Source organism: Pleurodeles waltl, chromosome 8 (genome assembly GCF_031143425.1).
Source record: "Pleurodeles waltl isolate 20211129_DDA chromosome 8, aPleWal1.hap1.20221129, whole genome shotgun sequence".
Taxonomy (NCBI): Eukaryota; Metazoa; Chordata; class Amphibia; order Caudata; family Salamandridae; genus Pleurodeles; species Pleurodeles waltl.
In genome coordinates, this window is record NC_090447.1 from 176,563,820 (window position 1) to 176,707,998 (window position 144,179).

Here is a 144,179-nt window from a genome sequence, read left to right on the forward strand (position 1 = left end):
GCACCTCAGCCACTTGAGTACACGACGCCAGATCCACGAGGGGACTCCATGACCACTGGCCCATCCTGGGGAGAGCAAAGCCACAGTCCAAACAGTCCATACAGTGGGTGGCCTGCCCACTGGGCCATCCTGGGGAGAGCAAAGCCACAGTCCAAACAGTCCATACAGTGGGTGGCCTGCCCACTGGGCCATCCTGGGGGAGAGCAAAGCCACAGTCCAAACAGTCCATACAGTGGGTGGCCTGCCCACTGGGCCATCCTGGGGAGAGCAAAGCCACAGTCCAAACAGTCCATAACAGACTCCACTGCCACTGGAGGAGGCATGTTGGCCAGAGGACATCCTGCAGCCCTGCCCGAGACAGATCCTGCCCTGCCACGTCTGCCAAAGGGCCAGCGGTTCCTGCCTGGAAGGGCCCAGTTCAGCGGTTCTTGCCTTGAAGAGCCCAGTTCAGCGGTTCTTGAGACGGCGGTCCCCAGCGGAGCGGTGCTGGAGACGGCGGGCCCAGTTCAGCGGTTCTTGCCTTGAAGGGCCCAGTTCAGCGGTTCTTGCCTTGAAGGGCCCAGTTCAGCGGTTCTTGAGACGGCGGTCCCCAGCGGAGCGGTGCTGGAGACAGCGGGGCCCAGTTCAGCGGTTCTTGCCTTGAAGGGCCCAGTTCAGCGGTTCTTGAGACGGCGGTCCCCAGCGGAGCGGTGCTGGAGACGGCGGGGCCCAGTTCAGCGGTTCTTGAGACGGCGGTCCCCAGCGGAGCGGTGCTGGAGACGGCGGGGCCCAGTTCAGAGGTTCTTGCCTTGAAGGGCCCAGTTCAGCGGTTCTTGAGACGGCGGTCCCCAGCGGAGCGGTGCTGGAGACGGCGGGGCCCAGTTCAGCGGTTCTTGCCTTGAAGGGCCCAGTTCAGCGGTTCTTGCCTTGAAGGGCCCAGTTCAGCGGTTCTTGAGACGGCGGTCCCCAGCGGAGCGGTGCTGGAGACGGCGGGGCCCAGTTCAGCGGTTCTTGCCTTGAAGGGCCCAGTTCAGCGGTTCTTGCCTTGAAGGGCCCAGTTCAGCGGTTCTTGAGACAGCGGTCCCCAGCGGAGCGGTGCTGGAGACGGCGGGGCCCAGTTCAGCGGTTCTTGCCTTGAAGGGCCCAGTTCAGTGGTTCTTGAGACGGCGGTCCCCAGCGGAGCGGTGCTGGAGACGGCGGGGCCCAGTTCAGCGGTTCTTGCCTTGAAGGGCCCAGTTCAGCGGTTCTTGAGACGGCGGTCCCCAGCGGAGCGGTGCTGGAGACGGCGGGGCCCAGTTCAGCGGTTCTTGCCTTGAAGGGCCCAGTTCAGCGGTTCTTGAGACGGCAGTCCCCAGCGGAGCGGTGCTGGAGACGGCGGGGCCCAGTTCAGCGGTTCTTGCCTTGAAGGGCCCAGTTCAGCGGTTCTTGCCTTGAAGGGCCCAGTTCAGCGGTTCTTGAGACGGCGGTCCCCAGCGGAGCGGTGCTGGAGACGGCGGGGCCCAGTTCAGCGGTTCTTGCCTTGAAGGGCCCAGTTCAGCGGTTCTTGCCTTGAAGGGCCCAGTTCAGCGGTTCTTGAGACGGCGGTCCCCAGCGGAGCGGTGCTGGAGACGGCGGGGCCCAGTTCAGCGTTTCTTGCCTTGAAGGGCCCAGTTCAGCGGTTCTTGAGACGGCGGTCCCCAGCGGAGCGGTGCTGGAGACGGCGGGGCCCAGTTCAGCAGTTCTTGCCTTGAAGGGCCCAGTTCAGCGGTTCTTGCCATGAAGGGCCCAGTTCAGCGGTTCTTGCCTTGAAGGGCCCAGTTCAGTGGTTCTTGCCTGGAAGGGCCCAGTTCAGCGGTTCTTGCCTTGAAGGGCCCAGTTCAGCGGTTCTTGCCTTGAAGGGCCCAGTTCAGCGGTTCTTGAGACGGCGGTCCCCAGCGGAGCGGTGCTGGAGACGGCGGCCATTCTATGGCCAACTGCTCATTGCCTGATGGTGCCCTCCTGGGCAGCGGGGATGGTGCTCCTTCAATGCCCACCTGGGCTGTGGGTGGTGGGGCCCTCCTGGCCAGCTGGGCTGGGTCCTCCCTGGGCAGCGGCTATGGGGGTGGTGGGCTCTCCCGGGGCAGCTGTGCCGGTTCCTCCCGGGGCAGCGGCTATGGGGGTTGCGGGCTCCTCCTGGGCAGCTGTGACGGGTCCTCCATGGGCAGCAGGCCTGCTGCCTGACTTCTCCGCCTTGCTGCCCTTGCCCTCCTTAGTCGGGAGTCTGTGGCCCTTTCCTCCCTTTGGAGCTGTGGCTGTTGAGGGTGGCTGGCTAGTGTCCTGGGGGGATATCGAATCCGGGCTCCGGCGGCGGCCCTTCCGCCTTCTGCTCCTCTTCCCAGGGGGTGGGCTGGCTGTCCCCTTGCTGCTGGGCGAAGATCCAGACCTGCGGGCTGGTGGGCTCCAATACCCCTGCACCCTTGTCAAGGGGGCTGCAGGGCTGGTGGTGGCTGAGGTGCTCTTTTTACCCCGACGAGAAGGAGGGGGGGGCTCAGGGTCAGGAAAGAAGGTAGCAGTAGAGAGATAGATTTTCTTGGGACAATGGAGAGTGGTAGGTACAGTGGGTATGGGAGTGGAAAGAGAGGATGTGGTTGTAGGCGAGACAAGTTTGCTGTCTTTGGGTGCAGGTGCAGGAGCGGGAGGCTGTCGTGAGGTGGATGGCTGTTGGGTGGGTGGGTGGGTGCGTTTGTGTGGTGTGGAAGAGGGGGTGAGAGACACAGTGGGAGAGGACACAGGGGACGTGTAAATGGCAGTGGTGGTGGTGACTGCACGTGTGCGGACTGTAGTGGAGGGTATGCTGGTGATGGAAACACTGGCTGATGGTGAGGTGAATGAAGGTGTGAGTGTAGACGTCACAGGGAGGGAGGAGGGAGACGAGGAGGTGGGGGTCACAGAGGTGGTAGTGACTGTTGGCATGTCTGCATCGGAATGTTGCTTGTGTGAATGTCTGCGTGATCTGTGGTGCTTATGTTTGGATGAGCTGCTCTTGGGTGTTGAGGTGTGTGCAGGCTGGTCTGATGGTGTGGGTGGGACAGGCAGAGGAACAGGAGACTGGGAGGAGGGAGTTAGTAGAGGGAGGCAGGAGACAGGGACAATGGCTGCCGTCAGTGCTGAGGCTAGAGCCTGGAACGATCGCTGATGGGCAGCCTGACCCGAATGAATGCCCTCCAGGTACGTATTGCTGCGATGAACCTCCCTCTCCACCCCCTGGATGGCATTCAAAAGGGTAGTCTGCCCAACAATGAGCGTTCGGAGGAGGTCAATGACCTCCTCACTGAGGGCAGCGGGGGTAACAGGGGCAGGGCCTGAGGTGCCTGGGGCGAAGGAGATGCCCAGCTTCCTGGCAGAGCGGGCACGGGGCAAATGCTGAGGGGCTGCTGGGAGGGCGGAGATGGTGCGCTGGGTGGCGGCTGTACCTGTAATGGCGGGGGGCACGGATGGTGCCACCCCCGCAAGGGAGCTCCCTTCCGAGGACGTGTCCGTGTCGCTGCAGGGTCCAGTCGTCCCCGTTGTGGAGCTCCCCTCGCCCTCCGTCTCACTGGTCCAGTCAGACTCTGTGGCATGGCCCTCCTGGGCCATGTGAGATGCAGCTCCCTCCTGCCCCGATGCCACTTCTCCTCCGCCTGATGATGCTGATGCACACAAGCACAGAAAGACAAACAAAAAGGGGGGGAGAGAGAAATAAAGAGATTTTGAGTACATGGATCACCGGTACAGTTAGCGGACATGACAGACACAGATGCCCCCTGCACTAAGTTGCGCACTTGGGGTCCGCTACGCATTCGTTGGAACATGCCCTACACGCCTAGAGTTGACAACTGCACCCATGGATGACACGGCCCAGGGATGGCTGTACTGACACACTACTGAGGGTGGTGGCTGGGGACACAGGGGCTTACGGGGGTGCCCAGCCTACAGATATCGCCCTGGCCTAGGGGGACCCACAGCCCTCCTCCCCCACCCAGACACCTCCTCTGCGCGACAACAGAGTAGATAATGCTTGTACTCACCCCCTTGTGTCTGCTGTGCTGCCCTCACGCGCCCATCCAAATCAGGGTAGGCCACCGCCAGGATCCGGAACATCAGGGGGGTCAGTTGACGGCAGGCACCCCGCCTACGTTGGGAGGCCATCCCCAGCAGAGACTCGGCGGTCTTCTTGGTCCCGCGGCGGATGTCCTCCCACCTCTTGCGGCAGTGGGTGCCCCGTCGATGGTGGACCCCCAGGGTCCGGACTTCCTTGGCGATGGCACGCCAAATCCTGATCTTCTCATGGGCGCGGACCTATGTGACACGTACAGGGACGGAGAAATACCACGTTCAAGTTTGTCTGCATTTTCGTTGCCAGTGGCCCAACGCCCCCCATCCCCACCAGGCCCCCCGCCAGGCCCCCCGCCAGGCCCAACATGCCCCCCATCCCCGCCAGGCCCCCCGCCAGGCCCCCGGCCAGGCCCAACATGCCCCCCATCCCCGCCAGGTCCCCCGCCAGGCCCAACATGCCCCCCATCCCCGCCAGGCCCCCCGCCAGGCCCCCCGCCAGGCCCAACATGCCCCCCATCCCCGCCAGGCCCCCTGCCAGGCCCAACATGCCCCCCATCCCCGCCAGGCCCCCCGCCAGGCCCCCCGCCAGGCCCAACATGCCCCCCATCCCCGCCAGGCCCCCCGCCAGGCCCAACATGCCCCCCATCCCCGCCAGGCCCCCCGCCAGGCCCAACATGCCCCCCATCCCCGCCAGGCCCCCCGCCAGACCCCCGCCAGCCCCAACATGCCCCCCATCCCCGCCAGGCCCCCCGCCAGGCCCAACATGCCCCCCATCCCCGCCAGGCCCCCAGCCAGGCCCCCCGCCAGGCCCAACATGCCCCCCATCCCCGCCAGGCCCCCGCCAGGCCCAACATGCCCCCCATCCCCGCCAGGCCCCCCGCCAGGCCCCCCGCCAGGCCCAACATGCCCCCCATCCCCGCCAGGCCCCCCGCCAGGCCCCCCGCCAGCCCCGACATGCCCCCCATCCCCGCCAGGCCCCCAAGCCAGCCAGTGGCCCCAAATCCATATTGAATTAAACTCACTTGTTGGTCTGGAGGACCGTAGAGTAGCGCATACTGGGGGAGGACCCCATCCACAAGTTTCTCCAACTCCTCTCCAGTGAAGGCAGGGGCCCTTTCCCCAGTCGCAGCAGCCATTGTCCCTTCCAGACCGAGGTCACAGCAACACTTGCAGTATAGGTCCTCTCCTGTGAAAGTTCAAGTCGCAAGTGGATAAGTAGATAGAAAATGGCGGTGAGTACCGCGGCGGTGCGTACCGCCACCGCCGGCGCCCTTCGCCATTGGCTCCTGAAACCCATAGGCTTCAATGTTAACCAATGCGGCTTCGCGCCGCGGTCTTCGACCGCCGACCGCCGCGGTGTGCCACGCCAGCGCATTGACCTCACATCCCATTGTCACACTTCACAGGTCAGGCAGGCGCCATTTCGAGGGTCCACATGGCTCAATTTCAACTGCGTCACACAGGCCTAGGCCTTGCATAGCCACTCAGACACGCCATTCACTGCATAGAGAATCGTTTACTGTGCAAGCTGTGAGTACGTACCTGTGGGTTGCTTGACTCTGTGCTCCATGTTGTCCTTCCTAGGCACCGTCCGCTGGGTTTGGCGAGGAGACGGATGAATCCTCGCGTGTACCGACCGCTGGTGGACCTGTCGACAATGGAAGAACGCCACATTATCCTGACCTACCGGCTTGACCGTGCCACTATACATGAACTGTGTGCCCAGCTGGAGCCCGACCTGATGTCCCCCATCCGCCAACCCACAGGGATTCCCCCTCTGGTGCAGGTCCTGTCAGTACTCCATTTCTTGGCAAGTGGGTCATTTCAGACAACAGTGGGAATTGCTTCTGGGATGTCTCAGCCCATGTTTTCGAAGGTGTTATCCAGAGTGTTGTCTGCCCTGATGAAATACGTGAGGAGCTACATCATTTTCCGTGAGGTGGGCGAATTGGCTACAGTGAAGGGTGATTTCTACGCCCTTGGACATGTTCCCAATGTCATTGGTGCCATTGATGGGACCCATGTGGCTTTGGTTCCCCCAAGAGACAGGGAGCAGGTGTACAGGAACAGAAAAAGTTACCATTCCATGAACATCCAGGTGGTGTGTTTGGCTGACCAGTACATCTCGCATGTAAATGCCAAATTCCCAGGGTCAGTGCATGACGCCTACATCCTGAGGAATAGCAGCATCCCTTACGTGATGGAACAGCTAGAGAGACACCGTGTATGGCTATTGGGGGACTCTGGGTACCCCAACCTGTCGTGGCTACTGACCCCAGTAAGGAATCCCCGGACCAGGGCAGAGGAACGGTACAATGAGGCCCATGGGCGTACTAGGAGGGTGATCGAACGCACCTTTGGCCTCCTAAAGGCCAGGTTTAGGTGCCTGCATATGACAGGTGGATCCCTAATGTACTCACCTAAGAAGGTGTGTCACATCATCGTGGCCTGCTGCATGCTTCACAACCTGGCTTTGCGCCGCCAGGTGCCTTTCCTGCAGGAGGATGGTCGAGACGGTGGTGTTGTGGCAGCTGTGGAACCTGTGGAGAGTGACGAGGAGGAAGACGACGGGGCTGAAACAGACAACAGGGACAGAATCATTGAACAGTACTTCCAATAGGACACAGGTAACAATTCAAACATAATTTAGTAAATGTGAACTACTCTCCTGCATCTCTGCTGCCTGTCTATTTGCCCCAGTGTATGATGACTGAGTTGTGGCTTTTCCCTCCCTATTTCAGATCTGGGGTCCCCACTACGAGTCCTGTGCTTCGTTTCCCCATGGACTACAGCTTTCTGGCAGCTGTTTGTTGACTTCACTATGTACAAGGACATATTTGCACTGTCATGTCAATTACAATATTTTGAAATCACAGCCAGACTCCAGATAGTTTTGTGCAAAATAGGTGTTTATTTCAGTGCTCAAAATGGGATGGGTGGTTTCAAGTGGGTGGGGGCTATGGTGAAGGAATGTCCATGGCAGAGTCCAGAGTAACAGTCACACAGGTGCATTGTCCAGAGGCCTGTGGAGAGATGGAGCATGGGCAGTTCAAGGATGGACAGGGTGACAATGTGGGACAGTGGGATGACATCAGGTGTTATCCTTTGCTGGCGGGGGTCTTGACATCCTACTCTGTCTTCTTGCGAGATCTCAGGGCCCTCTTGCGGGGTGGTTCTTCTCCTGCAGGAGGTGGGGGTCTGGTGGGCTGCTGTTGTGCGGGGGCCTCCTGTTCACTAGCGCCGGCGGAGGTGGTTGGCTGTTCTTGGTCCAGGCTAGTGGCAGGGGCCCTTTGTTGTTGTTGAGTGTCCGTCCTGGTGTTGATGAGGTCCTGCAGCAGCCCTACCATGGTAACCAGGGTGGAGGTGAGGGCTCTGATGTCCTCCCTGTACCCCCGATAGTGTTCCTCCTGCAGTACCTGGATCTCCTGGAACCGGGCCAGTACCGTCGCCATCGTCTCCTGGGAGCGGTTGTATGCTCCCATGATGGTGGTGAGGGCCTCGTGGAGAGTGGGTTCCCTGGGCCCGTCCCCCCCCTGTCGCACAGCTGCCCTCCGAGTTGCCCTGTTTCCCTGGGCCTCTGCCCCCTGGCCGGTGTGCCCACTACCACTGCCCCCAGGTCCCTGTTGTTGTTGGGGTGGTGGGTTATCCTGGGTGCCCTGTAGTGGTAGACACACCGCAGATTGACGCGCCCTGGAGACAGAGGCATGGGCCCGCTGGGTGGGAGCTGTGCTGGTGTTCCCAGAGGGGTTTGGGTCTGTAGTGGCCTGTGCCTGTGTGAGGGGAACCGACTGTCCAGAGGTCCCCGATGGTCCGGGCTGGTCATCAGTGTCCAGGTCGACAGAGCTGCTGTCATCGCTGACGGCCTCTTGGGTGGGGCGTGTGGAGAATTCTGGGCCCTCCGTGGCGGTGTGTTGACGGTCGGGTCCTGCAGGGGTATAGAGGTATGGTTATAGTTTCAATGTGTGGCATATGGGTGTATCTGTGGGTTCCCGTGTCCCCAAGTGCTGGCATTCGTGTGTGGGGGCTTTGGTGAGGGTGGCTTGTGGGGGGGATGTGTATATGCATTGGGCATGCTTTGGTGATGGGTGTCCATGCTTAGTGGACGCATGCAGGCCTAGGTTTTGGGATGTGTGGGTTGTGATGGTGAGACATTGGCAGGGAATAGGTGTGCTGGGGGTGGGGGTGAGGATGGTGGGGGTGAGGATGGTGGTGGGGGTGAGGATGGTGGTGGGGGTGAGGGTGGGGGTGAGGATGGGGGTGAGGGTGGGGTTCGAGGATGGGGGTGAGGGTTGGGGTATGATTTGGCATGCAGGTGGGGGGGAAGCAGTAGTGAAGCTTCAACTTACCAGTATCCATTCCTCCGCCGACTCCTGCGAGGCCGTCAGGATGCAGGATGTTCAAGACTTCCTCCTCCCATGTTGTAAATTGTGGGGGTTGAGGTGGGGGTCCTCCGCCAGTCTTCTGCACGGCGATGTTGTGCCTGGATACCATGGAACGCACCTTCCCCCGTAGGTCGTTCCATCGCTTCCTGATGTCTTCCCGATTTCTGGGGTGCTGTCCCACAGCGTTGACCCTGTCGACAATCCTCTGCCATAGCTCCGTCCTCCGGGCAATGCTGGTGTATTGGACCTGTGTGCCGAAGAGCTGGGGCTCTACCCGAACGATTTCCTCCACCATGACCCTGAGTTCTTCGTCTGAGAAGCGGGGGTGTCTTTGGGGTGCCATGGAGTGGTGTGTATGATGTGTGGGGTGGAGTATGTGTAGTTAAGTGTGTTGAGTGTGGTGGTGGGTGTTGTTTTGTGTGTGGATATTGTGTGGGTGATGGTGTAGTGTGCCTCTGTGTGATGGTATTCTGTGATCGCTGATGTGTCTCTCAGTGCTTCTTTCTGAATTTTTGGTCGTAGGGGTTTGTGGGTGATGTGGGTGTGTGTTTTATATTGTATTGTGTGTGTGGGAGTGGTGTGTGTATGTGTATCAGGTGTGTGGAATTCAAATCGGCCAATGTGGCTGAGTTTTGTTCGTTTGTGTGTATTCTGACCGCGGCGGTGTGTACCGCCAATGGAAAACCGCGTTTGAAAGACCGCCGCGTGGATTCGTGGGTCGTAATGGCATGGGCGTATTTCTGTTGGCGTGACGGTGGAGGTTTGGTCACCTCCACTTTTCCGCCGACCGCTGGTCTGGCGGTCTGTTGTGGCTGTCGGATTTTCGGAGGTTTGGCTGCTGCGGGTCAGAATGACCGTGGCGTGTTACCGCGACCGCGGCGGAATTATGGAGGATTTCTGACCGGCGGTAGGCGCCTTTTACCGCCGAGGTCAGAATGACCACCTATATGTGGAATTATGTAAGAAGCAATCACAAATATGAAAATATTCGAAATAAGGACTGTTGCAAAAGATCATATAGTGTTTGCAATACGGAAAAAGAGTATAGTCCATAGTTATAATTGATCTGCCCAAAGTTTTTCAAAACATATTCATACCATGATTTGGCCACCAAGTCATAGAAAACAGAGTAAACATTAGGATTGTCCCCTAATGGTGTAAACAAATGAGTTATAGGAAGAAAGTGCTTAAAGCATATTTTACTCCATACTCTAAACATATCCTTGATGATCTTAAAACATACCCATTTAAAATATTCTGGGCCTGAAAGCCTAGCTAGAAGCCTCATGTCGGCCTCCATAGCCATTTTATATCCCACGGTGTATGAATCCAGCTTGTGGTCTTTTAGCAAGGTCCTGATATGGATGCAAAATGCTGCCCAGAATTAATCTTAAAATCTTGAAGTAGGAGTCTGCCCCAATTGAAGGGAAGTTTAATGAATCATATAGCTTGTCTAGCTCTCATATATCCCCAGATAAAGCTATCTATAGCCACCTCCAATCTCTTAAAAAATGAGTCAGAAACCTCACTCATGGGATTGCATGGAAAAGATAAAGAAATTTGGGAAGAATATTCATTTTAACAATATAGCATTGTCCAACAATGCTTATTGGGAGATGATTCCAAGACAACATCTTGACTATAGATGACTGTAAGAGCAGCTCATAGTTCAATTGCGAAATGTGCTCCACCTTGGCACAGATCCTGACCCCTAGATAAGTAGCAGCTATGACTAGCTTAGAAATTCCAATATTTGTTTGAAAATAAAGTATGATATGTGTTTTAGATTGGTTCAATTTATATCCAGAGACAGTCCCGACCCACATGGCCTCCATTGATACTTGGCCAATAGCATGAATAGGATCCGATGCATATATTGCTACGTCATCAGCACAGGCACTAATTTTCATTTCCACTCTGTTTAATACAGCCAGTCAAATCCGATGGTTTTTGATAAGTAACCTTAAATAGGGTTCTACATGAAGAGCAAATAACGGGGGAATAGTGGACATCCCTGCTGGGTACCACTGCATATAATAAAGAGAAACTGTGCCGATCCAGAACCAACCTAGCCATTGGGTTTCAATAGAGGTTCATATCTCTATGTAAAAATCTATCATCATAACCCAAGGCATGTACGGTCTAGCAGAGAAAGGTTAATGACACCTGATCAAAGGCCTCACGTAAAATCATTCCAACCTTGCTGCCAATTACTTAGGCCACATCAAAAAACACTGTTGCCTCATTGGTGTGACTGGTGGTGTATCTGCCTGGATAAATTTGTGTTCTGCCATGAAACTAAATGCTGCACCTCCTGAGCAACTGAGTGGCTAATAGTTTAGCAAACAAAATTAACATCAGATTTAATCAGATAAATAGGCTGCTAAGACCCTTTCTCCTCTGGTAGTTTTTCTGTCTTAAGAAAACAATAATATTTATGGAATTCCACAAAGCAGGAATTTCTCCTTCATCATCAATGCCAGTCATCAGAGCCATGAATGTGGGGAGAAGTACCTTTATAAAGGTATTACAGAATTCCAATGGAATAGCATTCTCCCCATCTACGTTCCCCAACCGGAAGAGATCTGATTGCTGCCTCAACATCCCATATAGTCATATCACTCTCTAAGGCTTGGACCTAAGTCAGGCCCCGATAAGATAGGCTCACCCTCTGAAAGTAAACGTTTCAGACTGCCTAAATGGTAAAGTATGGCCGTAAATACCTTTATAGAAATCACCAATTTGTTTCAGTATAGCTTGTGTACTGTAGTGATAGGTGACACCCTGATAGATTTAATTGAATTTCTGTATATCTTATCTGCTATCTGATGTGCTAATACTCTCCCAATACTCTCCCCATATTCATATTGAAGATCTCTGTTAATCTTATGTTTAGCTGCAACCTTTTACCTATACATCCGATCCACTATGCAGCAATGCTTCAAAAGCTTCAAATAAATCAATTGCTCATCTGTCCTTTTTATCTAGAACTGCTTGGGTGTGTTGTTGCTCCAGCTCCTGCACTTCTGAATTCAGATTAAGCATCCCATCTTTCTCAGGTTTGTTCACTTACAGCATAAACTTCATGGTGATCCCCCCATACATAGGCTTTTAACATATTCCAGACAACATGAGGTGGTGCTGAACCAGAACTCACCGTTATAAATTCTCTCAATAAACTGGTCATTTCGGCTTTGTAGGAGGAATTTGATAGAATTGATCTTGAAAAGGTAAAACGGTGCTCTTTCCTACTAATATTTGGTAACTGACATAATACCAGTGTGGGGTTATGCTATGATGTGATCTTAGGACATACCACCATATTTGCATGTTGAATCAACCCCTGTGCAATGAAATCATTATCAATTTGTCAATAATGTCTATGTGGTGATGAAAATAAGTTATAGCTTGGTCTCTTTAGGTTGAAAGTCCTCCAAATGTCGACTAGAGCATACACTTGTGCTAGTTCAAAAAAGGATGCCCTGCTTCTTACCAAATGAGGAACAATGGCTTGGTTTGCCATATACATTTTGTAAATCATAATACAATTAAACTCACCCGTGATTATTAAGTCTCCAGACCAATCCAAAAGCTCTCAGTTCAACCAAAGAGGCCTGGCCATCGGTATTTGGGCCATACACTGTGCAGATGGCATACTTCTTGCACATAACCATAATCTGAACATTCACCCACCTACCCCTAGAGTCGGAAGCAGTTTTAAGAATTTTATATTCAAACTGTCGAAAGCCAAGTATTTCAACTCCTTGTATAGAAATTGATTGACTGATGCAAACAACAATATCATACTGAGTTGTTTTGATAATGCCCCATCTTTATATGCAAAATGACTGTCTGTAAACAGAGAATTTGTAGTTCAGAAACAGATATTTCCTTTTTAGCCAAGCGATGTTTAAAGGGGCGATTCAGGCCAGGCGCATTTCAACACATTAACTTACGCTGAGACAGAGTGTGTATTTTCAAATCAAATCAAATCAAATCAAATCATTAACATTTATAAAGCGCGCTACTTACCCGTGCGGGTCTCAAGGCGCTAGGGGAAAGAGGGGGTTACTGCTGCTCGAAAAGCCAGGTTTTTAGGAGTCTCCGGAAAGCAGAGTGGTCCTGGGTGGTCCTGAGGCTGGTGGGGAGGGAGCTCCAGGTCTTGGCCGCCAGGAAGGAGAAAGATCTCCCACCCGCCGTGGAGCGGCGGATGCGAGGGACGGCAGCGAGAGCGAGGCCAGAGGAACGGAGGAGGCGGGTGGGGACGTAGAAGCTTGTTGTGGAGGGCTTTGCGTGCGTGGGTGAGAAGTCGAAAGGTGATCCTTTTGCTGACTGGGAGCCAATGCAGGTGTCTCAGGTGTGCGGAGATGTGGCTGTTGCGGGGTACGTCGAGGATGAGGCGGGCCGAGGCGTTTTGAATGCGTTGCAGGCGATTTTGGAGTTTGGCTGTGGTCCCAGCGTAGAGGGTGTTGCCGTAGTCCAGGCAGCTCGTGACGAGGGCGTGGGTCACGGTTTTTCTAGTGTCGGCGGGGATCCAGCGGAAGATCTTGCGGAGCATGCGGAGGGTGAGGAAGCAGGCGGAGGACACGGCGTTGACTTGCTTGGTCATGGTGAGAAGAGGGTCCAAGATGAAGCCGAGGTTGCGGGAGTGGTCTGTGGGGGTCGGTGCGGTGCCGAGGGCCGTGGGCCACCAGGAGTCGTCCCAGGCGGACGGGGTGTTGCCGAGGATGAGGACTTCCGTTTTTTCAGAGTTCAGCTTTAGGCGGCTGAGCCTCATCCAATCTGCGACGTCCTTCATACCCTCTTGTAGGTTGGTCTTGGTGCTGGAGGGGTCCTTGGTGAGGGAGAGTATAAGTTGGGTGTCGTCGGCGTAGGAGGTGATGATGATGTTGTGCTTGCGTACGATGTTGGCGAGGGGGCTCATGTAGACATTGAAGAGTGTCGGGCTGAGTGATGAGCCTTGAGGTACGCCGCGGATGATCTTGGTAGGTTCTGAGCGAAACGGAGGGAGGTAAACTCTTTGGGAACGGTTTGAGAGGAAGGAGGCGATCCAGTCCAGGGCCTGGCCTTGGATCCCGATGGAGCGGAGGCGGGTGATTAGGGTGCGGTGACAGACGGTGTCGAAGGCAGCCGAGAGGTCGAGGAGAATGAGGGCGACTGTTTCACCGTTGTCCATCAGGGATCTGATGTCGTCTGTGACTGAGATGAGGGCGGTTTCCGTGCTGTGGTTGGTTCGGAATCCGGTTTGTGAAGGGTCGAGCAGGTTGTTGTTTTCCAGGAAGGTGGTCAGCTGTTTGTTGACGGTCTTCTCTATTACCTTGGCTGGGAAAGGCAGGAGAGAGATGGGGCGGAAGTTTTTCAGGTCGCTCGGGTCAGCCGTAGGTTTCTTTAGTAGGGCGTTGACTTCGGCGTGTTTCCAGCGTTCGGGGAAGGTAGCAGAAGAAAAAGAAGAGTTGATGTCCGAAGGGGCGCCGGAGTGGATAGAGTTCATGGTGGATTTGGTTTCTTCAGTGTTGATGTGGGTCCAGTTGTTGAGGGTGATGGCCGGGGGTGCGGGTTCGGTGGTGTTAGGTTGGGTCTGGTGTCCGAAGCTGTCGTGGAGGTCGCTGATCTTGCGATGGAAGAAGGTGGCAAGGGATTCGCACAAATCCTGTGAGGGCGTGACGGCTTTGGCGTTGGGGTTGGAGAACTCCTTGACGATGCTGAAGAGTTCTCTGCTGTTGTGGCTGTTTTTGTCCAGTCTGTCGGTGAAAAAGTTCCTTTTAGCTGCTCGGATCAGGTGGTGGTGTTCACGGGTAGCGTTCTTGAGGGCGGTCATGTTGTCAGCTGTGTGGTCTTTGCGCCAGGCCTTCTCGAGGGCGCGACAGGTTTTCTTTGATTCTTTGAGGGTGTCAGAGAACCAGAGAGGTTTTTTGGTGATGGTCTGTCGATGCGTGCGTTTGAGGGGAGCAAGGTTGTCTGCGCAGTTGGAGATCCAGTTTGTGAGGCTGAGGGCTGCGTCGTTGGGGTCGGTGGTGAGGGTGGGTTGGTTGGCGGCGAGTGCGGAGAAGAGTTGCTCTTCGGGGATCTTGTTCCACTGTCGACGAGGGATGGGTTGAGTGCGGAGGTGGCGGGTCTCGCTCGGAATGTGAAGTGGACACAGCTGTGGTTGGTCCAGTGTAGAGCGGAGGTGTGGCTGAAGAAGATGTGTTTGCTGGCGGAGAAGATAGGGTCGAGCGTGTGTCCGGCTATGTGTGTGGCGGTGTTCACCAGTTGTTTGAGGCCGAGGTTGGCGAGGTTATCGAGCAGGGTGGTGGTGTTGGGGTCGTTGTTTTGTTCCAGATGAAAGTTGAGGTTGCCTAGGAGGATGTAGTCCGGTGAGGCGAGGGCGTGCGGGGAGATGAAGTCGGCTATGGCGTCGCTGAAAGGGGCGCGCGGTCCGGGAGGACAGTAGACGAGGGATCCTCTGAGGGTGGTCCTCGGGTCGGTGCGAATCTGAAAATGCAGGTGTTCAGCGGCGAGAGGGGTGTCTTCGATGGAGGTGGTGACGCTGATGGAGTCTTTGAAGACGATGGCGATACCTCCTCCAACTTGGTTGGTGCTGTCTTTTCTGGAGATCTTGTAGCCTTCGGGGATGGCGGTGGCGATGTCTGGAGCAGAGGAGGCGTTCATCCAGGTCTCCGTGATGAAGGCGACGTCCGGTGCTGTGGAGTCCAGGAGGTCCCAGAGTTCAACGGCGTGCTTGTGGACGGAACGAGCGTTGACCAGGATGCACTTGAGGTGGTTGATGGCGCGTGGGCTTGTGGTTGTGGTAGTTGCGTGGTGGAAGATACGTTTGCAGGAGTTGCAGGCGAAGGGTCCATGGGTGCGTTTGGGGTGGGCTTGGAAGCAGGTGTTGGAGCGCCCTGGGTTGAGGGCGTGGAGGGTGGTGGGGTCGTAGCGGATCAGCGGGGCTTGGGAGAGCTGGGGACCAGTGGTCGTGGCGCTGGGCGCGGGCCAGGCACGGACGGGCGCAGACGGTCTTGCCTCTGGAGCGCCTCCTGCGCGCCAGCGGCGCGGTCGCGCAGCGGCCGCCATATGAGGTAGGAGGGGGGGAGGGGTCAGCTGGGGGCGAATGGGAGCTGGGGGGCGGGGGCGTGCAGGAGGTCGCGGTGGGAAAGCGCGAGGGAGGGGGGACAGGTAGAGTGAGAAGAGCTGGGGGAGGGGGGTTTAAGGGTGGAGGGGGGTGAGTGTTAGGAGGTTTAGGAGATTAGGGAGAGAGATAGGAGTAGGGTTGTGAAGATAGGGGAGGGGGGGTTGTAGAGGTTGGTGAGGGTGAGAGGTAGAGTGAGAAGATAGGAAGATAGGTAATAGAGGGGGTGGCGGGAAGGGGGGAGAGATAGAGAAATAGATAGAGAAAAATAGATAGATAGAGAAAACGATAGATAGAGAAATAGATAGATAGAGAGATAGGTAGATAGGAGGAGGTGGAGAGTGAGGGAGTTAGATAGTGGGATAGAGAGACAGAGAGATAGGTAGATAGGAGGAGTGAGGGAGGTAGATAGCGAACGGGTTAGATAGGGGTGATAGAGAGGGGGAGGCGAGTGAGGGAGGGTGGTGAGGCAGGAGCAGGAGGGCAGGCGCGGGGAGAAGAAGACAGAGGAGGCAGAAGAGCCAAAGGCAGAAGATAGAAGAAAGAAGACAGAAGAGCAGAAGACCGGAAGAACAGAAGAACCGAAGACCGGAAGAACAGAAGAACAGAAGAACAGAAGAACAGAGGACTGGAAGAACAGAAGAGCAGGAGACCAGAAGGTCACAGAAGAGCAGAAGATCACAGAAGAGCAGAAGATCACAGATGAAGATACGGAAGACGAGGAACAGAAGGCAGAAGACAGGCAGAAGACCTCAGAAGAAGATGAAGAAGAAGAGAGGCGACAGGAGAGGCAGAGAAGCACACAGAAGAAGAGAGAAGACGGGGAGAAGAAGAGTACAGAAGAAGATTACAAACGAGGAGTGAGGAGGAAGAACAGAGAAGAGGAAAAGAAGAAAAGAAGCAGGAGAGAGGGTGAGTAGCGCGGGGCAAGGCGAGGGGCTGGGAGGTGGGGGGTACTTACTGTGAGGTGGGTCTCAGGAACTCATGATGGCTATTTTCCATCATTAATGTTGCTCTCCACCACATTCTAACAAATTTAAATCACAAAGCTGATCCCTCCATAAAGTGTAAACATGTGATCATACCTGTTCATTTTATCCGTCTCCCCTGCCTTGCCCCCAAATACCACCTGCGAGTGAAATCAAAATTAAGTACCCTCATTATGTCACAGAAAGCCCCCCCCCCAACAGAAAAATCCAGCCCTGGCCAAAAGGGAAAAAATCATCCCATCCCTTCAGCTGTCAGACTTCAGAGAGAGCCCTTAGTGGGACTTAACCCCCCTCACCCTGCTCTTGTTTCCCAAAAAAGAGAGGCATCAAAGACACTGAGCAGATGATGACAAAGGCTGGCTACTGCTTAAGGATCCTGGCTGTGTCAGCTTCTGTGAAACAAATCTGTATTTAGTTGTCCCGTATAATTTTCAGTCAATCAGGCTTTTTTAATGAAGACTTGAGCCCCAACTGCTTTCAGCAGGTCAATCATTTGTCGCAGCTTCCATCGCTGATCCATCATTAGCTTACAAAAGTCTGACCACACATAGAAATAAATTGAGTCAACTTTAATTGATGTTGATGGATGTGCCTTCAGGTATATAGCCTGTCTCAATAGAAAATTCCCTACATGTATCAAAATTGCTTGAGGATCATCTCTGTTAATTTTAGAGGTGTCAAAACAAAGCAGGAGCTAATGTACATTGAATCTGACAGTCCAGGTCCCAGTCCGATAGATCAGGGAAAGCTCACTGAAACAGTTGTATAATGAACTGTCAAGGATTGTCCCCTTCTTTTCCCTCAGGGACCCCAGGGACCCTAAAGTTGTTACGACGTCAGCGATTATCAATCTTGGATTGTACATATGAAAGCCTACCTTCATCCCCTTTGGCTGCCTTTGATGTAGCCATTCCAACTTCTTAAGTATCAGCCACCGTCTTATGAAGCTCAATCAACTGAGAAGTCCATGTAGGCACCTTCATTGATCTCGCTGACAATGTCTGCATATTATCCAACTTAGCCTGGGTATAGTGTTGGAATACGTCAGATCAATGTACCTGTATAAGTTGAACGATAGCAAGGGCTCAAGAGTAACAGTGATCAGTTTGGAAGCTGTAGATCCTCCCTATACATTGGTGTTAGGTTGTAAAGGTTCCACCATTTCTTTTAAATCATTGACTACATTGAGCATCAGAACTATTAACTTGAAGACCATGAACCTAGTGCAGTTAAGGGTGGCTGTACTGTTGCTGAGCAAGATATGATCCCTTTTAGTATTGCCACGTGTGGCTGCCTGCTGAGCATGCTGGCTGACATCCCCCACAGCAGATTTCTTCTTTTTTGAGGTGATCTAACATCTAGAGGCAGGGACGGTTCTGATAGATTGGTGTTTAATTATAACTCCTACCTGACAAGTCTGAAAAGCTCATTAAGCCCAAGATAAATAGGCTTCAGCATTGCAACACCCTTGAGCCCATGCCTGGTCATCTCTTTAGACACATTGTTTATATTGCTTATTCCATTCCCTAGTAGGGTGTGTTGTTTAACACTTGAATTTAAGTTAACCTTATCTAATTTATCCAACTCTGAAGAGAGCAGAGAAGTTTCATGAAATTGGATCATTATTCATATACTAACTATTGTGATTGCATATCTCAGTTCTTCTTACCAGGTCCTTGGACCCCACAGCCTTCCAAAATATTGGCAACATTTCAAATCTTTTAGAGGGAAATGACTCAGCATTATGTGATAAAGAATTGCTGAAAATGGATTTTGCTTCCTTAGCGAGAGCAACAGAAGGACAATCTGCAAAAGAAACAATGTTACCTTACAGAGCACTAGCCATTGAATCACACCCATGAGCCAATACAATTTACCCATTTACACTGCTAGAGCAGTGGGCGACGGGGAACCAAGTAGTCCAGATGATCCTGCCTCGCTGCCTCTGACACCATCCAGCAGTACCTCTCTGATTGACGACACTGTCCTGGGAGAAGAGACGGGTCCCAATAATACTTGCAACAGTAGCCTGACTCTTATGTCAGTGGAAAGTAACTTTATGATTGGACACCCAGTGTGAGAATCAGGACATCATTCTGCATCCTTCTGAGAGCCAGCACTGGCAGCTCAGCCCACCAGAGCTGGAAGCTGACATCTGCCTCAGCCTTCACGGGACACGCTGGGTTTGGTCAGCACCATGTGGCAGGGTGATTCAGCTAAAGCAAGCAAACTCTAAAGGGACTCATAAAACCTCTAAGAGAGGCCTGGAAGCAAAACAACCTCAGCAGCCTTTTTCTCTAGTCTGACTACTAATTGAGAAGAGTGTTCAGGAAAAGCATTATGAGCCGTCACCAGCAACAGCAGGGAGGGGGCATGTATGAGCTCACGGTAGGCTCAGCCTGTCCCATCTTTTTTTTTCCATCCCCCACCTATATGTAAATATTATGATTTTAGTTAATAACAACATCAAAATATTCAGTCATTCATTTAAATGGATTGAAAGATGATGCGTCTTTATACTAATACTCTTAAAATATCTTAATTGAGAGTGATAGTAAGGTACTCCACGACCACTGAACTTGAAATTACAAAGTTGGGATGCGCTTAGTTTCTGTATTGTGATGCTTCGTGAAAGGAATGTTAATTATAAGTGCAGACCTGTCTACAATACAAGTCTTCCTGTCTTGTGAATTGATTTGTAACCTTAAATGTCTAATGATAGGTAAGAGTGGTGATTTTTGATGATTCTGCTTTGTGCTCAAGATATAGTCCATGTTAAATTATTTAACCAGAAAAAATCATACCCTAGGGAGTTCTTCTTGTGCAGTGCCATTAAAATACCACAGTCTTGAGCTGAAGTACTGAAGTGGTCCTTTAAAAATGCATAATAGACCTGATAACCAGTGCCTATACAATTACTATTGCGTTAAAGTAACCATGCTAAGAAGGCACAGCTGACCAGCTGAGAAGTGCCTTCTGAGTGCATTAATAGTATTGCAGAACTTCTTATCATAGGCTGTACTGACATATTAAACCAATTAAAAGCTCCATCAGGGAGTGGCATAATAATACGCAGATCCATTAGCAGTAGAGTACCCCCTGCTTAGAAGTGCTGTTACGGTCCCACTGAAAGTAAGAGTCTTCTGTTCTAGCAATGTAGCTCTGATACTGTAGGTTCCTCAAATACTTTACCTAAGCATCATTTAGGTCCCTGTGCCTTTGACCCTGAATTCCCACATCTAGACTGGCTCCTAGAAACCCCACATCTTTGATGATGGCGCCTGAAGTGCATTTGAACTAGGCAGCCATGCCCTGGCCCTACTAGCCTTATCTACAACCCCCATTGTTTCTTTGATCACCTATTATATTTAGCTTATCTGCTAATCCCCTTTTTGGAGGACAACTTCACTATGCACTTTCAGGTAGGCAACACCTGCAAAGGAGTGTTCTTAAGATTATGACACACTATTTCATTATGACAGAAACATCCCATATATTCAAGCCATACATCCACGTTCAATGATCAGCATAGTGATCAACACCAAGCTTGACTCTGCTAAATCCACATAAAAAGATGGTCTAGTGCCGGCAGCCTTGCATGAAAAATACAGACTTGCCTGGCTCCCCCGCAGTTTTGTTAGAGAGCAAACATTATTAATAAAAATTGAGTAACTAAAATGAAATGATTAACGTGTACTAAAAGGCCTAATTAGAGAAACTTGTACCATAAATGTAAAACGTACATGTTTAAAATGTGACTGACATGGTGTCCACCACATTGATTTCTATGTGAGATAATAAATGATTGTGAAATGTATTTTGATGGATCATAACCACACGTACTACAAAATTAATGATTTGCAATTATTATTAACTAATCAATATTATATTAATTTGGTTTGAATACTAGAATTGTTTTATTCTTCATATATTAGCAATAGTAAAAAAAAAGACCTGTGTTTTAGTGTTTTTCCTCACGGACAGTGCTGAAATGTTATGCTGACTTGACTGAAATGCTTTTACAAACATAGTTTATTAGACATCCTATTGAAAGCATACAGTGGAAATCTACTGCTTTCTCTGTTCTGTACTTCCTTGTGATAACTGTTGCAAGTTTTAACAATGGGCTTTAGTTTCTGGTAGGAAGTAATGTTAGTTAAATGTCATGATCTCTGCTGTGTTTTCTATAATGTTATTATTCTGTGGAAACTGTCGACAAATTCAATTGGTTGCTCACTATCACACCTCATAGTCTTGTCCAATAGAAGCCTAGCTAGTGATTTGTGGGACTTTAATTTAGCAAAGTTTTAGGTGATGTAAGTCAGATTCTGTGTAGTTTCTTTCCAGTTCAAGTCTGTTCTGCTGAGTTTTTTGCCTTTTTCAATTCTGTGCAGCTCCTGTGTCCAATTACCTATGATTTTAACAGTTCAGAGACATTATGCCCAACATTACTGAACTGTTACCCTTTCCATGTTCCTGGTGCTGATTGCTGAAGACCTGTTGTCCCTGTGCTCTGCTGGTGAAGCCTCTGCTGGCTGCTGTTTCATTTAGGAGGAGTATAACCAATGTGCACTTGTTTTTCTTTTGCAGGTTGTTTTCTGTTTAGAAATCCAACCACATATTTTTGTTAGCGCCATAGTTAGATATGTTCCAAATTAAATTTTGTCTTATTTTTCATTTTTGCATATGGCAAAGCCCAACCACCACACATGCTTTTAAATTGGAATTTGCTAGCTAGGATGTCTGACCCAACAATTGATTTAAATGTATATTAATTGATTATGATTGATTCAACTGCACAATTAATGCAATCTGTTTCTATTTTTCAAATAATACTGTTGTTATTCTGTATAATTCGTTTGGAGTGTTTAATAAGATTGAGATTCTTCAGACGATTTGGACTGCCTGTGTTGTTTCTGTATTGCTCTCATTTGGTTGTGCGCATCATTTACGTGACCTTAGCATTGTTAATATAAGGGCAATAAATGTTTCAATTTTATTAAATTGGTGTGGTGATTCATGACCACATAGTTCATGGTGTGCATAAATTACTGACTCCTTATTGAATATTGTTGTTGTTTATGGCTATTGATTCTTATTGGTTGATTTGATGATCTTATTACTCCTGTCTGAGTCAAAAGATTTGTGTTGACCTCTGAGGGTACTAGATGTCACTGCCCTACTACATGTCACCTTGGCATAATATTAGGAGGTCACACGCCCATAGAATTTGGTAGCAGAGGAGAAAGATCATCCTGTTTTTGTTTTTGTTTTAGATTTGGTTTTGCCAATGCTTGTTTAGATGTGGTTTCATATCAATAGGAGAGAGATCATCTATAGTTTTTGGTTATTTGGTTTTGGCAATGCTTGTTTTAATGAGATTTGCATACTCCAACGTAGGTTAGTAGGGAGTTTGCGTACTCCAAAGGGTGACAGTAGGGACGTCATCATACTTCAAGTGAATGTGGCACTTTGTGCTCAAATATTGCCCACATGGTTGTTGTTGTAACGGACCCTGCTAGGTCGAAGAATCCATAGTACTGTTTAAGTGTATAAGCTGCTTGGCTATTGTTGTTTACTTGTCTGCAGTGGTGTAGTTGCATTCCCAGTGTGCATGTTAAGTGAGTGGCAGTTTGACAGATACTTAGTGATTCCAGAGTACATAAGGAGGATCTGTGATTAGTCAAGAGTGAAATTTGCAGGTCGAATTTTACATGCGCGTGAGAAAAACCACAGCCGGATAAGTAACTGTTTGATCATAAGGCCGCAGTCGAAACTTCTGTACAGCTTCCGAAGTGATTGAGCCCTACTTGTAGTAAGAAGACAAGTTGGTTCTTGTTGATTTATTTTAGTGCTCGCAATATTTTGCACTCAGTTTCTGTGTGAATTTAGTTTGAAAGACGAACTGCAAGGCTTTCTCAGCCACTATGTGAGCGAGTATGACGTCACTGGGTCAGTGCTGGAATTGATCGGTTGGTGAAAGGAGAGCCATGCACAGATTAGTGGACAACCGTGAACAGCAATTGGTTGAGAGTAGCAAGCAAAAAGGATTTTGGGATTCAAATACTTCCTGTTTTGGATTTAACTTGTAGTTTAAGCCCTATTAAAGGTGAAAATGAACATTTTCAAAGCATTAAAGAGTGCGATAAGAGGAGATGCTTTCATTCCAGTTAGATTAGTAGCAATTGTAATGTAAATTTAAGAGAAAGGCCCATCAGTATGTATTTGTTAAAACAGTGGTGCAAAATAACAGAGAATGGAGGGTCTTTAGCTTTTCCTACTCATGGAAGTTTTAATATGAGAATTTTAGAGAATTTGAGAGTAGTACTTTTGGAATTGAAGCCCCCTCTAAGAACAGCACATTTCAAAGCTTTAGCTATTTGGGAATTAGTAGCCAGACAAAATGAGAAATTGAAATTTGAGAGATGAATGTAAAAAGCTGCAAAAGCATTGTTAGAAGCCAAATGGGACAATGAGCAGAAATTGTGGAGAGCAGAAACCTTGCAAGGTATTGGAATGTTTTCTGCAATTTCACAAGAAAAAGGGGACAATATCAGACCAAAGACAAAGGCCCTCATTACAACCCTGATGGTCGGTGTTGAAGCGGCGGTAATACCGCCAACGCGCCGGCGGTAAAAAAAATTGAATCAAGACCATGGCGGAAACTGTCAACATAGACAGCCATTTTAACACTCTGACCACCACGGCGATAGAAACAAACACCGCGGTGGTAACCGCCAACAGACAGGCAAAAGACAAGGTTCCACCCACTGTATTACAAGAGGCCTATCCACAACCTTTTCCGGGGCGGTACCAACGCCACCAAAAGCACGGCGGAAACAGTGTTCTAAAGGGAAAGCACTCACCTCTCAACACTCAAGGAAGAAGCAGAACACCACGGAGCCCGAGTTACAGGTCCTGTCCATGTTGCTTTACCTCCTCTTGAATCAGGAGCAGCAAAGTCACCGGCGACGACCACGGTGAGTACTGCACCTAGCACACAGGGGAGGGGGGAGGGAAAAGAAAGTGACACACATACGCAACACACAACACTCCCACCCCCACCCTCACCCACAACACCATATTTTCAAATACATGCAGCAAAATTACATATACACCCCGTCACCCCCTGGAAGTACTCAAGGACAAAATGAAATGATTGTAACAAGTGTAATCATTGAAAAATCAGATAGGCCAAATTAAAATATCAGTATATACAAATATGTACATCAACTACACAAGTCCGGATATGAATGAAATCATTATCCGTGGATCAATGTCCCAAAATGCATGGGCGAAGCCCACACAAGATACTTGACTCGAAATGGAGAGAACACTGCAGGGGCATCAGATGGAAAATAAACAGGCACCTTAGGGGGAGGGGGGCACCTCAGCCGGATGAACGGACGACGTCACAGCTCCACAAGGGGGCTCCATGCCCACTGATTGGTCCTGGGGAGTGCAAAGCCACAGTCTCTCAAGTATCTCCAGTGGGTGGTTTGCCCACTGCTGTATCCTGGGGAGTGCAAAGCCACAGTCTCTCAAGTCTCTCCAGTGGGTGGTTTGCCCACTGCTTGATCCTGGGGAGTGCAAAGCCACAGTCTCTCAAGTGGATGTGATGTTCTGGAGGGTGCATTGTGCCCAGAGTGCTTCATCCTGCCAAGGACTGGGGTATTGGATGTGATTCTCCACTGGTTCTGGAGGGGGCATTGTTCCCAGAGTGTCTCACCTGGGTGTGTGTGCCACAAGATTGCCTGGGAACAGGTAGCATGATACTCCATGGAGGCAGAGACACACTCCACCCTGCCCTGCTGTGACTTCGCCTGCCACATGCAGGTACAAACAGTGCTGGGTGTCGTGCCTCATGTACGCTGTGCAGGGTCCAGGACATCTCCTGCAGCCTCGGACAGCTGGAGACTGGGGATGATAGCCATGTCAGCTGTGGTGGCACTGTCTGAGCATTTCGCGGGGCTGGTGGCGGTGGTTGCAGCGGTATCTGTGGCGGAGGTGTTGGCGGTGGTGCATGTGTCTGCACCTGTGGAGAGACACAGCAGGACGTCTCCTGCAGCCTCGGATGGCTGTCCCCTGGGGATGATGCTGGCGACTGTTGCTGAGGCAGCAGACATGCAGGTGGCGGTGCAGGTGGAGGTGCAGGTGGCGGTGCAGATGGCGGTGTCCACCGCCATACAGGTTGATGTTCTGGTCGACAGGAGGGGTGACTCTGGTCCCTCAGCCGGAGCCTCCGTGCCCTGTCCTGACCTGCTCTTCGCCTTGTGTCCCTTTCCCACCATTGATGTCGCTGCTGGTCCCTTGGCACTGTCCCCTTTTGGCTAGGAGGAGCCCTTGCTTGGTGGTTGGTGCGGCTTCTCCCTCCGGCATGTGGGCACCTTCTTCACCTTGGCAGGTGGCGGAATGGCCTGCTCCTTGGCCTCGCTAGGTGGCACACTGGCAGCCCTGGTGGGTGCCGCCCGCGATGTGACCAGACTTGCTGAGACCCCTGTGCTGGATGAATTGGTGGCTGAGGTGCTGGGCTGGGACCTGGACAGCCTGCCCCTAGGGGAAGGCCGGGGGGGGGAGGTGTAGGGAAGAGGTCAATGTTAGCCAGGAAGAGTTTCTTAGACACACTGGGACGGGAAGATGGAGGGGGTTTAGGAGTGGCGGAAGAGGTAGAGGTTGTAGGAGATGTACGTCTGCTGAATTTGGGTCAAGGTGCATGGGCCAAAGGCTGTTGTGAGGTGGATGGCTGTTGGGTGTGTGTGCGCCTGTGTTTGTGTACTTTGGGAGGAGGGCTCACAGACACACTGGGAGAGAACACAGGTGATGTGTGCATGGTAGTGGGGGTGGCGATTGTACATGAGTGGTGTGTGGTGATGGGCGTGGTGGTGATGGAGGTAGTGGATGAAGATGTAGTGCATGCAGGTGTGAGTGGAGATGAGACAGGGAGGGAGGATGAGGACGTGGAGGAGTGGGACACAGTGGAGGCAGTGGATGTTGGTGTATCTGCATGGGGATGGTGCTTGTGTGAGTGCCTGTGGGATGTGTGGTGCTTATGTTTGCCATGTCCACTCTTGTGTGTTGATGAGTGTGCATGCTGGTCTGATGGTGTGCTTGGGATAGGCTGAGGTACTGGGGATTGGATCTGGGTAGAGGAAGTTGGAGGGAGGAGGCTGGACACAGAGACAATGACTGCCATCAGTGCTGAGGCCAGAGCCTGAAATTCTCTCTGTTGGGCCGCCACGCCAGAATGAATGCCCTCCAGGTATGCATTTGTTTGCTGCAAATGCCTCTCAACACCCTGGATGACGTTCAAAATGGTTGATTGGCCAACAGTGAGGGATCTCAGGAGGTCACTAGCCTCCTCAGTGAGGGCAGCAGGGCTGACTGGGGCAGGGCCTGAGGTGCCTGGGGCGAAGAAGATGCCCACCATCCTGGGTGAGCGGGCACGGGAAACTCGATGAGGGCTGCTGGGAGGGCGGTGCTGGGAGTGGGGGTGGCAGCTGTACCTGTTGATGCGGTGGGCACAGACGTACCCGCCACCGCAAGGGAGCTCCCATCAGAGGAGGAGTCGCTGTCGCTTGTGTCTCCTCCTGTCCCCGTCATGGAGCTCCCCTCGCCCTCCGTCCCACTGGTACCTTCGGACTCCGTTACTTCACCCTCCAGGACCATGTGGGATGCAACTCCCTCCTGCTCTGGTGCCACTGCTCCTCTGTGACAAAACAAAAAGGGGGGGAAGACAAAGGAGACACATGGTCAATGCCTGCAACACCACTACCATTGGCGGACACAACACACAGGGAGCAACACTATGCACTAAGCCATGCACTAACAGGGCAGGGGAAAAGCACATGCCCATGGGAGACTCTGTCTAGACCCATTTCATGCACAGCTGGAACCCATAGGAGCCTGACTAGGTGTAGAGGGCAAATACCACCTGTGGGGTTGGACTGGGAATGAGGCTGCAAATCAATGGATCTACCTTTGCACGTCTGCCCTGGCCTAGGGGAACCCACAGGCCACCTCCCCCACCCAGACACCTCGTCAAGCGCGCAGAGTCAGCTGAATGAGAGTGTACTCACCCCCTTCTGGCTGCTGTGATGCCCTCAAGCGCCCATCCAGCTCAGGATATGCCACCCCCAGGATCTGGTACATCAGGGGGGTCATGGTGCGACGGGCACCCCTTCCACGTTGGGAGGCCATCCCCAGCTGGGCCTCCGCTGTCTTCTTGCTCCAGCGGCGCAGGTCCTCCCATCTCCGTCTATGGTAGACCCCCAGGGTCCGCACTCCCATGGCAATGGCATGCCAAATACCCTTCTTCTGGTGGGCGCTGATCTAGATGAATAGTGAAGTAAAAATGGATGTTACTCCCCGTATATTTCTTCTCACACATTGGCCACAAACCTCCCACCCTGGCCCAGAAAAACATACACACACCATCCTCACATGCTGGCCTGTCCCCCCCGTCTCTTCCATCCACGACACTCCATACAATCATGTGCCATCCACCATGCACACAGTTTACTCACCTGTTTGTCTGGAGGCCCGTAGAGTTGCGTGTACTGGGGACCCCATCCACCAGTTTCTCCAACTCCTCCGCAGTGAAGGCAGGGGCCCTTTCCCCAGACACTGTAGCCATTGTCGATTCCAGACGCAGGTCACAGAAGCACTTGCAGTGTAGGTCCTCTCCTGTTGAAGGTCAGGTATCAAGTGAGGGAACAGATAGAAAATGGCTGTCACGTCCGTGGCGGTGCGTACCGTCTCCACCGGTGTACATCGTCATTGGCTCTTGGGACTCATAGGGCCCAATGATAACCAATGCTGAATTGCGCAGCGGTCTTCGACCGCCTACCGCGACGCTGCACAACGCCAGCGCAGTTACCTCATTTCCCTATGTCCCACCTTACAGGTCAGGCAGCCACCATTTCAGGGGGCCACATGGCAGGCCAACTAACTGCGTCACACCTATTTAGGCCAGGAATACGAACAGACAAAGGCACATCGAGAAAATGTAACGATTGTACTAAACAGCCTTGTGAAACCTATGTGGTGTATGACCCTCTGCTCACCCTTCTCCTCCATAGGGTACGTCCGCTGGGGCAGGTGATAAGATGGCGACATCCTCCGGTGTACAGACCCCTGGTGGACCTGTCGACAATGGAAGACAGACACATCATTATCACTTACAGACTTGATCGTGCAACAATCCAGGAACTGTGTGCCCAGTTGGAGCCAGACCTGATGTCAGCTATCCGCCATCCCACAGGAATCCCCCCTCTAGTTCAGGTCCTGTCAGTGCTCCATTTCCTGGCAAGTGGGTCTTTTCAAACAACAGTAGCCATGGCATCAGAGTGTTATCTGCCCTGCTGAAACACATGCGCAGCTACATCGTTTTCCCTCAGGTGGAGGATCTGCCCACAGTGAAAGGTGACTTTTATGCCCTGGGACATATCCCCAACATAATTGGTGCCATTGATGGTACACATGTGGCATTTGCCCCCCCCGCAGGAATGAACAGATGTACAGAAACCGGAAAAGCTACCATTCAATGAATGTGCAGATGGTGTGTTTGGCAGACCAGTACATCTCCCATGTGAATGCCAAGTATCCAGGCTCTGTGCATGACGCTTACATTTTGAGGAATAGCAGCATTCCTTATGTGATGGGGTAACTCCAGAGGCACTGTGTGTGTCTGATAGGTGAGCCCAAGATCCCCACACAGTTTAATTTGCTGTCTGGGTATGGGAGATTCCCTAATGCTTGTTGAATGTCTAACAGTTGTCCCTCGATATTTGCAGGTGACTCTGGTTACCCCAACCTGTCATGGCTACTGACCCCAGTGAGGAATCCCAGCACAAGGGCAGAAGAACGCTACAATGAGGCACATGGGTGAACTAGGAGGATAATAGAGCGCACCTTCGGCCTCCTGAAGGCCAGATTCCTGTGCATCCATCTGACAGGTGGATCCCTATGCTACTAAGAAGGTGTGCCAGATCATCGTGGCATGCTGTATGTTGCACAACCTGGCTTTGCGACGCCAGGTGCCTTTTCTGCAGGAGGTTGGGCCTGATGCTGGTCTTGTGGCAGCTCTGGAGCCTGTTGACAGTGAAGACGAGGAGGCAGAAGAAGAAGATGTAGACAACCCAAACAACATCATCATGCAATACTTCCAGTGAGACACAGGTAAGAGGATGGCACTGCTTCCCACATCTCATACTATTTTAGGACCTAGCATAAATCTGCCTTTTTACCTCTGTGTATGGACCCTGACTTGTCACTTTGGCTTTCCATTTCACTGATCTGGGTCCCACTTTGTGCCCTCTGCTATGTTTACTGCTGGCCAACAACTGTGCAACATTGGTATGTGAACAAGTACATTGACATTGCTATATTTTAGAGAGTTTGCAATTACACATTTGTGAAAGCACAGACTTGCTCTAGATTGATTTGTGATTCAAGGGTGTTTATTTCTGTGCTAATAATTGGAGGTGGGTGTGCAATTGGCTGGGGTGATGTGGAGGAATGTCCATGGTAGAGTCCAGTATCTTGGTCTCACAGGTGCATTGTCCCATGGGGCATAGGAAGGGGAGCGATGGCAGTTTAAGGTGGACATTGTGACAAAACAGGACAGAAGGGTGACATTCAAGAGGGTCTTATTTCCTGGCGGGGGTCTTGGCAATGTTGTCTGTCTTGTTCCTGGATCTCAGGGACCGTTTGCGGGTGGTTCTCCTTCTTCAGGGGGTGGAGTGCTGGTGGCCTGTTGTTCCTGTGGCTGTGCCTCCTGTCCACTAGCGCCAGCAGAGGTGGAGGGCTGTTCATCGTCCAGGCTAGTGTCAGGGGCCCGTTTGTGTGCCACTGTGTCCCTCATGGTGTTGACAAGGTCTGCCTGCACCCCTGCAATGGTGACCAGGGTGGTGTTAATGGACTTCAAGTCCTCCCTGATCCCAAGGAAGTGTTCCTCCTGCAGCTGCTGAGTCTCCTGAAACGTGGCCAGTACCGTGCCCATGGTCTCTTGGGAATGGTGGTATGCTCCCATGATGTTGGAGAGTGCCTTGTGGAGTGTCGGTTCCCTGGGCCTGTCCTCCCCTGTCGCACAGCAGTCCTCCCAGCTTCCCCGGTATCCTGTGCTTCTGTCCCCTGAACCGTGTGCCCACTGCCACTGACCTCAGGTCCCTGATTGTCTTGGGTCGGTGGGTTTGCCTGGGTTCCTTGTAGTGGTGGACACACTGCTGATTGACATGTCCTGGGGACAGTGGCATGGGCCTGCTGGGTGGGTGCTGTGGTGGTGTTTCCTGAGGGAGGAGGGTCTGTTGTGGCTTTTGACAGTGGCAGGGGAACCAACTGTCCAGAGGTCCCCGATGGGCCGGGCTGGTCATCTTGATCCAGGCGTGCAGAACTGCTGTCATCACTGTGGGCCTCTTCTGTGGGGGGACTGGATATGTCTGGCACCGCCTGTCCGGTGACGTTGGGGATGGGTCCTGTTGGGGTGTAAATGCATAGTTTTAGTATCTGTGTGTGCCATCTTGTGCATTGGGTGAGGTACCCTCTACTCATGTGCTTGCATTTTTATGTTTGCCCTTTGTGATAGGTTTGGGGTCTGTGTGGGTATCTGTACTGGATATGCTTTGGTGATGGGGGTCCATACATAGGTGTCGCATGCATGGCCTTGGTATTGGGATGTGTGGGTTGTGATAGTGGGGCATATGTGAGGTGTTGGATTGATGGGGGTGAGGGTGAGGGTTGGGGTATGTGATGGCATGCAGGTGGGGTGGGGGAATTTGGTAAATAAGATATGACTGACCAGAGTCCAGTCCTCCTGCTACTCCTGCGAGGCCCTCAGGATGCAGTATTGCCAAGACTTACTCCTCCCATGTTGTTAGTTGTGGGGGAGGATGTGGGGGTCCACCGCCAGTCCTTTGTACAGCAATCTGGTGTCTGGATAACGCTGAACGCACCTTCCCCCGTAGGTCGTTCCACCTCTTCCTGATGTCATCCCGTGTTCTTGGATGCTGTCCCACTGCGTTGACCCTGTCGACGATTCTCCACCATAGCTCCATCTTCCTAGCAATGGATGTCTGCTGCACCTGTGATCCGAAAAGCTGTGGCTCTACCCGGATGATTTCCTCCACCATGACCCAGAGCTCCTCCTCCTAAAACCTGGGGTGTCTTTGAGGTGCCATGATGTTCTGTGGGTGATGTGTGAGGTGCTGTTTATTGTGCTGTGTGATGTGTTGTGTTGGTGTGTTTTGTTTGAGGTGCGTGGATGTTGTATGAGTGATGGTGTTGTGTGCCTGTGGAGGCTGGTGTTGTGTTTGCTACTCTCTCTCTCAGCTTTTTCAAACAAATTTCGTTGTAAGGGTTTGTGGGTGATGTGGGTGCGTGTTTTATAGTGGTGTGAGTGTGTGGATGTGGGTGTGGTGTGGTGTGTGTATGTGTATCAGGTGTGTGTATTTCGATTTGTCCAATGTGGTTGTGTTTTGTAAATGTGTGTGTATTTTGAGTGCGACGGTGTGTACCGTCAATGGATTACCGTGGTTGTAAGACCGCCGCGTTGATTTGTGGGTCGTGATAGTGTGGGCATATTGTTGTTGGCGTGACGGTGTAGGTTTTGGTATTGCCAGTTTATCACTGACCTTTGGTGTGGCGGACTTGTGTGGGTGTCTGTATTGTGGCGGATTACGAGATGTGGGTTGTAATACCTGTAGCGGAATTCCACCGCCGCAACGGTATGTTGGCGGCCTTCAGCATGGCAGAAAGCAGGATTTACCGCCAGGGTTGTAATGAGGGCCAAAGTGTTGGACCTGGCCCTTTTTGCAGGGTCATCCTCAAACTTTTTACCTCCTTCCTCCTAATTTTTCTAACCAGTTTTGGTGCTTTAGGACCCTGGGACTTTTCTACTGCTAACCATTGCCTAGGTGCATATGCTGTCTGTGTAAATTGTATTGTTGATTGGTTTATCCATGATTGGCATATTTGATTTACTAGTGAGTCCCTCGTAAAGTGCACTGAAGAAGACCAGGGCCTGTAAATCAAATGCTACTAGTGGGTCTGCAGCACTGAGTATGTCACCCACATGAGTAGCCCTGTAAACATGTCTCAGACCTGCCACTGTAGTGTCTGTGTGTGCAGTCTTGCACTGCCAATTCGACCTGGCAAGTGTACCCACTTGCCAGGCCCACACCTTCCCTTTTTAAACATGTAAGGCACCCCTAAGCTTGGCCCTACGTAGCCCCCTGGAAAGGGTGCAGTGTATGTGAAAGGTGAGACATGTACCGGTGAGTTTTACATGTCCTAACAATTAAATGCTACCAAATTTACTTTTCAATGTTTCAAGGCCTATATCTCTCACAGGTTAACATGGGGCTGCCTTTAAATAACTTTTAAGTATAGGTTCCCTTTGAGAGCAGATAGCGAAAGGAGTTTGGGGTCCCTGAACTCACAATTTAAAAATGCATCTGTTGGTAAAGTTGATTTTTAAATTGTCTGTTCGAAAATGTCACTTTTAGAAAGTGGGCATTTTCTTGCTTAAACCATTCTTTGACTCTGCCTGCTTGTGTATTCCCTGTCTGGGTCAGACTGACAGTTGGGCTGTTTGTGAATCTCTACTAGACAATGACACAAAGGGATCTGGGGTGTAGCCTGCATATCATCATGAGCCATCTGGGCTACAGTGAAGGGAGGAGTGGTAACTTACACCTGGAAGGGCTTTGCCTGCCTTCATACAATGCAGTCTCTAACCCCCTGGTATGTGTCTGGGGCCAGGCCTGATCTAGGTTGGATCAGAGACTTTCCTTTGAAGTTTGCCTATTTCTAAGGCAGAAAGGGATATAAGTAGTGGATCCACAACCCCAGACTTTAGATCACTTCTTGAACCAAGAGGAACCTCTGCTAATGAGAAAAGTTGAAGAGCTGGAAGAGGAGTACTGCCCCTTTGCCTGTGACTTGCTTTGCTGGGTTGGCCTGCAGTTGCTGCTTCTGCCTGAAAGAGGACAAAGAATGGACTTTGTGGTATATTCCTTCTTGTGAAAAATCTCCAGCGGCTTGAACTGAGCTTGCCTCCTGTTTTGAAGTTTCAGGCCATCATGACTTCCTCTGCCAGCACCTGGACTCCTGCCCTGCCAAGTGGTGCCCTATCCAGTCACTGGATCCTTGAAAGGTGAAGCTAATAGAAAAAGGACAGAAATCCATGCACAAAATTTCGACACACCACCTGCAACGTGGCGGAAAAATTATGCGCCACCTTCTTCGCGGCTGAAGTCGTCGCCCCACCTGCATCATGGCTAGGAGATCGCGGCTGGAGAAACGACGCAACACCCGCTTGCGGCTGCTGATAATGATACAAACCCGAAGCAGCACGGTTTTCCAACTCAGTGCGACTGGATTTCCATGCATGGTCGCTGGGCGTCAAAGTCATTGTGAAACTGCGCGGATCCGAGGTTCCCTGCCCGGAAAACGACACATCACTCTCTTGCGGTGGAGAAAAATGACACATCGCCTACCCGAGCGGAGAAGAAATGACGCACAGCCTCACTTGTGAGTAAGGAATCGATGCATCTGGTGTGGTGTCCGTTTTGTAGTGTTTTCACTGTATTACTGTGTGTGTTGGTCCAAATACTTTACACATTGCCTTTGTGATAGGCCTGACTGCTTGTGCCAAGCTACAAAGGGGGTAAGCAGGGGTTGTCTTAGGAGTATAACTCTCTTACCCTGACTAGAGTGAGGGTCCCTGTTTGGACAGAGCACAAACTGACTGCCAACCAGAGTCCCATTTCTAACACAAAGAAACATAATTCTGAAATAGCTTAGATGAGGTCAGATGAATCTAAAAGATCACTGACTTTTTATAGTGATTCGAATGATGATGAATTTATAACACAATTATTGAGAAATCGTCCTTCTCCATATGCAGCAGAAAAGGCAAATCTAGGTGATAGTGTTAGTCCAGTGCACCTCAGTTGTGGTAACACAGAGTCAAGTCCAGGTTGCAACTAATGTTTCTACTATTACAGTAACTCAGACTCCTGTAATTCAAACTGTAGCTCAGCCTGTAATATATTCTACAGTTCCTGTTGTTAGTTCTGCACTGAGAATTACAGCCCCGCTGGCACCACAGATATTTCAGAAACAAGTAATGCTCCAGTTGGGTTCTACACCTAATTCAGTAACTCCTGTGAAAGTTGTTAGTCAAGCTCAGACAATGCCAATGTATACTCCAGTAACAATATCGCAATCGAGTTCTTCAGTATTTACATACCAGAGCTCTGGAATAATTTACTCGAGTAATCAGAATACTTCATCAAGTCCAGAAGCATTAACAGTTCCTGTCACAATTGGTCCAGTTGTTCCATTGCATGCTCATTGAAATAATGAGGGTAATATGCAGATTTCTAATTTAGTAAATGCGGCAATGTTTTCCCCTTTTAACCCAAATGCAGAAATGGAGAAACTCAATGCTACTGCGAGAGTTATATCTCCAATAAGTCAGACTTTTGACAAAACAGGTCCACTTATAGACTACGTATCCTAGGATTTAACAAAATGTGGAAATTCCAAATTCAATTTTAGTGTCACCTGAAAGAGTGATAGGTCTGCCATGTAATACTCTACAATGAGTGCCTAATGGGAATAATAATGTTTCTTTGCAAGTCTTGACACCTCAGCAGTTAACAGAATGGTTGGAGAAAGTGAGTAGAGCATCAGCAATGAAAACAGTTGCTAAAAATGAAAGAACACTGAATCCAGTGAGATTCAATTTAGAATTAAATGAAATGATTGAGGGAACACTTGAATTAAATAGAATTGACTCATACAATGAAAATGAGTTACCTTTCATGTGTATAGATGTCACAAACAGAGCAGGATTAGCACATCTGAAATTATCACAATTTGCAGATAAATATGAAGTGGATATTGAGAAATCGAAACCAATAAAGAGGAGTTACAGATTAGAATTCTATTCAAAAGACATTGTGAACATGAGATCACCTGGAATGAAAATTTATTTTATAGAATTAATCCAAAGTATACATCGGGAGCATTAGATAAATGGGAAGGTAGATGGGTGAAGGAAAGAGAACAGAAGAAAAGAGAGCTTGCAAATTCAATCTCTACTGACACAGAGCAGACTGACAGTCCATTAAAAATATCACCAAAGAGAGAAATTACTGGAGGGAATTATATTCATGTCCCTTGGATTAAAAGTGATATCTTGTCATTTACAAATGATTACCCGAGACTGAGAGAGAAACGAGGATGGTGGAAATCCGGCTGGTGCCATGTCAGCGGATGGTGGTAAGGTGGTGCTGCTGCCAGCAGCAGCGCCATGCCAGTAGACCGCCGCCAGCCGTACTATGAGAAATAATACAGCCTGCTGGTGTTCTGCTGGCGGACGCTGCTGCTGACAGTAGCGCCCCGTCTTCTGCCGGAGGACCCCCTGCACACAGGTAAGTGGGTGCTCTGACAGGGGAGAGGGGTGGGGGGTGCTGTGGGTGTGTGGGGGGCATGTGTGTATGTTTGTATGTGCGTTTATGCGGGTGTGTGTTGCGTGTTGGATGCGAGTGTGCATGTATGAAGGTGTGAGTGCATGTATGTTTTGTGAATGCGTGTGTGCGTGCATGTTTGAAATTTGTGCGGGTGTGTGAGAGTGTAAGTATGCATGCGTGGATGTTTGTGGGAATGTGTGTGTGTATGTGTGTGTGTGTGTGAAGGGGGCGTGAATGTAGGCGGTGGGGGGCAATGGAGAGGCAGGGGGAGTGGGGCAGTTACTGGAGAGGGAAGGGAAGGTGGGAGAGACCCCTATCAGTGACAGGTAAGGAATTCCCTGTCACTGATAGTACCTACCGCATGGTTTTCGTGGCGGTAAAGAAGCCACGCAAAACATGGCGGTAGGTGGGGTCATAATCCCGCGGGTGGAACAGTGATGGCCACCGGGCTGGAGATAGATATCTCCAGCTCGGCGGCTGTCACTGCCATGGCAGTCGGAGTGGTAGCCAATGTCATAATATGTGAGTACCTACCACCAGCCTGTTGGCGGTACTTACTGCCATATTTCCACCTACCGCCTGGGTCATAATGACCCCCATAATCTTTTTCGAAATTTGAGAGGGCAGAGAAATCTAAATCCTAATATAAATGTTCAGAATATGAATAAGGAAATGCAGATTCCACAAATGTAAATTCCCCAATAGCAAATGCCACATTTTCAGGTACCACAACAGCAAGAGCAACAGCAGATGCAAATGATTCTACAACAGCAGCGAATGCAAATACCTCAGGCTCCAATGGCACAGCAGCAGGTAGCAGTTCAACAAAAGAACATGGGTCAAAGGTTAAATCAAATTAGTCAATTGATCATGCCGTACCCGTTACACAGTGAGGATGAATTCAGTGATGAACTTGTGAGATTTTGGATGAAGAAGAATGTTTGCTAGCAGCTTCATTAGAGGTGGATCAGAGTGGTCCCTATGTAATTGGAATAGTTATGAGTCATGCAGTTTCATTCCTGGTTGACACAAGAGCTACACACTCTACTGTTAGAACTGCAGAAGTGCCTAACGTGCCACTTTCTGGGAGAACAGTACAGGTTGTAAGAGTAATGAATCAACACCTGACAAATACTATTAAGGAATCGATTCTTGTTAAAATTGGTACTTTTGAAGGCATGAACACATTTGTAGTCTGTGACTCAAGTCCAGTATGTCTATTGGTTCAATTACTTGCCGGTTTTCCCCTAGCCCAGGGAATCCTCCATGGCGGCGCTGCTTGCAGCGCCGCCATGGGGATTCCGACCCCCTTCCTCCCACCCTGTTCCTGGCGGTTTTTACCGCCAGGAACAGGATAGCGGGAACGGGTGTCGTGGGGCCCCCTGGGGGCATGGGCAGTGCAGGGGCCCCCTAACAGGGCCCCATAATGATTTTCAGTGTCTGCTTTGCAGACACTGAAAATTGTGACGGGTGCCACTGCACCCGTCGCACCCCAGCAACTCCGCCGGCTCCATTCGGAGCCGGCTTCATCGTTGCTGGGTCTTTCCCGCTGGTCCGGCGGGCGGCCTTTTGGCGGTCGCCCGCCGGCCCAGCGGGAAAGCCAGAATGGCCGCTGCGGTCTTTTGACAGCGGTGCGGTCATTCGGCGGTTCCCGCCGCGGTTGGAATGACCGCCATAGTAGTTAAATGTTGTCCAGTGGTACCTAATCCAGCAGTGATTTTGTTCCAAATTCCATATGATGCAGAATGGTTTACAGTAGTGAACTTATCACAAGCATTTATCTCAGTGCCTCTCTTTACATGAGGATAGCCAGTTTCTCTTTTGTTTCAAATTCTGCAGTTATGTGCATTCCTAGTGTAGAATTCCACAAGGATTTTCAGAATCTCCATCAATAGTTCATCAAGTGTTCAAAAATAATTTAGAATCATTGGAAATGCCTTTCCAATCTACATTGGTTTAGTACATTGATGACTTAATGGTTGCTTCAAAGACACGAGAAACATGCAGGCAAGATAATATTGTCTTATTGAATCATTTGGGTGAAATGGACATATAGGCCCTCATTATGACCCTGGCGGTAAATCCCACTTACCGCCATGCTGACGTCTGCCAATATACCGCTGCAGTGGCTGATATCCGTTATCCATATTATGACACACACACCAATCTGACAGAATACTGCCACACACACAAATCCACCAGCCCAAAGGTCATTGCTAAAGTTGCGGTACAAACACCCATACCATTACGCCAACAAAACAATGGCCACCACATTATAACACATGAATAACTATGGCGGACATTTAACGGCGCTAAACCATTGGCGGTACATAAAGCCACACTCAGAATGGACACCCACATACAAAACAACACCACATACTAAAGACACACACCTGACATCCATACACACACCATACCCACACACCCTCAGCACTGTAAAACACACAGTAACAGTACCTACAACCCTTTGCCAACACCAAAAGACTGCAAGAGTTAGCCACCGACATCACAGAGACAACTACAAACACAACACTGACACCCATACATCCCTCACGCAACCCACATCACATACCTCACCACATCACCCAACACACTCTCACCAACACACAACATACAACACCCATGGTACCACAAAGGCACCCCCAATTCACTGAGGAGGAGTTAAGGGTCACAGTGGAGGAAATTGTCAGGGTAGAGCCACAGCTCTTTGCAGCACAGGTACAGCAGATTTCTATTGCCTGGAAGATGGAGCTATGGCGGAGAATCGTGGACAGGGTGAACGCCGTGGGACAGCACCCAAGAAAAAGGGACAATATCAGGAAAAGGTGGAATGACCTATGGGGGAAGGTACGTTCCATAGCAGCAAGGTACCAGCTCGCCATACAGAGGACTGGCAGTGGACCTCCACCTCCTCCCCCACAGCTCACAGCATGGGAGGAGCAAGTACTGGCATTACTGCATCCTGATAGACTCGCTGGAGTAGCCGGAGGACTGGACACTAGTAAGTCAACATTTACCACTTATCACCCCCCATACCTGCATGCCATCTCACACCCTCACCATCAGCATCACTCCCATCACTCCACTCCATCCCACGCACTGCACCTACACATATGACTAACCTCAATGCCAACCCCTACATGCTGTACCAATGCATGGACACCCCTTCCAGCCCTGCATGGACACCCATCACTAAAGCATGCACAGCATAGGGAAACTAACAATCCTACAATACACAAACAAAAGGTGGCAGGGCAACAGCAACCATAGAGGGGAAGCCAGGGATATACAATATGTCAGACACATGAAGCAAAACACATCACTTACTCCCCACAGGTACCCCAGCCAATGTCAGTGGAGAGGAAGTGACACGACTATCCAGTCCCCCAACAGAAGATACCCCCAGCGATGACAGTAACTCTGGACTTCTGGATCTGGATGACCTACCTGGCCCATCAGGGACCACTGGACAGCCGGTCACCCAAGCCCACTCACAGACCACCACAGAGCCTCTCCCATCAACATTCAACACCATAGCACCCACCTAGCGTACCCACACCTCTGTCCCCAGGACACGTCAATCAGCAGTTTGCCCACCTGTACAGTGACCCCAGGCCACACCTCACCCCCAAGACAATCAGGGACCTGGGGTCAGTGGCAGTGGGCACACCGTTCAGGGGACAGAGGCACAGGCCAACAGGGACACTGGGAGGACTGCTGTGCGCCAGGGGGAGGACAGGAGCAGGTAACTGACTCTCCAGGAGGCACTCTCTGAGATCCTGGGAGCCTACCAACATTCCCAGGACACGATGGGCCAGATCCTAGCCAACGTGAAGGAGAACAGGCGGCTGCAGGAGGGACAGAATCAGGGGATCAGAAAGGACTTGCAGGCCATCAACACCACTCTGATCTCCATAGCAGGGAAGCTGGCAGACATGGCCAACATCATGAGGGAGGCAACAGCACACCAGCGAGCCCCTAACACTAGCCAGTCCACCGACCAGCCATCCACATCCACTGCTGCTAGTGGGAAGAAGTCCCCGCCACAGGACCCACAGGACCCGCAGGCCACCAGCATTTCTCCCCCTGCAGAAGGTGAACCACCCCACAATATTGTTCCCTGTGTCCCAGACAGAAGCCAGAGACACTTGCCAAGACCACCGCCAGGAAATGAGACTCTCCTGATTGCCCCCCTTGTGTTCCACACTGTCACCTTGTCCACTTTGAACTTCCTTTGCTCCCCTTCCTATGGCCCCTTGGACACTGCACCTGTGCTACAAACAGACTGGAACAATACCCTGGACATTCCTCCATCATCACCTCATTCCATTGCACTTTCCCCTCAATTTTTTAGCACTACAATAAACACCCTTGGACACAACTCGACTACTTGTATGTCATGTGTTGAAAATGTGTATTCCTGGAAACAGTTACATCCATTTCAAATGTACTGTACATTGTGCGAGCACAGACATAATGACCTGTAGCTGGCACTGTCCTCAGGGTCCACTGCTGCCACAGGAGCATCTCCAGTCTCCTCCTCCTGCAGAAAAGGTACATGGGGTCTGAGGCCCAGGTTGTGCAACATGCAGCATGCTACTACAATCTGGAAAACCTTCTGGGGTGAGTAGCACAGGGATCCACCTCTCAGATGGAGGCACCTGAACCTTGCCTTCAGGAGGCCGAAGGTTCTCTCGATGATCCGTCTGGTTCGCCCATGTGCCTCATTATAACGTTCTCCAGCCCTTGTCCTGGCATTCCTCACAGGGGTCAGCAGCCACAATAGGTTTGGGTAGCCAAGGTCACCTGCAAGTATTGAGGTACAACATTTAGCAACACACAATCCTATGGGGTTGACACCAGAGGCATATTCTAACATACAGTGGGTGGGGACCAAGGCTCACCTATTAGCCACACCCTGTGCCTCTGTAGTTGGGCCATCACATTTGGGATGCTGCTATTCCTCAGAACAAAGGCATTGTGCACCGACCCAGGATACTTAGCATTGACGTGAGAGATGTACTGGTCCACTGGGCACACCATTTGCACATTCATTGAGTGGAAACTCTTATGATTCCTGAACACCTGTTCATTCTGGCGGGGGGAACAAACGCAATATGTGTCCCATCAATCGCACCAATATTATTGGGGATATGTCCCATTGCATAGAATCCGGCCTTCACTGTGCCCAAATCTTCCACCTGGGGAAATAAATGTAGTTGCACACGTGTTTCACCAGGGCAGATGAAACTCTTGCCAGCACGATTGAAAACATTGGCTGTGACATGCCTGCTGCCAAGCCCACTGTCACCTGGAAAGACCCAGTTGCCAGGAAATGGAGCACTGATAGAACTTGCATAAGAGTTGGGATCTCAGTGGGATGACGGATAGCTGATATCAGGTCAGGCTCCAACTGGGCACACAGCTCTGTGATTGTGGCCCTGTCCAGTCTATAGGTCAGTATTATGTGCCTGTCCTCCAGTGTGGTCAAGTTCACCAGTCTGTACACAGGGTTATGTCTCCACCTCCTATTCATCTGCAGCCGTAGGTATCTAAGGGACACAAGAGTGAGTAGGCTGTCACAATTGGAACAATAAAACCACAACTGCAGTCCACATGGTGCACTTCTGTATTGGGACACTGTAAATGGCGAAGTATGTGGCAATCTAAACTGTGACGGAGTAATTGTCGATAGGCCCCCCCAGAAATGGTGACCGCCTGTCCTGTAATGAGGGACAGGTGAAAGTGAGGTAATTCCGCCGACATTGGCCATCGTGGTGGAAGGCTGTCTTGCACCGCTGTACAATTCCTCATTGGATAATATGGGGCTCTATGGAGTACAGTGGCCAATGGGGGTCTACGCCAGCGGTGACGGTGTACACCGTCGCGGACGTGACCGCCATTTTCTATCTGATTCCTCACTTGTTTCCTGACCTTCAACAGGAGAACACCTACACTGCGTGTGCTGCTATGACCTGTGTCTGGAACCTACCATGGCCCGTGTGACCGGGGTAAGGGCCCCAGCCTTCACTTCGGAGTAGTTGAAGTGACTGGTGGATGGGGTCCTACCCCAGTACGGACAGCTGTATGGGCCTACAGATGAGTACACTTTGGCAAGGATGCATGGAGATGCATGTGAAAACATTGTGTAAGGGTGGGTGGGGAGTGGGGTGATTGTCTGTTGGTGGTGTACATGTTGTGCGCTCGCCTATGTCTGTGCCAGTGGTGATGGAAACGGGTATGGTGGGCCATTTGTGTGACAAGCTGGACTGTTTGTTTCATGGTGTTCTCCTGTCTGTAGTGCCTCTGCAGGTCAGCGCCCATCAAAAGAAGGAATTATGGCGTGCCATCGCCAATGATGTGCGGACCCTGGGGGTCTATGGCAGGCGGAGCACCCACTGTCATAAACGGTGGGAAGACCTGAGTCGCTGGGCACGGAAGACCGCGAAGGCCCAGCTGGGGATGGCCGCCCAACTAGGAAGGGGTGCCCGTCGGACCCTGACCCCCCTGATGACTGCATACTGGCGGTGGCCTACCCTGAGCTGGATGGGCGCTTGAGCAGCCACAAGGAGGTGAGTACAGTGGGTATCACTACATATTTTGGCTGGTGGGGTGGTATCCGGGTGGTGGATGTGTGTTAGTGGGTACCCCTAAGGCCGGGCCAGACATTGCAGTGTGGGTCAACTGAAGGGTAATGGGTGCATGGCAAATACAGGTAACCTAGCTTGTTAGAAATCCATTTCAGGAAGGGCATTGTGGGTCCCAGGTGTGCTGCAGTTGGCAATGTGTGGTCCTCATCTTGCCTTAGTAACTAGCCATATCACTGGTAGTGCAATGCATAGTGCTTAAGCCTGTTCCCTGTGTGTGACAGTGATGTGCATGCCAATAGTGGTGTTGGTGCAGTCATTGACCAAGTGTATCCTTTGTCTCCCTCCTTTCTTGTTTTGTCATCCTGTCCTTGTGTGCATTAGCATCATCTGGCGGAGGAGCAGGGCCACTGGTGACAGAGGGAGCTGCGTCCCACAGGACCCTGGAGGCAGAGTCCACCGACGCCGAGGGAACCAGTGGGATGGAAGGCGAGGGGAGCACCAAGGCAGAGACTGGAGGAGACAACACAGACTCAGATACCTCCTCAGATGGGAGCTCCCTGGTGGTGGCGGACACCTCTGTGACCACCCCAGCTGCAGGTACAGCCGCCACCCCTGTACCAGCACCGCCCTCCCAGTAGCCCCTCCGCGAGTTGCCTGTGCCCGTTCACCCAGGAGGGTGGGCATCTCCTTCGCCCCATGCACCTCAGGCCCTGCCCCAGTGAGCCCTGCTGCCCTGAGTGAGGAGGCTATTGACCTCCTGAGATCCATATCTGTAGGGCAATCAACCATTGTGAATGCCATCCAGGGGCTGGCATCTCAGATGGAGGGCATTCACAGTGGATTGGTGGCCCAACAGAGATCGATTCAGGCTCTGGCCTCCTCACTGATTGCAGCCATTGTCCCTGTTTCTACTGTCCCCCCTCCAACTTCCATTTCCCAGTCCCCTTCTCCTCAACCCCAACCCATACCAGGCACACATACAGACTAGCATGCACACAAGACAACACCCAAGAGTGGCACAGGCAGACACATGCACCACACTTCATCCCAAAAGCACTTACGCAAACACCATACAGTTGCAGACACAACCACATCCACTACCTCCACTGTCTGCCCCTACCCCTCCTCCTCCACCTCCTTCCCAGTCACGTCCACACTCACACCTCAATGCACTGCCTCAACATCCACCACCACACACCAAGCAGCACACACACCTCACTAGCAGACATCTCCACAACATCCATCCACTTGTCCCCTGTGTCCTCTCCCACTGTGTCTGTCCCACTCCTAAAGGACAAAAAAGCAAGCATTCAGAAAGGTGCAAGGAAAGTGTCCAGAGAAAGGGTTACAGCTATATTGCAAATGAACCCTCCTGTTGCTCAAAGAGATATCAGGACATTTTTGGGCATGGTGAGTTACTGTCGCCAATGGATTCCTATTTTTTCAGTAGTTTCCAAGGCTTTGCAAAGATTGACCCACAAATACATTACTGATCCTGCCCTTTTGATGAAGCTTTTATGAAAGCTTTTACTGAGTTGAGAGAGAGTCTGGGCAGGGTACCAGCTCTGGGAATGCCTGACTACACTAAACCATTTTCACTGTTTTGTCATGAATGTGATTGTTGTGCTCTTTCTGTCCTGACACAGGTACATGGTGGCGTAAATCATCCTGTAGCATATTTTTCAGCTACATTGCATCTGGTTGCCGCCCCTTTACGAGGCTGCCTGAAACAGGTGGCTGCAGTTGGTACTAGTCTTGCCCAGAGTGAGAGCAGTTTGATGGGACATCCTTTAACTGTTCTTGTCCCTCACTCAATTGAGGTCTTGCTTACCAAGACTCAATATTTGACAAATGGTCGGTTGACCTGCTATGAGTTACTGATTTTGGGATCACCGAATGTCACCCTCAAAAGATGCAGAGTACTAAATCCAGCTACCTTGTTACCTATTGACACTACTGATTCTGAAAATGTAAATGAAGTGAAACATGACTGCCTGGATGCTACTGAACTGTGCACCAAACTCAGACCTGATATTCAGAATACTTCATTAAATACTTTTTGTTGATGTTTCCTGTTTAAAAGACAATGTGGGGACATTGAGATCTTGTTATGCTGTGTGCACCATTTCTGGTGTACTCAAAGCTTCATGGCTTCAAGGAGTATTTTCTACACAAGTGGCTGAATTCCTTTCTCTCACTAGAGTATGTTGTATTTCAACACAGCTTAAAATTATGATTTTTACAGACAGCCAATATGGATTTGGTGTGGTACAATGCATTGGGCATTTGTGGTCCCAGAGAGGTTTTATGACCTCTTCTGGCTCCCCCATAAGAAAATGAGACAGGATTTGTGAATTGCTAGAAGCTTTATAATTACCTGAGAAAGTCGTAGTTGTGAAGTGTTCTGAGCATCGCAAAGCGAATGATTTTATCACCATCTGTAATGCATATGGTGATCATGTTGCTAGATATTCTGCACTTAATTGTGCCACTTTTAATGAACAATGGAAAAGTGTAACAGATATTGATGAGACCATTCAAAGTTTTTTGTTGACAGTGGTTGACTCTTGGGAAGAAATTAAAAGACTGCAAGATGAGGTTCCAGAAGATGAAAAAGAAGCTGGATAAAATTGTGTTGTAATCAAAGAGAAATTTATGAAATTTGGGTTTCAAATGAATGCCAAACTGTCTACTGATGCAAATGGCTAGGTCATGGACAAACTCTCATTGGCAGAGATACAATGATTCGAACATTTAAGCAATCCTGGTTCAGTCCGCAATTTAGACAGGTTGCTGAAGCCATTTGTCACAGATGTATTACATGCCAGCAAATGAATGTGGGAAAAAGAACTGTTGTCAATTTGAGACACATTGGAAGATCAGGTGATCCATTTAACAGAATGCAGATGGAATTCATTGAGATGCCTGTGAGTGGTGGTTTGAGGTGCGTGTTGGTGATTGTCTGTATATTTAGTCATTGGATTGAAGCCTATCCGACATGTAGAAATGATAGCCTTCCGGTAGCAACGCTGTTACTTAGGAAGCTAATACCAAGATTTGTTTTTCAGTCCTCTTTAGAATAAGATAGAGGAAGTCACTTCAATAACGAGGTGATAAAAATGCTATGTCCAGCCTTAAATATTGAGCAGAGGCTGCACTGTAGCTACTGTCCTAAAGCTTCTGGATTAGTGGAACAAATAAATGGGACTGTGGAAGCTAGACTGGCATACATGTGTGCATCTACTTCTTTGAAATGGCTTGATGCTTTACCTTTGGTTCTGATGAGCATGCAAAGTACACCTGACAGAAAGACTGGTCTCTTGCCCCGTGAAATATGAATGAGCAGAGCCACGAGGTTGCCAGCTGTTCCTGCAAATGCACTTGTAATCATAACTGATGACTTGGTACTGGATTACTACAAAGGTCTAGGTGAAGTGGTTCACTCTCTGTCTCACCAGGTGGAAGCTACAACCGTGTCACCATCCCAAGAACAGTGTCACAGTCTTTGGCCTGGTGATTGGGTGGTGATCAAGTGGCACATGCCCAAGACTTGCTTGGATCCTAGGTAGAAAGGACCATATCAGGTTATATTAGTGACGACTGCTGTAAAGTGTGCTAGAGTTCCAAAGTGGATTCATGCAAGTCACACTCGTAAAGTGCCATATCCTTTGGATGATGAAGATCCAGTGTTCCTGAGAGCACCAGCAGAAACTGTACAGTCTCAAGAGGAGCACGTGACAGAAACAGAGCAAGAGACTACAAGAGCAAAGACAGTGCAAACTGGTGAAGATCCAGATTCAAGTATTTCTCTAACAGCTGAACTTGAGGAGAAGCCTGATACTCCTCTATCAGCAGAAACTGAAGTGGATGAAGCAGGATAGCCGAATCTGAGCTTCAGGACTCTCCCAGAACCAGATGATTGGAAAAGGAAATAAAACAAATATCGTTTTCTTAAATACCAGAAAGTGGAGTTGACTTGAATCAAAGTCACACAGATTTGACTCCTCCTGAAGTGGCTAATGGTGCAAGGGAAACAAGTCAGAGTCAAAAAAGAATTTGCCAAATTCCTGCAAAACCAAGAAGAAATGTAATGTCAGGTGTGCTAGCACTGTCTAAAAAAACTGTGAAAGGAGATGAATGGCCTTCTTTGCATCCAACTGAAAAGGTTTCTGATATGTTGTCAAGCATAAATTAAGAAGCAGAAACAGCAAATGAAACAGGTCTGAGTGAAGAAGAAGCAAGTACAAGTGGAAAATCAAAAAGAAAGAAAGAAAGTTGCAAGCCGAAGTTACCTGGGCCCTAAATGGGCTTACTTTGCAGCTGATGAGTGGGAACAAAAGTTTATGTCATTTTGTTTTGATCGTGAGAATCCAGTTCAGCATATTAGAACTTGAAATCACACTTGAACTGAGTTTTGAAATCACATTGCCAAATGACCAAGAAAGACAATATAAGTGGAAGTAATAGTTAGTTGTCAGCAGATTGTGATCTACTAAAAGAGACATTCAAAACTGATTTTGACAAAGCTGCTAAACAGATTTTTGACAAATTCTGTGGAGCCTGAAAGCTGCTGTAAATAATTTCAAATAAAACTGAAGATTATTTTTGATTGTGGCTGCATAGTTAAGTTTATATTTTTCTTTTCTTCCACTTTTTGATTCTTTACAGGTTATGAATACCAACTGCAATAGAAACTATGGGTGTAAGTGTTTGTGTGTGTGTGTGTTGGATTGGCAGTTGTACATGTGTTGATAAGTTTGTCATTAGTCATAAGAATGAGTGTTTTTGATAAAGTTGAAACTACATATACATCTTCTCCAATACAAGACACTGCTACACTTTCTGAGTTAGACAGGTTTTATTAAGATGAGAGTTACTTACACTTTGATAGTTCACAAGGACATCTTTCTTCTAATGTTTATTATCATTTTGTCCTAGTTTGACTCTAGGCAAGACTGCTGGTTTAACGGATGACAGTACTTATGTTTGTAGGTGACTATGCCTGTCCTGCAACAAGTCGCAACTGTCGCCCCAACCCTTCCTGCTCACAAGCAAGACCTCACCAAAAACCCAAACAGTAAAAGTTGATTTGTGGCAGCCTTTACGCATGGACTCAAGGGTATGATATCTCAGGGAGTGTCGTGGTTAAACGGAGATTACCTGTTTCTCACATTAACAACATGTCTCAAACATAGGCAATGAAGGAGATGCAGTGAAGTTTTCAGTAGGTTTTATTGACAAAACTGCAGTCTACGATACGTTGCATGGGCTGCAATGATAAGGATAATAAACAATGCAAGAAACAGAATTGTGAAGCGGAGAGTCGTTAGTACAAAGACCCCCACCATCTCGCAATAGCATAAAATGACATGAGATGTGAAATATGTCCTATTATCCTAATAAGATGAACCTAACCCCTAACCTAAAAGAGAGGTAGGTGTGATAAACCTAATCTGCCATTGCCATGTCCATGAGAAGAGCTCCCCAACCCTTGTTATCTTGGAATGAGGTCTCTAGCTCAGACTCCGTAGGGACACGAAGACTGGGTCAGTGTCAAGGCGACATGCGGCATCGATAGCAGCGATGGCATCTGATTGGAATCCCTCTGACTATCTGTCTCTGAGAGGTGCATTTATACAGATTTGCTCAGACCCCAGACATAGGTCTGTTCCCAAACAATAGATAACAAGACATGCTTGGGACGGCAAATTATGTAAACAACTCCCTCAAAGGCGTGAAGAAGGAAAGTACCTAATGTGAATACCTACAGTTTGTTTACCTTTGTCGCTTGATATTGACAACTTAGCGCGGCGGCACTGATAACGTGAAACTAAAACATTGGCCTAACTAGAAACAATGCAGCCATCTTGGAAAGATAAAATTAAATAATTGTCCTAAAACAGAGCAAGCTATGTAGGGTAAAAGTCACTAGGTGATGGGGGCACAGGTCCGCAAGCCAGAAGGCTAAGCTAACTCCCATGTCCCATTAAAACAAGATAGGATTCACTATACCCTCCCCATTGTTGTAACAAATATGACACCATAAGATGATGCCATTGAAGGCGAATGAATCCAAGCTAAAATGCTCTTGACTAAAAAGCTAAAATCATAAAAACTAGCTAAAGCCGTACCCTAAAAACATGTTAAAAACAACATACAAAGAGATACTGGCCCTCATTATGACCCTGGCGGTCGGCGGTAACATGGTGGAAAGTACTGCCAACATGCTGGCGGTACTTTCCACCATATTCTGACATTGGCGGTTTGGCTGAAGTCAAACCGGCTATGTATCACACCGACCGCCACGGCGGTAACAGCCCCTGAGCTGGAGATATCAATCTCCAGCCGGGCGGCCATCACTGTCCCACCTGTGGGATAAGGACCCTGCCTTCCGCCATGGTTTCCGTAGCTTCCTTACCGCCACGAAAACCAAGGGGGTAGGCACTATCAGTGACAGGGAATCCCTTCCCTGTCACTGATAGAGGTCCCACTCACCCCCATGCCCCTCTCCAGATACCCCACCACCCCCCTTCCTCTCCAAACCCCCCTACATTCACACCCCCTTCACACACACATACGCGCATAAACACATCCATTCCCACATGCATCCACGCATGCATACATCCATTCACACACACATCCGCACACACTTTCATACATACACGTAGACACGCATTCACAGAACACAACATACATGCACTCACACCAACATACATGCACACACATTCAACATGAAACACACACCTGCATGCACGCACGCACAAACATTCACACCCCCCACACCCACACATAACACCCCTCTCCCCTGTTGGAGCACCCACTTACCTGTATCCAGGGGGTCCTCTGGCAGGAGACAGGACGGGGCGCTGCTGTCACCAGCAGCGTCCACCAGCAGAACACTACCAGGCCGTATTATGGGTCATAATACGTCTGGCGGCGGTCTACTGGCATGGTGCTGCTGGTGGCAGCAGCGCCACCTAACCGCCATCCACCGGCATGGCAACAGCCAGATTTCCGCCATTCTTGTGGCGGAAATCCGGCTGTGGTCATAATACAGCGGACAGCTGGTAGCCACAGCGACGGTCTTTTAACGGCTGTCGCTGCGGCAGTAGGCGGTTTTTACCATCTATATTATAATGAGGGCCATAATGTTGAACAAGCACAGCAGGCCAAAGTAAGGGCAATAAATGCAAACTTTGAATTTGGTAAGATAAGCCAGTCATCAAATCCATTTAACAGTAGTCATGGTCTTGAAGAGCAACTTCGAACTCATTGAATGGAAAGGACCTCAGGAAAGAGGCCACATCGTCAGCTGTGAGATCGATGACAGGATAGGCAGATGGATACACGGAGCAGTAGTGTGTAGCACTCTCTTGTGCAGGTCCACCTGCAGGAGTGGCACTCTCCACAGTGCCAAAAAGAGCCAGATCATTCACCAAGCGCGGCTCATTGGTGGCCTCGTGAATCAGCCTTAGTCTCAAGGGGCATGACCATGAATGAACCCTCATCGGGGACATCAATCAATCAATCAATCAATCAATTTGTAGAGCGCGCTACTCACTCGTGAGGGTCTTAAGGTGCTTGGGGTGGGCTGCTACTGCTCGGCCAGCCAGGTCTTGAGGAGTCTCCTGAAGGTCAGGAGGTCCTTGGTCTGACGTAGGTGAATGGGGAGGGTGTTCCAGGTCTTGGCAGCGAGGTAGGAGAATGATCTGCCACAGGTTTTTGTCCTGTGGATGCGTGGAACGGTGGTGAGTGCGAGGTCGGCAGAATGGAGCTGATGGTTTGGAGTGTAGAAGGTGAGTCGATCATTGAGGTATGCTGGTCCGGCGCTGTGGAGTGCTTTGGGGGCGTGGGTGAGGAGTTTGAATGTGATCCTTTTGTTGATGGGGAGCCAGTGTAGGTCTCTCAGGTGGGCTGTGATGTGGCTGTGGCGGGGGATGTTGAGGATGAGGCCTGCGGAGGAGTTCTGTATTCGTTGCAGTCTTTTCTGGAGAACGGCCGTGGTTCCCACGTAGAGAGTGTTACCGTAGTCTAGTCTGCTGCTGACGAGGCCTGGGTGACCATCCTTCTGGTTTCGGTAGGGATCCACCTGTAGATTTTGCGGAGCATGCGGAGGGTGTTGAAGCAGGAGGATGAGACGGCGTTGACTTGTTGGGTCATGGTGAGCGATGAGTCAAGGATGAAACCCAGGTTGCGTGCGTGGTTGGTGGGCATTGGTGCAGCTCCCTGCATGGATGGCCACCAGGAGACGTCCCAGGAGGAGGGGGTGGGGCCAAGGATGAGGACCTCTGTCTTATCTGAGTTCAGCTTTAGGCGACTGTTCTTCATCCAGTTGGCGACGGCCTTCATACCTTTGTGGAGGTTGGTTTTGGCTGTGGTGTGGTCGTTGGTGAGGGAGAGGATCAGCTGGGTGTCGTTGGCGTATGAGACAATGTTGAGGTTGTGAGATCGGACGATGTTGGCGAGCGGTGCCATGTAGACGTTGAATAGTGTCGGGCTGAGGAAGGAGCCCTGTGGTACGCTGCAGATGGTCTTGGTGGCTTCAGATCAGAATGGAGGGAGGCGGACTCTCTGGATTCTGTCGGAGAGGAAGGAGGTGATCCAGTCCAGGGCTTTGTTGCGGATCCCTGCGTCGTGGAGCCATGTGCGCAGGGTGTGGTGGCAGACGGTGTCAAAGGCAGCCGAGAGGTCAAGAAGGATGAGGGCTGCGGTTTTGCCTTTGTCCAGGAAGGTCCTGATGTCGTTAGTGGCAGCGATGAGGGCAGTCTCGCTGCTGTGGTTGCTGCGAAAACCGGATTGGGACGGGTCCAAAGTGTTGTTTTCCTCAAGGTGGTGGGTCAGTTGCCTGTTGACGTTCTTCTCTATAACCTTCGCCAGGAATGGAAGCAGGGAGATGGGCCAGTAGTTTTTGAGGTCCTTAGGGTCTGCCTTGGGTTTTTTGAGTAAGGAGTTGATCTCGGCGTGCTTCCAGCTTTCTGGGAAGGTGGCGGTCTCGAAGGAGCTGTTGATGATCATACGGAGTTGGGGGGCGTTGATGGAGCTCGGTTTGTTGTAGATGTAGTGTGGGCAGGGTTCAGATGGGAAGCCGGAATGAATGGTCTTTATCACTTTGGTGGTGTCAGCGTTGTTGAAGTGTGTCCAGGAGAGTAGGAGGTTGGTGTGGTTGGGGGACGGTGAGTCGGAGGTATTGGCAACTGCCGGTGGGGTTCGGTGTTGAAGCTGTCGTGGATGTCTGCGATCTTGCGGTGAAAGAAGGTAGCGAGGGAATCGCAGGGGTCTTGTGAAGGTGGGATGTCTTTAGTGCTGGGGTTGGAGAGTTCCTTCATAATGTTGAAGAGCTGTTTGCTATTGTGCGCGTGTTGTCGATACGGTCTCTGCAGGTGATCTTGCAACCGCCGGGGATGGCTATGGCGATGTCGGGTGCTGAGGATGGGTTCATCCAGGTCTCCATCAGAAATGCGATGTCAGGTGGGGAGGAGTTGAGAAGGTCCCAGAGTTCGATGGTGTGCTTGTGGACTGAGCGGGTGTTGAGAAGGATGCATCTGAGGTGGTTGCATCCGGTTCTGGCGGGTGAGGTGATGGCTCAGGGGGTGGTGAAGCTGCAGCTCTAGCAGGAGAAGGGTCCGTGGGTGAGCTTTGGTGAGGCCTGGAAGCAGGTGGTAGATCGGTTCGTGTTGAGGGCGTGGAGGGCGTTGGCGTTGTAGTGGTGTTGGGTGGCGGGGGGTCGTGGTGGCCAGGCGGTCTGGCGATGGGCGTGGTCCAGGCGCGGACGGGCGCAGATAGGCTTGCCTCTGTTGTGCCTCTGGTGCGCCAGCGGCGTGGCCGCACAGCAGCCGCCATTAAGAGGGGGAGGTGGGAGGGAGGAGCAGCTGGGAGGGAATCGCGAATGGGCGCGCGAGGGGGGTGGGCTGCAGGGGCACTGCACCATGAACCACACGGGAAAAAGCTGACAAAAGGTAAGAAAACACAGTGAAAACAGAGAAAAAGCCACAAATACACAGAGAACAACGGAGAGCAGAGAAAAAGAGAAAAAGAGAAAGGAAAACAGACACAAAAGCAGACAGACAGTACTTACGGCTCACCACTAACCACCAGGGATGAGGCGTAGGCGGGAGCCTGCAGATGGAAGAGGGTCTCGAACTCACAGCAGCAGCTGCGACGGCAGGGAGAAGGACACGGGCACAACAGGTGGAGCTGTGCGGCGTGGGGAGCTTCTCCTGACCTCAATAGCAGGTCAAGCGTTGCTCTCCTCACCGCGCAACAGCCGCCATTAAGAGGGGGAGGTGGGAGGAGCAGCTGGGAGGCGGGAGGGAAGAGTGAATGGGCGTGTGAGGAGGGCAGGGCTGCAGGGGACGCAGCGGCGGGAACCATGGGGGAAAAAGCCAACAAAAGGCAAGGAAACGCAGTGAAAACAGAGAAAAAGCTGAAAAAAGCCACAAATACACAGAGAACAACAGAGAGCAGAGAAACAGAGAAAGGAAAACAAACACAAAGGAAGACAGACAGTACTTATGGCTCACCACTGACCACCAGGGATGAGGCGCAGGCGGGAGCCTGCACGTGGAGGAGGGTCTCGAACTCGCAGCAGCAGCTGCGTGGGCAAGGAGAAGGACACAGGCACAACAGGTGGAGCTGTGTGGCGTGGGGAGCTTCTCCTGACCTCAATAGCAGGTCAAGGGTTGCTCTCCTCACCGCGAAGCGGCTGCCATTAAGAGGGGGAGATGAGAGGGAGGAGCAGCTGGGAGGTGGGAGGGGAGCAATAATGGGCACGTGAAGGGGGGGATGCAGGGGACGCAGCGGCGGGAACCACTGGGAAAAAGCCGACAAAAGGCAAGAAAACGCGCAAAAACAGAGAAAAAGCCTAAAAAAAGGCACAAATACACAGAGAACAACAGAGAGCAGAGAAACAGAGAAAGGAAAACAGACACAAAGGCACACAGACAGTACTTACAGCTCACCACTGACCACCAGGGATGAGGCGCAGGCGGGAGCCTGCAGGTGGAGGAGGGCCTCGAACTTGCAGCAGCAGCTGAGAGGGCGGGGAGAAGGACATGGGCAGAATGGGTGGAGCTGTGTGGCGTGGGGAGCTTCTCCTGACCTCAATAGCAGGTCACAGGTTGTTCTCCTCACCACGCAGCAGCCGCCATTAAGAGAGGGAGGTGGGAGGTTTCGGAGCAGCTGGGAGGCAGGAGGGAAGCGCGAATGGACTTATGAGGAGCCGGGCCGCAGGGGATGCAGCGGCAGGAACCACGGGGGAAAAGCCGACAAAAGGCAAGAAAACACACGAAAACAGAGAAAAAGCCTAAAAAAAGCACAAATACACAGAAAGCAGAGAAACAGAGAAAGGAAAACAGACACAAAGACAGACAGACAGTTCTTACGGCTCACCACTGACCACTAGGGATGAGGCACAGGCGGGAGCCTGTGGGTGGAGGTGGGCCTCGAACTCGCAGCAGCAGCTGCGAGGGCGGGGAGGAGGACACGGGCACAACAGGTGGAGCTGTACGGTGTGGGGAGCTTCTCCTGACCTAAATAGCAGGGCAAGGGTTGCTCTCCTCACCGCGCAGCGGCTGCCATTAAGAGGGGGAGGTGGGACGGAGGAGCAGCTGGGAGGGAAGCGCAAATGGGCGCGCAAGGGGGGCAGGGATGCAGGGGACGCAGCGGCGGGAACCACAGGGGAAAAAGCCAACAAAAGGCAAGAAAACGCAGCGAAAGCAGAGAAAATGCCGAAAAAAGGCACAAATACACAGAGAACAACAGAGAGCAGAGAAACAGGGAAAGGAAAACAGACACAAAGAAGACATACAGTACTTACGGCTCACCCTGACCACCAGGGATAAGACGCAGCAGTTGCGAGGGCAGGGAGAAGGACACGGGCACAACAGGTGGAGCTGTGCGGCGTGGGGAGCTTCTCCTGACCTAAATAGCAGGTCAAGGGGAACATCAGCAGTGCTTGGTCCACAGGAAGCACTGGCATGACAGCAAGACACACTGTAGGCAAATGTTCGAAGAGACACCACACGCAACAAAAGGCTGGTTGCACACGCCATAGGACTAGTCGGAATGACAATGACCAATCACGCTCCAACTCTCCCAGCAGCGGAGCATTAAAGACCTGAGCCATGCATTCACAGCACAGTTGAGCTGGTGGCAGTAGCTCCATTGCTTTGCGTTGCTGGAAAGACACAACCACTGTGAATCAGAAGAAATAGCAGCAGTATTCCGCCTATTTATGCCAAAATTATAGGAAAGCCACCAAACACACTTGAAAAGAGTGAAGGGATGGCCGATGGAATGACTCCAAAGATAGAGACACAAATCCAGAACCAATAGGCTTAAAGAAATGGCCAATCCCCCTAGTGGTTGAAGCGTTGAAAATGCTGGCTACCAGCTTTCCAAAGTGCTTGGGGAAGTTGGTATTTAATAGGGATTGTATCTCGGTTGATGATCTTGCTATCTGGGGAGGATATGTCTCTCTAGCTGATGTTAACCCGACTTGTTTTTGGAACAGTCGCGCCTTTGGTCTGCTCAGCTTGTCATAATTTACATTAGCAGCATCAATGTGAAGCCACATTTCCTATACTTTTATCTCTCATGTGGAGGGGGAATAGAACTTGTCCGCAACACGTAACTACCTTAGAGACTGAAATTGCGTAGGCAATTCCTGGTCGCATTCCGCAACAGCTTTGGTCACTCAGCACCACATAACTTCCATTCGAAAGTACATGAAATGCCAGTCGAATCAAAGGGACGGGAATACCCTTCAGAAAACATGCCAAATTTGTGACCCCCGCATTACAAAGGCCATGAAGGAACACCTGCTTGCAGATCATTGAATGACTAACAGTAGTCTCACATTCGATTCCGCTGAGAAAGACCTGTTTCGCCATTCAGACACTTGTAGTCAAAGGGCAACTCCAACTCTTCTTTAATATAGCTATCGCCTAGCCGCTCGTATCTGCCCACTGCAAGATGTTTTAGGCATTTCAAAAAACAAAAGGTGTAAATGGGCAAGTTATTAATGCCATGTGAAAGCCATACCATTGATGGACTTTCTGCAACTGTGAAAGGCAACTTCTCTAACTTTTCTAGGTGAAGCATGGTGAAACTTGCTTCCCTTTTAGCTGTAATGTCCAACCTAACTGAATGATGGAACACAGCTGACTTTGCTATGATATAAAAGGAACGCCTGTCTGAATTATATCAATCGCAGACGACACTATGTTTGGTAGGGAATAAATCCTGTTGGACAGAGTGTTCATGCCGTAATCGACAACAGCTAAAGCCTTTTCTAAATTTTCCTTGTCTATCTGCCTTAAACATGCAGCAGCTTCTATCTGGGAAAGCTTCCAGATCTCATTGTATATGGCATAGATGAATCTTTTACAGAGTGCCTTTCTAGGACCTAACAAGAAGTCCCGCAAGTTTACATCTTCAGAAAGAGTGTTAAGATGTTCCTTAACTGCGGCTAACATGTTACTCTGTACCCATAGTTGCCACAGTTTACCACACTGTGCACTTCATTATGACCCTGGGGGCTGGCGGTAAGCTAGCGGTGTTCCGCCCGCTATTATGACCGCGGTGCAATAGCCACGGCCATATCGCCGGCCCCTCCACTATACCGCCAGGCTTCCGCCTGGCGGTCATAATCCCCAGGGCAGCGGTGCAGGCACCGCTGCCCTGGGGATTATGAGTCCCCGACCGCCAGCCTGGCCACAGTGGTAAACACTGCCATGGAAAGGCTGGCGGTAAGGGGGACTTGTGGTGCCCCTGGGGGCCCCTGCACTGCCCATGCACTTGGCATGGGCAGTGCAGGGGCCCCCAGGTATAAACCTGTCGCGCATTTCACTGACCGAATTTGAGGCAGTGAAATGCACAACGGGTGCTACTGCACCTCCTGTACATCAGCATTGCTGCCGGCTCTATTAGGAGCCGGCAGCAATGTTGATGTGACTTTTCCTCTGGGCCAGCGGACGGTAACACTGTTACCGTCTGTTGGCCCAGAGGAAAAGTCGTAATAGGGATCCAAAAATACCACCAGCACTGGCGGTATGCTGGCTCCCGCAGCCTCGGTGGTTTTTTGAAAAGACTCCTGAGGTTGTAATGAGGGCCTGTGTGTTGTAACTATACCCGTGTGTTGATCCAAGACAAAGCGAGAGTCTGGCCGGCTAATCTTGAAATCCCCTGAGGAATTCACAAAACGTGCCTGACACCCATTTGTGTCTATCGGCCAAATTAACCACCTGCCAGGACTGGAAAGTGAAGAGTTATAGGTACCAGCCTGAACCTTTGCATCTAGTTCTTCCTTGGTGACATTCAGGAGGGATTGACAATTATTAAACTTTGCTGGTGTGGGGATACTGGGCGTGTTCATTTCTTTTATTTTCACTAACCCCAGACAGGATGTCTGCTGAATGGTGTCATTCAAAAAGATGATTTGCACAGGAATCAGGCACACTGTAAATAAAGCTTCCCTAACCTGTATTTGCCAATCTTGTGTTCCCCATGCACTCTAAATCAATAGTGTTCCTCCAGTATTCACAACCTTCAAGTGCAAGACGGGAAACAAAGGAATGTGAATGAATCAGTTTTGTGTCATTAGCAAAATTTTCCTAATTTTGAAAGGAGATAACTTATAATAATACAACTCTGGATGTTTTGTGTCATGCTCAGAAAAATAAATAAACTTATCTGAATAACGTTTTGGCTCCCCACAGGTGGAGTTGAACAGTGTTCCCACTGTGTGTAGTTAAATGCCGGTCATTGTTTAGTAGCATGGTGCATGTAGTAATGTCCCCAGTTGTTATAACAGAACATTTCCCCCTAATTCTTTGTATTTGTGTATACATCATTACTTTAAAATACTGGGTAGTTCTTCACTTCATGTAACATAGAATCAACTGTCTGGACATCACAATCATCAGATACAACACCAGGTGTAATTACATCAGTCCAGTGCTTAATTTTTGCTTGTTTTTTCAAGTGCTGAGCACCAGCACTTATTTTTTAGGGCCGGGGCCTATTCTTCTGCCTCAAGCATTTGCTGCGAGCAAAAGACATATGGGAAAGACGGATGAAGGGAAAAACAAAAAAAGCGTCACAAAGGGAGAAAGTAGAAAGCTGCAACAGTGAGCTGAAGGGGCAGGGAGTGGCTTTATATGGATTGAGGAGGCTCGAAAAGGCTTCAGGATTATGCCGTCTCAGCATTCCATGTTCACACATTTAATTGCAGCAGCCGCATGTTTAAAAGGAGGGCTTTGGCACCAACACCTTTTTATTTACAAATTAAGCACAGCATCAGTCAGAGAAATTTTGAAGACATAAGCAATTTGTATGACCTCAGTATGCCCGTATATATTAAATGGAACGTTGACCCACACACTCCCATCAGGAATAGGTATAGCTGAAATATTCACAAGGGACAAGTCTCTTCGGACCTTATGTAATGAATTATATCATTTTCAATTACAGGAGTGAATGAGTCTGAAGAAAAACCATCAATGTCGATGAAATAACCAGAAGCAGTTTCTGCAAATGCAGGAGCAGGTGCATAACCGGTGAATGGATTCACTTCACGTGGAGGCTCATAGTAGACGGTGTTGTCAGTCTGTGTTGTGTTGGTGTAGAAAACAGCCAAATCTTGGACAGGTGTTGTCATTGAAGTGGAAACTGGAATCAGCAAGAGTTCATTTTCTGCTCTCCCCACAGTCGAGGAGGTGTTTGTAGAATCATTGGACATGCTTGTATAGTCAGAAGTAATGTTGTTATTGCTGCTTTGAAGAGGTATATCCTGTTGGTAGTGAGAGAGGACTGGGAACTACCCAAAGGACCTCTGGGTCGACTGTGCAGGATCGGCCACATGGTGAAGTTTGACGTCATCAATGGAAATCAATCTGTTTGCTTTGAAACCTGGCAGCGGTGGTAACATGACAGTTCTGGTACCTTGTACTCCCAGGACTGAGACCGATGCTCTGTAGGATGGACTGAATTCCTTCTTCACAGTGATCTTCTCACGAACCAGATCCCGACTCTAGGAATCTAGCTAGTAGAAGTTGTTGGTAAATTCCTTATTCCTAAGGTGGCAGCACTGGTGGATGATTTATCATCACAAAATTGCTGAGGCTCCTGTAAAACAGTGAGACATTCATTTATGTCAAAAGGTGTATCTGCTGCCACCAAACCGGGGCCATCAAGATCCGGAACATTCATTCATTCATTAGCTTTATTTCGGTAAATATAAATACCATAAAAGCACATCACACAAAAAAGGAACGGCAAGCTACATGATAAACAATTTAAGTCATAAAAGATTAAAAAGGAGAGAAAAAAGAAAAGAGAAATATTTACACATAAGCAGTTCCCTACTGGAAAATCGCACCTTATAGTTATGTAAAAATTATGGGTAAAAGAATAAAATACAAGCCTGGCAAACCATATCAGATAAAAAGGACATTTCTATTTAAAAAATATCTAAGAACAAAACAAAATAAAAACAGCAGGTAGGGAATGCGTCTGAACCAATAAAAGTGATATGTGCATACAATGATAAATCCATCAATTGTTGTTTACCACATTCATTGTTAAATTTCCCTCTGCTTTTTTAAGCGTGTTCAGTCTGATACGCCAGATTGAATCTAAATATTTTGACAAACAACAAACCACTAAAACCGATGAATCAGATTTAAAAATTCTCAAAGCTAGCAAGCAGTTTTTAAAACCCTTACTTCTGCACAGAGGAATAATCCAACGGGCTCTTTGTTTGGAGTATGCGGGGCATTGGAAGAGAATATGAGTTACTGATTCTTCTCTGGCACAGCCCATCGGACACATCTTAGAAGAACAACTAAAATTAGACCATTTATAAGTGAGGGAACGCAAAGGAAGAGAGCCCACCCTGAATCTAATGTATAATGAACGAGCAGACGGAGAAGATACTATATCCATATATTGTGCAAATTCATAATGGCATTTAAAATATAGAAAGTTTCCCGTCATGGATGATGACGAGACAGCGGACAATTGGGAAAGTTGAACGTGGAGCCAGAAAGCATCCTTTAGTGTCTGGGTTGCGTTCTTAGGGATAGATAATGGTTCCTTCCAATAGAACCCCAAACCAAGAAGCGAGAGGGTCCTTTCTACATATGCACACCACTTGATTTTGGAGCTAGTGTTGTTGGCCATCAAGTTAGCTAGCGCACATCTATAATGGACAAGAGAATCTGATGACCATAAGCGAATCCAGTACAACAGGGGCTTGAGTGCAACGATCTGGCTGATAGAAGGGAGATTTAGGTCCATGCGTATTGGGAGCAGTGGGGTACTGGAAGGAACTCTTAGCAATGACCTTAAAAAAGAGTTCTCTACTTTTATCAAATCATCCAGGCAACAGTGGCCCCACAGTTCAGCTCCATAGATTGCTCCCCCTCTTGCTTGTAGTTTATAAATTTCTACTGCGGGCGTCATGGCAAAGCTAGGAGATCTAGCTGCAAATCTTGCAATGCCACTCGCTCGCTGTTGCAATCGTAAAGTTGCCTTCTGGATGTGGCGCTGCCACTTGTGCGAGTCTTCTAGTTTCAGGCCTAAATAATCAAAATCGCTGACTCTTTCCAGCGCGGCACCCTCTAAATAGATAGGTCGTCTCATTCTGCCTTTCCTATCGCCAAACACCATGCACTTGGTTTTTAATCGGTTGATTTCGAGCCCATAATCATTGCAATAGTCAATGAATCTTGAAAGCAGGGTTGAAAGGCCTGTGGCTGTTTGAGAAACCAGCAGGGTGTCATCGGCAAAAAGAAGGCAGGGGATCTTCTGCCCTCCTATTTTAGGCGAGTCGTTAGAGCACTCCATAAGATAAGGGATGCATGCGTTTATGAAGAGAAGGAATAAGGTAGGGGCAAGAACACAACCTTGTCTTACACCTCGGGTAGTAAGGAATTTTTCTGTTAATTCACCTTGTGGGCCCCATCTAATTCTACCATAGTTGCCAGTGTAAAGATCCCTGATAATATTTAAAATAGAGCACGGGACTCCTATTTTAGACAGAACTTCCCACAGTTTGTGGCGGGGTACTAGATCAAAGGCCGATTTTAGATCTACAAATGCTACATATAGGTGGCCTAAGTCAACATCGACAACTTTCCATTTAATAGAAGTAAAACGAAATATCTGATCTAATGTGCTATTTTTTTCTCTGAAGCCCGCTTGTAGATGATTTAAGATTTGATTTTCAACTAGCCACTTATTCAGCCTGCTCAACAACTGATAACAGAAAATTTTTTGAAGGTTGTCGAGGAGGCTGATGGGTCTATAATTACCCGGGTTGTTCCTCTCTCCTTTCTTATGGATGGGCACTATAATCGCCTCTTTCCATGAGTCAGGATAAATTATGCTAGTCAAGATGGCATTAGAAAGTCTGTTAATATATGGGCCCCAGGTGTTCTGGTCCACTTTAAACATATCAGAGGGGATCCCGTCCATCCCAGGGGCTTTTGCTGCTTTCTGAGCTGCAATGGCCGACACAGTTTCGTTCAGTGTAAAAGGGGGCAAGAAAGACATAGACTCGTCAAAAGTTGTTGGCTCCTCCGAAATTATGTCAGAAATATGACTTGCCAACAATGGTCCATACAATTCCTTAAAGTAGGAGAGCCAGATGTCAGGAGAGATATAAGACTCCAGGTGAGATGCGCGGTTCTGATCACCACAGGAAACTAGGAGCCAGAACCGTTTTGAATCATGGACGGTAGCTGCCTCAAGTAAATTGCTCCATAGCCCCTCTTCGTACTCGAATTTACTTTTATTGCAAGAAGAAGCATAATGACGTCTAGCAATGATGATGCCTGATCTGTCCTTGGTCTTTAGCGCGATGGCCAAAGTATTTTTGGCCTCCCTACACCTCTTGTTGAACCATTTAGTATGTGGTCGAATACAGGAAATAGTCAGTGGCCTTGGTCGTTTAGTAAACAGCTCTTTCAAAGTAGAAAAAAGGTCCAAATGAAGAGGCAATATTTCTAATGGAGCCAGAATAAGGTTGGTATCAAATAACTGGTGAGAAGAGGTTAGGGCACGCAATTTTCCTTGAAGCTTGTTTGATTGCACAAAGGAGTCCCACCTGACTGTACGCCTATTACTAGACAGCTCCATAGCAGTAGAGGAGACCGGGGGAAGTGCGACCCCTACTAGGAGAGAACTCTTGTATGTGATCTGGAGGGGAGCATGATCACTAGTATGGGGAAGACCCACCTCTAAGTCTAGAATATGGTGCCATAGTCTTAAGTCAAAGAGGATATAATCCAATTTGTTACTATATGAGCCCCTGAAGAAGGTTGGTCTGGCCGGAATGTCCGCTGGAAAGCGGTCATTACCCAAACGAAGGCCATGGGATATCATGAGGTCCACTATCTGTGAGGCCCTAACGCTTGGTTTATATGAATTTTGCTGGGTAGAATGAAAAGTCACAGGAGGAGGGATATTCCATACACTATCTTCAGACTGCATGACCTCTATGTGATCTGCATTAAGTTCAAGTAGAACGTTAAAGTCACCAGCTATTATGATATGATATTTGAGGCGAAGGTCTGAGATTAAGATATTCAGTAGCTCGACAATGGGAGATCGGTGATTTGAGGGTCCCGGTCTGCTATAAATATTTAGACAAAGGACAGGAGTGCCTGAGGCTGGGTAGATAGCAACGGCCAAAATATCATGGGAATCCACATATATCTCCTTTGTACCACTCCCCTCTATAGATTTTACCCATGTGATAAAACCCCCTGCCGCCCTGCCAGCTAAAGATGGCTTAGCAGGCTTGAAAAAGGAACTATACCCTTGTTTGTATGTACAATGCGTTGCCCATGTTTCCTGGAACATGCAGACGTTAAAATTTCCAACGAGTGCCCCCCACTCAGTGTCAACAAGTTTGCTGTTAATGCCAGCCACATTCCAGGATAAAAGTTTTGCTGTGTGCTGGACACAAGAAATGTTTGAGTTCGTGGTAGTATCAACTTGGACGTAACTGGCAACGGGGTTCGCCTTAAATAAACTTGTGGTATTATTAATAGTTCCAGGTTGTGAGTCCGATAAAAGAAGAGAGGCTGGGCAAGGTGAATTAGATGGAAAGTTCATGGCTGCTGTGGCTGTGCAAAGGTTGGTGAAACATAGTCAGTCAATATCCGAGGTAGCCCCAGGATCATGGGTTAGTTGGGCCCTTGAAGCAGGGCCAAAACAGAACTTAGGGGCCAAATCAGGGAGTGGATCTCTCTGGACCTGATGGCCTGTTGGTCTTATATCTTGAGTAGTTGTAAAATGGTTCGGGGCCAAATTGGCTGATCTAGTGGAAGGATTCACACGCATATAGCTAGCAATAGGACAGCTAGCTGAAAGAGTAATTGCTGAGGACTTCCTGCGTATAGACCGTGCTTCCATTTCCATGAGGCCTGCTACCAAATGTGGGCTTTTAAGACTAAGGCCCTCATTCTGACCCTGGCGGTCTTTGACCGCCAGGGCGGAGGACCGCGGGAGCACCGCCGACAAGCCGGCGGTGCTTCATTGGGGATTCCGACCGCGGCGGTAAAGCCGCGGTCGGACCGGCACCACTGGCGGGGTCCCGCCAGTGTACCGCGGCCCCATTGAATCCTCCGCGGCGGCGCAGCTTGCTGCACCGCCGCGGGGATTCTGACCCCCCCTACCGCCATCCAGATCCCGGCGGTCGGACCGCCGAGATCCGGATGGCGGTAGGGGGGGTCGCGGGGCCCCTGGGGGCCCCTGCAGTGCCCATGCCACTGGCATGGGCATTGCAGGGGCCCCCGTAAGAGGGCCCCTACATGTATTTCACTGTCTGCTGCGCAGACAGTGAAATACGCGACGGGTGCAACTGCACCCGTCGCACAGCTTCCACTCCGCCGGCTCGATTCCGAGCCGGCTTCATCGTGGAAGCCTCTTTCCCGCTGGGCTGGCTGGCGGTCTGAACGAGACCGCCCGCCAGCCCAGCGGGAAAGTCAGAATTACCGCCGCGGTCTTTCGACCGCGAAACGGTAACCTGACGGCGGGACTTTGGCGGGCGGCCTCCGCCGCCCGCCAAGGTCAGAATGAGGGCCTAAGTGTTATAAAGTCACTAGGACCAGAGAGACCAGGGGAACCATTAGATCGCTCGACAGATACAATGTCATCATGGATGATTGAGCCACAACCCCTGGTATGTCTCACCCAGTGCAAGACCTTGTTTGTTAGTGAGGCTTTGTCTTCTCTCACGTTGGAGGCAAAGGTGGAACATTGCACATGTATATGTAGTTGTTGCTAATTAATTTATGATTGTGGTATAAAGCTTTGGTAGTATCCCATTTGAAGGGAACATTAGGAAGGAGAGGGGTAGTTCTTCCAAAAGAGGACGTAAGCTGTTTTGCAGGACACTGATCGTCTATGGGACCTGCAGCACAAGCTAGTGGCAGAAGAGGCCCGTTTGGAAAAACGCCTTTTGCAGGTGGATGCTTGGTAGGCAAAAGGTTTGAGTTAGGCTCGCTAATAGGGGGAGGATATTTGCTTTTAAGAAGGGTGGTGATTTCAAGCAATAATGCTCTCAACTCGCTAACTTCAGTCTTAAGGCTACACACCAATGTGAACAAATCATTTTGTAGAGGAGGATTCACTGTACATGGCAGAGCTGAGACGGCTGGTTGCTGATTGTCCGAATCAATGGATGCCAGCGGAGAAAAACGATTAGAGCATAAAATTGAAGGGTGAGGTGTGCAAGCTCTAAGAGCATCTACATCAGAATAGGGTGTAGGGAGGGCAATAGGATCTTGACAAGGCAACGACTGTTGGAGTGGTTGGTGAGATGAGGCGACAGAATGTGAGTTAACAACAGTATGTGAACTAGATGTTAGAAATGGAATAAGCGTGCCAGATTTTGAGCCCTTTCGACTAGGCTTCTCCTTGTTGTTTAGAATCTGTTCTACCTCTTCTATTAAATCATCTATTTCCTTGGCAACATGGCTAGTGTGGGGTAACATAGTCTTATTGATTTTGAGTATTTTGGATTTGCCAGAGCCTAAAGTCGGGCTGTCTTTGGCCTTACGCTTCCCCATTGGCGAATGGTACTATGTCACAATGTAGAGGAGAGATTGGAGTACTTCCCTATGCAGGAGGGACAATTGCCGTGCCTTAGGACCAAGAGAGGTGGCCCAGCCCGGCCTCCTTCGGCCTCTGACGGGCACGGACGGGCCCGCCCTTGGCCCGGGCTTCGCCCGGGCACGCCCGCGCGCGTCCCGCGAGCGGGAGCGCAAAGGAAGAATTTAAAGGGCTCCTGCCCTTGAGCTCTGGTGCTCCGATGTCAGCCCCCAGGTGAGGAGAAGATCCGGAACATACATAGGTATCCCAAAGAGAACCTCATATGGAGTGGGTCCCCGCAAGGACCGTCTTGGCAGAATATTCAGTGCTCTCTGGACCCCAAATAGGTGATGAAGCCAACTGCGGCCAGAACCCAATACTCTACCTGTTAAGGACTGCTTTAAATCACGATTCCACCTCTCCACAACCGAATTTCCCTTGGGATGATATGGTGAGGAGAAATGGAGTTTAACACCCATCGTCCCCATGGTGTCCCTGAATGCCTTCGAGGCAAAAGCAGGGCCATAGTCAGGATGGACTATTGCAACAGCATATGTACCGATTAAGATCAGCAAGTCTTTTATAACAGTTTGAGTGTAAGCCGACCTTTGAGGACATACCAACAGGAATCTAGAACAAGAATCTACAGCGACTAAGATGTACTTTTATGCACCATCAGGTTGAAGGGGACCGCAATGTTCCAGGTACACACATTGTAGTGGCCTATTGGACACTAAGAGGGAAGTCTGCAGTGGGTGTTTGATAGTGGAGTCCTTGATCTGCTGGCAAATGTCACAACAAAGGACATATTGTTTTGTCTGTTTGTATAGACCTGAACTCCAGAAGCGTTTCTGTAACAGTGATACTGTGGCCGAAATATCAGCATGAGCAGAAACGACACCCTCATGTGCTGCTTTTATAAGATCTAATCTCTGATCTTGGTTGGAGATCGCTCAATCTCCAAACCCAGGAATTGTTGCATAAGCAACATTCTGTGCCCTGATGTGGTAAGAATATTTTGTAGGGTATGCTTTTGGAAGAGACTTGCCTTCAGCCAAAGCTTTCACAGCAGTCAAAATTTCATTATCCAATCTCGTCGGAGAACGAGTCACTGCACCCACAGAAGCCATAGCTACTGCAGACTTGGCTGCTTCATCAGCCAAAGTGTTGCCAATAACGTGTACTCCTACGTGTTGGTGGCCCAATGTATGTACTACATGGACACAAGGTAGCTTATCCTAGCTTATCCTTAAGATCAGCCACCCTCCCCCACAGAGTTCGGTGTTTTATGGTGTTCCCTTTGGAGTCTCTAAACCTATTCAATCGTCAATGATTAAGATAATCATTGTAAGACTGGACGCAGTAGTATGAGTCACAGACAATTAAATTCAGTAATCCTGGCTCTGTGTGTTCCAGTGCTAAAATAAGGGCTTTGAGTTCAGCGAGCTGAGCTGTGCAGTCCCCTAGGGTCTGCGTGTAGGTATTGTGAGGGTGGAAAACTCCATCCTTCATCACCCTGGTCACGGCTGCGCAAGCGGCTGAGGATTGATTGATGTTTGGTACCCACAGTTGGTTGCGCTGAACCATCCGTGTAAATGACAGCATGGTATCTGTCAAGTGGCAAAATATCTTGAGGAGCGGGGTACTCCTGTTCATACTGGGGGAATTCTTGTGTCTGAAGTTTTGGATCAAAGATGTAAGCAACATGGGTGGCAGTCAAGGAGGTTGCCCACTGAATCCAATGTGGATGTAATGCTTTAGCGTTGGGAACACTAGCTTTAGTGACGGCCTCTAGGGCTGGCACCAGGGTAACAACAATAATGCGTTTCCCTAGGTGCAAGTGGGCTCTCCTTAATGACATCCATCTGAACTGCAGTTAGAATTTTTTCCGTGGGTGCCAAACGTTCTGCATTGGAGTATAAATGTGATTTATATGCTATGGGCACTGTGTCACCCTCGTTAAAGGTGACATAAGTGAACCCAATGGCACCAGCAATTATTTTGATGACCAAATTTGGATTGTCGTATCTGGTGTGCAAGTGTTTTGCTTGTAGCATGTCCTGTTGCAATTCCCTAGAGTTGCATGTGTGTTTAATAGTCCAGTGTCTGCTACAAAAATCAGGGTGTATTAAGGCATAAAGTGGCTTGATAAGTTGTGCATAGTCAGGAATGTAAGTCCTGCCAAAATTGAAGAAACCAAGAAAAGACTGTAATTTCTTGAGAGTATTATGGGTGTAGTTGACTACATTTCTCTAAAAAGTGCAGGTCAAGGCTATTGCCCTCATTTGTTAGCTTGTATACCAGGAATAATTCACAGAGAAAGGCTATTTTAGTTTTCCTAAAATTAAATTTGTGGCCAAAGGCTGTGAATCCTAGAATGATCCGATCAACCCTGGCAAGATGAATTATTGAGGTCATCATCTGTGAAAAAGATGTCATCCACATAAGACAACGCCTCGGGATTAATATCATGCAATATTGATGTCACACGGGCTGAGAATAGCCCTGGGCTGTTCTTGTAGCCTTGGGGCAAATAACAAAAGTGTTTTTGTGAGCCAAATGAGAACACACTCAGGTCCCGACTTCATGTGCTAAATTCTGGCAGGAAAAACCGTTGGAGATATCTGAGGTTGTTTTGTATTTTTTGTGCACTATATTGTTAATTTGTGCTGCGCTATGTGAACTTTGTATAGCATATGTGCGTGTATGACTGTTTAAGTGTCTGTAATCTAAGACTATTCTATGAGAATGGTCAGGTTTTGCAATGGGAATAACCGGTTATTAATTTCAGAGACACAGTGCCCAATTACTCCATGGTACTCGAGCTGAGTGAGGCTCTCCCTCACTGGATATTTTGCTTCGTGGTTAACAGGATATTGTGGCTGAGGCTGGGGTGTAGACCTGATAGGTATTACATGGCAAGGTGAGTCCTTGTCCCAACCAACATGATTGCGGTATAATGCAGGTGTCTGCGCTAAAGCCCAATAGACAGAGTGGGCTTGTTTGACCACTTCTGGAACAAGATCAGAGAAAGAATGCAAAATGACATCTTCCCTATGTAGGAGCTTATGGACGTGCTCGGGTGGCCCGTCCCTCCTTTCAGCCAGCTGGATATCACAACTAAGCTCATCCCAGAATATCACACCAATGGTGCACTCTACGTCTCCCTCAATTTGTATTTTTAAATCATAAACCCCGGTGAATGGGAAGACGCGTCAATCCACAGTCTCAACTGCAATGTAATCGCTAGTTGCTGTTGCATCCAGATGTTCTTTCAGACTCTGGCAACATATCATGACCTCTGCTGCGCTGTCTAACATTGTCACTGCCCACGTCTAGTTCTTCAGCAATGTTCTCAAGTGTACTGGCATTTTTAATTGACAGTCCTGCCACCTTTTACTTTTTAAACTGTGTCTTTTGTTGTGGAGACTTATCTTCTTTTTTGTCTGAAGACTGTAGTGAATCTTTCTTCTGTTTCACGTATTCAGGACGTCGATCAGGACGGCCCCTCTCTCGCTACGTCTATCCGGTGCATCCTGAAAGGAATGAGAGGAACGTGAATCAGTATATCTGTCAGAGAGTATGAGGGTCATTACAACATTGGCGGTAAAAGCCGCTTACTGCCGTGCAGAAGACCGCCAGCACACCGCGGCGGCCGCGGAATTCCACCACAGCTATTATGACCCACATCTCGAAATCCGACAAAATTCAGACACCCACACAAGTCCGCCACACCAAAGGTCAGTGATAAACTGGCGAAAAAAAAACCTCCACCGTCACGCCTACAGAAATACGCCCACACCATCATGACCCACGAATCCACGTGGCGGTCTTTCAACCGCGGTATTCCATTGGCTTTACACACCGCCGCACTCAAAATACACACACTTCTACAAAACACCGCCACATTGGACAATTCCAAATACACACACCTGATACACATACACACACCACTCCCACACACCCAATACAATATAAAACACACACCCACATCACCCACAAACCCCTACTACCAAAAATTCAGAAAGAAGGCCAGAGAGAGACACCACCATCCACAAACTAGCAGCCACAGGCACTCAACACCATCACCCACACAACTTCCACGCACAAAACACCACACCCCACTACATATCACCACACTTACCACCACACACACCACCCCACACATCACCCACACCACCCCATGGTATTGCAAAAACACCCCAGGTTCTCGGAGGTGGAGCTCAGGGTCATGGTGGAGGAAATCATCCGGGTAGAGCCACAGCTTTTCAGATCACAGGTGCAGCACACCTCCATAGCTAGGAAGATGGAGCTATGGCGAAAAATAGTCGACAGGGTCAACGCAGTGGGACAGCACCCAAGAAATCGGGACGACATCAGGAAGAGGTGGAACGACCTACGGGGGAAGGTGCGTTCCGTGGTCTCAAGACACCACCTGGCGGTACAGCAGACTGGCGGCGGACCCCCACCTCCTCCCCCACAACTAACAACATGGGAGGTCTTGGCGATTCTGCATCCTGAGGGCCTCGCAGGAGTCGGTGGAGGAATGGACTCTGGTAAGTCAAACCTTTAACTATCACATCCCCCACCCTACCTGCATGCTATCACAGACCCCCACCCTCGCCCCCTCCCCTATCACTCCAACTCCTCACAAATGTACTAATAACACAAACCACACATCCCAACACCAAGCCCTGCATGACACAACAAAGCATGGACACCCATGACTAAAGCATGCCCTCTGCACATACCCAAAACACCCCCCTCAACCATCATCACACAAGCCCCCACACAGGAATGCTAGCACTGGGGTACACGGTCACCCACCCATTGCACACCATGACACACACAGATGCAATAATCATGCTTTTACACCCCTGCAGGACCGCTACCCAACGTCACCAGACTGGAGGGTCCAGACATCTCCACCCCACCCACAGAAGAGGCCCACAGTGATGACAGCAGCTCTGTCCAACTGGATCCAGATGACCAACCCGGACCATCGTGGGCCTCGGGACAGTCGGTTCCCCTCACACAGGCACAGCCCACCACAGACCTTCCACCCTCTGGTAACACCAGCACAGCACCCACCCAGCGGGCCCATACCTCCGTGCCCAGGACACGTCAATCAGCTGTGTGTCCACCACTACAGGGAACCCAGGATAACCCACCACCCCAACAACAACAGGGACCTGGGGGCAGTGGCAGTGGGCACACGGTCCAGGGGACGGAGGCACAGGAACACAGGGGAACTGGGAGGGCTGCCGTGCGACAGGGGGCGGACAGGCCAAGGGAACCCACTCTCTACGAGGCCCTCTCCTCCATCATGGTAGCCTACCACCACTCCCAGGAGATGATGGCAACGGTCCTGGCCATGTTTCAGGAGACCCAGCGCATGCAGGAGGAACAGTATTTGGGCTTCAGGGAGGAACTCAGAGCCATCAGCTCCGCCCTGGGCACCATCGTAGGGGTGCTGAAGGAAATACTTAACACCAGGAGGGACACTGTGGCACTACAAGGGGCCCCTGACACTAGCATGGATGATGAACTGCCCACCACCTCCACCGGCGCTAGTGGACAGGAGGCACCGCCACAGGATCACCACACCAGCACTCCACCCCCTGCAGACGAAGAACCACCCGCAAGCGGTCCCTGAGATCCAGGAACAAGACAGCACGATGCCAAGACCCCCGCCAAGAAATGAGACCACCCTGATTGTCATCCCACTGTCCCACTTTGTCACCCTGTCTATATTGTAACTGCCCCAGCTCCACTTCCTATGCCCATATGGGCAATGCACCTGTGAGACTAATAGACTGGACTCTGCCATGGACATTCCTCCACCATCCCCCCTCACCATTTTACAACCCCCTCCAATATTGAGCACTTCAATAATCACCCTTGAAGCACAAAACAATCTGGAGTCAGTCTGTGATTTCGAAATTGTGTATTAGCAATGACAGTGACAAAATGCTTTTTCAAATGTAATGTCAACATACCTATGTCACACATCTCAAGTCCATGAGGAATCTAAGCAGATGACACACGTTGGAAACCACACCTGTGAAACCGTAAGGGAAAATGACAACTCAGTGACCATACACTGGTTGAAATCGACAGACAGGATAGAGGTAGAAGTGTTAAAGTACTTGTAGTAGGCAAGAATGTTTTCTCACCTGTGTGTCACTGGAAATATTGCTGGATGACTGAGTCCCTGTTGTCAATGTCTTCTTCCTCTGCTTCCTTCTCATCACTGTCCATAGGCTCCACAGCTGCCACAACACCGCCATCTGGACCATCCTCCTGCGGAAAAGGCACCTGTTGTCGCAAAGCCAAGTTGTGAAGCATACAGCAGACCACGATGATCTGGCACACCTTCTTTGGTGAGTAGAATAGGGATCCACCTGTCATATGGAGGTACCTGAACCTGGCCTTCAGGAGGCCGAAGGTGCATTTGATCACCCTCCTAGTCCCCCCATGGGCCTCATTGTAGCGTTCCTCTGCCCTGGTCCTGGGATTCCTCACTGGGGTCAGTAGCCATGACAGGTTGGGGTAACCAGAGTTCCCTAATAGCCACACCCGGTGCCTCTGGAGTTGACCCATCACATAAGGGATGCTGCTATTCTGCAGGATGTAGGCGTCATATACAGAGCCAGGGAACATACCATTTACCTGGGAGATGTACTGGTCAGCCAAACATATCATCTGTACATTCATGGAATGATAACTCTTCCGGTTCCTGTACACCTGTTCACTCCTGTGGGGGGGGGGGGGCGGCAAAGCTACATGGGTCCCATCAATGGCACCTATGATGTTGGGGATATGTCCCATGGCATAGAAGTCACCTTTCACTGTAGGCAAGTCCTCCACCTGAGGGAAAACAATATAGCTCTGCATGTGTTTCAAAAGGGCAGACACCACTCTGGACAACACGTTGGAAAACATAGGCTGGGACATCCCTGATGCCATGGCCACTGTTGTTTGAAATGACCCACTTGCAAGGAAATGTAGCACTGATAGCACCTGCACTTGAGGGAGGGATTCCTGTGGGATGGCAGATTGCTGACATCAGGTCAGGCTCCCGTTCCTGGAATGTGGCACGGTCAAACCTGTAGGTGATGATCAAACTTCTTTCCTCCATTGTCGACAGGTCCACCAGCGGTCTGTACACCGGAGGATTCCGCCATCTCCTCACATGTCCCAGCGGACGGTGCCTATGAAGGACAACAGCGACCACAGAGTCAAACAACTCAGAGGTATGTACCCACAGTCTACACAGAACACCATTCATACACAAAATCTGGCCTGTATTTGTGTTGTGAGACAAGGCCTATGTATGTGTGACGCAGTTGGTAATTAGGCCATGTGGGCCCCTGAAATGGCGGCTGCCTGACCTCTAAACTGGGACAATGGGATGTGAGGTAACTGCGCTGGCGTTGTACACCGTCGCGGTAGGCAGTAGAAGACCGCAGCGCAATGCTGCATTGGTTAACATTGGACCCTATGGGTCCCATGAGCCAATGACGATGTACGCCGGCGGTGATGAAACGCACCGCCGCGGACGTGACCGCCATTTTCTATCTGTTGAATCACTCAATACCTGATCTTCGACAGGAGAGGACCTACACTGCAAGTGCTGCTGTGACCTCGGTCTGGAAGAGACAATGGCTCGTGCGTCTGGGGAAAGGGCCCCTGCCTTCACTGCAGAGGAGTTGGAGAAGCTCGTCGACTGGGTCCTCCCCCAGTACACGCTACTCTACGGTCCTCCAGACCAACAGGTAAGTGCACAGGGAGCATGTTGTATGGGTTATGCCTGTGTGGAGAGGGCTGGTTGTAAGAAGGAAGGGGGCAGAGTTCTGCGTGCATGAAGGACTGTGAATGCATGTGCCACATGGCAAGGGTAGGGATGTGGGCCACTCACTTTGACGGTACAGTTGGTAATGACTTCTCTTCTTCCCCTGTACATTTCATGTAGGTCAGCGCCCACCAGAAGAAGGATATTTGGCGTCCCATCGCCAATGACGTCCAGACCCTGGTGGTCCACCACAGACGGAGCACCCACTGCCGTAAAAGATGGGAGGACATTCGCCACTGGAGCAAGAAGACGGCGGAGGCTCAGCTGGGGATGGCCTCCCAATGTGGGAGGGGTGCCCGTCGAACCATGACCCCCTGATGTTCAGGATCCTGGCGGAGGCCTACCCGGAGTTGGATGGGGGCTTGAGGGCATCACAGCAGACACAAGGGGGTGAGTACACTATCATTCAGCGGACTTTGCGCACAGTGAAGGTGTCTGGGTGGGGGAGGAGGGCTGTGGGTTTCCCTAGGCCAGGGCGAGTTCCGTAGGCAAGGCCCCTCTGTAAGGCAGGCCATGTGGCACCGCACCCCACCTCTGTAGAGGGCCAAGTACAGGTATTCATGCCCCTGTGTCATCTATGTGTGCAGATGTCGTCCATAGCCTTGTAGGCCATTTCTCAGGAATTGCATCTGTAGAGCCCAACAGCGCGACGTAGTGCAGGGGGCTGCTGTGTCTGTATTGTCCGCCAATGGTAGCGGTAAGCCATGCACTCAACCTGTCTTTCTTCTGTCGTCCCCCCTCCTTTTTGTGGTCTCCCTGTCCTTGTGTGCATTAGCATCATCAGGCGGAGGTACAGTGGCACCAGAGCACGAGGGAGCTGCATCCCACATGGCCATGGAGGGCCACACTACGGACTCAGAATACACCAGTGGGATGGAGGGTGAGGGGAGCACCACGGCGGTCACAGGATCTGCAACCAGCGACACGGACTCATCCTCCGATGGGAGCTCCCTTGTGGTGGTGGCAACATCTGTGCCCCCCACTTCTACAGGTACAGCCGCCACCCCCCCTACCAGCACCGCCCTCCCAGCAGCCCCTCAGCCTTCGCCCCGTGCCCGCTCACCCAGGAGGGTGGGCATCACCTTCGCCCCAGGCACCTCAGCCCCTGTCACCTCTGCTGCCCTCAGTGAGGAGGCCATTGACCTCCTCAGGTCACTCACTGTTGGGCAGTCTACCATTTTGAATGCCATCCAGGGTGTAGAAAAGGAGTTGCAACACACAAATGCATTCCTGGAGGGCATTCATTCTGGTCAGGCTGCCCTTCATCGAACCCTTCAGACTCTGGCCTCAGCACTGATGGCAGCCATTGTCCTATGTCTAGCCTCCCCCCTCCAACTTCCTCCACCCAGACCCAATCTCCTGTATCTCTGCCTATCCCAAGCACACCATCAGACCAGCCTGCACACACCTCAACACCCAAGGGAAGTTCAGGCAAACATAAGCACCACACATCCCACAGGCACTCACGCAGGCATCACACACATACAGACACACCAACATCCACTGCCTCCACTGTGTCCCCCTCCTCCTCGTCTCCCTCCTCCCTCCCAGTCTCGTCTACACTCACACCTGCATGCACTACCACTACAGCCACTACGTCCCGCACCAGCACACCCACCAACACACCCCGCTCACGTGCACTCACCACCCCACTACCATTTCCACGTCCCCTGTGTCCTCTCCCAGTGTGTCTGTGATGCCCCCTCCGAAGATACACAAACGCAGGCACACACCCACCCAAGAACCATCCACCTCACGACAGCCTCCAGCCCAAATCCACAAAAGTTACACCTCCGACAACCACCACCTCGTCCTCCACTCCCAAACCCCCTCCAGCTACCCGTCCCAGTGTCTCCAAAAAACTTTTCCTGTCCCCCCTTAACCTATTTCCCACCACCCCCCCATCCAACTCATAGGTCCCGTACTAGCACCTCAGCCAAAAACTCTCCGGGACCAGTGGTGCCTGTTGTGACAGGTATGTGGAGTGCACCGGCCACCAGGCCAGCCAGTGTGGCACGGAGCCACAGCACAGCCAGTCCCCCCGTGAAGCACCAGAAGTTGGACAGTGCCCAGTGTGAGAGGGGGAAGACTCCAGCCAGCCAAGCCGCTCACAGGGGTCCTGGGGGGACTGTCGACTCAGCTGTGACTCCTCCCAAGGTGGGGAAGGGGCAGAAGAAATCTCCAAAGTCTGGGAGGAACAGCACGGCGGAGAAGACCGCCATCATCCCCGCTGCCCAGGAGGCCTCCGCCAGCCGCATCCCCGCTGCCCAGGAGGCCAGCCCCATCATCACTGCCCAGGAGGCCAGCCCGATCGTCACTGCCCAGGAGGCCACCACCAGAGTCACTGCCCAGGAGGCCACCGCCAGAGTCACTGCCCAGGAGGCCACCGCCAGAGTCACTGCCCAGGAGGCCACTGCCATAGTCACTGCCCAGGAGGCCACCGTCAGAGTCACTGCCCAGGAGGCCACCGCCAGCCCCATTGTCACTGCCCAGGTGGCCACCGCCAGCCACAGCCCAGCTGGCCAGGAGGGCTCCGCAAGCCACAGCCGAGCTGACCCATGAAGGACCGCCAGCCACAGCCCTGCTGGGCAATGAAGGACCGCCTTGGCAAGGACCGCTGAGCAGGGCAAAGACCGCCATGGAAAGCACCGCTAAACAGGTCTGACACTGGCAACTCAAGCACCGCTGAACAGGCCAAGGACCACTGAACAGGGCAAAGACCGCCATGGAAAGCACTGCTGAACAGGTCTGACACTGGCAACTCAAGCACCGCTGAACAGGCTAAGGACCGCTGAACAGGGCAAAGACCGCCATGGAAAGCACCGCTGAACAGGTCTGACACTGGCAACTCAAGCACCGCTGAACAGGCCAAGGACTGCTGAACAGGGCAAAGACCGCCATGGCAAGGACCGCTGAACAGGTCTGACACTGGCAACTCAAGCACCGCTGAACAGGCCAAGGACCGCTGAACAGGGCAAAGACCACCATGGAAAGCACCGCTAGCCCATTTGCGGCAGGGGCAGTGACGCAACTGTGACCGTCACGGGGTGAGTGATGCACTCTGGGCACCAGTCTCCCTCCAGAACCAGTGGAGACATGCATCCACTCCATCTGTCCTTGGCAGGATGAAACACTCTGAGCACCAGTCCCCCTCCAGAACCAGTGGAGACATGCATCCACTCCGTCTGTCCTGCACAGGATGAAGCACTCTGGGCACCAGTCCCTCTCCAGAACCAGTGGAGAACAGCATCCACTCCGTCTGTCCTTGGCAGGATGAAGCACTCTGGGCACCAGTCCCCTTCCAGAACCAGTGGAGACATGCATCCACTCCGTCTGTCCTGCACAGGATGAAGCACTCTGGGCACCAGTCCCCCTCCAGAACCAGTGGAGAACAGCATCCACTCTGTCTGTCCTGCACAGGATGAAGCACTCTGGGCACCAGTCCCCCTCCAGAACCAGTGGAGATATGCATCCACTCTGTTTGTCCTTGGCAGGATGAAGCACTCTGGGCACCAGTCCCCCTCCAGAACCAGTGGAGAACAGCATCCACTTGAGAGACTGTGGCTTTGCACTCCCCAGGATTGAAAAGTGGGCAACCCAGCCACTGTAGAGACTTGAGAGACTGTGGCTTTGCACTCCTGAAGAACCAGAACCTTATGGGCCTGGCGGCGCAGGGTACGCCTGAAATCTCCTTGGATTCACCTGCCTCAACTAACAGAGACACGGGACACTCTGTCAGGCGTAAAAGATCAGATTTTATTAGCTGCAGCTAGTACAGTTGTCCAAGAAGTACACAAGGTATGTTCTCAGGAGACTGACACTTTACTTTGTGGCGCACAATCTTATATACCGTATAAAAACCATTTATTAACTACATACACTCCCAGAACACATAGAAAGGAGCCAGTAAGAATAACGTAAAGATAGAACAGAGCCAATAGAAATGTCGGAAAACAAGACAGCACCAATAGAAGGAATTGGAAAACAAAGTATCAAGTGACTTAAGGTTGCCTCCCCTCCAGCTGTGTTTGTCACCCCTCCCTTGAACTAATTCATTAACCGATCCACAACGAAGTTGCATGTGGTGCGATAAGTTTGTGTGCGTTTGGAGGACAGTTGTGAAATGAGAGAATACTAGCAAAGGACAGCGAAGGCCAGACGATAAGATAAGATCGGCGGAGAATAGTGTGAGCCTACAGATAGTTGAAACAAGGATTAGAAAACCAGACAGGGATTAGTGTACACGGTCAGACCTTAATACCAGCCTTGTAAAGATAGAGGCAGAAGGCTGTTTTGAACACCATGTTGCAGAATAAGCAGAAAAGGCAGAATGGACTTCGTTTGCTGTGCTGCCTGAGTGAAGGCAACATAAAATGGCGGCGGGCCACAAAATGGCGGGTCGATACGATCGTATTAAAAATCGAATTTCCTCAGACCCTCCTTTTGCCAGAACTCAGGCAAGATACACAAACTCATGTTAATCTGAGTCGATGTCTATGGCCATGAGGTCATCAAGCTGTTGCTGTACCATCATTTTGATATTCTCTGCTCTTTGTGACTTGGGTTTGGGAATACATGCAGTAGCACATAGGTTGCAGATGGCAGGACCGCAGTGCATACAAAGACAACAAGAGAATATAAAAGCTAAAATTACTCCAAAGAATGTCAATACCTTCCAACCCCATTTGGACAGTAATCCCCAAAACCACTCTGAAAAGGACCAATCTCCTTCGTCCTGATGAATCGATTCGGAGATTATGTGTAACTTAGAGATAGCTTGGTATACTGTCGGAGCGTCATTAGGTATGAAAATACAGCAACTTGATCCGATCAATTTGCATACTCCACCACGGTCCGCAAGAACAAAGTCTAAGGCAACACGGTTCTGCAAGGTCATAAGACGATCAGCCTGTAGTTCAGCTGTAATGTTACTTAAAGCTCCTACAGTGATGTCTATGGTGGTTTCTACGACACGAACCAATTGCCTTATATTTCTGCTGTTGGCCATTGGACCCCAGAAGGGAAGAAATCCTTTGAGGAAATCTCCTCCCTCTTGTCCTGCTGTGTCTTTCGAATCCACAATCCCTCTGCCATATCTATTTTTATGATGGTTCGCAGGAGCGGTGTATGTAGGGGGAAGAAGAAAGGCTATATAACAAGTACCAGAGAAATCAGCTGGCAACCATGTATAAGCCCTATCGTGGCAAACGAAGTATGTACCTTGAGATGGTACTAACGGCGGTGAATTCAGGGCTGAATAAACATATGTATGGGAACATAAACTTTCTCTTTGTCCGGTGTTTGGAGTTCTACCATTTATTTGCAGACAGAAATTTCCTTGTTGGGGTATGACCCGTATCGGAGGAGATTTTCCTTGCTCAATCTTATCATTGAGGCTGGAAATGTAATTAGTTATGTTCCAATTGGTATATGCTTTTCTTTCATCTATGGAAGCTTCACTTTTTTCCATGATTTTAGCCATAGCTACCATTCCCTTTATCAATAAACTATGACTGAAATCTGAACCAACATTATGTGAACTGACAGGTTGTTTAATTTTACTTTGATATGCATTATTGAAAATGACAAAATAAGCCCAAGCGGAACCCTCATAGGAGAATGGAAGAACTAAATATGGCATTCCTTTTTCTACCGTATGTGGTATGAGTCCACACACCCAACAGTCAGTTGTATTGATCACTAACTGATGTTGATGTAACAACTGGACGAAGGAATTGTTAAAGTATTCAGTTCTTCTGATGAGTTCATGCTGGGGAAGAGTGTGAAATAGGTGCGGAGAGATAGTAGAAGAAGATGTAGAGGTAGGAGAAGAGACAACTTTTTGCTGCAGAGTAATAATGATCCAGTTTACAGATGCCAAAAGAATACACGACAATATAATGACGCATAGAGCAATACTACAACGACTATATATTTCTTTACAATTATTCTTTACATTTTTACTTTCTCTTTTATCTAATGTAGCCTCCATCTTTCTAAGTGGATGCTCACGGCAATCTTCCTCAATCACTGTAGTCACGATTATCTACCGTCCTATGACACTGTGAGGTCCTGCAGGCCTATTGCCACTTACTCAGGTCGTAACTAAGACTCCTACCGTGACCCTGCAACCGGGATAGAGTACTACATAGGAGAGAAATTTACAAGTTCTTTGGTCTTGGTCTCAAATTATAGCGTTCCTGTCCAGAGGCAGTCTGGTTTTGAAACAATGTTCCTGGATTTGTCGTGTTCAAGCGACGATGCGATGGTATTGCTTCTTGAAGGATGTCGTCGTCCTCTTTCTCAGAAAGTGTTCCAATTAGACGCGCATCACTGAATGGTACAAATTGCGGAACTTTCTCACTTTCAGAGTCACTGATGCCTCTACGGACCCACTGATCGAAAGGCAAGGGCAAAGGCACTTTCTTGCAGTGCACGGCATGCACCCAGTTTTTCTTTCCTTCGACTTTAACTGCTGTTCTTGTGGTCAAAAGAACCAGGCGTGGCTCTCTCCATCTGGGCTCCAAATTTCTCTGTCGTTGGAAATTTTTCGTGCAGACCCAGTCACCTGGTCGGATGGAATGACCTGGGTCTGTGGAAGCCTCTGGTAGAGCACTCTGAACCTGTTGATGAAGAACACGCAATTTAGTTGTAAGGTCATGCAAGTAGTCAATCAACATCGGGTATGGCAAGTCTGAGTATTTCTTAGGGCGAGGAACTCCCCATACATTAGCTGGGCGACCAAATATCACTTCGTAAGGGCTAAGCCCCAAACGAGAGTGTACTGCTGTTCTGGTGGACAGAAGAGCCAATGGTAAAGCATCAGGCCAATTAAGTCCTGTGCTAGCTTGCACCTTAGCAATTTTAAGCTTCAAGGTTCCATTGTAGCATTCTACTAAACCAGCCGACTGTGGGTGATTCGCCGCGTGGAATTTCTGTTTTATGCCAAGACCTGCACAAACTTTTTGCATGACTTGACCCACAAATTCGCTCCCATTGTCACTCCAGACAATGCGCGGCAAACCAAACCTAGGGAAGAATTCTTTCAAAAGTATTTTGGCAGTTGATAAAGCAGTATTGTCCTTCAGAGGGTAGGCTTCTACCCATCTAGAAAAAGCACATACTACCACCAGAACATATTTGAGGTTGTTGCATCGTTCCATGTGAATATAATCGATCTGCAACACCTCAAATGGATTATGTTGGAGGAGCAAAATGACCTGCTGGAGTTGGGGTTCCCTTTCCCGGATTGTACATCAAGCAAACAATACAATGTTTTACTACATTATTTGCACACTTTGGGATCCCCTCATTTTGCCACACTGGAGCCAGAAGTTTACATATTCCTTTTGCACTTAGGTGAGCTGGACCATGTGCCATAGTAACTACAGGTAGTACATAAGCATCTGGTAACAGCCAACGTTGATGTTCTGATAATTCAACCCAACATCCCATCTCATCTAACATTCCTGTACTTTCCTTCCACTTTCTCAACTCATTCTCCGTAGCCTCTCCTTGAATTGATTTCACACTCTCTACTGTATCTTCACACATTCCCTTTTCTCTTACGCAGTTTGCGGGACCTGCAACATACATTCGACTTGTGTTGTCTCTGGCTGTCTTTTTCGCTACCTCATCTGCAAATGCATTTCCTCGACCAACATCGTCCACAATCTTTTTGTGTGCACTACACTTCACGATCGCTATCTGAGTAGGCATTGTAAGTGACTCAAGAAGTTCAGTCACTAATTGACCATGTTGTATCTTAGTACCATGGGAAGTAAAGAATCCTCTTTCCTTCCATAAACGCCCAAAGTTAAACGCTACACCAAAAGCGTATTGGCTATCAGTGTACACGTTTACTCTTTTTCCTTTGGATAACACACACGCTCTAGTTAAGGCTATCAATTCAGCTGCCTGAGCTGAATTATGTCTAATGCGTGCTGTCTCCACAATCGTATGCAAAGTAGTAATAGCGTAGGCTGAAACTGTATCTCCATTCGGGAGCTTGAAACAAGAACCATCTACCCATAGTGTTCCATCTGGATTCACTAATGGCGTGTCTTTTAGGTCAATTCTACCCTTAGTCTCTTCTTCAGTACGGAGAAAACAATCATGCTGTTCAGAGACATCTCTCTCTTCTGGAAGAGGCAACAAAGTAGCTGGATTCAGGGTATTACATCGTTTGATGTGTATGTGACTAGCCAAAAGCGTCAGCTCATATCCGGACAACCGAGCACTCGTAAGATGCTGCGTTTTTGTCCTATTTAGTAAAGTATCCACTGCATGTGGCACCATAACAATGAGAGTATTATCTAGCACTACTCCAGCAGACTGTCGAATAGAAATTGCTGCTGCCGCTGTCGCCTTAAGACAACTAGGCAATGCTTTAGCTACTGGATCTAACGTAGCTGAGAAATATGCGCATGGTCGCTGTTGATCCCCAAAACGCTGCGTTAAGACTGACAATGCACAACCCTCTCTTTCGTGGACATAGAGCGTAAAGGGCTTACTGTAATCAGGAGTACCCAATACAGGAGCAGAACACAAAGCAATACGCAAATCAGTAAAACTCTTCTGACACTCGTCAGTCCACGGAAGAGGCTGAGGCGTATCTTTTAAGGTTAGCGCCAACAGCGGTTTAGCCAATAAAGAGAAACTCGGAATCCACTGTCTACAATAAGAAGTAATGCCCAAAAAGGCACGTACCTCTCTTTGTGTGGATGGCACTGACATTTGTGCAATTGCCTGAATTCGTTCGGGGGTCAATCGTCGTCCCTCCTTTGACAAGAGATGACCCAAATAAGTCACCTCGCGACAGACATATTGTAATTTAGAAGGAGAAACCTTGTGATTCAGATCAAACAAATGACGCAACAGTGCAACGGTCACGTTTTTGCAAATCTCCTCTGAATCAGCGGCAACTAATAAGTCATCCATGTACTGAATGAGAGCAGCACCGGACGGTAAGGAAAAGGCATCAAGATGACATTTTAGAGCTTGACTGTAAATAGAGGGACTTTCACAATAACCTTGAGGTGCGCGTTTAAACCGGAAGCTTCGGCCTCCGAGGGAAAAACCAAAAATATCTCTACTCTCTTCGGCGATGGGAATACTAAAGAAAGCATTCTTTAAATCAATAACTGAAAACCAAGTCGCTGTAGAAGGTATCATCGTCAACAGAGCAGTGATATCTGGGACTACAGGAAACTGCGGTACGACAATCTTGTTTACCTCCCGAAGATCAATTACAAAACGATAAACAGGAGGCTGAGAAGGATCAGTGCGTTTAAGAACCGGAAGAACAGGACTGTTACATGTATTTCCTCTCGTTTCCTCAACCACACCCTTCTGAATCAAATCATGGACAATTTCCAGAAGTGCTTTCTCACCTTCAGTAGAGATTCTGTATTGCGGAATACGTGGCATTTCAGCATTGGGCTTAAGAGTAACAACATAAGGTGGGATCTCAAGACAACCAACGTCATTCGGACCCGTAGCCCAAAGCGTTTCGGTAAGAGAAAGCAATTCAGGTGGGAATTGATCTTTTGATAAGTACATTGGACTAGTCATTTTCTGTCCTAGAGTGAGGTATACACCAGAAGGTGAACAATATATCGTAGCATGCATTCTTTTTAATAGATCTAAACCCAACAGATTTTCACCACAACCATTCGTCAGAAGAAGCGGAGCTTCTAAATCATAAGGGCCTATTGAAACAGGCAAAGGGCAAGAAACTGGATTGCGAACAGGGGCGCCAGAAAATCCTACAGATACATTCGTTAAGCCAGACAAAGGTGCGCCAGGGAGTTTAGAATGAATGATAGAGCTTCTCATGGCACCAGTATCTAAAAGAAATGGCTCTGAAACACCCATTGTAGTGACATTAACATAAGGTCCATTCTGATCCACTGGAATTGACGTAACCCCCTTACTTTGTCCATGGCTGTCCTATTCAAAATGAAGACTTTCATTCCCTCCTTCAATATACTGATCCTCACTGTAATACTGTGTAGACCTAACATTTTGCTGGTCAAAGTAATTTCCGGAATTTGGAGGAACAAAAGAACGCTGCTCTTGGGTTAACACACCTCGACCTCTACCTCTATTTGCTGACTGAAGACCACCACGACCTCGTGAAGCAGATGTTGCTCCATTACGCTGCAACAATGCCGGACAATTGTTCTTAAAATGACCTTCCTCCCTACAATAAGCACATTGATTGGGACCTAGCAAAGGTCTTGGAATGAATGGTTCAGGCTTTTGATACAACCTCTGAAACTGCGGAGGCTGTTGAAACTGAGGCTGAACATAACGAGGAGGATAAGCCTGTTGCAAGAGAACTTTAGTTTTTAATTCTTTCGTCTTTTTCTCTTGTTTTTCCCTTTCTTCTTTGTCTCTATTTTCATAATATTGTGCAGTAGCCAATATCTGGGCGGAAGAAGAAACTGCCCATGAACTCTCGGAGTCTTTTAGCTTGTGTGATAGTTCAGGAAGCAAGTTATATACGAACTTATCCACAAATAATCGCTGTCCCCCTTCTGTAGCCATATCTTGACCACTGTGATCAATGAATGTCTCCTCGAATCGGGTAAAGAAATCGGAAACACTTTCATCTTTCTTTTGTTTACATACTGCTAGCTTATCCCAATTAACTCTCAAAGCAGGCATCATTGTTTTCATTAATGTAATAATCCTACCAGGGAGTTCTGAGATCAAAGCGTCGGGCTTTGCACCACCTACTTGACCTCTATCTGTGGCAATAATAGCGTTCCAATCGCCGCCTAATTCTTGAGCGTGATCCTCTCTACGAATTTTAGCCCATATTGTCTGTGGAACTACATTTCCCATCAACATGTCAATATCTGCTAGATTCATAGTACATGCATCAACTGTTTGCGACAACTCTTTATAGTAACCAGCAGGATTTTTGCGTGGATCTGGTAGTGACTGTTTAAGTGCTAAAACTTCAGACCTTTTCCAGGGGACATGTATCCATATGCGCTGAAAATGCGCAGGAATAGCTGGATTAGCACCTGCTGCTGCAACTTCTTCCTTCCATATTGGAGAAACCTCTCTCATGGGATAGTTTTTCAGTGCTGTCCTAACTGAAGGATCAGAATCAGGAAAAGTCTGTGAGAACAATAGGGATCTGAAAGAAATAAGTGTTCTGACAGCGTTTTCAACCTTAGGACCCACAATAAGTCCTTTGTCAAAGTCAGCCTGAATATCTAACAGATCCTGTGGGACCGAACCCAAATTCATATCCTCCCATTCTTTAGCGAGAGTATCGCACATAACTTTAAAAACATATCTCTGCGTAGGTGCATTCCATTGCAGAAAGGTGGACATAATATCAGACGTACTATATTGAGGACCCTTCTTGATCCATCTACAAGCAAGTGAGTCCAATTTTTCTCGCTCTTCGGAGTCTGGGAATTGACTACGAGACTGTCTTCGAGAAAAAGCTGGAGACACATTTAAAGCTTCAAAGAAAGGTGATAAGAGACCAGAGACAGTATCTGCAAATCGCTTACGCATAGATGGAGAATTTGACATAAGGATAGGGGACAAGGTATTAGGTGAATTAACTAAAGGAGCATTAGGAATTGCCAAAGGAGCAGAAGGCAAAGGAGTTAAAGGCAAAGCTGGCATAGGCAATACTTGAGGAGGCAAATGTGGAAAAGCTGGAGCAGGCGGAAGCACAACTGGCGGCTGAACAGGCTGTAACATCGGGGGTGCATTAGCACCTTGTACATAGGGCGGAGGCAATTTCAATAAGTGGGACATTAAGGAATCTTCCTCAAAATCTTTTCTCTTATCAAGGGAAGAGATAGGCAACGTCGGATAGCATTTATCTATTGCCATTCGATGCTGTCTGTCTGAAATTTCCATTGCATTATCTATTTCATCATCTTTGAATTGCTGAGCAGCCTGTATAATCGTCATTCCCTGTGTTTTCCTATCTCGTTTCGCTTGTTTAATTTCTCTCTGTTTGGCTTCCTTACGCCAAAGGCGAAAAGAGTCAAACATTGCCGGCCGGGCTTTTCTTTTAAATAACGTTGCTTCTAAATTATCTAGCACATCAGTTTCGAAACTACCATTTTCTGGCCATTTTAAAACACCATCTTTCTTTGTATATCGGGTCCATGTCTTATTAAAGGCAATAGGACCAACACCATGTTTAGAATAGAGCTCATATGTGGGAGTTCCAACCGAAGGAATCGGACAGGAGTCCTCAAGCTGGGAGTCCCTATTACAACCAAAGCAACAAAGTTTTCCAAACTTAGTCAGACCAGACATCTCACGATTTTTACTGGCTGTTCACAAACATCAAGGGGGTAAAACTTTCAGTTTACACAGCACAAATGCACTTACCCCTCGGCTTTGGCCACTGCAATGGCCAAATCTAAGGACCTAAGGACAAAACAAAGACCAAAATTTGTGGGCGCGACCCACCAAATACTTAACTAAGGATGTCTTCTTACACCAACAGAGGCCCGTCTATCGTCTCGCTTTACCATACATCATCAAAGAAAGGGCCAAGGCAGGGCGGCAGTCAGGGCAGCAGTCGTCAGTAGCCGTCAGGAAGGAGTAACCGTGCTGAAAAAGACCTTCGGACCACTTCGAGATACAGGGGTCGCTTGACGTGGCTCGCGATTCCTCCAGAATTTTCTTGCGGGGTTCCTCACGACCTTCAGGCAGAACCGGTACCGCTGAAGCCGCCCCACGTTGGGCGCCAGTTGAAGAACCAGAACCTTATGGGCCTGGCGGCGCAGGGTACGCCTGAAATCTCCTTGGATTCACCTGCCTCAACTAACAGAGACACGGGACACTCTGTCAGGCGTAAAAGATCAGATTTTATTAGCTGCAGCTAGTACAGTTGTCCAAGAAGTACACAAGGTATGTTCTCAGGAGACTGACACTTTACTTTGTGGCGCACAATCTTATATACCGTATAAAAACCATTTATTAACTACATACACTCCCAGAACACATAGAAAGGAGCCAGTAAGAATAACGTAAAGATAGAACAGAGCCAATAGAAATGTCGGAAAACAAGACAGCACCAATAGAAGGAATTGGAAAACAAAGTATCAAGTGACTTAAGGTTGCCTCCCCTCCAGCTGTGTTTGTCACCCCTCCCTTGAACTAATTCATTAACCGATCCACAACGAAGTTGCATGTGGTGCGATAAGTTTGTGTGCGTTTGGAGGACAGTTGTGAAATGAGAGAATACTAGCAAAGGACAGCGAAGGCCAGACGATAAGATAAGATCGGCGGAGAATAGTGTGAGCCTACAGATAGTTGAAACAAGGATTAGAAAACCAGACAGGGATTAGTGTACTCGGTCAGACCTTAATACCAGCCTTGTAAAGATAGAGGCAGAAGGCTGTTTTGAACACCATGTTGCAGAATAAGCAGAAAAGGCAGAATGGACTTCGTTTGCTGTGCTGCCTGAGTGAAGGCAACATAAAATGGCGGCGGGCCACAAAATGGCGGGTCGATACGATCGTATTAAAAATCGAATTTCCTCACTCCCCAGGATTGAAAAGTGGGCAACCCACCCACTGTAGAGACTTGAGAGACTGTGGCTTTGCACTCCCCAGGATGGTACAGTGGGCAACCCACCCACTGTAGAAACTTGAGAGACTGTGGCTTTGCACTCCCCAGGATGGTACAGTGGGCAACCCACCCACTGTAAAGACTTGAGAGACTGTGGCTTTGCACTCCCCAGGATGGTACAGTGGGCAACCCACCCACTGTAAAGACTTGAGAGACTGTGGCTTTGCACTCCCCAGGATTGAAAAGTGGGCAACCCACCCACTGTAAAGACTTGAGAGACTGTGGCTTTGCACTCCCCAGGATGGTACTGTGGGCAACCCACCCACTGTAGAGACTTGAGAGACTGTGGCTTTGCACTCCCCAGGATACATCAATGGGCATGGAGCCCCCTCGTGGATCTGGTGTGGTGCACTCATCCGGCTGAGGTGCCCCCCCCTTCCTTTCCCCCTGAGGTGCCTGTTGTATTTCTATCTGATGCCCCTGCAGTGTTCTCTCCGTTTTGATCGGGTATCTTGTGTGGGCCTCGCCCATGCATTTTGGGCCCAGTGGTCCACGGACTATGAATGGTGCAATACCTGCACTACTAATCGTGGTGTATATTTCGTTTATTGTGTATATATATATATGTATATATTTGCTTACTGTATTTTGATATATTACAATGGTTCCACTCATTTCCTTTTGTCTTTGAATTCTTCCGGGGGGGTTGGGGGGTGTTACTGTAATGCATAGATAAGCATTGGTGTGTGTGTTGTAGTGGGTGAGGGTCGGGTGGGGGTTGGGGTGTTGAGTGTGTGTGTCCCTGTGTTTTTGCCTCCCCCCTCCCCTATGTCGTAGGTGCAGTACTCACTGTGGTCTTCGCCGCCGGCGTTGATGATCCTCATAGAGGAGCAGGAAGACTGGCGCAAACAGAATATGAAGTTCCGGCTCCATGGTGCGTGCCCTCCTTCCTCGTGGAGTGTGTAGAGGTGAGCGTTTTCCCTTCGAAATTCCTGTTTCTGCCGTGTTTTTATCCGCGGTGAATCCGCCCCGGAAAAGGTGGCGGATTGGTAGGTTGTGATACTGTGGGTGGTACATTGTCTTCCGCCTGTCTGTTAGCGGTGACCGCGGCGCTGTTTGTTTCTACCGCCGTGGTGGTCGGAGTATTAAAGTGGCTGTCTTTGTTGGCGGTTTCCCCCACAGTCATAATTGCAAAATGTTTACCGCCGGCCTGTTGGCGGTCTTACCGCCGCTTTAACACCGTCCACCAGGGTTGTAAGGACCACCTATATCTCCTGTCGGAGTTCTCCGGGTGTGGAGAATCTGCTCTCTGACTACATCTGTCTTTAAACTGTTTTTGTTTATCCCAGCGCTTTTTAGAACCCTCCTGTACTTGTTTAGTGCCTTCGTTAGGGGTGGTACTTTGTATTTCAAGCTTCTTCGTCTTGGCTCCCAAACTATTCCGTCCTAGACTGGTAGAGGTATCGGAAATAATTTTCGGTAGTTGTATCTCCTGGTCCAAATGTGGAATCTCTTGGAGGCGCTAGTGTATAGCCAGTGCTACTGCTTCCCCTTTCATGTTACTGGGTAAGATTGAGGAGACTGCGTCAAAGTTGCGCATTAATTCCATCCCCAGATCTAGGGCTGGAGCAGCCCCGTGCTCATTCTAAATTTGTTTTAACCCTTCCGGTAAATTGGCAAGTGTTGGAGTACCACGTGTGGTAGTGTAAATTGCAGCGAAGACCGTACTCCATGTGGCACAGTCATCCACTAAGGGATCCATCCCGAAAGGCAAGCACATGGTGTGAATTCTATGTTTTTCCTGTGATCCCATATGGGAAAACACAGCTTCCAGGTGATTTGTTTTTTGTGCAATCCAGAACGGAATTTTCTCTCGTTCTGTGGGTACCTTACCCATGATAGAATTTACTGTTTATGGATTAATCCCAGTAGTAGCCAATTGGTATCCAGCAGGAGCTGGTGGTGCTGAACGCGCTAGTGTAGTGTTCAAAGTTCACATTACAAACTGAACAAGTCGTCTGTAAAGTATTACTAGCTCAATATATAAATTGCGCTGGTCAGCTGCCTGCATGTTTTGTATACCTGGGTGAGGTGTGTACGTGGCAAACAAAGGCCATGTTGGTCCATCATTACCTAAAGGACCGAATCTCATGGGTTGTATTACGTGTGGTAGGGCGCCATTAAACCAGTTTGGATGTTCTTGATAAGTAATTAGTATTTCAAGATACTGGTATGCTTGGTACCGTATTGGTACGTTTGCAATTCTGTATGTGTGGAATGTAAATGATCTTTGGTCTTCCTCAGGAAAGGTGACCCAAGAGTGTAATGTTTCTGTTTGGTAAGCTTCACTAGCTTCTACTATGAATGTGACATCCCCGCCCTTGTCTGTTAAGCCATGTGCTACTAGGTGTAATGTTAATGCTTGTCTAGCATTCTCAGGAATGTCTATGGCGTAGCCGTATTGTATAATGGGTATAAGAGATGGAACACCAAGTGGGGAGAAAAGGTCCTTTTAATAGTTCGAGCTTGAACAACGTACATCCTAGTTAGGTGCTCCCTGTTCAGCTGAGGAGGATCTTCCCCAAGACCACAGACATCTCCGTATAATGGTGCTTAGGGTACCTGTTGTATGTGAGACAGTGATTGTCAGGGTATCTGTAAATTAGTGCCTAAACATCATCGTTGGTGGCACCATGTCGTAGTTTGACTCTTGCCCTAGGCAAGACTGCTGGTTTAAGGATGACAGTACTTATGATTGCAGGTGACTATGCCTGTCCTACAACAAGTCACAACTTTCGTCCCAACCCTCCCGGCACACAAGCAGCACCTCACCAAAAACTCAAACAGTAAAAGGTGATTTGTGGCAGCCCTTACTCATGGACTCAAGTGTGTGACATCTCAGGGAGTGCCGTGGTTAAACGGAGATTACCCCTTTCTCACATTAACAACATGTCTCAATCAAACACAGGCAATGAAGAAGATACAGTGAAGTTTTCAGTAAGGTTTATTACCAAAACTGCAATTTACGATAAGTTGCATGAGCTGCAATGATGAGGATAATGAACAATGCAAGAAACAGAATTGTGAAGACTAGATTCATTAGTACAAGACCCCACCACCTTGCAATAACATAAAATGACATGAGATGTGAAATATATCCTAATATCATAATAAAATGAACCTAACCCCTAACCTAAAAGAGAGGTAAGTGTGATAAACCTAATCTGCCAATGTCATGTCCATGAGAAGAGCCCTCCCCAGCCCCCGTTACCTTGGAATGAGGTCTCTAGCTCAGACTCCGTAGGGACATGAAGACTGGGTCAGCGTCAAGGTGACGTGCGGCATCGATAGCAGCAATGGCATCTGGTTGGAATCCCTCTGACTATCTGTCTATGTGAGATGCATTTATACAGATCTGCTCAGACTCCTGATGTAGGTCTGTTCCCAAACAATAGATAACAAGACAGGCTTGGGACAGCAATTTACGTAAACAATTCCATCAAAGGCATGAAGAGGGATAGGTACCAAATGTGAATACCTACAGATTGTTTATCTTTGTCGCTTGATATTGATACCTTAGCGCGGCAGCACTGATAACGTGAAACTAAAACATTGGCCTAACTAGAAACAATGCAGCCATCTTGGAAACATATAATTAAAGAATTGTCCTAAAACAGAGCAAGCCAAGAAGGGTAAAAGTCACTAGGTGACGGGGGCATTGGTCTGCAAGCCAGAAGGCTAAGCTAACTTCTCTGTCCCATTAAAACAAGATAGGATTCACTACAGTTTGTTGTATGAATATGTTGTGACTATGGATGTGAGAGGATATTATGTGTGTAAAGAGATTCCTTCCTCAGTGCAAGAAGGGACTACATATCATAGCTTGCCACTGATTTATGGGATTAGTTGTAGTCTTTTACTAAGCGGGCTTTATAATCAAGAATACATACACTATTTTTACTCACATTATGACATTAGCGGTAAATCCCACTTACCGCCACACTGACGGCCGCCAACTTACCGCTGCCGTGGCGGATATCCGTTCACAATATTATGACACACATACCAATCCGTCAGTATTCAGCCACATACACAAATCCACCACACCAAAGGTCAGTGATGAACTGGCGGTATCAAAACCCACACCGTTATTCCAACAGACCTACGCCCACCACATTATAACCCACAAATCACCATGGCGTACATTCAACAGCGGTAAACTATTGGCAGTACATACCGCCGCGCTCAGATTGGACACCCATATACAAAACAACACCACATTGGACAATTCAAACAACACACACCTGACACCCATAGACACATCACACCCACACCACTATAAAACATACACCCACATTACCCACAACCCTTTACAAACAACAATTACTGCTAGGAGATTGACACCAAGGCCACTGACACAACTAGAGCCACACACTATTCACAACTATACACCACTCACGCACTACACATCACACACCCCAACACATTACCCAACACACCCTCACCAACACACCTCACAGAACAACCGTGGCACCACAAAGACACCCCTGTTTCACAGAGGAGGAGCTAAGGGTCATAGTGGAAGAAATAGTCAGGGTAGAGCCACAGCTGTTTGGAGCACAGGTGCAGCAGATATCTATAGCTAGGAAGATGGAGCTATGGCGGAGAATTGAGGACAGGGTCAACGCCATGGGACAGCACCCAAGAACTAGGGATGACATCAGGAAGAGGTGGAATGACCTACGGGGGAAGGTACGTTCCATTGCAGCAAGACACCAGCTTGCGATCCAGAGGACTGGCGGTGGACCCCGCCTCCTCCCTCACAACTCACAGCATAGGAGGAGCAATTCTTGGCAATACTGCATCCTGAGGGCCTGGCCAGAGTCAGAGGAGGACTGGACTCTGGTAAGTCAGCTCTCTACTACTATCACCCCCCTACCTGCATGCCATCACATACCCTCACCCTCACCCTCACTCCTATCACTCCACTACTTCCCACGTACCCCACCATCACATCTCACTCATCCCAATGCTAAGCCCTGCATGGTGTACCAATGCATGGACCCCCCTCACAGCCCTGCATGGACACTCATCACTAAAGTATGCACACCATGGAGAACTAACAATCCCACCATACACTAACATACACAAGTGAAAGCTGCCAGGGCAAATCTAACCAAAGAGGGGGCGTTACAGATGTACAATATGTCAGACACAGAAACCATAACATATTATTTGCATCCCCACAGGTACCCCAGCCAATGTCAGCGGAGAGGAGCTGCCAGCAATATCCAGGCGCCCAAATGAAGAGGCCCCCAGTGATGACAGAAACCCAGGCCTTCAGGATCTGGATGACCTACCTGGCCCATCAGGGACCACTGGACAGCTGGTTACCCAGGCCGAGTCACACACCACCACAGAGCCTCTCCCATCAGGAAACACCACTGCAGCACCCACCCAGCGTACCCATACCTCTGTCCCCAGGACATGTTTATCAGCAGTGTGTCCACTTCTACAGGGACCCCAGGGCACACCTCGCCCACAAGACAATCAGGGACCTGGGGTCAGTGGCAATGGGCACACAGTTCAGGGGACAGAGGCACAGGCCAACAGGGACACTGAGAGGACTGTTGTGCACCAGGGGGAGGACAGGCCCAGAGAACCGACTCTCCAGGAGGCTTTCGCAGAGATCCTGGGAACTTAGCAACATTCCCAGGACACAATGGGCCAGACCCTGGACAATGTGCAGGAGAACAGGCGGCTGCAGGAGGGACACTACCAGGGGATCAGGGAGGACTTGCACGCCATCAACAACACCCTGATCTCCATTGCAGGGGTGCTGGCAGACATGGCCAACATTATGAGGGAGGCAGTCTCACACCAGCAGGCCCCTGCCATGAGCCAGACATCTGATCAGCCTTCCACTTCCTCTGCCGCTAGTGGCCAGGAGGCCCTACCACAGGATTCACTGACCACCAGCACCCCTCCCCCTGAAAAAGGTGAACCACCCCGCAAACGTTCCCTGCAATCCAGACAGAAGCCAGAGACACTTGCCAAGACCCCGCCAGGAAATTAGACTCTCCTGATTGTCACCCTTGTGTCCCACTCTGTCACCCTGTCCACCTTGAACTGCCATTGCTCCCCTTCCTATGTCCCCATGGACAAAGCACCTATGCTACAAGCAGCACTTGCCCCTCCATATATTAGCACTTTCATAAACACCCTTTGAAAAAAACAATTTTGGATTATGTCATGTATATCAAATATGTATTCATTGTAACAGGTACAAGCATTGCAAATCAACTGTGCAGAGAATGAGCATAGATTAATGACCTGTAGCTGGCTGTAGTGATCACACCAGGAGTATGTCAGCTCACCAACATCAGCAAAATGAAATGCCAGAGGCCCCCAGTAAATGGGCATAGAAGTTGAAAATATCAGCATGCCATGGCCACACAAATTAAAACAAAAGTCATTGAAATGTGAAGTACCACTGTCCTACCTGTGTGTCATTGGAAGTATTGTCGGATCACATATGTTCTGTTGGCCTCATCCTCTGCCTCCTCATCCTCACTGTCCAAAGGGTCTACTGCTGCCACACGGGCATCTCCAGCCTCCTCCTCCTGCAGGAATGGGCCATGGCATCTGAGGGCCAGGTTATGCAACATGCACCATGCCACTACTATCTGGCAGACCTTCTTTGGTGAGTAGCACAGGGATCCACCTGTTAGATGGAGGCACCAGAACATGGTCTCCAGGAGGCCAAAGGTCCTTACAATTAGCCTTCTGGTTCGCCCATGTACCTCATTATAACGTTCTACTGCCCTTATCCTGGCATTCTTCACAGGGGTCAGCAGCCATGATAGGTTTGGGTAACCAGAGTCACCCGCAAATATTGAGGGACAATATTTAGCCACACACTATCCTATAAGGCCCACACCATACACATACACCAACATATACTCACCTATTAGCCATTCCCTGTGCCTCTGTAGTTGGCCCATCACATTTGGGATGCTGCTATTCCTTAGGACAAAGGCATCATGCACTGACCCAGAATACTTAGCATTGACATGGGAGTGTACTGGTCCGCCAAGCACACCATCTGAACATTCATAGAGTATAAACTCTTACGATTCCTGAACACCTGTTCATTCTGACAGGGGGGACAAATGCAATATGTGTTCCATCAGTCACCCTAATTATGTTGGGGATATGTCCCATTGCACAAAACTCGGACTTCACTGTGTCCAAATCCTCCACTTGGGGTAAAACAATGTAGCTGCACATGTGTTTACTCAGGGCAGACAACACTCTGGTCAGCACCATTGAGAACATTGGCTGTGACATTCCTGCTGCCAAGCCCACTGTCACTTGGAAAGAACCAGTTGCCAGGAAATGGAGTACAGATAGCACTTGCACAAGAGGGGGGATCCCAGTGGGGTGACAGATAGCAGATATCAGGTCAGGCTCCAATCGGGCACACAGCTCTGTAATTGTGGCCCTGTCAAGTCTATAGGTGAGGATAATGTGCCTGTCCTCCAGTGTTGCCAAGTCCACCAGGGGTCTGTACACGGGGGTATGTCTCCATCTCCTATTCATCCGCAGCAGTAGGAATCTTAGGGACAAAAGAGTGATAATCCGGTCTCTGCAACAGAACCTTGCATCCTGTAAACATGAAATGGGTCATTGTGATTTGTCCAGTATGTGCTAATATCTCCTATGACGCAGCATTATTCCAGGGCCTGTCCCCCTTCACCTTGAAATAGCGTCTACCTGTCTTGTGTGGAGGGACAGGTGGAAGTGAGGTAATTCCACTGACGCTGTGCACTGTTGCAGGAGGCGGTCGGGAACCGCTGTGCAACTCCTCATTGGCTAACATTGGGCCCTATGGGTTACAGTGGGCAATGGTGATCTACGCCGGCGGTGACAGTATGCACCGCCGCGGATGTGACCGCCATTTTCTATCTGATTCCTCACTTGTTACATGACCTTTCATAGGAGAGGACCTACGCTGCATGTGCTGCTGTGACCTGTGTCTGGAACCTACCATGGCCCAAGTGACCGGGGAAAGGGCCCCAGCCTTCACTTCAGAGAAGTTGGAGAGACTGATGGATGGGGTCCTACCCCAGTACGGACTGCTGTATGGGCCTCCGGACCAACAAATGAGTACACTGTGAGCACGATGCATGTGGCATGAATGCATGGAGTTGTGTGTGTGAAGGCCTTGTGTAAGGGGGGTGGGTGGATGTCCTCTTGGCTACGTACAGGTTGTGTGCTGGGCCCGTGTGTGTAAATGGTGATGTGACGGGGTATGGTGGGTCATATGTGTAACCGGCAGGACAGTTTGTCTAATTCTATTTTCCTGTGTGTATTGCCTCTGCCCATCAAAAGAAGGGTATATGGCATGCCATCGCCGAGAAGGTTCGGACCCTGTGGGTCTATGACAGGTGGAGCACCCACTGTCGCAAACAGTGGGAGGACCTGAGACGCTTGGCAAGGAAGACGGCGGAGGCCCAGCTGGGTATGGGCTTCCCAATGAGGAAGGGGTGCCCACGAACCCTGACACCCCTATTTCTCTGGTAGTGCAATGCATATTGCGTAGGCCTGTTCCCTGTGTGTGAGGGTGGTGTGCACACCAACGGTGGTGTTGGTGCAGCCATTGACTCAGTGTATCCTTTGTCTCTTCCCCCCTTTCTTGTTTTGTCATCCTGTCCTTATGTGCATTAGCATTATCTGGTGGAGGAGCAGAGGCACTGGCGACGGAGGGAGCTGCATCCCACAAGGCCCAGGAGGCAGAGTCCACCAACGCTGAGGGCACCAGTGGGACAGAGGGAGAGGTGAGCACCACGGCGGAGACTGCAGGAGACAGTTCTGCCCAGATACCTCCTCCGATGGTAGCTCCCTGGTGGTGGCGGACACTTCTGTGACCACCCCAGCTACAGGTACAGCCACCTCCCCCCGTACCAGCACTGCCCTCCAAGCAGCCCCTCAGCGAGTTGCCCGTGCCCGCTCATCCAGGAGGGTGGACATCTCCTTCACCCCAGACACCTCAGGCCCTGCCCCAGTTAGCCCTGTTCCCCTGAGTGAGGAGGCTATTGACCTCCTGAGATCCATCCCTATAGGACAGTCAACTATTGTGAATGCCATCCAGGGGCTGGCAGCCCAAATGCAACAATCTAATGCTCTGGCCTCCTCTCTGATGGCAGCCATTGTCCCTGTTTCTACCGTCCCCCCTCCAACTTCCACTGCCCATCCTATTCCCCTCAACCCCAACTTATCCCAACCATACATACAGCTGAGCATGCACACAAGACAACACCCAAGAGTGTCACATGCACACACAGGCACCACAATTCATCCCACAGGCACTCACACAAACACCATCCAGTTGCAGACACACCAACATCCACTATTTCCACTGTCTCCCCCTACACCACCTACTTCGCAGCCACGTCTACACTCACACCTGCATGCACTACATCATCATCCACTACAAGCATCATCACCACACCAAGCAGAACACATACCTCACTGGCAGACACCTCCAAAACAGCCATGCACACATCCCCTGTGTCCTCTCCCACTGTGCCTGTCCCCCCTCCTAAAGTACACAAACGCAAGCACTCAGACACCCAACAAACATCCACCTCACAACAGCATACAGACCATGCACCTGCACCCAAAAGCAGAAGACAGACACCTCCAACAACAACTCCCTCATCCTCTACTTCCATTCCTTCTCCCTCTTCCCGCCCCAATGTCACTAAAAAACTGTTCCTATCCACCATCGACCTCTTCCCTACCCCTCCCCCGTCCTACACGTATGAGCAGGGTATCACAAACCCAGCCAAGCACCTCAGCCACACAGTCCACAGGCCCAGTCCTAACCGCACCCCCTCATGGTGGAAAGGGATCCAGGCCACAAGTACTGAAGGGGAAGGAGCCTGCACCAGCCAGCCTAAAGTGGAGGGAGACTGCCCCAGCCGACAGGAAGGGCAAGGAGCCTGCATCTGCCACCCGAATAGCCAAGGAGTCTGCCCAAGCAGGCAGGAAGAGCAAGGAGCCTGCCCCAGCAGGCAGGAAGAGCAAGGAGCCTGCACCAGCAGGCAGGAAGAGCAAGGAGTCTGCACCAGCAGGCAGAAAGGGCAAGGAGCCTGGACCAGGAACTGTGACAGAGCCCCCACCACAAACCATGGTTTTGCATCTGTCTGAGGGTGCAGGGGATGGGCAGGAGCCTCCCCCCACCAGCAGCACCATCACTGTGCAGCCATCTGAGATTGCAAGGGATGGGCTGGAGCCTCCCCCCACAGCTGCACCACCAGTGTGCAGCCGTACGAGGTTGCAGGGGATGGGCAGAAGCCTCCCCCACCAGTGGCACCACCACTGTGCAGCCATTCGAGGTTGTAGAAGACGGGCAGGAGCCCCCCCACCAGCGGCACTACCACTGTGCAGCCATCACCGCCGGCGGACAGTATGTAATCCTGCCTCCATGGGCTGCTGCGCAGCCTGTCCACTCCAGAACCAGTAGGGAAGACACCCACTTGAAAGACTGTGACCTTGCACTCCCCAGCATCAAGCAGAGGGCACATTGCCCCCTCCAGAACCAGTGGGTAAGACACCCACCTGAGAGACTGTGGCCCATCACTCCGAGGATCAAGCACAAGGCACGTTGCCCCCTCCAGAACCAGTGGGTAAGACACCCACCTGAGAGACTGTGGCCCATCACTCCCCAGGATCAAGCACAGGGCACATTGCCCCCTCCAGAACCAGTGGGTAAGACACCCACATGAGAGACTGTGGCCCATAACTCCCCAGGATCAAGCACAGTGCACGTTACCCCCTCCAGAACCAGTGGGTAAGACACCCACCTGAGAGACTGTGGCCCATCACTCCCAAGGATCAAGCACAGGGCACGTTGCCCCCTCTTGTTACATCTCATGCCTGAGGTGCCCCCCATCCCCCTTAGGTGCCTGCCTATTTAGCAACTGATGCCCCTGCAGTGTTCTCTCCGTGTTGAAGCAGGTGACATGTGTGGCCTTGGACTTTGACCTGTAGCCATGTGGCCCATGCAAATAGAGGATTGTGCTATGTCCCTTTTTCTGTAAATATGTATATCTCTCTTATCTTGCCTAACTTATTATTTCTACTGTGTTGATCTTATTACAAACACTTTGGTGACATCATTTTGTCCTTGCATTATTCAGACGAGTTAAGGGGTCATATTGTTTTTGTAATACATCTGGTTGTGTGTATAGTGTGTGTGTGGGGTGTGTGTTGTGTGTTTGTGTGTGTCACTCTCGTTTTCCTCCCTTGTCTGCTAGGCGGCTGTACTCACCGTCGTCGTCTTCGCAGGCGTTGGTGTTCATGGTGGAGCAGCATGTAGGTTCTTCCCTGTGTCTCTAATGGTGAGTCCTTTAGCTTCTGATCTCAGTTTCCGCCAGGCTTCTGATGTCGTTGGTACTGAAGGTGGCGGTTTGCAGGGTCTTAATATGGTGGGCGGAACATTGACTTCAGCCTGGCTGTATGCGGCTACCGTCGTGGTGGCTGTTGTTTCCACCCTGGCGGTTGGTGTGGTACATTGGCTCTCTTTCGGAGATCTTTCCACCATGGTCATAATTTGGCAGTAGTTACCGGCAGCCTGTTGCCGGTATTACCGCCACTTTATCACCGACTGCCAGGGTCATAATGAGGGCCTTAGTCTTTTCTTTTGTTCCAGTTAATCAACACTTGAGTAGTATTGCTAAAGCTCGAAACATAGACATTGTAGGAGGTTTCTTTACACGTACACTGACATTTGGTGCTGCCTATGCTCATTGGAACAATTTAACATGTATTCTTTCACAAATTGAGAAAAGTTTCCCGAATCAAGCTGACGATAGAAGAAAAGTAATGGAGAAACTAGAGAGAGGCTTAGTAAAAAGCAATTATAAGAATGATCATGCATACAGTGTAACTAAGACACAAGGAAAGTTTGCTTTAGATTATCTACATGTAGGGAAGCTTTGTATATACAGGCCTTCAATCCAAAACTGATACTAAGTTTGTGGGAATGAGTGAATGCAGTCATGTATTTCTATTTAGAAATATATGGGACTTTATGGTAAATGGATATGATACGGCCATTCCTGGAGATTATTATATTTGTGGTAGAAATGCTTATTATCGTATCCCTAGTGGATAGTATGGGAGTTGTTACCTGCGAGTGATTTTCCCTAAAATGTACCAGATTGACAAAATAAGTGATACTCATGAAAACATAAGACCAAGATCAAAAAGATCAAGTTATTCAGAAATAATTGGGGATATATTTGGAGCAATTATTCATTTGGTAGGAGTTGTTCTGAATGACATGAAAATAAGGAACCTGTTAACCATTGTGGACAAAATGTTAACAGATTTTTCTGGAGAAGTACTTCTCATAGATATAGAAATGGCTGTGGTACATGCAATGGTTCTTCACAACCGTCTTGCATTAGACTTCCTTTTAGCAAAAGATGGCAGAGTCTGTTGGATGCTTCAGGTGCAACATTGTTGCACTTTCATCCCAGACAACAGTAAAGAAATTAGGAGCTATATTAGAAATTTGACAAATTTGAATTCTGACTTAAAGACCTGAAACAACCAAGTGTATGGGAAAATATAGGCAAATGTTTCACTAAAATGGGAAATTGGTTGGGAAATCTTGGTCAGGGTACTGTGAGAATGATACTGAAACTGTTGTTAATGACGGTTGTGTGTCACATTTGTATAATCGGAATTTACAAACTGTATAGATTCATACAATTTCAAAGAATGAAAAATAAACATCGGAGGGAAGAAATAAAAATGGAAAACATAAGAAGCAGATACTTTCTTGATCTGTGAAATTTTGAAGAATGGAGGAAACCTAACTGTAGATACACTAAACAAATTAAGCTTTGAATTGTCTCATTAATGTAGTGTTCCTTTGTGACTGCACATATTGCCATCAGAGGAGGGATTGTTAGAGAGCAAACATTATCAATAAAAATGTAGTAACTAAAATGAAATGATTAATGTGTACTAAAAGGCCTAATTAGAGGAACTCGTACTAGAAATATAAAACGTGCATGTTTAAAATGTGTCTGACATGGTGTCCACCACATCAATTTTTATGTGAAATAATAAATGAATGTGAAATGTATTTTGATGAATCATAACCAAAATCAATGATTTGCAATTATTATTAACTAATACATATTATATTAATTATGGTTTGAATTTTAGAATTATTTTTATTCTTCAAGTATTAGCATTAGTAAAAAAAATCTAAATTTTTGTATTTTTCCAGAAGAACAGTGCTGAGAGGTTATGCTGACTTTACTGAAATGCTTTTATTTTACGTGGCCTTAGCACTGTTAATATAAGGGCAATAAATGTTTAAACTTTATTAAATTGGTGTGGTGATTCATGACAACATAGGTCATGGTGTGTATAAATTACTGACTCCTTATTGAATGTTGTTGTTGCTTATGGCTATTGGTTCTCGTTGTTTGATTTGATGATCTTATTACTCCTGCCTGAGTCAAAAGATTTGATTCGACCTCCGAGGGCAGTTGATGTCACTGCCCTATTATGTGTCACATTAGTATAATGTACACAATAGTCACACACCCACAGTTTCAAACTCCTTTGCATAACATATGATTTGGAGACTTCTGTCTCCTGGGCATGGCCATTGGGCACAGTGGCATGTAGGGGGGCGCAAGATAGGCCCCCCCATGCCACTTAAAAAAAGTTTTAAAAATAATACTTACCTATATTTACCTGTACTTACCTGGGATGGGTCCCCCCATCTATGGGTGTCCTCCAGGGGTGTGCGAGGGTGGCAGGGGGTGTCCCTGGGGGCAGGGAAGGGCACGTCTGGACTGCTTCCATGGTCAGAGACCATGGAAGTGAGCCCACAGGCCCCTTAACGCCTGCCCTCACCCAGGCGTTAAAAAACGGCGCACATCAGGCTGTGCGCCGTTTTTTAAGGCCCCCCTGTGCGTCAAAATGACGCGGGAGTATAAATAAGGCGCACAGGCCTTAAAGTCATTTTTTGGACTGGAACGCCTACCTTGCATGTCATTAATGCAAGGAGGTTTCCTGCATCCAGAAAATGACGCACACAAAGGAATTTTGATGTTCGCGGGGTAGGGCGTCATAGTATAAATATGGTGTTAGGTTTGAGCCGAATTTGCGCCAAAATGTTTGACGCAAATTCAGTGCAAACAGAGTATAAATATGCCCCTTAGGCCTTGATTCATAATTTTTGGGGCAAAAATGCACTAACCCACTTTTGCACCAAAACGTTTAGCACCGGCTTGCACCATTTCTGTGCACCAACCTGACACCATATTTATGGAATGGTGCTAGCCGGTGCAAAGGGTAGGCTAGCGTAAATAAAAATGACGTTAGTCGGATGGGGCTGGCAGTATGGAAGAAGGGGTTTTGCACCAAAAAATGATGTTAGGCAGGATAGAGTAAAATAAAATGACTCTAACCTGCCTAGAGTCATTTTCTGACACAAAACCATCCATACCATGTCTCCTGTCTTATAAAAGACTGTAGTCATGCCCACTACCCCAATGGCCAGCACAGGGGACCAGTGTCCCCTGGGCACGGCCATTGCACCCAGTGCCACTTTGGGGGCCCATTTCAGGGCCCCCAATTGCACTTAAAAAAAAATACTTACTTGAACTTACCTATACTTACCTGGGATATGGTCCCCAATCCTCCGCTATCCCTCTGGTGTGGGTGGGAGGGGTCCCTGGGCCCTGGGGAGAGCACCTGTGGGCTTATTCCATGGTGTTCCACCATGGAAATACACCCACAGGTCCCCTAACGCCTGCCCTGACCCAGGCATTAAAAAGTGGTGCAAAGCAAGCTTTGCACCATTTTTTGACCCCTCGTCCCCCGTGCATGATTTTTGCACGGTTGGATAAATAAGGCTCTAGGGCCTTAGAGTAATTTTTTGCCTGGGAACGCTTACCTTGCATCTCATTGATGCAAGGTAGTTTTCTGCAGGCAAAAAATGACTTTACCTCCAATATTTTGGCGCTGGATATGTCTACAGTCAAAATATAAATATGGAGTTAAGTTTGCACCGGATTTGCATAAACAAAAATCCCGTGCAATCAGAGTATAAATATGCCCCTTAGTAACCCCATTATATATGATTTTATGTATATGTTCATACTACATTACATAATTTATATTGCATAGAATCTAAATCAAAGATAGGTAGTGGGGATGGTGGACTAGCTATGAGCTACTTGCCTTGTCTGCTGATAAACAAGAAAGCAGATACAACTGCTAAATATTATAATGTACCTCTTACAACATAGTGGCAGACACCATGTGCTCATGCACCATCATGTAATAACTGCCTGAACCTGAGTAACTGGTCCTCAACCAGAAGGTGAGGGGATCCTAAGGAGGGTGAAGAGCTTTCTCCCATCCTGTAATGTAAACAAAACATATTTGAGAGGGTTCTGGTAGCTGCTCCAAAATACATGCTATCATTTTCTGTTTTTTTCTTTTCTCTGTGGCTTCTCCTGTCACAGAACAATAGTGTCACAAGAGGCAATCATATTGGGCCCTTGGCCTCTATGCCAGTTGATTTTCTATACACCAGGAGCTGTAGGAGAACTCTGCATGCTGCCTTACACTTTACCAGGGACCATAAGTGGTATATATAAGTCACTTTGCAGCCCTCCAGAGCAATTACCAAACTTCTATCTGCAATTGCTGTAACTGAATGACAGATGCCAAGGCTCCAATTGCTGTTACCATTCAGTGACAGCAACTACTGCAGAAGGTAGGGGACAATGGTTCCTTTTCTGGAGCCTCAACGAGCACATAACCATTTCATACCTTATGGCATTCCTCTTCCATTATACAGATTTTTCTGGAGCGTGCGGGATAGGAGAACTTTAAAGTCTCCTTAACCTAGGTCTAGGTGCTTGGACACTTAATGATGGTCAGTGTTTGTATACTAAACAATCTGATTGGCTTGAGAGTCTCCAACTTTTGCACCCCTATTGATTAATAGAGCACTCATGTAATGGCTTATTGGCTTCAGAAACTTCGAGTCTATACAACTATTCATTTGCTTATTAAAATGATTACATGATTTATTAGTTAGATAGGAACACAGGCAGTGGTTAAAGGAGAAGATTACGTGCATCCCTTGCTATTACAATAAACAGACAACAGAGCACCAGGGGCCTCATTTACAAGAAACTGATGCATCTGCCTGATGCATCAGATTTCTTGTGCTAACAATTCCCTAATGATGCACTGTATTTACTACACCGAGCTCCATGGTGCACGTTTTCACAGATGCATCAGAAATTCTGACACATCTGTGATACGAAACTGACACATTGCTGGACCAGCGTAAAAAAAAATGACGCTACTCCAGCAATGCCTGGAAGGCTCCCATAGATAAAAGCCCTCCGTCAGTTTAATGCCTGCTGTGAGCAGGGGTTAAAATTTTGAAGCAGTGAAGTCGCAGAATGAAGCAGTCAAATGTTGTAAATTTAATTGCATCAGATCTACATGGCTTTTTGCCTGGGGAATGGCTATCATGCATACATTATACTTGGCGCAGGTATAATGTTATGCAAGGCTTTGCAAACTGACGCATTGGGCCCAATGCGTCAGTTTGTAAATATGGAGCAGGGTAAAGCACTGATTAGCACTATTGCTGCATCAAAAAAGATGACACAAAGGTGGCACAAGGGCCTTGTAAATGAGGCCCCATGTGTTCTGTATTTTACTACCACTGTATGCTTGAATCTCAGCTGCTTTTATTGTTGCCTCTGTGTGAGCTGAGGCTTTGACCACATATACACAATTAGAGTTAATGCTAACATAACCGGCCATCTTGTGCAGTGATCAGAGAAGATGTTTATACCGTCAAACTTTATGATGATCTTAATCAGCATATTTAGTTCTGACTGTTTTTGCAAACCTAATTAACATCATGACATGAAAATGGTCCTCAATTTACAGTTTGCTAATAGAATGTGAAAGAACGCTCACATTAGATTAGCAACTCTGTTTTGAGCCCACAGAAAAAAGAAGATGTGTGCTCTTTTTTTCTCTGTGAGATGACATGTGGCACACTAGTCGAGCAGATGCAGATATAAATGTGGCAATTATAAACTGTGTGAAAGATATCACGTTTGTGTGTCCTTAAGAATACTGTCTATAGAGTACGCTGCATAAAACAGTCACTCCCATTCACTCAAATAATTATTTAGTTTCGCCATAAACTATTACTAATGTATCTAACAAAAAGATTAATACAAGCTAAATTACTTATAAACATTGAATTAAAAGCATAAGAAGCTTCAAAGGACTACATACACCTAGCTTCTTACATAGGTCTCGCTTATGTGAGCTATATCGGCTTTGTCAATGGTTTTATGACATGTTGTAGAGCAGCATGAGCTGCTGTGCAACATAGCTTAAAGTTGAGAACAAAAATGGTTCTGACATGGCCAGCACTGGCTGCTTCATATCAAAAAAATTTAAAGCCATTTTGCTCAGCAGCCTCGCTGAAACACAAGGGCACAAGGGGCGAGAGTAGCAATAACAGACAGCGGAATGAGGGGGGTGAAATAGGGAAATCATAAATAGAGAGGAGGGAGAGAGCACAAGGTGAGGGCAGAAGGAGTGAGAGCAGGGGGAGTGGGAGGGAGGAAGAAATAATACCTCAATCACATTGTAAACAGCAAAAAGGCACTGATTAAGTTGAATCAATCTGTGCTTGGTCTGTGCTCCCCAGAAAGGAACGAAGGTGACTCTTGGCCTTCACTGACTAATTAGGAGGCTGCAAAAAAGAGTGATACTGAAACTAACAAATGGTAAGCAATGGGTAGGCTCTAAGCCCTTTATTTTAAACTATAGTGTCTCACAAGCAAGAGTGGATGCAGCACATGCGCTGTTACAGACTCGACGTAAAAAGGAGTTTGCAGACCTTGAGCAGCCAATTAAGGACAAAAAAGCTAGGTCCACTTTGTTTTCTATCAAGTGTTGTAAAATGCAGAACGGATGTCTTTTACATCTTCTTCACTTTCTTATTGAATTTTCAGGTAGCTTGTGTTCCTATATGTAATGTGTTTAGTGTGAAGGCTGTGGCATAAGATTGTACAGCCTGAAACCGGTCCCAGGATGATTGTTTCCGGTCCAGTGAGGACCTGGCTTGGCAGTTCGGGCTGGACTGTTCCCATGAGGAACAGGGTCAAGACTGATTAGCATATGGCTGAGTCCAAACTGGGGTGGCATGGTGAGCAAAAGAACGATGGATTAAACCCAGATCTGTGACTTGGGGGTGAGTGTTTGCATTGTTCAGCACTCCGTCCATCATCCTTTTGTGTTGCTATAATATTGTACAGCCACACATGGTTTTTGAAATATATCATCCTCAGTATACGTAATACTGGCTAACTTGCAAGATTCACACCATTATGCATAGATTCTCTGAAAGAAGAAGGTAGGCTAGCAAGAATGGTTTAGCAGTTATCTTGAGATGGGAAGGCAGTGATCCCCCCTTCCCCATCACTGATGCTGTCAAGATTTGCATGTTAAAGAAACTGATACCTTTGCACTAGCTCTCTGTCTGCTATACCAAAGAGTGTGACCCTTAGCCCTTGTACCCCACCTGCACTCCTTCTTAATTTAATCAAGAAAACTACTGTAAGGAAGCATAACCATGTCACTTTGATGGAATTTCTACATTGGGTCCTGCTACTTATACTTGGCTCTCTTGCTGAACTGATGTGAAAGACACTCAGCATCAACTTAAGGTACTCAACTGTCCCTGATTTGTTGTCACTTGCATTATATTTCATATTTAGGTTGCCTACTAGACGTTGACTTTGCTGTCTCTTGTGAGGGATATTGTGGCTTACCAACAACATAGAAGGGCTTGGAGCCTGCACATTGCTCACCATTGGTTGACTTTCCTTATCACTCTCATTTGCCTGCTTCTTATACATGCCCCAACTTCTCAATCTTGTGTTTGTCCCTCTCATGAAGCATTTCCTTTCTACATCCCCTTAATTGACTGAAACCTCCGCTTTCACTGCTTGTTTTCCAAGCAGTTCTTTTTACTTTTGTGTTGAGCACATCATCAGTGTGTGTATGTTTGAGCTTTCTCCCCCTGTATTGCTCTCTGTCACCTGCCCCCTCCTAGTTGCACTCATTTGTGGGCTTCTCCACCTAGCCTCTTGACACCTGCTATTTTACTTCCACAAACTTGCACCCTCTGTGTTGCCTATTTGTCCCTTTTGCCAGTGGCATAACAAAACTTGAGGGGGGTCCCTTGCAAAATACAATGAAGGGGCCCCCCACACGCCGAAACGAGTCAAGAGCTCTTATGCCTGGGGCTCGCCACTCATACACGGTGCCAGTGGGGCCCTCTGGAGCTCTGGGGGGCCCCCACACCACATGGGCTGCAGGGGCTATTGTTACGCCACTGTCTTTTGCCCTACCTGTGTGACATACCTGTTCTTCCTGCTCTCCACATGTTGCTTTCACTTCTGTCGCCCCCACAATTCCTCGTCTTGCTTCTGAGTTTGTAGCCTCCATTCTTCTCTTGTGTTGCTTCCATGTTCATTCCCCCAGCTGTCTCACGTGTTGCTTCCGGCCCCTCCATTGTTTCTGTTCCCCCTGTCCCTTAAACTCACTTTAAAAAAATGCTTTTGCAAATGTCACTTTAGAAAAAAAGGCCCACCTCATTTTGCATGCATGCACATATGTTGTGAATTCACATGCAAAAAGTCACAAGCTGCCACATCAAAGGCTTATTTTTTTAACTTTAGCCACACATCATAGCATCCACAATGCTGTGCAGCGTGGCTAAAATAACATTTGGGAAAGCCTATAGGTCACGAATTCGGGAACTATTGGCTTTACCAATGCTTGCTGTGGTTTTAATTGTTGTTTTTCATATTTATATTTAGTCTGAATCCCGGGTGTATTGCAATAGATTTGGACAAATGCATTTGTAACATTATGCATTCCACCATTGCAGTTGGAGTGTGTTATATTTCATGACTGATTGCCTAAGAAGTGGCAGATCTGGACCTTAGGCTTGAAATAGTTATGTTACAACTGACTTTGATTTGAACACATGTGTTTCAGGTTTTGAGAGTCAACGCTCCTTCTGGCTGATTTGCGCAGTGATGGGATTGCTGTGTGATTTACATTGCCTTCTCTTTGTCATTCAATTTCTACTCCTTTGGAATCTCTATTTTCCCGATGTGATTTCCCATATTGATACCAAAAATTGAAATGTGACATACATACATACATGCATACGTATGTACATACATACATGCACACATTGAACATGGCCACTCTTTGGCTACCTTCTTCCTCAGCACATTCTATTTCTTTTAATGTGTAAGTAACCAGGCCCGACATACATAATCCAGGTCTATGTGCAGCACCTCTGGTTTGGGATTCTTCAATTTACATTTTACAGTTTTGTGCCAGAAACAAGGCGGACGTTATTGTCAACAGATAGAGATATTTGTATTAAGTGGAATGACAAAACACAAAAGAGTTTGAACACCACAGCCTATTGTGACTAATACAGTAAGACAGAATAACGTTACTATGGCATTTGGCCTTGTTGTAAATTTCTTGAGGTGGAGATTGTAAAAATGGTGTGTATGTATAGAGTGATCATGGACTGACTGACACTCACTCTGCTCCTCCTCACTCTGCTCCTTGGCCCTACTCTGCCCACTCTTTGGAAACTGGTGGTCTACTTGAGCAAAGGCTTTTGAACTCCATCACTGGTAACCAACCAGCCTCCCTCTTTTCCTTCTCACTCATTTGTATGCAGTGTTGTGTCTCAAAGCAATCACACAGGGTAGGAAGGAGGTGTATGTGGTGCTAGGAAGAGCTGTTGATTTGTTTTCATGTTCATCGGTGCAATTAACAGTTCAGTACAACTGTGATGGAACTGATAGATCCAGTACAACCAATGCAACAAATAAGTCATGTTGGCTCAGTGATGTGGGCTTCGCTGAATCACTGCAAGCTGAACACCAGGCAGAGTATGTTATACTTCCACAGAAAACAACTGATATGTTGGGTAATTGAGCTGAAATTACTCTTATCATTCTGCAAATTGGCAAGTGCTTGTGATGCTCTATGCTGAGGGTTCATCGAACGCCTGCGTCTCATCTCTAGTGCCTCTGAAGAGCCGATTGAAGTGGTTATTTTATCGTGCATGGGAAATGCGTTCAGGGCGCCTAGTGCATCTTCTTCAGTGATGAATGGATTCATTTTAGCACAATTTGAAATGCGAATCCACATCTATGTCATGATGAATAGACTGCCGAAAGTCATTACCTGCTGATGCCTACTCTGTGACCCATGCAAAAAAAGTAATGAAATGGCAGTCACAGTCCAGTCCCCCATGGGTAGCTATCAACATCACGTTAAACGTCATCAGAGTGGCCTGTCACTGTCAAGGAACCTGCTTAGCATTCTTAGGTAGGAAACTGTGATTCGGTCGCAATGACAATGTCTCCGGGTTTCATGTGTTAAGGTTTGCTGTGAGGAGATCAATGGCGACAGTACTTTTTTTATTTCTACTAACTGCCAGTGAAATATCTCCTGACAGTTCAAAGGCCAAGTCAACTTATCCCTATAGAAAATGCTGCTGGTTATAGTCCTGGCATGCACACATGTTCTCCTACCAGATGCCTGCAAAGGCAATGTTATTTAATATTAAACCCCCCCCCCAAAAAAAAATGAAATTCCGCTTAGAACTTGGAGGAGGGAGGCTGTAGACACTTATAAACGCAAGGTGCACATTTCAGACCCCTGCACTGAGGAAATCTTTCGGTTTACATGGTTTTGTCTTCGATTTTGTATCCTAATGTTTTAAAAACAGGATGGGTAAAATACAGTTAAAATAGAAAGTGAAAAATGAATACACTGACAATGCTTCACTAATGCAATAATTTGCTGGGAAGAATAGAACACAAGCACTTGGGAAATTTCATAAGATGCAATCACCATTGTTTAGACATTTTGATGCAAAGTGTCAGGGAGGGCACAGTCAATGTCAATAAAAAATGGTACAAGAGCAAACATGGAGATTACCTTCTAAGAGTGGAAGAGGCTCTTTTGTGGCACTGCAAAACTGGTGTGCTTTCATATTGTTATGAAGGTAAGTGGATCAGTGCAATTCTTTGTGTCTGTTTTCTCACCCTGCCCACCACTAGCTCCTTCGCGGGTCTTTAGTAAATAAACCCAGGGGGTGCAACTAATGCAATACAGTTGAGTGACAGACCTTTTGATGTTTCTGATGTTCATTCCGAGGTGGCTAATGGTCTTCCTTGATCCACATTGAATGTGGGAGTTTCATGCAATGGAATCAATAGATCCCAGTATAGTTAACATAGTAATCCTTCAGTTGACAGTGAGAGAGTGCAGCGTATATACTTAGAAATTAATATGAAATGCTTATGAACTAATGCGTAATGATGCCGCATAGAAAATGTATTAATGTATTTTTGCTAAACGTACGCTTGAAATGTGCCCACGGGGAGTGGCCATCAATATATACAATGACTAATGAAACTGATTAATCATGATGAAATGTTATGTTAAAGTATGATTTTGCACTAATATAAAAGGTTATATGTTAAAGTTCTGCTAATAAATCATTAGGCCTTAGTTAGCATGAGCCAAGGCCTAGCTGCCTGGTTTCATATTAAATGTGTTTTTCTAACGTGCAGTGTGCTGACTTGCTGATGGACATGAACTCATATTTTTCCAAAAGCTAGGAGATTAATGTAACTGTAGTAGATCCGTTCTCATGAAATTCGACTTGCTTAGTGAAACATTCTTGCTGAATGCAACAGTGTAGACTACTCACAGGTACAAGGTTGCCTGAACCGGTACAGACAATGGAACCACTGACTAAAGATGCAAAGAGGACCACGAGAGTATGAAATCATACCGGACATTCTACCCGCTGAAGACGTCAATCATAAGGACCAATAAACTACGTGAGAGCTGTTATGGGGTGACAATTTTAATGAAGTCGTTGAAACCCTATTGGAGGGAGATAGTGGGGCGGTGACCCCAACCAATTAAAACTTAGGGGTTTGTACAACAGAAAAGGGATAAAAACCCTTGACACAAGGAAGTAAATGAGAATAGGAGACTAGGAGATGGAGGAGGGGGAGATGCTATTGCGAGTTGCTATGACCCAGACACTTTGTTACTCTGCATGGAGACTTTGCGGTTTGGTTCTTCAAACCATCCTTGCCCTTATATTGCCCGTTTACACTTTACCTCCTTATGAGGGAAGTGCCCCTTTTACCTGACTTGCTGAATTCCTGGCTGATGGCGAATCAACTGAGGATGAAGACCAAACCTGTATGCTAACCCAATATGGAGGGTAACTATATGACAATCAAATTGTAATTGTCTGTTTGCTTTTCCTTTCTAGGTACCAACTGCTTCTTTTGACAGAGACCCTAGTTAGATGTTTTCTAAATTGATGTTGCTAAATTGTTTTGCATGAAGCCCAACATGCCAATGCTAATTCGAGGATAGATGAGGGGTTCACTCAACATACGCAAATAGACAAATGACTGAATCTATGCTTTGTTGAATTACATGATAATGATACTTTGCTAAGGATACCCTATGTTGACGTCATGTTATATTCTAATATTCGTGATTCATGCTCTGATGAAATCTTATCAGAGTTGCCATATTGTGACAATGCTAATGCGTTTCTTGGTTTTGAGACTAATAAACTTACTAGTAGAATTGTAACCAATAGCGAATAAACTTCATATAATAGTACTAAACCGGTGTGGTTATTCATGACTGCAAGGTCATGGTGGTTTCTGAGTATTATTAATGTCTTTGACTAAACTGAATTGTCTTATTACAGTAAACTTTGATGACGTTATTGACTTATTGATTGACATGCTGGTTAGTTATCTCGTCCTGAGGTTTCTTCAATCAGTGTCAAATTGGCCTAAAACGAGTCCCAAAGTGAGTAAATTAATCATAAAGGGACGCGTTAACAACAGCAAAGAGGTTTGCATTTAGGGGCTACTTACACGTTGCACACTGAGGTGGGGTAGAAACACAACACCCATAAAGACCGGCACCATGCAGTGACATTTCGCCAGTAATGTGCAATTACAAGTTAAATGTCACAGAATGGGGAATAAATGTGCATAACTCAATTTACCTGCCAGAATCTTCACATAATTCCTAATTGCAAGAGGTTTAACATACAGATTTAATACTTGCTCTGAGCAGTTGGTAAATATGGGCAAGGTGCCTGATTCAAGGTTGTTGATGGAGAGAGAAGCCTAAGGAGAGTGGGCAAAGGAAGTTAAGAATCTTGGCTGACAGCCAAGGGCATGACATGCAGTGCCTAATTTGTAAATAAAAACGTGCCGGTGCCCAAAGCCCTCCTCTTAAACATGCGGATGCTGCAATTAAATGTGGGAACAAGGAATACTGAGGTGGCGTAATCTTGAAACCATCTTGGGCTTCTTCAATTCATTAACAGCCACTCCCTGCCCCTTCAGCTCACTCTAGCAGCTTTCTACTTTCTCCCTTTGAGACGCTTTTTTGTTTTTCCCTTCCTCTGTCTTTCCCATATGTGTCTCTTCTCACAGCAAATGCTTGAGGCAGAAGAATAAGCCCCAGGCCTAAAAAATAAGTGCTGGTGCTCACCACCGGAAACAGCAAACACAAATTAAGCACTGGGCAGGGGCTTCTCAATGAGCCCGGGCTGCAAGGTAGACCTTTCCTAATGTAGATTTTACCAGCAAGATTTCCGGATGGTGAAATTGGGTCTTGTGTTCCTGTACACCTTGAAAATCTGGATGTGAAACAACAGCCACCTGATGACCGACTGGAGCAGAATTCCACAGTGGAATTATGCGCTGCCGAACTCATAATCAAGCTCATAGTGGGTATTTTTCAGGCTCAGAAATAGATGAGTTGATCAAAGGGATCTGAAAAGTTGAATGTCAGAATATCGACTGAAGGGATATTGTGCTACAAGCAGGGCCGGACTAGGAACTCAAAGCAGCTATGGCAAATTTTGTCAGACCTGCCCCATAGCGTGCATAGTGAGCAAGCCTGACTATTGCAATTGGGTTTGGAGGGGTCTCTTCCCAAGAAAATTTGGAAACAAATGGCAACAACAGTGCATTCAACAACATATTTGTAATTATATATTCAATTGTAATAGTTTTTAAAATAGAGTAAATGATGTATCAGGATACAGAAATCTTTAAAAGTGCTCTTCAATGATTCCCTCACCATCACCCTCTAATAGTGCCTCTCATCTCTCCATAGCTCCTCTCTCACATGTATTTCATTTATTTTATAGTGCCTCTCTTACCAGCGTACGGTCTTTGAGCACTTTACATCACACACACATATAGAGACAATAAATCATATGTGTGTAAATCAGTGTATAGAAAATGTTACATAAGGCAAAGGGGACTACAAGGTGTAGGTTTCAAATGTCATCCATACAGGTAAGCACATTTAAGAGTGCTTGGTCTGGGGAAGCATAAACTCAGCTTTCAGAACGTAACATAGTGGTTAGGGTTGATTTTATTACCCAAATAAGCCCTTTTAACAAAATTAACTTAACCAAAGATTGGGAAAATCATAACTTTCAAACTTGTATCAGGCGGTTTGCATGCAGCTCTTAGATGACAGTTCATAGCTCACTGTGCTAGATTATTATTGCAACTTACTAACTGCACAGTAACAAAAGGCTCTCTGTGACAAAAGCAGTGACCCACTGAGCTAGACACATAAAATACTGTTCTGTGAGCTGCAGATTACTTGTCCTTTGCAGCGGGCATATTACTCCTGTGTGCTACCTTAGATGAGTCAAAATGGCCCTATACAAAACTGTGCTGCCTTAGATGACTTAAAACGGCCCTAGACAAAACTCCAATCTCTCTCCAGCAGGTACATTAATTACCAGAGTTATCTTGGCACTTTTATGGTTGCTCGAAAACTCCTGGAAATACAAGGGACTCTACAGTGCCTATAAAGCTGCTGTACTACTACAAAACCGAACCTCCAGTATCAAAAGCAGCCCCCACCCTTTCAGCCTGCCGGGGAAATGCCCAATCCCTGGTCCAGCCAGTCCAGCCTGAGCTACAAGGAAATAATAGCATACATATCACAACCAACACATTGTAGTGGCACGTATATATTAGTAAGAGTAGAGTTACTAATCTTAGCTCCACATCTATGGAATTTCAAGGTACATATACAGTATATGAGTTAAGTATATAAAACATACACTTACCTGTATATACATTCCTTTTTGATATTTTGGTTGTCAATAATTTTGCTACAATATTTATTTAGACAAATACATAGAACTCAATATTCCTGCATTATACTCTTTGCCTTGAAAGGGTAGCTAATAAAAGCAGAAGTGGATGGTAAGTTCACATGTTCAGAAATAGATGGGTATCTCAACTAACCCACTCGGTAATTAAAATAATTATGCTTAACAATTACACGTAACTCTTTTTCTTTTCATTCTTCCAGCAGCTTTCAACCTAACTGAAAACTACATTTCCCAAACCAGAGGGAAGAACTACAAAGGCCCATCCAATCAACATCTGGACTCCCTTCAAGATCTGTGATTGTTTCCTGACCCTCCTCTTTTTTCACTGCTCCAGCATCAGATGAGTATTCCCTCATACCTCTCATGACTAAAATGCTTATTGTGATTTGTTGCTGTGTAATACTCTCAGTTTTGTCTTGCTGTGTTGCATTTTTACGAGATTGTTTACAGTGTTGGTCAGATAGGTCATACCTCGCTCTTGGCATGTTTTCTTGTCTGCGGTCGGGGGATCAGTTTCCGATTCCCTCAGCGGCCAATGTTGAGCGCGGGTTCCGTGCTTAATTGAAATGGTCCTCTAACCACAATGGGGGCTCTTACCTTCTCTGTGGGTCCTCCCTCATTTCCGCACGTCATCAGAGCCTTGTGCTTCTCTCTGCAGATCCATGGCTCAATTAGTTGATTGTGTACCTAGATGGCATCCTTTTATCAATCAATCGCAGGAGACTCAAAAGACACACCGTGCAACAGCAATCTACCTCTTGAAGAACGTGGGATTCGTTATCAACTACGAGAAGTCAGAGACATCACCCTCCCAGATTATGCAGTTTCTGGGGTTTGTAATCAACAATGACCAGGGATGGGAGTCTCCCCAGCAAAAAGATGGCCAGGATTCATGAAGAACTGCAGAGCGCTGGTCAAACCAAAATCCTTCCACTGACAGATCAAAAGGATAGTAGGTCTCCTATCTTCCTCCATTCAATTGAACTTCCCAGGACCCTTCCACCACAGGGCACTGCAACATCTCATGACCTCATGCCTCAGAAATGGCCTTACCAACTCTGAACTGGTCTCACTCTCAGAGGAGGCCAAGGTGAGAGTTAGCCATATGCTCAGCCAAATGGAAGCATGAGACAGGAGAGTGACCTTCAGTTCAGACCCTGACATCATTATCGAGTTGGACAACATGGCTGGGACATGTTGCAGACAGAAGCTGATCAGATCAAGCAAGACACTTACATATCAACTGCTTGGCGTTCTTGTCAGTTTTCTTCGCAATCGGTTTCTGGACCAAGGAGCCAGCCTGATGCTACATCCTGCTCGGCATGGGCAATTTCTCAGCAGTGAGGTATATCTACCACCTGGGCAGTATGAGACTGAAGGTCATCACAGACATAGCACAGGACTTCTGGCACTATTTTCTTTCCAATCAAGTCTCAGCTGTGGCAAAATACCTTCCAGGGTTGGACAACAGAGTGACAGACTGGAACTCCAGGCACCTTAGAGTTTTGAGCATGTAGCAACTAGACCTAGAGGTGTTCTAAATTCTGAGCAAGTCTTGGACACTTCTCTTGGTAGACCTCTTTGCCTCCAGGTTCCCCAATATTTCAGTTAGATACCAGATGTGGGGGCAGTGGCAATGGACTTCTTCCTTCAAGACTGGCAGTAGGAACAAGGGTATGCCTTTCCTCCCTCTGCGATGATTATGAGGGTCTCAGCAAAAGTAGGAAAGCTGAAGGCGAAGATGGTAATGGTTATGATGATTTGGAAGTCCCAAACCTGGTTTCCCTTTCTGTTGGGGCGTTCTTGGGATTCTCCAATCCCCCTGCCTCATCATCTTCATGTTCTGAAGAATCTGGAGGGCCTCCCCCACTTGATAGCTCAGGAGGACAACCTATGTTTGATGGCATGGAGGATTATAGGAGAAGATGGATATCCTGGGGCTTTCAAAACAAGTTCAGAAGGAATGGGTGGAAAGTAAGACCAAACTATATAGGTTGGCATGGAAACAATTGCTAGGTTGGCGTTTGCGATGACACCTGGATCCCATGGAATCAAGACTTGTTCACATTTTATATTTTCTTTCAGACTTGCCTCACAAAGGGATGGCTTACAATTGGGTACATATCTTCAGATCTGCCATTTCTGCAGGCCATCTGCCTGTTGGTGAGACTCAGATGTAGGAACACTCATTAATACAGAAAATCCTTAGGGGCATCAGAACCAAGACACTCAGCCCATTGGGATGTAAACTGTGTTCTTAACCTTCATTTTTCTTGGCCACAAAACAAATGTTTGAACAGAAAAGAATGATCTGTAAAACTGACAATGTTGCGTATGGTGTCTTGCAGACAACACGCATAATACTAGCTTTCAGTCCTGACATAGAATGGGAAAATTCCTAGCAATTCTAAAGGAAAGTTTCAGTTCTATTAAGAACACAGAGGCAAGGATTACACCACCTCACAGAAGTAGATGCTCTGTTCCCCTCCCGTAGTCTGATATTATCAGGATGATGTGGCTCTCTTTGTTGACTAACAAGTAAGACAATTTGACATGTTAACCTCCTTGGTACTGTAAAGGTTCATAATAATGACTAAAGACTATGGTTTATTCATTGTACATTTTATTAAAATGTAACCTTTTCTTTTACAGTGAATGAACAAAAGACAGAATAGTTTTGTATTCTCCAATTTCACACAGTAGCTGTTGTGCGAAGAAAGAGGAAGGACAGGAAGCATTCACTGTTCTTCAAGGGAGTCCAGAATGTTGACTGGATGGCAGTTGTTGTGGTTTTATTTCCTTTAATGAAGTTTCAGTTGATGTGTAAATGCTGCTGAAGAAATTAAAAACTATGCATAATCGTTGCCTCCGTCTCCACTAGAATTGAAACTTTCATTTGTGATTGCAAGGAAATTTTTAATTAGCTCCCATATTTCATCACTCATGACATGCAGAATCTGAAATGGCATCATTGATATGTATATATATATACATATATATCCATCTATATATATATATATATATATATATATAGATATAGATCCATTTATTTGGCATAGATCCATATATATATATATATATATATATATATATATATATATATATATATATATATCCAGCATGGCTTCTCCCGATCTCGTGCTGAGACCTGATTTGCTTCAGCCGAGCCCCTGAAAAAATGTAAAAGAAAAGGGGGCCAGGGTCCATCACCCTGACCCCTTAGCCCTGGTGGTGGGGTCCCAGAGGGACTCCCCCAGGGCTAAAAAGCACTTTTTTAGAATTTAGAGTGGTAGCTACGGTGGATCTGCGGATCCTCTGTAGATTTAGAAAAAAAAGTGAATCACTGCCTCCTACGCTTACCCTTTTTAAAGCCCCGGGCGGGCCAAATCCCAGGGGCATTGTTTATTTCTAATGGGGGCTGTCCGCCCCCCCCTGTTGCCTTGGGGACAACCAACTCCCCCAGCTGATGCAGGAAATATGTGCAGGGGCCATGCAGGAACACCACCTTCCCAGAACTAATTGTTTTATTTCTGTGCAGGACGCCTGTCCACCTGCCCCACAGCCCCGGGGACCGCCACCTCCCTGGGGCTTTAATCAAGATTAATGTGGGGAAGATGCCAGGCCCCCCATGGCCCTGTGGAAGACCACCTCCCCAGGGCTTTAAACAATTATTACGGAGGCAGGGCAGCACCTTCCGCCCCCCACAGCCCTGGTGACCATCATCTCCCTGGGGCTAGCTTTAAATTATGGGCTGGGGGCCACGCGGCCCCCCTGCTGTTACATGGACCACCACCTCCCCGGGGGCCTTAAACAATTAAAACGCAAGGACACCCAGCATCCCTGCAGCCCCGTGGACCGACACCTCCCCAGGGCTATATTGAAAATAATGATAGACAGTCTGAAACCTCTATACCTTGTGACTATAACTCATGCCCTAAGATAACTCACGCTCTCGCCATGCACTGCTAATTACCCCACAACTTACGGCACTCATGGCATATTTGATAACATCACTGTAAGATTTGCAATAACATTTTTGACAAAAAACTGGGCATGGTGGAGGCACAAGTTATAATGAACTCAGGGCATGAGTTATAGTTACTTGAGATAACGCTAACTATACCTTGTGAGTTTCTATGATTTTGTAAATGTGAGCCTAACTATAACGTCCCTGTAACCTTTGTTTTTTTCAGTAAATTTAAATGTTTTTTTTTAAATTTTACCACTTAACTATAACGTCACTGTAACCTTTGTTTTTTCAGTGACAATATATATTTATTTTGAAAAAAAAAATATATATATATATATATATATATATATATATATATCCAATTAGACTCCTGTCATGAAATGAAGAAATCTCAGCACTCACGATGTCATGACAAAGGCGCTGAGCGTGCCGAAACGCGTCGACAATCCTTTGCCAATACATTTTCACTACAGTTTCCAAGTGGAGTGCCAAGATTTCTTTATCTCATGACAGGAGTCTAATTGGATATATTAGGAGTGTGTGGCGCTGCGCCTTGTTTGGCACCGTCTGGGTTTTGGAGCCCACAAGTGAGCGTATCAGCTGGGGAGAATATATATTTATTTTTCCACTAAACAACAAATGTTAAAGTAATATTATAGTTAGGTGAAATGGAAATGTTCACTAACAATGTAACATTTAGAATTTGATTGCAAATGTAGTAATATTATCAACGTCATAGCAAACGTCATGAATGATGTAATATGTATGGCAATTAGCAGTGTATGATTAGGGTGCAAGTTATAACGACCTTATGGCATGAGTTATAGTTACTTGTGATAACTACACCTGGTGAATTTTTGTGATTTTTAGAATATAAACATTACGCTGTTCATGAAGATTTTACCTGATTATAACCTTACTTTCACCTTTGTTTTTTCAGCAAATTTCCAGGGATTGTAAAACATTAAATAATATTTTATTACCATATGTAAAACCAACCCTAAGCAAGGAGGGTTTGCCACACGTGGTCAACCCCTACAGTCAGCAAAGCCCACCACCCAAACAAAACCCACCCTGTATATATATATATTTTTTTTTAATATATTTTTATTAACATTTTGTTGTTACATAGTTACATGCTTGTTCATTTTGCATTTCCTCATTTGTTGCACATTTTGTTTTTATACTTTACTTTACTTTTTACTCATTATTTGTTACTTTTATTGTTGTTAGTCTTTTTGTTCCTTATTTAATAAATTGTGCTCATTTACTTGTTAAAGCGTATTTCCTTTCTTCGTTTCACTGTTCTGTATAATCAACAATCATTCAACAAACTTGAACCCCTTCTTTCTTGTAACTTGGAAGGGTGGTGTGGGGGCTAGAGGTGGGATAACAAGGGTAGTGAGGGGGATGGAGGGGAAGGGAGGGAGGGAAGGGAGAACACGAAGTAGGGGGCATACAACTCCAAGTGACAGTAATGTTGGTCTAATTGGAGGTAGGGAAAGGAGGAAGGGGAAAAAAGACCCCGAGAGGTCAACTTTACGGCTTTGTGTGAATGGCTTTTGTAGTTGTTAGCATCTAATGTACGATAGCGTATCAATTTTTGGGCGGAAGAAAAGGTCAACCCAGGGCGCACCGGCGCACAGTGGGTGCGGCAAGTCACTCACGCTTCTTGCTACTTCTGTTGGTGGAGTGGGGGTCAGAGGGCTAATTGTCTTCGCAACCTTACCCTTGATGTGATCTATTTGTGGTATGGGCCTGTTTTGGGTGCCTGGTTATGTATTTTCACCATTTGGTTCTATCCTCGGTGTGGACTGGATTTCACTTGTTTCTCCGGCTGGGTTTGCCAGCCTCTTATTTATACTCTCCCAGTTTGTCATTAAATTCTCCCACCCCAGGGCTATAGGAACCTGGCGGATATTCTTGGCTTCTTCTGCTTTTAGGACCTGTAGTTCAGCTCTAGACCATGTTGATATATACCTTTTCCAGTCAGACAGCAGAGGGTGATCTGGGGCCTTCCAGCCCCTCGAGATTAGTCTCTTGTAGAGGGCCAGGGATAGGTCCAGGAAGCGCCTCCTCACTTTTCCGCAAAGCGCAGCTGGTCTGAGGCCCAGCAGGCACAATTCAGGGGTAGGTCTCAACTCACACTCAAACAGTTCAGTTAGGATGGGCAATATTTCCCTCCAGCCAGACTGGATCACTGGGCAAGTCCAAACCATGTGGTCAAAATCCGCCCCTCCTCCTCCGCATCTCGGGCACGTCCCCGGGGCCCCTCCGTATATACGGAACAGTCTGTGAGGCGTGAGATACGTCCTGTGCAAATAATTGTATTGGATGTATCTTAACCGCGTGTTACGTGATATCATCTGGGGGTAGGCCAGTGCTCTATTCCACTCTGAGTCAGATAGTTCCCGCCCAATCGTGTTCTCCCACCGCCCTCTCAGTGACCGTAAGGGGTCTAAGGCTGCCTCAACTTGGGCCCGATATATTTTGGTGATCAGGTGTGATTCCTCCCCTAATGTCAACAGTAAGTGCAGGACCTCGTGGGTGGTGGGTTCCGCATTCACTGTGTCCCAGTGAGCTTTAAGAGTGTGTACTAGCCTCCCATAGAGTAGGAACTGCCCCCCGGGAACACCCTCCTCCGCTAATTCAGCAAATCCCCTCATCACTCCCTCCTTGAAGAGCCCTCCCACTGCTTCTATTCCAGCTGTCAACCAAGGGCCAAGTCCCATGTTTACCGGTCCCCTCCCCTTAGGTTCTAGGGCGAGCACCGCCAGTGGTAAAGCTGGGGAATATGGAGGACCCACTCCCACCCTTTTCGTACATCTTTTCCAGCATGCCATTGCAACTTTTATCATTATATTGTTCCGGGGGGGGGGGTTATCTTTCTGTTTACCATACATGCCACGATCCATGCCGTGTCCGTTACTCCTTGGGCGGTATATAAATCCAGTTGGCCCCGGCCTGCAAGCCAACCGGGTATCCCCTGTAGTTGGGATGCCAGGTAATATGCCTCAAAGTCAGAGGCTCCCAGTCCTCCCGCTTGGGGCGGTCTGCAGATAGTCGTAAGTGTAGTTCGTCTACGTCCATTGTCCCATATTAGTTCTCGAAGCAACGCGTTCAGATCGCGGAACCATGCCTGGGGAATCAATAGTGGCAAGTTGGTGAAATAGTAGAGAAGTCGGGGGAGTATGATCATCTTGGAGAGCGCCACTCTGGCCATCACTGGCAGCTTCAGAGAGCGGCAAAATTCTACAGAGATTCTCAGGGATCGGAGCACTCTACCAAGGTTGCCTTCTCTTAAGTCTCCAGGTCATGGTAGATCTGAATCCCCAGGTATCTAAATGTCCGTGGGGCCCATTTCAGGTCCTTTGGGCACGTTGCGGGACATCTATAACCAGGCGTCAGGGGGAACACATATGTTTTGTTACGGTTAAGTCGTAATCCTGACACCTCTCCGAACTCCTCCAGGGCCTTCAGGGCCCAGGGGAGACCGCTCGCCCCGTCTCTGAGATAGATCAAAATATCATCTGCATATAGCGAGACAATGTGATCAGTTGGTCCCCACTGAATCCCTCTGCCCGCACCATCACTGCGTATCCAGGCCGCCAAGGGCTCCATCGCGAGGGCGAACAACAATGGAGATGGGGGCATCCCTGTCTAGTTCCCCGGTGTATTGGATAAGCACCAGAGATTGTCCTACCCGTCTTGACCCTCGCTAGCGGGGAGGAGTATAGTAGGTCCACCCATCTGACCCAGCCTTCGCCCAGGCCCATTTTTAACATTGTCGCCCTCAAGTAGTCCCATCTGATCGAGTCGAAGGCCTTTTCAAAGTCCACCGCTAGCATGGTCCCGGTTGGTGGTTTCGATTCGTTGGGCATAAGTAAGATAGAGAAAATACGTCTAAGATTCAGAGAGGTGCTGCGACCAGGTATGAAACCGTTCTGGTCAGGATGTATCAGGGTGGGCATATGGGGTAATAGCCGGTTGGCCAAGATCTTACTGAGGATCTTAAAGTCGCTATTTAGCATTGATAGTGGGCGGTAGTCGGTTACTGATGCCTCCCTACTATTTGTTTTAGGGAGTGGCACTACCAATGCCTCACGCAGTGTGCATGGGAGTTCTCCACTCTTTGCCGATTCCATATACATTTCTATCAGTCTAGGGACTAGTAAGGATTTATACTTTTTATAAAAGTCCATAGGAAGACCGTCTGTGCCAGGGGTCTTCCTAGGGGCCAGCTGTGCAATTGCTTCAGTTGTCTCGTCCGTGGTCACTGGGCCCCCTAGGCTGACACTGTCTTCTAGGTTCAATACCGGCAGGGGTATCCGAGTCAGGAAGTTGTCAAGAGTCCCCGTCCCCAAGTCTGTGGGCTTCCTGTATAGATGGGTATAGTAATCTTTGAATGCGTCATTAATGGATTCTGGGCTGAGTCTACGTGTTCCCCCCCTGTCCAATACACTTGCAATGGGGTCATTGTCTCCATTCGGGCGCACCAGCCATGCCAGGAGTCCACCGGATCTCCCCTCCTCTGATTGTATGAATGTCAGATATCTTTGCATGCTGTGGCATCTAAGTCGCTCTTCGGCTTGGGAGTGCTCTCTGCGTGCACGTTCGTACTCTTCATCTACTTGCACTGCAGGGCCCTGTCTCAGCTCCCCCTCGTGAATGACCCTCTCCAATGCGTTTAATCCTCTCTCTAGCGTGCGTCTTATCCCCACAGACTGTCCAAGACAGTAACCCCTCGTCACCACTTTGAGTGTCTCCCATTCTATGGCTCTGGCGGAAGTGGATCCCTTGTTAGCATCTATGTGTTCTGTTAGGTAACATCGTAATTCCTCCCTGTATGCCTGGTCCTCTAGCGCTGTTGGGAGCATTCTTCATGACGGTATGGGGGGTCTGTCCTGTGATAACCTCAGTGTCAGTAATAGAGGGTTGTGATCTGATATTGTGCGAGCAAGGTACTCAGAGTGGGTCATACTTCGAGCCAATCCCACAGTACAAACTATTCTATCAATTCTAGTGTGTACCTGGTGGAGGCCCGAGTAAAACGAATAATCCCTGGACGTTGAGTGTTGTAGCCGCCAAGCATCTACCAGCCCCCAGGTGTCTAGCCACTCAACTAGTTTTTTTGCTGTTTTGGTTGATGTTGCTCCCTGTAATGGGGGGGTGGATCTGTCCAAGTCAATGTCGAGCACTGCGTTAAAGTCTCCTCCTATTAGTACTTCCCCCATGTGTTGACGAGTGAGGTGTCTAGACAGGCCCATCATGAATGAGGTTTGGTCCTGATTGGGGGCATATATACAACTCAGGATCAGCGGGAGCCCCTGTAATTTCCCCTCCAGTATGACAAACCTTCCCTCTCTGTCTATATTGGAGGAATCAATCGTAAGGGGGACCCCTGCCCTAATCCAAATCAGAACGCCTCTTGTGTAAGCTGAGTATTCTGTGGCAAACACCTGTCCCCTCCATCTCCGTCTTAGCTTCTCTCCCTCTCCAGGTGCCAGGTGGGTCTCTTGCAACATAGCTATCTGCACCCCTCTTCTTTTTAGGAAGGAAAGAATTCTATGTCTCTTAGCTGGAGTACCCATCCCCCTGACATTCCAGGTTATGATATTGTAGTCTGCCATCCTATTCTCAAAGCCTGTTGTGTGTAGGCTCGGCACGCCCAGGGCCCTGACCGATTTCCCCACAAGCTTGTACCTTCATTGTGTCCAGTCCATTTCACACATGTAGCCGATATAACTAGTAACAGCAAACCCCAACTCCCCATCCCCAGGGCACCTCTGGAACTGTAGGCTGCCCAATAAGTTATGCAAGACTGCAAATTATTCAAACACATCAACGCAATACTCGCCAGCCAAGACTGACAGGCGAGAGTCAAGTCCGGGGGGGCGGCCAGATCCGGAGGGGCCATTTTTCTACTCAGTTTGTCACGCCTTTCAGTGCCGGTGCAGGTTCGGACTATGCAAGTTCGTCAGCGGTCTGCGGGGTCACCCTTGGTGTATAAGTCGAGTCCCCGGAGCCACCAGGCGAGGACACCACCGTATCGTCCGATTCTTCTTCAGAGCCTTCCCGGGGCGATGTCTCTCCACCCACCTTGGCCACCGCCTCCAGGGCTTCTCTCTTGCCAGTTTCCCTCTGTGTCCGCGTTGGCGTCAGTCGTGGGTGGTCTCTGGGTCTTTTCCCCTTCGGCGCCGGCCGTGTCCCATGCCTTTCGAGCCATTCCCATGCCTCCTCTGGGGTTTGGAAGAATGTGGTCTTGCCCTCCGCTATCACTCGTAGTCTTGCTGGGTAGAGCAGCGAGTACTGTATCCCCTCTTCTCGCAAGGTTCTTTTAATGGCTAGGAAGGAGGCGCGCTTGTTTTGGACCTCCAAGGTGAAGTCAGGGAACAGTGTCGCTTCGCCATTGGCTACTTTAAACGGACCCGTTTCCCTGGCTTTCTGTAAGAGGATGTCTCTGTCTCTGTAGTGCAGGAGTTTAGCAATTACAGTCCGCGGTGGCCTGCCAGGAGCAAGTGGTCTAGCTGGCACACGATGTGCTCGCTCCAGTGAGTAGAAGGGGGTCAGGCATCCTGGTGCGACGACCGTGCTTAGCCATTTCTCCAGAAATTCCACCATGTTCGTCCCCTCAGCCCCCTCGGGGAGGCCCACCACGCGGATATTGTTCCTCCTGTTTCTACCCTCTGCGTCCTCAGCTCGCTGCTCGAGCTTTGCCACTCTGCCAGCCAAGGAGGTCACCTCCGCTGATACATCTTCTTGTTTTGGGACGACGTCCGCTAGCGTTGCTTCCATTTCTTTTACTCTGTCGGCCAATTTGTGATGATCGGCTCTTAGGAGGCCTACCTCTATCGCCACCTGATTAATGTCGCGCTGTAATGTGTATTTGGTGTCTTCGATGGCACCCAGTATCTTGTCTAGGGTGTCTTGTACTTTGATTTGTGACTGGTTCTGTATGGTCGGCTCATTGTCCCCCGGCGGTGTCGGGGGGTCCATGGCTTTGTTCTTATGTCTGCCCTTGGGGGGCATTGGCCAGGCAGGGAGAGGCGTCCCAGTGGGTCTGGCATAGAGTTCAGGCTCTTATGCTGTTCGCTGCTGATTTGTCCACTAATCCAGGCCTCTGTTGTCACAGTTTCTGGGCTCAGGTGCTCCAGGGCGAGCCCCAGGCGCTCCGCCAGCTGCTCCCAGTGCGATAAGTGGCAGGGTCGTAGGTCTCCGTCAGCGTTATGCAGTCCGGCTCCGCCGAAGGTCCGCGCCGGTGCTACGGTCGAGTCCCAGTGGCCCCGCTCATTCGCGCGGGTCACCGCGTCCGTCCCACGATAGAGGGTATTCTGGTCTAGCGCACTCGGGCCTGGGTCTGCTGGTGGCCCCTGCCAGACCAACCGATCATGCGTGTGCTGTGCTCAGCCCCCCGGTCATGTCCCATCTACACTTTGCATGAAAGAACAGTTTGGGCTGATCCAGAGTTGGTGGGTTTCATGAATTTGAGCTGTTATATATTTAAGGGGTGGGTACAGTAGACCCTCAACTCGGTGATGGTCCAGTCAGCCAAAGGGGGTCCCGTACCTGGCAAAAGGGGCACCCAGCCTTCGACCTCGGTAGACGATGTTGGTTGGCGCGGGGCGGTTCCGCGTTGCTCTGCCCCCTAAAGGATCATCAATGTTCAATCTAAACTGCCCAGGATGGAGAGAGTCTCGTCATCGGCGTCCGGGGGTTCCCGGGCAGCAGTCACAGTCACGCCGGGTATGCGTTCCCCAGGGGGTGTGCCCACAGCGGCCTCTCTGCCGGGCAGCCCCAGGGGACCACCCGTCTTCGTGCCGCCGCAGCACAGGCAGTCCCGCAGCCAGCAGGCATCAGGCCCCGCCCCCAGAAAGAGAGGCCGGCCCTTCACCGGTAGGTGCTTTCCCCGGCTTCTCCGGTTTATACCTCTTCGTCAGGGTGGCTTTACGTCCGCGTCCAGCCCCGGGCGCAGTGCGTGGTCTTACCCGGGACCGCAGCCTCAATCCGGCAGCAGGTTCGCGGGTCCCAGTCAACGCCGGGACGCCCGAGTCCGCCGGGGGCCGACACCGGGGCAGCAGCCGCGCCCAAGCGGTCCCATCTGCTCCTGCTACTCGCCGCCTCAGCCTCAAGATGGGGAACCGCCCAGTCTGGTGTGTTCGGGCCCTGATCACCAACAGGGCCGCGGGCTCTCGCCAGCCCCGGGCCGCACCGAGTTCCCCGGGAGTCCACACCGGGGCCGAGACCGCACCCCCGCAGCCTCGTCCGCACGCGCTGGCCGTCGCACACTTCTTTAGATGTAGGACCGCCCGCTCCAGCGCGTCCAGGCTCCGATTAATGTCGGCCCCTCCGGAGCCGAGCAGTTAAGCGTGCGCCATGCTCCGCTCCGTGGCCACGCCCTCAAACCCACCCTGTATATAAAGCAGATCTATCTTTTCTCCCAAAATTTCAAACAATTGTAATCAAGTGTACAGTTCAATAATGCCTTAAAATATTTAATAAAGTTTTATTGAACTCTGTCTGTAACTTTTTCTTTATTGTTATTACATTTTGGGGGTGAAAATACTTAGTCAAATATATATCATTTTTCTTTAAGAAACAAAATAAAACAAATATGTCTGTGTTCTACTTTTAACATTTAAAACCCCCAAAAATGTAATGAGTGATGTAATATGTACAGTATTTAGCAGTGCATGACGAGGGTGTGAGTCATAATTACCTTATGCCACAAGTTGCAGTTTCTTCTGATAACTATACCTGGTGAATTTCAGTGGTCCTAGAATATAAAACATTATGCTGTTCCTGAAGATCTCATCTTACTATAACCTTACTTTAACCTTTGTTTTTTTAGTGAATTTCTAGGGTTGGGTAATATTAAATAATATTTTGTGAACATATATAAAACCAACCTCAAGCTGTGCATGGCCTTTGGCCATGTGCGGTGTGGGGGTTTGCCACAGGGTGTGGCCAAGATAAAACTCACCCTATATATAAAGCAGATCTATAATTTCTCCAAAAATTACAAACAATTTTAGTCAAATGTATATTTCAGTTATGACTTAAAAGTATTTAATAAAGTTTTATTGAACTACATGTTGTGACTTTCTCTTTTTACATAAGTTGTTATTATTACATTTTGGGGGTGAAACATATAGAGTCAGACATGCATTGTTTTGGTTTAAGAAAAAAAAAAAACACTGCTCTACCTGTTAACATTTGAAACCCCCAAAATGTAATGGTAAAAATAAATATATAACAGCCTTGTACTTTATGTGATACATTTTAAACACATAAAATGCAACCAAAAAACCGGTCCCTAGGTGGCACTGCAATCCCAGCTGCAGAGCAAAAGCTCCAAACTAGGAAATGCGTTTGAAAAATATGGTAAGTTCTACTGGGATTAAGGTTTCACTGACTCAGGAGACTCACTTTTTTCTAGTATAACTGGGGGGCTGCAGAACTCCCTAAGCCTACCCACAACATTAAACAAAGTTTGGTGGTGTCCCTGCCCCTTCTAGGGATGTCACCAAAACCAAAATATATCTAAATAGCCCTCCCAGGGCATTGTGAGCAGAGAATAATAAATGAGTGGTTATGGAGGCTCATTAATTATTCACATTTTGCTTATTTGAATATTTTTTCTGGGTGTCCCATCTGGGACACCCACTTTTTAATAGTGGGCCATGGGGGGGGGAGCCTCGGAGTCAAAGCAGCCCTGTTGGCTCCCTGCTAGTGGCCCCTGTTCATGGGGTAGTGCAGGAGCCTGCTTTTTTCATCTTTAGGGTGCCCTGGTGTCCGCAACTGTCACCCCACACCATTGTCACTCCTGAGGCTGCAGGGGTATCTCCAGCAGGAGTCAGCATTTTTTTTTGTTCAAGTGGTGTGCTATCATGCCCTACCGGAGCATTCCGCAACTGGTCCTGGCATTTTTTTTAAATGTGGTGCCCCGGTGCTCCCCCAGCACACCCCACAGCGTGTCCCTCATTGGTGGCTATGGAGGGAGGCCCAATGCCCCCGCAGCTCCACCGGCTCCACTGCTTAATGGGTGCAGTGGGAGCCAGCATTGCTCCAACCCCACGGAAGCAGTTTTCTTTTGCTCCTGCAGGGTGGGACCGATTCAAAGTACTTTCATGCCGAGAGTGCAGACAGAGAAATGTTCTCACAATGAGTCCTGAGTCCTAAGATGGCTGCAATCAGACAATCAGATCTCAGGATGACATCTGCTGGCTCAGCTGAATCTTTTTATAACCTTGAAATTTCCAAAACTACTGAACAGTTTTACACCAAAACAGTAAAAAGTTCTCTTTCTGGACCAATGTCTAGCTTTCTGCGAAACTGCGTGTAAATCCGTTCAGTGGTTTGTAGCTGTGTATAAACTTCCTGCGGAAAAATGAATAGAAAAAACATGTTTTAGGGACCTCTTTTTTTCTCTGTGATGCTTGATGGATCATCCCCAAACTAGTCACAAGTCAGCGACCCACACAGTGAAGACTGCCAAACAACAGCCGAAATTCCAAAACCGCCAGAACACTGGAGGGTGGGAAAGAGGCAGTTCCACCACCAGCACCGCCATTCATCACAACGCACCTCGCATATCCCATCAATCACTCAACACTGCACCCTTTCATACACAACACCGCCCCACACACACGGTCAACACAATCACAACCGTGTCCCCACAAAAGCACCCACGATTCACCAATGATGAGTTTAGGGTCAGGGCGGATGAAATTGTCAGGGTAAAGCCACAACTGTTTGGAGCACAGGTCCAGCAAACATCAATCACCAGCAGAATGGAGTTATGGCAAAGAATAGTCAACAGGGTCAACTCAGTGGGCAGCCATCCACGCACAAGGGACAACATCAGGAAGAAGTGGAACAACCTACGGGGGAAGGTCCGTTTCATGGCATCGAGACACCTGATAGCCGTGCAGAAGACTGGTGGTGGGCCCCCACCTCCTTCCCCACAGTTCACATCTTGGGAGGAGAAGGTCTTGGATATGCTGCATCCTGAGGCCTGACTGCAATAGCTGGGGGACTGGAGTCTGGTAAGTACCCACAACATCAATGTCACCCATTGTTGTGTCCCATGCTTCCTCACCACCCAAATATCCCCTAATTCACTGAATGTCCCACTACACCTATGTGCCAATCACCCAATGCCTGCCACCCCACAAAGCCCTACTGCCCACACAGCCCTTGGCATGGGCACGGATACCCCAGGCTAATCCTACAACTCCCACAATGCACCAACTGTTCAATGCGAAAACCTGCAATGTGAACAATAAGTCACATTTCAGGCATGTATGACTTTTTTACTACCTACACCAACTATAATGTACAACTGAGGACCAGTACATGGCTGTTAGAAATGGGGTTTCTAGTTGGCAGAGGTATACACCCTTGTCCAAGTAGGGACCTCAATCCTAGTCAGAGTAAGTCACACACAATCCAAATTATCTTGTGCCCACCCTCTCGTAGCTTTGCACTGAGCAATCAGGCTTAATTTAGCAGGCAATGTGTAAAGTATTTGTGCAATAAACCATGCAATAACACAGTGAAAACAACACAAAAATACACCACACAGGTTAAGAAAAATATAAAATATTTATCTGATTAAATTAAAGTACAAAATGATTAAGATTTGATAAGCACAAGTTGAAATATCACTTTTGCAATGTTAAGAAGAGTCTTAAGTCTTTAAAAATCAACAATTGTCTCTTGGGGGCACAAAGTACCTGGTTTGCGTGCAAATTACACACATGGAGACTACAGAGAAGGAGATGCGTGGAAAAAGGAAGGTGTGTGTCACATTTTCAGACGCGGCACAGACGATACGTCATTTCTTCCCACGCTGCAAGGGCTTTGCGTTGATTTCCGGCACGCAGTCTTGGGTCCTCACTGCGATGCAGGGTTCTTTTGACGCCCAGGGGCGATGTGTGGAATTACCATTCTGGCAATACTAAACATGACCTGTTTACCCCTTTCTGATCAGAATCTACCACTCAAACAGTATAAGAGGGTAGTCCTAATGTTAGCCTATGAAAGGAGCAGGCCTCACAGTAGTGGAAAACGAATTTAGGAGTTTCCCACTACCAGGACATATAAAACACACAGGTATATGTCCTACCTTTTACCTACATAGCACCCTGCCCTATGGGTTACCTAGGGTCTACCTTAGGAGTGACGTATATGTAGAAAAAGGGGAGTTTAAAGCTTGACAAGTACTGTTAAAATGCCAGGTCGAAGTGGCAGTGAAACTGCACACACAGGCCTTGTAATGTAGGCCTGAGACATGGTTAAGAGGCTTCTTATGTCGGTGGCACAATCAGTGCTGCGGGCCCACTAGTAGCATTTGATTTTCAGGCCCTTGGCATAGACAGTGCACTTCACTAGGGACTTACAAGTAAATCAAATATGACAATTGGGAATGATCTAATGTTACCATGTTTAAGGGAGTGAGCATATGCACTTTAGCACTGATTAACAGTGGTAAAGTGTGCAGAGTCCTAAAACCAGAAAAAACAGTGTCAGAAAAGTGAAGGGAGGCAGGCAAAAAGTTGGGGGATGACCACCCTAAGGCTGTCAGGTCTAACAATGGCTATGACAGCAATGCAATGGCACACCACAATGGCAAGCAAGGCTAAACACAGCTACAGCTCAGTGACAAATCCAAATGGACACTGATCCATATCCCCTAGCCTGTGATTGATCTGACCATGGGTTTATAAAGTGAGATGCCAGACTCTATGCACATGCTCAATATCCAGAGACAGGAATACCCTAGCATACCCACATACTGTGTTCCCAATGGGACATCATGGTCCAATGTGCAGCCATATTGTGTGACAACTACCATGCATCACTACTCAATAGGTAGCAGAGTCGAATAGTCAATACTATCAGACAGTAACAGAACCCACCTGTAGTACCAATGCACTAATCAATGATGACAGCACCCAACATGGAGTATGGTACTCCTGTCACAAATTTGTATGTACTTCCAAGCTATGCTGTGCAGCATCTGTTATTGTCATTGCAGGGAATCATGGTAAGCCACTGTGTGCATCTCACAAAGAGGGAACAAAACACATTTTCATAACTGTACTCTTTGTCTCACTCCATCCACAGGTAACCCTACCATTGCCACCATGGAGAGGATACCGGACACTGCCAGCCCTCCTCAGGATGAAGGCTCCAGTGAGGAAAACACACCTGGATGACTGGGCAGTGACGACCTACCTGGCCCATCCGGGTCACCTGGTCAGCTGATGACTCTCAGCCTCACCCTGCCCACAACAATCCAACCCCACCCCTGTTGCTCTGATGTCAGAGCCAACCAACCACCCCCAAACCTGTGTTCCAAGGACTGTTCAATCGATTGTGTGCCCCACAGTACAGAGGCCTGAGTGGGACCTTCACACCCTAGACAATGATAGTCCTGCTAACACTGGAAGTGGGCACACTGTGCCAGGGGCACAGGCACCTGTGGGTAGGGGGTGTGGGAGGGATGGTGTGGGCCAGAGGTTGGGGCACCCAAGGGACTCCACTGACCAGGAAACCATCTCCCAAGTCCTGGGAGGATACCAAACTTCCCAGGACAGGATGGACCAGATCATCTCCATGTTGGGGGAAAATCAAAGGCTGCGGAGGGAATACCACCAGAAGGCCATGCAGCAGTGGCAGGCACACAGTGCCACCATGGCCTCCATAGCAGGGGTCCTGAGGGACATGCCGATTACCTTGCGTGCTTTAGCAACCCAACATCAGGGCCTTTCCACTAGCAACGTGACATCTACCCCTCTACATCAGTGGCAGCCAGTGGAATGGAGGCCCTGCCATGGGAACCCCAAGCCTCAAACACACCTCTCTTTGTAGCTGAAGAACCCCCCGCAAATGTGGACGTCCATCCAGATATCCGGCTGGAGCAGACACCAAAACCAAACCCACTGCCAGGAAGTGAACCTCACCTGATTTGTCACCCTTGTATGCCACTGATATACCCTGTTGACTGTTTTGAGACAGAACTCCATTTTCCCAAGGTACAAGGACACTGGACCTGTGTGACCAAATGTTGCAGCAGCCACTCTAATCAATCCATCTACCATGACTCCTCACATCACCTGTTTGTTTTGTTGTTCATATTTATTTCACTTGTCACAAAATTTAAATGCCCAATAAATCACTGATGGACATGGCTGCTGCATATGTGTGTTTAAAGATACAACAATTGTCCTTCTACCCAGCTGTGGTCTGGTAATGACCCCCTGATTTGAACTGGCAGTGTCATGGCCATTAGATAGAGGCTCCCTCAGCAGGGCACACATGACAATAGTAATGTCACTGGACAGATGTCAGAGAGTGAGGTTGAAATCCACAGTAACACCAGGATATTACAACCCTGGCGGTCGGCGGAGAAGCAGCGGTCTTACCGCCAACAGGCTGGCGGTAAAAATTTTGGAAGTATGACCATGGCGGTTACCGCTATGGTCATCCACCACTTCTCCGATCCGACCGCTGGGCTGGAGACCCGGGTCTCCAGCCCAGCGGTCGCCACAATACCGCCGGCGGTATCATGACCCGGCTGACCGCCACAGATTTCATGGGGTTTGGAACCGCCATGAAATCCATGGTGGTAAGCACTATCAGTGCCAGGGAATTCCTTCCCTGGCACTGATAGGGGTCTCCCCCACCCCGAGTCCTTCCCCTACACCCCCCACCAACCCTGCCACCCCCAAAGGTGGCAGGAACCCCCTCTCCACCCCTACCCCCAACAGTACATCACACATTCACACCCGACACGCACGCAGGCACCACCAACACACATACCCGCACACACACCAACATACATGCCAACAGCCACACACACAGTCATACACACACACCCACATTCAGACATACACGCACACATTCATACAGACATACATACAGACAGACATGCACTCATTTCCAAACACCACAACACCCCGCATGCATACACGCAGTCACACACACCCTCTACATACACACACGCACACCCCCATGCACGCACACAACACACAACACCCCCCCACCCCCCTTGCCTAACAGACAATCAACTTACCTGGTCCGTTGATCCTCCGGGAGGGGACGGGATCCATGGGGGCTGCTCCGCCGCCACCACACCCGTCAACAGAACACCGCCACGCCGAATCACAGAACATGATTCGGTGGGGGGTGTTCTGTTGACGTGGTGGTGGAGGTGGAGCAACCTCCACTTCCCCGCTGACCACCAGTATGGCTGCTGGCGGCTCTCCGTCCGGAAAAGGACGGAGGGCTGCCAGCAGTCATAATACGCAGAGCGGAAAACCGCCACCACTGGCGGTCTTCAGCACGGCGGTCCCTCGGCGGTCTTGTCAAAAGACCGCCGAGGTCGAAATGACCATCATAGTCCATTGAGCCATCTGCAATTAGAGCAAAACACAGAGTACCATCAGGATAAAAGGCATGATGACACCTTAACTACATGTACAGGTAATCAACTCCATGCCTACTGTAGTATAACTCCAATTCATTGGCACCCAGATTGGACCTATACAGCACCAGGCTCAGGCCCTTCACTAGATCCATTTAACAGGCTATCGGTCATGTACACCTATCAGAACTGTACTTAATCACCATTGACTACTGACGATGTATACCTTAAGCCTGACGTAGCTGACCCACACATGAAACCCACGTCCAGTGGGTGGGAGGAGATGGGAATAGGATAATGCAGGAAATCCAGCTCAAAACTGGTCAGTCCATAAGAAAAGTGAATGTTGGAATCAGTAGCCACAACACATATTTCAGGTCAATCACTAATACTGTACACCTAACATTCTATCTGTCTGCTTCCCCAACTGACACCTATGCATTGGACAGCATTAGTCCATCACATGTGCTAAAGGTGAGGCGGTGTAATGCCTGCTATCCACTTCTGATTGTGCACAGACAAGGCTTAAAAAGGCAGACTTCACATACCTTTAAGTCACTGGAAGTACTGAATGTTGAGCTCAGTCCTGACATAAAAATTACAGACCATAGAAATACACATCATACAACGTCATTTCAGCACATTGGCTGAAATGTAAGTCAGATAGGACATACGACACATATGTATAAGAAATGGTGTGGGTGACTGTGCAGTCCTGCACTGAGCAAACATTTGTAACTTATTCAACACATAGTTATCCAATGCGTACATACCTCAGAGTAGCTGCACAGTGCTATCCACATATATACAGGCTCAACACATCATATTCTCATGATTAGCCCATCATGTAGCACAACCATTAGGTCACAACATTGTGTGATACAGATATCTGGAGGAATAGGTGTCTGACACACTTATTTAAGCACATGCATCGAGTACATGTGGCCAAAATGGCAGGCGCCTGACCTACTGTTCTGGACAGCTTAAAGTGACCTAAGTCTGCCGGTGAAGTCGTCATGGTGGTAGGCGGTCGCAATCACTGTGCAACTTGTCATAGGTTAACATTGCCGCCTACGGTGGATTGGGGCCAATGGCGATGACCGCCAGTGGTGACGGTCCTGTACGTGGCGGCTGTGACAGCCATTTTATGCAGCCTTGCTCACTTGACTCCTGACACCATTGCTAGCAAGACCTCCATGACGTGAGCTTCAGTGTACTGCCTCTGAGAGCCAGAGTCCTGCAGGTGATAGGGCCCCTGCCGTCACACAGGAAGAACTGGAGAAGCTGGTGGAGGAGGTCCTACCCTTGTATGGACAGCTATATCGGACAACAGAGGAACGGGTGAGTCCAATAGCCCAGCCATGTGTGCTAGGTGTAGATGCATGCATGTGGCACACCGTACAGGCGTATGTACTGCGAGGTTGGGTGTATGTGCTCACTGGCTATTACAGTTGTGTAGTGTCTACTCCTGTTGGAAGTGGGCATGTGTACATGACTTTCTCCTTTTGTCTGTGTCATCCATTCAGGTGAACGCCCATCAGAAGAAGGGGATCTGGCATGCAATTGCCAAGCAAGTGCCAAGCAAGTGCGGACCCTGTGGCTCCACAGCCGGTGGAGCACCCATTGTCGGAAGTGGTGGGAGGACCTGAGACGCTGGGCCCAGAAGACCGTGGAGGCCCAGCTGGGGATGTCCTCCTAATGAGGGACCGTTGCCCGTCGGACCCTCAGCCCCCTAGTGGCCTGCATTTTTGCAGTGTTCTACCCTGAGGTAGATGGGAGTTTGAGGGCAGCACAGCAGCCACAATGGGGTAGGTACTGACTGTTTCCTGGAGCTTGGCTCTGGTTGAATGACGTTTGCTGTCTCACTGTAGCTTCTGTGACAATGTAGTAGGTGATGGATGTTTGTAACCTTGCCTGTGTATGTGGTGTGGATCTGACATCATGGTTAGCAATGTGTAAGTTTTGGACTCCTGTATCAAGACATCATTCTGACTGCATGTGGAGATGCTCAAATGTCAATGCCACATGTGTTGCCCCATCCTGCCATTCTTATAGATGTCAGCTGGTGTTTCACCATACCCATTGACTCATAGCTAGTCCGTTCATCTGCATGTGAGCATTAGTGGCTCCCAGGTGTCTGAGCATTCCCATCTGTTCTGCTAACCTGTTGCATCAACTGGGTGACTCACTTTGTTTGGTATAGGTTCCAAACATAACTAGTACTGGTACATGGATGAGCTCCATGTGAGGCTGCCATCTACTTTACACCACAGATATGGGCTGTGTAGGACCATACATATCTGTGTTTGTTGTTGTACCCCAATTGGCTGTTCATCTCCATTCTATGGGATATGTGAAGGTAGCAATGAAAGGACATTCTACTTTGGGTGTCTGTTTTGTGTATTTAGACTCATCATGCTTTTCTGTGTGATTGACATGTGGGCATTCCATCTCTGTCCCAATTGGTTGGTTCTAGAGGAGGTAAGTATTTTTGGCAGAGCTAGCCTTTTAAAATATGCTCTGTCAATGCTATGTGTGAGAATGCCTTACCAATTCCTTAGCAACCTTAGTAATATGCTGCCCACATCATGTCTCAAGGGTTACCTGGGGGCACAACATATTACGTGGGGCAATCTTTGCTACCCTTGGCGTAGCTGTTGTGTTTAGTCTGGTGAGGAATAAGTATAGCATCACTTATGTGATCATGAAGTAATGGTACTGTTGTCCCACTATTTCTGAAGCAGGTATTTGTTACGATGGCAATCGCTGTATATCCACTGGCAGTCGTGTAGATCCATGTGTACATTATGTGAACATGTCATTTCCATCTGCAATTGGTGAAGTATGGAGTTAGGTACAGGTAATCACATGTCCGGTATGGTGTGAGTGATGTAGGTTAACTCATGTTGTCAAGTCCTGGTACTGTAGCTGCATGCCAGGTGGAATGGTAGGTGGCCTATAATGTAAATTGTGGCTGCCTGAAGAGCTGTTGTTGTGACACTGCACTCAGTAATTGCCAATGGATGTATCATGTGTGCTATGTAGGCCACTGAAGCTGCACATGCGGTTATGCAGTGATGTGGTGTATCTGTGTTTTGTGTCTGCAGATATTCCTCTGTGAATGTGTGAATGTCATGCAATGCCTGTACTCCAGACATGTATTCTACACATCAGTTGTCACCTGTATGGGAGTCCCACTTGTTCTGGCTTCTTCAGTTCAGGTACCCATGTTACCATATATGTATAGGGGGGTCAGCCAGCCATGTGATATGGATGGCAGGTGCTGTGTGGTCTGTGAATAGGGTAGTCTACACTGTCAAGGCACATTGACAATTGAGATGGACTGGTCAGGTGTTGTTTCTGGACATGCATGATGTGTTGTGATCGGTCACCTGCTCTTCCAATTGGTGATAGGAGTATGGAGAGACGTGATCAGGAATATGCTTGATATACCTACTTCTGGCAGGGCGTGAGTAGCATGCTGATATAGCTTTACAGGTGTTTAATTGGATTACTCCATTTGTGCTAATTTACTTGGGATCTGATGTGGGTGTGAGGGATGATATAAAGGGGTGGATAGTTGTAACATGCTGTGAAATGATGTAGGACATGTGTAACGCCAACAGAGATACCCTAGCCTGGAGATGTTTACTTACAGTAATGTATGCTTACATGTGTGTATGTAATGAATTTGATAACTCTTTCACTCCCTCTCTGTCTCTCCCTCCCTCTCTCTCTCTATTTGTGTGCATCATCTTCGGCAGGTGAAGGAGAAGGGGCACAGGCGAGTGGAAAAGCTGCTGGCCACGGGACCCAGAGTGCTGCGACCAGCGACAGCGAGGGACCCAGTGGCCTGGAGGGCAAGGGGAGTTCCACTGGGGAGACTGGATCTTCCGCATCATCATCTTCAGAAGCCTCCTCCAGTGGATACTCCCTGTTGTTGGCAGACTCATTTGGGACCACCCCAGCACCATCTTTGTCCTCCACCCCCATTATTACCACAGCCCTACCTGTAGCTCCCCACCCATTTGTCCGTGCCCACTCACCCAGGAGGCTGGGTGTCTCCTGCCACTGTCCCAGTCAGCCCTGCTGCCCTCAGTGAGGAGGCTATTGACCTCCTGAGGTCAATCTTTGTGGGTCAGTCGTCCATTGTGAATGCCATCCAGGGACTTGCAACTCAAGCCCAACAGAGCAATGCATTCCTGGTGGGCATTCATGGTGCACTGACTGGCCTACAGAGATCCTTTCAGGCTCTGGCCACCGCACTGATGGCAGTCAGTCACCCTTTGTCTTCCACCTCCCCTCTATCTTCCTCTTCCCAATCCCACACCCCTCTTCCCCGTCCCAGCCAGAGCACACAGACAGACAAGCATGCATCGACCTCATCCGTCAAGGGTTCCGCAGACAAACACATCCACCACAAGACCCACCACCAGCATGCACACAAACACACACCTGCAGACACTCCAACACCCACTACCTGCACTGACTCCCCCACCATCCCCACCTTCACAGACTCTACACTGGACACATCTGCAGATACCACATCCACATTCACCGACTCCTATCCTACCCACAGTCAGCACAATGGCAGACCCGCAGACATCCACCCCAGTCACCACATCCACAGACACCACAACCACAGACACACCCACACGTTGCATACCTGCAGTCACCACCCCAACAGACAATCACCATCCAGCATGACAACTCCTAACTCCTCCAACTCCCCTCCTCCCAAGACTCATAAATGTCCAAATTCACCTACCTAACAGCACCCAGCACACACAAGCATTCGTCACACACACATACACCCAAAACATCCATCAAGACACCTCCTACTAGCATTCCCTCTCCCTCCACTCTCAAACACTTTTGCCGTGACTGTCCCCGTGGGTCTAAGATGTTTTTCCCCTCAGAGTTGTCCCTTTTCCCTACTCCTGTCCCTCCCCATGTGACCCTCAAAAGATCAGTCTCCCTCCTCAAGTCCAGCTCTACCACCTTCAAGTCCTCCCCTGCCCCCCTGATACTACCCATGCCCCTGCCCCCACCAAGAAGTTGACCCCTCGAAAGTGTTCCCAGCCCTCTCCTAAGCCACATCCAACGCCTCCTCCTCCCAAGCCCAAGCCCAAAGACCCCCCTCCCAAAGCTAGACCCAAGCCCCTACCCTACACCCCTCTCCAATCCCTGAGGTGCCGGCCTGCCCCCTTTATGCCCCTACCAGAAGAGGTGAATTAGCAGTCCAGAAGTTAGGATAGTCAGACATACCATCTGTCAATGTTGCACTTTGTTATTTGGACTGGCCTAAGAGCTTTTATGTATTGTACATACTTTTATTCTTCATAGTGTTTGTTTATTTAATTCCATACACCTGGGCTAACCAGTTGTTGGTTCCATCGTTGCATATTTGTCCTGCCTTTCATTCCTCATGGTTGTTATGGTGTTGCCTGTTTTCTTTTGTGTGTGAGTGTGTTTTGTGTGTGCAGTGGTTGTGCTTCCATTTGTGTTTGAGCTCCTTGTGTGGGTGTGTGCTTCGCATTTGTCCCACACTGATGGCTTGGTATGGTGTGTTGGTCATGTACGTGTTTCAGACATTCATTTATGTTGATATTATGTGTATAGATTCTGTTGGCATTTGTTATTTGGAGTGTGGTGTGCCCTTGTGTAGTTGTACTGTGTGTGTGTGTGTGGGGGGGGTGAATGGTATGTCTGAACCGCTGTGTAGTGTGTTTGCATGGTGTGACGTATGCCTCATTGTATGGCTGTGTGATTGTGTGTACCGGTACAATGGTGTTATTATGTTGTGTTGTTTGTATGTATTGTCAGGTGGGGGTGTTTGTTGTGGAGTGTTGACGGTACGTATGAGGTGTTAGGGTTGTTGTGTAGTTGTGTACTTTGCTGGTGTTGTGTCTTATAGTGTTTGACAGTGCCGGTGCTGTGTGTCTGCGGTCAATGTGTGTTTTGGTAATGTGTGTTGGCTGTAGTGTGTGTACTGAGAGTGTGCATATGTGAATGTGGCTGTGTGTGAATGTGCGTGTCAGTGTAGGAGTACGTGTATGTGTCGCCATCACTACCCGTGCCGGATGTGTGTGCATCGCGACCTTGCCACTTTGCAACAGTGACAGGTAAGTGTGTGTACTCACGGTTGCTTCCCTCGCCACTGAACCCAGAATTATTGGGCAAGCAGGAGCAGCGGGAAGATGTATAGTTCAGGTTCCAGGGAGGCTCCAGACGTGTATGACTTACTGAAGGTGAGTGTCTCCATTTATACTATTGGTTTCTGCCAGGGTTTCAAGTTTAGTCAACCTACATTTCTGAAGTATTTAGCTCTTTTTCTCCTGTGACATTAACTGTGTCACTCTGCTACTATTTCCCAGAGCAGGAACTTTTATATCTTAAACGTCAGGTACAATCATCATACCATCCTCACCATTGCTCCTATTGACCTTTGTTAGTCTAGAGTGGATAAGGAGCTATCATTTACATTAACTTTCACAAACAGTAAATGACCACAGGAAACAACAATGAGAATTAAAGTTAATTTAAAAGAATGTATTTTACAAATTAGTTCAAATCAGATTAATAATAGTTCAAATCAGATCAATAATTTATTAAGTATTCACATTTAGGGGGTGATTCTAACCCCGGCGGTCTTAGACCGCCGGGGCCAGGGTCGGCGGGAGCACCGCCGACAGACCGGCGGTGCCCCGCAGGGCATTCTGACCGCGGCGCTTTGGCCGCGGTCAGTGCAGGAAAACCGGCGGTCTCCCGCCGGTTTTCCGCTGCCCCTTGGAATCCTCCAAGGCGGCGCAGCTTGCTGCGCCGCCGAGGGGATTCCGACCCCCCCTATCGCCATCCAGTTCCCGGCGGTCCGCCCGCCGGGAACCGGATGGCGGTAGGGGGGGTCGCGGGGCCCCTGGGGGCCCCTGCAGTGCCCATGCCACTGGCATGGGCACTGCAGGGGCCTCCGTAAGAGGGCCCCTAAATGTATTTCACTGTCTGCTGCGCAGACAGTGAAATACGCGACGGGTGCAACTGCACCCGTCGCACAGCTTCCACTCCGCCGGCTCGATTCCGAGCCGGCTTCATCGTGGAAGCCTCTTTCCCGCTGGGCTGGCGGGCGGCCTGAAGGCGGCCGCCCGCCAGCCCAGCGGGAATGTCAGAATTACCGCCGCGGTCTTTCGACCGCGGAACGGTAACCTGACGGCGGGACTTTGGCGGGCGGCCTCCGCCGCCCGCCAAGGTCAGGATGAGGGCCTTAGTCTTCATCTTACAGATTCAAATAATCTAAAAATTGATATTTTAAAATAAGATAAAAGAGCACATTTGTAAGAATTACAAATAGTATGCAAAATATGCAGCAAGTGTGTTCCATAAAATAAAATCCTTTATCTAAATTAAAGATGGTTTGTGTGAACATATCAGTTAAATTAAGCAAAGTAGGGTAAAGTGTCAGCTTCAGAAAACCAAATAAAGGTTCCTGATGAGAGAATATGAATGCATAGGTATGAAGCCTTAGCCCTCTGGCAGTGGAAATTAGCAAAGGTTAGAATGGTCTTTTTAGCTCAAAGTCAGCAAACATCCCTAAGATCTGCTTTCTCTAGTCTAAGGAACACACACTACTATAATTCAATAAAAAACAAGCTTTAACATTTCTTTTCATTCTCACTCTCATGAACCAACCAGTCTTCTCTAAACTCTGGGAGCAGGTAAACTCTTGAGTTTCACATATACAAGATTCATACATGGCTATATCTCTGAGTTGTTATTCTGAACAGAATTTTGTGGTTCAGACAGCTCTTCCCACGAGTCATGCTTCCTGGCATCGTCCTCTCCTCCTGTGAGAACTTCACTATCACTTTTCTAATACATAACAAATGCCTATTCACCAGCAAACAGTAGGCCTCTAGAAAAATATAGCATCTTCAGTGGGAAGAAAGAGAAAACCATCTTGTGCAAAAACTGCATAAATGTGTGAACAGAACTCTTAGCCTTAAACCTGTAAAGTTGACATCTAAAATGGCATCAGTATTTAAACTCACTTAATTCATTCCAATAAGTTAACTGAAGTGTTTGCTTGTTAATGTCTAAGTGTGATTACCTACTACAAATTGTGTGTTAAATGTATGAATGTTATTTGACGTTGTAAATTGCTCTTTAATATTAAATGCAATTAATTTGCAAAATGAGGAATTTCACTCTGTCAGATATATTATCCTGGGAGTGCGTCTGTAAGAGAAAAGGGATGCGCCAGGTGGTCTTGAATATGCTGTAACATTCAACTTAAGGTTTTAATGCAGTTACATACCATAGATATTGCTAGTATGAAAACCAGCATTAGAAACATCTACTACACATGCAAAAAGAACTTGAATACATTTGATATGAGTATGTGATTTTTCACAAGACAGGCATAAGCTATTTTAAGTGAACCACTAGTGCGTCTGTCCAATGCTTGTTTTAATTCTAGACTATAAAATGTTATTTAGAGGCAGGTAGTAAACTGGTAAATAACGGAACTGCGATGCATATTTGAATAGATATCTGGCATGATCAGATTGTAGTAAAAATGTTTGTAAAATCTGTCATGAATTAGTGTGTACATTTTTCTGATATTTGATCAATCTGTTCTTTGCAGGGACATTCTGATAAACCAGAACATGCAAAGAGTAACTAAAGTGTTCCTTCTATTAAACCTTTAAAAACGGACATAAAAACGCTTATTTTAGGAAAAGCAACTTCTGTTCAAGTTTGAATGACCTTCTCACCCCAATACATCAATTTCAGTGCAACCTATATTAGCGTTTGAGAACGATTTGAGTATTTATCCCTTTTTTTTATCTTGCAAATGATTATCTGATATTGCTTTAAAATCTGTAAGGAAAGAATGAGACAAAGCGTTACCCAGCTTTGTGTAAGACTAAATAAGTACCGTATTCACGGTTTTGTAGAGCATAATCCCTGCCATAGAGTGTGTTATTCTCTCCTGCCAATCCATGTTCACATCTCAGTTGGATCTTTGGGAGGTGACTCTTTCCTAAGGATGAAAACTCAATTGCATCCCACTGGAAACCTTTGACCTATTAACCCATTTGGCACCCGGCCACCACAGTTACATGGAAGAAGATATGTCCTATTTGAAGTAGGGGACTACCATGTGAGGTATGGCGGTCTCATGTTGGAATAAGCACTGACAAAGACAATAGGTTTCGCCTATCGGAGATCTATTGGCTTTGTCAATGTTTTTTTTTTTGGCATGTTGCACAAAAGCTGTCAGTAGGTAAGACCTAAAAAGTACTTGCTCCCTCCTTGAACAATAGAAAATGATTTCTGGCAGCTTCCTAACAAGAACACAACATTAAGGAGAAGACTTTAAAATTATGTTTTGAACAGTTACATTTTAAAATATTATTGAGTAAAAGTAAATGTGGGGTCTACGGTATTCATAAAATAAAACGGTCAAACAATTATAACCAATTTCGGGATTCTGGTGCCATGGACAACAGTGTATTATCTGAATTGCATTTAGGATTTATCAATGTTTGGAATCTCCACCCAAGGACATCTGAGGAGTTATCTGTGGAAAACCGGTGAAAGGTGCTAGTTGACCAACCAATCCTGCTATTGCAGAGCATTCTGGCAGTTATACTCTGAAACAAGATAAAGAAGGAGTTAACACTGCCTGCACCAAATACAAGAAAAGAACAGCGGATTGGAAGTTGGAACTTACACTTGATGAGTGACTGCCTGAAAGGAACTTCAAATGCTCTAAATTTATAAAAATTAAACATTCAATCTCAGTTTGGGAAAGCATTCAAAATTTTTAAAAAAGGCACACAAGTACAAAAATGCCCACAAAATATGTGAGATGGGTGTCAAACACTTGTTACACCTAACACTCTCCTCGGTATAACCTGGGTAAATTTACGAATCAATCGAATATAAAACAATTTCCAAAAACGTATACATCAGCTGCTGACCTTCTCCCCATTGCTACTACAGGAAAAAGGGTATTCTTTCAGGTGTGAAAGTCAAGACAGGTTATGAGGATGGTTGCGCAGCTACAATATCTTTATGGTGTCCAGGGATGTTCTTGTTTGTTATAAATGGGGTCTCTATTTGACAGTGGTTTGCACCCTGTCCAGATAGGGACCCTCACTCTAGTCAGGGCAAGGGAGCCACACAGCTAAGATAACCCCTGCTTACTCTGTTGATAGCTTGGCACAATCAGTCAGGCTTGTCTCAGAGGCAATGCGTAAAGTATTTCAAAACACACACAGTAACATAGTGAAGACACTACAAAAGGACTCCACAACAGTTTAGAAAAATAGCCAATATTTATCTGAGTAAAACAAAAACAAAACGACAAAAATCCAACACACACAAGTAAAGATATCACTTTTTAAAGGTTTAAATGAGTCCTAATCCATGGGAATCAAAGGTTGTATCTTTTTAGCACAAAATACCTGGGATGCATGCGGGCCACAGTGGATGTGTGGCTTCGAAAAGCAAAGCAATGTGTTGGTTCCTTACATTACATTAACCTATTTTTAAAGTGCATGGCTACCCGAAACTGGGCTTTCCCCAGCTAGAGAGATACCTGTAAACTACAAGCAGCTGTACTTGGGAAAGAGGTATGTTTTTAGTGTCTTACAAAAGAACAGCCAGTTATCTTCACTTCTCAAATTGAGCAGGAGTGAATTTCAACAGTTTGGTGGCTAAATACGCAGAGGACCGACCGCCACCCCTAGATCTTCTTATCCTGGGTATGACAAGAAGGTCCCAGGAGCAGGATCTAAGGGACCTACTGGGTTGGTATGAGTCAATCAATCAATGGCGAATTTTGGGGCCCTGCTTATGTTAGGCACAATGAACCTGGCAAAGAGCCATGAATTGAATTCTGCTACTTATAGATAACCAATGTAATGTTCTGAGTGCTTCTCTTGCAGAATGAAATGTTGGAATCCCAAGAAGAATCTGAGCAGCAGCATTTTGTATTACCTGTAGTTTCCTGATAACCATTTTCGGACTGCCTAAATAGATTAAAATCCCGTAGTCCAGGCACCATATCAACCCCTGGACCATAATTCTTCTGGCTTCCAATGGGAGCCATTTCCAGGTTTTCCAAAGGACTCTCAAAAGGTCAAAACAGGTGCCCACAATCATATGCACTTGAGAGACAATTGAAAGTTTATAATCTAAAGTGAAGTCCAGACTCGGTACTGGGTGATTACTGTGCAGGTGAGGTGATGCGCTGATTCTTTCCCAGCAGAAGAGGTGATGAGCCATTTCCTTACTGACAGGGGAGATGATGCATCAATTCTTTCTCCTTACTGCGGTGTGGGGTCGATGACAAATTGATGCCCCGGGGCGGTGCATGGAAAACCAGGTGTGCAGTGTTGATGGAGTCACTGGGAAACAGGTGCTGCTTCTATTCTGCAGCTGCAAGACAGGTGGTGCACTGATTCTCCAGCTGCGGGACAGGCGCAGTGATGCTTTTTCTGCTGTGGCACATCAGTGCATGGATTTTCTCCTTCATGCCACTAACGTTCATTTCAAGGGCTCAGGGACTGGATTGGCACCACTTGGCAGGTCAGGACTCTCAGCAGAAGAGCCCAGGGACTGGCACAAGTCTTTGATGTCCCTGAGACTTCCTAACAGGAGGCAAGTTCAGTTCAAGCCCTTGGAGAACCTTGAAAAGCAGGATGGAGAACACAAAGTCCAGTCCTTTCACTCCCAGGACAGAAGCAGCAAGCAGCAGGCCAGCACAACAAAGCAACCAGCAGAGTGGCAGTCACTCCTACAGCACCCAGCTCTTCTTCTAGGCAGAATGTTCTCAGTCAAGAAGTGTTCTAACTTTGTGGGGTCAGATGTCCAGTGCTTATACCCATTTATGTCTTTGAAGTAGGCAAACTTCAAAGAGAAGTCTTTGTAGTGCACAAGACCCTGCCTTTCCCTGCCCTAGGTCCAGACACACTTCAGGAGTTTGGAGACTGCTTTGTGTGAGAACAGGCAGAGTCCTATTCAGGTGCAAGTGTCAGATCCTCTCACCAATCTAGCTCAGAAACATCCATCAGGAACTGCAGCTCCCTTTGTGTGACTGTCTAGAGTGAATTCACAAACAGCCCAACTATCATGCCGACCCAGAATGTATTCCACAGACAGGCAGAGGCACAGAATGGTTAAGCAAGAAAATATGCTTCTCCCCTCATTTTAGGGGGACACAGCACTGAGCTTCCCCGTGCATCCCATCATAAAATGTAACCCACCATATGTATATATAGTTGTCCCACATATGCTGCATGGAGGCATGGCTGAAATGGTAGATCATGAAAACTGATATACCTTTTGTTGATTGATTTCCATCACCACTGAAACACCTGAAGAGTCTTCAATGATATTTTGAGCATACCATCAAATACAATACATATTAATGCTATCTGGGAGTGAGCAGATTAACATTCTAACTCAAGTCCTAGAAATTTTGGGTGAAGGTATCTTTACAGTTTTCTTTCCATTGAAGGGCTGTTCAAGCAGCAAGACATACCCACCTCAAATAAAGCACAGTTGCCTGACTTCTTTGTGGTGGGATTGCAACTGCTCCCTCTCCAAAAATGTTTTTTAAAAAGCAGTCACATTGCACCCTTTTCAGCATATTTTGCACTTAAATTGGCTACAAAATCAACTATTCCAGTACTTTTGTGGTATATCTGGGATATCAGGAAAACCTTCCAGCCCTCATGGGTGCCAGGCTGACCATCTCTAAAAAAAAGTTTCAGAAAATGATGACAAGATAGTGAAGTCTTCTGAACAAAAATGTGCTAAACAGGTATATATGTTATTTAATTGAGAAAACAGATTCACAATTTCACATGGACGTCACTTTTCAAAATATACATGGAACACCATTTCCCAAACTGTGGGTTGTGACCTACTGGTGGATCCAAGCCTATTTATGTTGGGTGTGAAAGTCCAAGTAATAAATAAATATGTCTTTAAATTCTGTATCTATTTTGTCACATTTTTTGTCCTTCAAAGACAGAGGTCAAATGTCAGGCTATGTCTTCTGACAAATACTGCCTGTGTTTTTTAAAGTAGGGATTTGTATTTACAAGCTCCTCTCACCTTGCAGTCAGAGAAAGTAAAGTGAATTATGTGACAGTTTTGCTGGGGGCAATGGAGTGTGAAAGGGAAGGCTGTAGTTTGTCATTTTTGTAACACACAACTAAATGTAATTACCTGTAAAAGTTCTGCAGATACTCAGCAGTTAGAA